At 41.4% G+C, this 141,231-nt stretch overlaps 2 pseudogenes; both read right to left on the reverse strand.

Moving 5' to 3' along the window:
• Positions 1 to 21,703: 21,703 nt before the first annotated feature.
• LOC145537566 (MYND-type zinc finger-containing chromatin reader ZMYND8-like) lies at positions 21,704 to 81,302 on the reverse strand (annotated as a pseudogene).
• A 182-nt stretch (positions 81,303 to 81,484) lies between these two features.
• On the reverse strand, positions 81,485 to 113,282 carry LOC145537567 (heat shock transcription factor, Y-linked-like; annotated as a pseudogene).
• Positions 113,283 to 141,231: the final 27,949 nt, after the last annotated feature.

Consider the following 141,231-nt stretch of genomic DNA (forward strand, 5'->3'; position numbering starts at 1 on the left):
CAGAGTCAATTGCATACGTACAGAGTACTTTGTATATATTACCCTCCTTCAGCATGAAGCCTGCCCTTGGAACACAACCGAGTGTCATGGGAAGTTAATGACAGGAGTGGCAGCTGGGAGCCAGAAGGGGAATTGTGGGGAATTTGTCACCGATAGCAGCTAGAGTATGAAAATGAAAATCCCAGCTCTCATGGAACACCATTTTCTTTCCCTTCACCAGAAGCCTCGTATAGGTCTGCAAAATCACTGGACATCCCAAGGCAACGTGTAGACCAGAAACTTCGAAAAACTTTTCAGAGAGAAAAAGCCTGGGTGGGGAACAGTTCAGTATGGTACACCAGGGCCTCTTAATGGGTGGATTTGGCTGACACTTTTCTTTTTCTCTTATTTTGCTGTTTCTGGATTTTCTGTGATGAGTTTAAGGGTAGAGATATGATGTACTAGGAATGAAACAATGCTTGGGAATTGTACCTAAGGTATCCCCAGTTTAATTCCAGTGCTGCCACAGAGAAAACAAATTTGAAAATGGGAAGCACAGGGTCATTCTCTCCTGTGCTTCAGGCTCAGCTTGAATATCAAACCTGGGAGAGCAAAACCCCTGCAGGATCCACAGAGATGCCTTGAGTGATACCTCAACTTTGAAAGCAAATTTCACCACTGGGGCAGGTAGCCCAGAAGGACGCTGACTTAATCTGAAAGGGCTCAGTGGCAGACTCTAGCATTCTCTCCAGGAGAGGCTGGATGGACAATCACAGATATACCAACCGGCTGACAAGGGCTGTTCTTCAGATATCTTCAAATTATTGCCAATATGCCCAGTAAACATACACTCAAGCACATACACATTCACTTGAGTCATTTTTCACAGACATTTGTGAGTGTGTACAAGATTGGAAGAAAGTAAGTGATAATGTCAGGAAGTGGTGATTTGCAGTTGGTGGGCATAGGGGTGATCAAAGTCTCTGCTCTACTCTTTACCGAATTACTCAGATTTAAAAAGATGAGGAATTCCCTGGTAGTCCAGTGGTTAGGATTCCGTGCTTTCCCTGCTGAGGCTGTGGGTTCAATCTCTGGTCAGGGTATGAGGAGCCCATAAGCTCTGTAGCAGATCAAAAACAAACAAACAAACAAACAAACCAAATCGAATAAATCAAATAAAAATTGTGTGCAATTAACTTGATCAACCACTAGCTTGATATCATGGTATTTAACATCCTAACTTCTGAGATCTTGAGAAGATTACTAAAAAATATTTTCTGCATGGAGATAAGATGTGGCTGTTCTAATAACTTGCTTGTATGACTCTGTTCCCAGAGCTGACTGCCTGTGTCTCCCAGAGGCACTTGGGTTAACACGCCTACTGCTGTTCTGTGTGCACAGACTCTCCTCCCCACCATCCATGCACTACAAGGGAGCCTCCACCATGGATCTGATACAGTGGATGCTGGCCAGGAAGCTCTGCATATGCGGGCACCATCTCCCCTGAGTACTAGCAAGTGAAATTATGGAATCCTTCTTCTTTCCCACGAAAGATGCCAGTGGGCTTATTACACAGAGGTGTTGCTGTCATTTTTTTCTCAGCCCCTTCCTTGGGTGGCAGTAATCTGAGGCTAAAGAGAAAGAAAATACTCCCCAACTACTGAAAGGGAGCAGACAACATCTAATCAGAAAGACAGAGAACCATTTAGTAAGGATTACACACTGTGCTGGTCACTTTTTGAGCACATTCTTAAGTTTATGAGAAAGGGTCTATGTGACGTCATCCCATCAGAGCTCCTCTTTTCCAGAACCCATGATTTTTTTTTTTTCCACCTGAGAATTTTGATTTATTGGGTATTTCGATAAATACAAGGTTACTTCTCATTAGAGTGACCACCACTATGACTAACGTAAAATGGAAATCATTACATAGCTTGTTGTATAGAGACAACTACAAGGCCTCTACTCTGGATTTTTTTTTTCATTTTTAACTCATTATTTTATCAAGTAAAGGAAATTTTATGCTTTTATCCATTGATACAGTAAGAGAAAATATTTTGGATATTTCGTGTTGCTTTATAAAAAATATTAAAACACATTTTCCTGAAATTTAATTTTTTCCATTTTGAAGTAGTATTTAAAACCATGGATATGACTAACCTAACGAGTGAGATTTGACTAGAATTTTTTGCATATGTTGTAAAAATTCATACTTTTTATGAAAGTCAGTGGATTTTGATAAATTACAATACAAGGACCATGTCCCTAGGAAGATATATTATAAGAGGCCATGTTCCAAATTTTGAAATGCAAATGTTGTTACTAAGGAGAATCCTATTTCCCAAGAACCTATGCTTTTTGCCACATGCTCCTCCTTTTCCACTGTCAAGGTTCTCATCTTACAACATGATTTTGTTTTTTTAATTTAATTTCTTTCAACCTCTTTTCCATGGCTTTTTTTTTTTTTTATAAAGAGGCTGTGGAGGAATAGCTTCAGATCACTTCCCATCCAGTGGTCTGAGCACTGATGTCTCCAGTAGGAGGCTACTGGGCAGGCACAGAGGGTATCTGTGTGCCTCCAGGCCAGAAGATATTAAGACGAGGTGGCAAGGATACACAGGATAACTGTACAAAAAGATGTTCACGATGTAGATAATCACACTGGTGTGATCACTCGCCTAGAACCAGACATCCTAGAATATGAAGTCAAGTGGGCCTTACAAAGCACCACTAGGAACAAAGCTAGTGGAAGTGCTGGAATTCCAGTTGAGCTATTTCGAAATCCTGAAAGATGATGCTGAGAACGTGCTGCACTCAATATGGCAACAAATTTGGAGAACTCCACAGTGGCCACAGGACTGGAAAAGTTCAGTTTACATTCCAATCCCAAAGAAAGGCAGTGCCAAAGAATGCTCAAACTACCGCACAATTGCACTCATCTCCCACACTAGTAAATTAATGCTCAAAATTCTCCAAGCTATGCTCCAGCAATATGTGAACTGTGAACTTCCAGATGTTCAAGCTGGTTTTACAAAAGGCAGAGGAATCCCCTAGTTGAAACTATGGGTTTTCCAGTAGTCCTGTATGGATGTCAGAGCTGGAGTAGAGAGAAAGTTGAGCACCAAAAGAATTCATGCTGTGAAACTGTGGTGTTGGAGAAGACTCTCGAGAATCCCTTGGACTGCAAGGAGATTCAACCAGTTCGCCCTAAAAGACATCAGTCCTGAATATTCATTGGAAGGACTGATGCTGAGCTGAAACTCCAATACTTTGGCCATCTGACGCAAAGGACTGACTGATTCGAAAGACCCTGATGCTGGGAAAGATCGAAGGTGGGAGGAGAAGGAGACAACAGAAGACGAGTTGGTTGGATGGCATCACCGACTCAATGGACATGAGTTTGAGTAAGCTCCAGGGTGTTGATGTTGGACAGGGAGGCCTGACTTGCAGCAGTCCATGGGCTCACAAAGAAATGGACACAACTAAGCCGCTGAACAGACTGACTGAACTCAAAATCAAAGAAAGGGGTTCTAGGAAATGTAGCCCCAGCCTAGGCAAATTAACACAGCAGAGCACAGACCGCTTGACTTACTAAACCCTTCTGCTTTACTTAGTAGGGTGAATTGAGCTTTGAAAAGCTGACCTGACTGAAAAAGAGACTTTGGACAAGTCTGCAGGGAGGAGATTTTTAGTCAATTCTTTAATTTTCCATCTTACGAATCTGCACTAGAAACAGTCTGAATCTCAGTTTTGCCACCTCTTTTGCAGTCAGAACGTAACCATGTGACCTAGGCTCAATCAATTAGATGCACCCAGATGGTACCCAGGCTTAGCCAATCAAATACATCCAGATGGCACTTAAGACTCAATTACTACAGCCACATGGAATGCAGGCTTAACCAATGGATATACCTATAGGTGAAAGCAAGGCAAGTGGATTCTGATGCATAGAATTCAATCTAGCAGAGGTGGAAGAGACATAAGCCATGACACTAGTGACAGCTGCTGTGTCTGGAGCCAGTGGTAGTGACAGTTCAGTTCAGTTCAGTCACTCAGTCGAGTCCGACTCTCTGCGACCCCATGAACTGCAGCATGCCAGGCCTCCCTGTCTGTCACCAACTCCCAAAGTCCATCCAAACCCATGTCCATTGAGTTGGCGACGCCATCCCACCTTCTCATCCTCTGCCATCCCCTTCTTCTCCTGCCCTCAATCTTTCCCTACATCAGGGTCTTTTCCAATGAGTGACAGAAGATCCTGCAATTAATTTCTATATTGTCCATGGCTGCCTCTGCAGCCTTCCCTCCCAGAAATCTGAGTCACTTAATATTCTTAATAAGTTTCTTTCCTGCTCAAAGTTACCTGTAATGGATTTTATTCTTTTCAAGTAGAAAGCTGACACCCCTCTAACTTCATTTAACCATCAAGCCTCTTTGCAAAACTAGACTAAGTAAGGAACAATGTCCAACCCCATGGGCAGTGGAGTCAGGGAGAGGCATTTTGTCAAATTATTATACTGCCACAGACTCTGGGCCAGTGTCCCTCTGAGGGGGTCACTGACCTGGGTTGTGAGTCGGGTAGACCCATCTGAATCCAGGCTGTGGTGCTGACTGACCTGTCGTGTGACATGGAGCATATCACTTTCCTCATCTCGAGAATGGACTGTGATTAGTACTTGCCTCCTCGGGTTGTCATGGAGACCAAAAGATTCCTGTTCGGAGCAATCGCTCAAGCACACAGCTCAGCACATGGGATACACCCACACCAGTGATGCTAGAAGGAATGAGAGTGACCTTTCTTTTGCTGGATTAAAAAAAATAGTAATAATAGAGGTGGTGTCCTCATGTAGTCCAAGATGAAGATGGTCTGTGAATGCTGCAGTTTAGAAAACAGTTACATGTTTTTCGTTTTGAATTTTTTAGTTTTCTTCCTTTTTTTAATTTATTTATTTTAATTGGAGGCTAATTACTCTACAATATTGTAGTGGTTTTGTCATACGTTGACCTGAATCAGCCACGGTTGTACATGTGTTTCCCATCCTGAACCCCTCCCTCGCCCAGTCCTATCACTCTGGGTCACCCCATTGCCACAGCCCTGAACACTCTGTCTCATGCATGGGACCTGGACTGGAGTTCTGTTTCACATATGGAAATATACATGTTTCAACACTATTCTCTGAATCCACCCCACACTTCCCTTCTCTTGCAGAGTGCAAAAGACTGTTGTATACATCTGTGTCTCTTTTCCTGTCTTGCATATAAGGTTATCATTACCATCTTTCTGAAGCCTATATATATACACACACACATATGGCATGTGTGTGTGTGTGTGTGTGTGTGCGTGCGTGTGTGTGTTGTTGGTGCTTTTCTTTCTGGCTTACTTCACTCTGTATAATAGGGTCCAGTTTCATCCACCTCGTTAAAACTGATTCAAATGCATTCTTTTGAATATATGAGTAATATTCCATTGTGTATATGCACCACAGCGTTCTTATCCATTCTTCTGCTGATGGACATCTGGGTTGCTTCCGTGTCCTGGCTATTATAAACAGTGCTGCGATGAACATTGGGGCACATGTGTCTCTTTCAGTTCTGGTTTCCTTGGGGTTTACGCCCAGCAGTAGGACTGCTGATACATATGGCAGTTCCGTTTCCAGTTTTGTTAATAATCTGCACACTGTTCTCCATAGTAGCTCTACTAGTTTGTATTCCCACCCACAGTGTAAGAGGGTTCCCTTTTCTCTGCACCCTCTCCAGGATTTATTGTTTGTAGACGTTTGGATAGCAGCCTTTCTGCCTGGTGTGAGATGGTACCTCATTATGGTTTTGATTTGCATTTCCCTTATAATGAGTGATTTGAGCATCGTTTCATGTGTTTGTTAGCCATCTGTATGTCTTTTTTGGAGAAATGTCTGTTTAGTTCTTTGGCCCATTTTTTGATTGGGTCATTTATTTTTCTGGAATTGAGCTGCAGGCATTACTTGTATAGTTTTGAGATTAATTCATTGTCAGTGGCTTCGTTTGCTATTATTTTCGCCCATTGTGAAGGCCGTCTTTTTCCCTTACTTAGAGTTTCCTTAGTTGTGCAAAAGCTTTTAAGTTTAATGAGGTCCCATTTGTGTATTTTTGCTTCTATTTCCATTAGTCTGGGATATGGGTCATAGAGGATCCTGTTGTGATTTCTGTCAGAAAGTGTTTTGCCTGTGTTTTCCTCTAGGAGTTTTATAGTTTGTGGTCTTACATTTAGATCTTTAATCCATTTTAAGTTTATTTTTGTGTACGGTGTTAGAAACTGTTCTAGTTTCATTCTTTTACAAGTGGTTGACCTGTATTCCCAGCGCTGCTTGTTAAAGAGATTGTCTTGTCTTCATTGTATATTCTTGCCTCCTCTGTCAAAGTTAAAGTATCCATAGGTGTGTGGATGTATCTCTGGGCTTGCGATTTTGATCCATTCATATATATATTGTGTGTGTATGTGTGTGCCAGGACCACACTGTCTGGATGACTGTAGCTTTGTAGTATAGCCTGAAATCAGGCAGGACATTTCCTCCAGGTCCATTCTTCTTTCTCAAGATTGCTTTGACTATTCGAGGTTTTTTGTAATTCCATACAAATTGTGAAATTATTTCTTCCAGTTCCCTGAAAAATACTGTTGGTAGCTTGATAGGGATTGCATTGAATGTATAGATTGCTTTGAGTAGCATACCTATTTTCACTATATTGATTCTTTCAATCCATGTACATGGTGTATTTCTCCATTTATTTGTGTCCAGTTTCATTTCTTTCACCAGCATCTTATAGTTTTCTATATATAGGACTTTTGTTTCTGTAGGTAGATATATTCCTCACTATTTTATTCTTTTTGGTGCAGTGGTGAATGGAATTGTTTCTTTAATATTTCTTTCAGTTTTCTCCTTGTTAGTGTACAGAAATGCAAGGGATTTCTGCGTGTTCATTTTGTATCCTGCAACTTTACTCTATTCATTGATTAGCTCTAGTAATTTTCTGGTGGAGTGTTTAGGGTTTTCTATGTAGAGGATCATGGCATCTGCAAACAGTGCGAATTTTACTTCTTCTTTTCCAATCCGGATTCCTTGTATTTGTTTTTCTGCTCTGATCCCTCTGGCCAAAACTTCCAAAACTGTGTTGAATAGTAATGCTGAGAGTGCACACCCTTAACTTGATCCTGACTTTAAGGGCAGTGCTTTCAATTTTTCACTATTGAGGATAATGTTTGCTGTGGGTTTGTCATATATAGATTTTATTATGTTTAGGTATGTTCCTTCTATGCCTGCTTTCTGAGGTGTTTTGATGGTTAATTTATGTTGAATTTTGTTCAAGACGTTCTCTGCAGCTATTGAGATAAGCATATGTGTTTTTTTTTAATCTTTCAATTTGCTAATGTGGTGGATTATGTTGATTGATTTGTAGATATTGAAGAACCCTTGCATCCCTGGGATAAAGCCCACTTGGTCATGATATATGATTGTTTTAATATGTTGTTGGGTTCTGCTTGCTTGAATTTTGTTAAGGATTTTGCATCTATGTTCATCAGTGATATTGGCCTGTAGTTATCTTTTTTCGTGGCATCTTTGTCTGGTGTTGGTATTAGGGTAATGGTGGCTTCATAGAATGAGTTTAGAAGTCTCCATTCCTCTGCAATTTTCTGGAATAGTTTGAGTAGTATAGATATTAGCTCTTCTCTCAATTTTTGGTAGATTCCAGCTGTGAAGCTGTCTGGTGCTGGGCTTCTGTTTGCTGGAAGATTACTGATTACACTTTCAATGTCCGTGCTTGTGATGGGTCTGTAAAGATTTTCTGTTTCTTTCTGGCTCAGTTTTTGAAAGTTGTACTTTTCTAAGCATGTGTCTTCTTCCAAGTTGTCCATTTTATTGGAATATAGTTGCTGATAGTAGTCTCTTATAATCATTTGTATTTCTGTGTTGTCTGTTGTGATCTCTCCATTTTCATTTTTAATTCGTTGATTAGATTCTTCTCCCTTTGTCTCTTGATGAATCCGGCTAATGGTTTGTCAATTTTATTTATCTTCTCAAAGAATCAGCTTTTAGCTTTGTTGATTTTTGCTCTGGTCTTTTTTGTTTCTTTTACATTTATTTGTACCCTATTTTACGATTTCTTTCCTTCTATTAACCCTGGGGTTCTTAATTTCTTCATTTTCTAGTTGCTTTAGGCATAGGGTTAGGTTATTTGTTTGACTTTGTTCTTGTTTCTTGAGGTGAGGCTGTTTGGCTATAAACCTTCACCTTAGCACTGATTTTACAGCGTCCCATAGGTTTTGGCTTGATGTGTTTTCATTTTCAGTTGTTTCTATGCATATTTTGATTTCCTCTGTGATTTGTTGGTTATTTACCAGCGTGGCATTCAGCCTCCATATGTTTGAATTTTTAATAGTTTTTCTCCTGCAGTTGACCTCCAGTCTTACTGCATTGCGGTCAGAAAATATGCTTGGAATGATTTCAAGGTTTTTTGAATTTACCAAGGATGGACTTATGGCCAAGGATATGATCTCTCCTGGAGAACTTTCCATGTATACTTGAGAAAAAATGTGAAATTCATTGTTTTGGGGTGAAATTAGTATAGATATCAATTAGGTTTCTCTGTCCTATTGTATCACTTAAAGTTTGTATTTCCTTGTTGATTTTTGGTTTACTTGACCCATCTATAAGTGTGAGTGGGGTATTAAAGTCTTCCACTATTATTGTGTTATTGTTAATCTCCCCTTTGATGCTTGATAGCACTTTCCTAACATATTGCTGTCCTCCTATGTTGGGTGTTTATGTATTTTTAATTGTTACATCTTCTTCTCAGTTTGATGCTTTGATCATTATATAGTGTATTTCTTTGTCTCTTTCACAGGCTTTATTTTAAAGTGTATTCTATATGATATGAGTATTACTACCTCTGCTTTCTTCTGGTTTCTTTTTCCAGCCCCTCATTTTCAGTCTGTATGTGTCTCTTGTTTTCAGGTGGGTCTTTTGTAGACAACATAATTAGAGGTCTTGTTTTTGTATCCATTCAGCTAGTCTTTGTCTTTTGATTGTGGCATTCAACCCATTCACATGTGAGGTTAATTATTGACAGGTATGATCCTGTTGCCATTTGCTTTACTTTTTGGGTTCAGGTTTATGCAACCTTTCTGTGTTTCCTGCCTAGAGAAGATCTTTAGCATTTGTTGAAGAGCAGGTTTGGTGGTGCTGAATTCTCTCAGTTTTTGCTTGTCTGTAAAGTTTTGATTTCTCCTTCAGATTTGAATTTGATCCTTGCTGGGTAAAGTAATCTGGGTTGAAACATTTTCTTCTTCATCACTTTAAGTATGTCCCGCCATTCCCTCTGGCCTGAAGAGTTTCTGTTGAAACATCAGCTGTTATTCTTGTGAGAATCCCATTGTGTGTAATTTGTTGTTTTTCCCTTGCTGCTTTTAATATTTGTTCTTTGTGTTTCATCTTTGTGAATTTGATTAATATGTGTTTTTTGGTGTTTCACCTTATGTTTATCCAGCCTGGGACTCTCTGGGTTTCTTGCATGTGGGTGACTATTTCCTTTCCCTTTTTAGGGCATTTTTCAACTATTATCTCCTCAAGTATTTTCTCATGGCATTTCTTTTTCTCTTCTTCTTCTGGGACGCCTCTGATTTGAATGTTGGGGCCTTTAACGTTGTCCCAGAATTTTCTGAGGTTGTCCTCTATTCTGTTAATTCTATTTTTTTTTCCCTCTCTGCTTCATTTATTTCTACCATTCAATTCTACCTCGGTTATCCTATCTTCTGCCTTTGTTATTCTACTTGTGTTTCCCTTCAGAGAGTTTTTGATCTCATATATTGCATTATCCATTATTGATTGACTCTTTTTTATTTCTTCTAGATTCCTGTTCAATGATTCTTCCGTCTTCTAAATCCTTGTCTGCAGGCTATTTATCTGTAACTTCGTTTTGTTTTCCAGATTTTGGATCATTTTTAACTTCCTTATTCTGAATTCTTTTTCCGGAAGACTCTCTATCTCTTCCCCTTTTGTTTGGTTTGGTGCACATTTATCATGTTCCTTTACCTGCTGATTTACATGTTTAAACCCGGACCTTGACTAACACACTTAAAAAATGATTAAAAGGACAAATTTTGTTACATCTCATTTACCACATTTAAAAAAAAATTGTAAAATACCCAAAGCAATTATACACTTTAAATGCTATCTCAATAAAGCCTTTTTAAAATGCCAACCACCTTGGCTTCCCAGTTCCTTCTGATCATAATTCAGCCCCCAAACCCCTTGATTTCTCTTCATTCTCTGACCTCATCAGCTCCATTTCCAATGCTCATTCCCTCATTCTGGCCTCCCTCACCTTCCTCCTATTCTGAGAAGATCCAGAAGCCCCCTCAGGTTTTTCTATTTGCTTCCCCTTCTACCATGGGCATTTTTCCAATCAGATTACAGGCTCTGAGATTTAACTGCCCAGCAGAATCACCTGAAGAACTTATGGATGCCCCAACCCCACCTGAGAGAGTCAGATATCGTTACTTGGGGAAAGAGGGTGGCACCTGAACATTTATTGTTGTTTTAATACTTGCCAGGAGCTTCTAACATTCAGCCAGCACTACGAAATCATTGCCAAAGATATCATGCTCAATTCCCGCATAAAGGTTTCAGTTCAAAGGCCAGTTCTACAAGAGGCCGTCCCCAATCACACCAACTACTTCCCTTCCATACTCTACATATTTGATTCTATCCCACCTAGGATTCTATCATATACAGATCTGCTTCCCAGTGAGAATGTCAGATGGATGAAGGCAGAGCCTGTGTCCTCAGTGCCTGGTTCACCACAGATGCTCAGCACACAGCTGTTTCATGAATGACCCTTCACCGGTGCCCTCCTGGGTCTAGCTCCAGCTCTAAGGGCTGCAGCTCTCCAAGACGACCACTAGGTGGCGATAATGCCTGGCTGCATTAAAGGTCATCTCTAGACCCACCAGTGGAGAAGGCAATGGCAACCCAATCCAGTACTCTTGCCTGGAAGATCCCATGGATGGAGGAGCCTGGTAGGCTGCAGTCCCTGGAGTCGTGAAGAGTCAGACACGACTGAGCAACTTCACTTTCACGTTTCTCTTTCATGCATTGGAGAAGGAAATGGCAACCCACTTCAGTGTTCTTGCCTGGAGAATCCCAGGGACAGGGGAGCCTGGTGGGCTGCCATCAATGAAGTCCCACAGACTCGGGCACAACTGAAGGGACTTAGCAGCAGCAGGAGACCTACCAGGCCAGCTGTGCAGGTCGGGGAAGTGGTAGAAGGGGGTAGGTGGTGGTGGCCATCCTGCCCTGCACTTAGCCATTGCTCAGAGCCAGGAGCAAGGCCCACGGCAGACAGCTGGTGGCCTTCCTCTCCTCCTCATTTCTAGACTCTGAGCCACTGAGCCCTGAGAACAGCTCATTCAGACTAAAATCAGAGGCAGAAGTTCCTGCTGCCCTGTCTGGAACCTCCAAGTCCTGGCCAGTCCCTGAGCCTTGGATGTAACCTCCTGAGATGAATTCCATAGCTTCCTCACCTAGCTCATGACTTGCACACAAGGCTGGTCTGCTGGCCATGGCTGATGTCAGCAGACAACCTGAATATCCATCAACTGGGAGTTGTGACACACACTGTCACCTTCCACATGGCAGGCTCCCATACCCAGAAAGAAGAACAAGGAAGCTCTTGTAAGGTCCTCTCTAAACCAGTCCCATCCCATTCCTTTCACAGCACCAGCCAGGGATGGCTTGAGGGGCCAAACCATGCCCTACTTTTGTCCAGCCATGGAGCTGAGGAGTGTTCACATGTTTAAATGATGGAAAGAGAAATACTTATGTGACCCATGAAGATGAAATGACCAGGATGTGCCTGGACAGAGTCAAGGTCACACGTTGCCCACAAAGCTCCTTGTAGCTCAAGTTGCCATCTTAGCCACTGAAAGACTAATTCATTCCCTCCCAGTGTTCTTCTGAGAATGACCCCGGATTTCCCTTCTGTCTCTGTCTCTGTCAGTAAATTCTCTAGAACTGGACTTCCCAGGAAAGCTCCCATTGGGGACATTTATTTATAATGTGGAGAGAAACCTTCCTGACCTCATGTGGCCACATCTCCGTCTTTGGCCCAAACCTGATGCATCCATCCTGACCAAACGGAAAACAGCTATTTCGAGGAAGAACAAGGCATTTTTTTTCCAAAACAGCTTCATTTTAAAAAGGTGAAGGAGGAGCGGGGCTGAGATGGCGGAAGAATAAGATGGGGAGACCACTTTCTCCTCCACAAATTTGTCGAAAGAACATCTGAACGCTGAGCAAACTTCACAAAACTATATCTGAACGCTGGCAGAAGACGTCAGGCATCCACAAAGATGGCACATTATCTTCAAAAAGAGATAGGAGAAATTATAAATGATAAAAAGTGAGACAAAAGAGTTAGGGACGGAGACCCATCCCGAGGAGGGAGTTGTAAAGAGGAGAAATTTCCAAGCACCAGGAAACCCTCTCACCGGTGAGTTTGGGGGAAGATTTCGAATCTCGGAGGGCAACATAACTGGGAGAAAAAATAAATAAAACCCACAGATTACGTGCCTAAAGGAAACTCCCAGCAAAGAACCCCAGACGCTTGCAGCCGCCACCAGCAAGAGGGGGCTGAACGGAGAGGAGCGGGCGGCACTGCTTAGGGTAAGGACTGGGCCTGAATGCCCTGAGGGCAATCTGAGGGAGCTAACGTGAGATAGTAACCTAAACTTTGGGACAGCCAGAGAGAGAGAACTATCCCGTGAAAAGCCCAAATCTAAGGCACTGCCGGCCGGCTCACAGAACAAAGGACTGAGCGATACCAGGGGAGACCTAGCCGGCTGCGGACCGCCCCATCCCCTGCCGGACACAGTGGGCAGGCGGGGCCAGCCAGAGCCGGAAAGGGGCAAACTCGGCCCGAGAGAGGGCACCCACTACCAAACTGCAAACAGGCTCCCAGTTTCTAAGCAAAGACTGCCTGAGGTGCCAGAGGGTCGACAGCCGCCGGGAGGGTCGCAATCAGAAACCAGCTCCCCAGAACCGACACAAAACACACCGGAGCCGGGCGCGCCCGTAAACCGAGACGGGGACCAGGGAGGTGATAAGCCGCACCGCCCCAACAGGGGAGAGTGCGCTCGCCAAACTCCTGGCTGCCTGAGCTGCTCCGATCGGGAACAGCACAAACCGCGGGCGCAACCGAGTCTGCGCCTTTGTGGAGTAACCGGGAGCCTGAACCTGAGTGGCTTAGACCTAGGAAGTGCACACATCTCAGGGCGCACTCCCCGACCGAGTAACCTGAAGCCTGAGCAGGGTAGACGGGGAAAGCACACACGCCATGAGCGGGGGCGAACCCAGTGTGGCCGAGACACTGCGAGCTCGCCACACACATGCCAGTGATATAGGTTTTCAGTGTTCCTCCCTCCTCACAGCATGACTGGACAAGCGAACCTAAAGAGACCACCTCTGCCCCTTTGTGGCAGGGCAGAAATTAGATACTGAAGAGACCTGCAAACAGAAGCCAAATAAACAGAGGGAAGCGCTTTGGAAGTGACAGGCCAACAGATTAAAATCGCTGTAGTGACCACCGACTGCATTGAAAGGGGTCTACAGATCTTGAAAAGTATAAGCAGGAACAAGGATCTATCTGAAACTGAACAGACCCCACACTGATCACAACAGCTCCAGAGAAAGACCGGGATACATATTTTTATTATTGTCATTATTTTTTAAATTTTTTTCTTTTTCTTTCTTTTTTCTTGAAGTCCTCTATTACACCTTCAACTTTCAGTTTCATAACCCACTGTTACCTTGCAGAAAAAAAAAAAAAAACCTATTTTTAAAGCAAACTGCATACATACATCTTATACCTTTTCTGGTTTCTTTTTTTTTACAATTTTTTTTCCTGTTTTACTTTTTTTTTACTGTTTCTTTTTTTTTTTTTTACTGTTTTGCTATTTTATTTTTTTTCTTTTTACACTGTTTCCTTTTTTTCTTTTTTTATATTGTATGTTTTATAAGAGGCTAACCTCTACTCTAGATTTTTAATCTTTGATTTACATATTTGATATCAATTTTGCACACTTCAGAACCCAATCTTTAGGACTCATTTTTACTCAGGAGTGTGATTACTGGCTTCATTACTCTCTCCCCCTATTGACGCTCTTTCTTCTCCCCCAGGGAACCTGTATCTCCCACCCTCCTCCTTCTCTTCTCCACCCAATTCTGTGAATTCTGAGGGTGTTCTGGGTACTGCAGAACACATCGGGAACAGAATACTGCCCAGATCTCTCTCTCCCCTCCTGATCCCTCCCTTTCTACTTATGCTCACCTCTATTACCTTCCTCCCCCCTCTCTATGTATCTCTGTGAACCGCTCTGAGGGTTCCAGACTGTGGAGAGCACAGAGGGAAGTGCTTACTGGCTAGACTGCTCTCTCCACGTTGGAGTCCCCCTCTTCCCTTCCTGGTGACCTCAACCCCCCCCCTTCACATCTCCATGTAACTCAGTGAACCTTTCTGTGTATCCCTCACTGTGGAGAATCTTTTCACCATTAACCTAAAAGTTTTATTATTGATGATGTATGGATGGAGAAGTCTTGAGGCTACTACAAGAATAAGACTCAAAGCCAGGGGAAACATTAATTAATAAGAGATAATCCAATAGCCTCCACATATACACTGAAACCAAGCTCCACCCAAGAGCCAATAAGTTCCAGAGCAAGACATACCACACAAATTCTCCAGCATCGCAGGAACATAGCGCTGAACGTCCATATACAGGCTGCCGAGAGGCACACCAAATCCATAGGCATCTCAAAACTCAATACTGGACACTCCATTGCACTCTAGAGAGAAGAAATCCAGCTCCATCCACCAGAACACCAACACAAGCTCCCCCATCCAGGAAGCCTTGACAAGCCACCCGTTCAACCCCACCCACAGTGTGGAACCTCCACAATAAAGAGGAACCTCAAACTACCAGAATACAGAAAGGCCATGCCTAACACAGCAAGCTAAACAAGATCAAAAGGCAGAGAAATACTCAGCAAGTAAAGGAAAATGAGAAATGCCCACTAAACCAAACAAAAGAGGAGATAGGGAATCTATCTGAAAAAGAATTTAGAATAATGATAATAAAAATGACCCAACATCTTGAAAACAGAATGGAGTTACAGATAAATAGCCTGGAGACAAGGATTGAAAAGATGCAAGACATGTTTATCAAGGACCTAGAAGAAATAAAAAGGAGTCAATATAAAATGAATAATGATATAAAGGAGATAAAAGACACTCTGGAGGGAACCAACAGTAGAATAACAGAGGCAGAAGATAGGATAAGTGAGGTAGAAGATAGATGGATGGAAATAAATGAAGCAGAGAGGAAAAAAGAATCCAAAAAAATGAGGAAAACCTCAGGGACCTCTGGGACAATATGAAACGCCTCAACATTCGAATCATAGGAGTCCCAGAAGAAGAACATAAAAGGAAAGGCCATGAAAAAATACTCGAGGAGATAATAGTTGAGAATTTCCCTAAAATGAGGAAGGAAATAGTCACAGAAGTCCAAGAAACCCAGAGAGCCCCAAACAGGATAAAGCCAAGGTGAAACACCCCAAGACACATATTAATCAAATTAACAAAGATGAAACACAAAGAACAAATATTAAAAGCAGCAAGGGAAAAACAACAAATAACATACAAGGGGACCCGCATAAGGATAACAGCTGATCTTTCAATAGAAACTCTTCAGGCTAGAAGGGAATGGCAGGACATACTTAAAGTAACAAAAGAGAATAATCTATAACCCAGATTACTGTACCCAGCAAGGATCTCATTCAGATATGAAGGAGAATTCAAAAGCTTTACAGACAAGCAAGAGCTGAGGGAATTCAGCACCACCAAACCAGATCTCCAACAAATGCTGAAGGATCTCCTCTAAACAGGAAACACAGAAAGGATGTTTAAACACGAACTCAAAACAACAAAGTAAATGGCAATGGGGTCATACTTACAAATAATTACCTTAAATGTAAATGGGTTGAATGCCCCAACCAAAAGACAAAGGCTGGCTGAATGGATACAAAAACAAGACCCCTATATATGCTGTCTACAAGAGACCCACCTCAAAACCAGGGATACATACAGACTGAAAGTGAAGGGATGGAAAAAACATATTTCATGCAAACGTAGACCAAAAGAAAGCAGTAGTCGCAATACTCATTTCAGATGAAATAGACTTTAAAATAAAGGCTGTGAAAAGGGACAAAGAAGGATACTACATAATAATCAAAGGATCAATCCAAGAAGAAGATATAACTATTATAAATACATATGCACCCAACATAGGAGCACCACAATATATAAGGCAAATACTAACAAATATGAAAGGGGAAATTAACAATAACACAATAATAGTGGGAGATTTTAATACTCCACTCACACATACGGATAGATCAACTAAACAGAAAATTAACAAGGAAACACAAACTTTAAGTCATACAATAGACAAATTAGATTTAATTGATTCTTACAGGACTTTTCACCCCCAAACAATCAATTTTACCTTTTTCTCAAGTGCACAGCGAACTTTCTCCAGGATAGATCACATCCTGGGTCATAAATCTAGCCTTGGTAAATTCCAAAAAATTGAAATCATCCCAACCGTCTTCTCTGACCACAATGGAAAAGATCAGACCTCAATTACAGGAAAAAAAACTGTTAAAAATTCCAACATATGGAGGCTAAACAACACGCTTCTGAATAAGCAACAAATCACAGAAGAAATCAAAAAAGAAATCTAATTATGCATAGAAACAAATGAAAATGAAAACACGACAACCCAAAACCTATGGGACACTGTAAAAGTAATGCTAAGGGGAAGGTTCATAGCAATACAGGCGTACCTCAAGAAACAAGAAAGAAATAAAACAAATAAACTAACTCTACACCTAAAGCAACTAGAGAAGGAAGAAACGAAGAACCCCAGGGTCAGTAGAAGGAAAGAAATTTTAAAAATTAAGGCAGAAATAAATGCAAAAGAAACAAAAGAGACCATAGGAAAAATCAACAAAACTAAAAGCTGGTTTTTCGAGAAGATAAACAAAATTGACAAGCCATTAGCCAGACTCATCAAGAAACAAAGGGAGAAGAATCAGATCAACAAAATGAGAAATGAAAATGGAGAGATCACAACAGACTCCACAGAAATACAAAGGATCATAAGAGACTACTACCAACAGCTATATGCCAACAAAATGGACAACTTGAAAGAAATGGACAAATTCTTGAAAAGTATAACTTTCCAAAACTGAACCAGGAAGAAATAGAAGATCTTAACAGACCCATCACAAGCACGGAAATCGAAACTGTAATCAGAAATCTTCCAGCAAACAAAAGCCCACGACCAGACGGATTCACAGCGGAATTCTACCAAAAGTTTAGACAAGAGCTAACACCTATCCTACTCAAATTCTTCCAGAAAATTGCAGAAGATGGTAAACTTCCAAACTCATTCTATGAGGCCACCATCACCCTAATTCCAAAACCAGACAAAGATGCCACTAAAAAAGAAAACTACAGGCCAATATCACTGATGAACATAGATGCAAAAATCCTTAATAACATTCTAGCAAAGAGAATCCAACATCGTATTAAAAAGATCATACATCATGACCAAGTGGGCTTTATCCCAGGGATGCAAGGTTTCTTTAATATCCGCCAATCACTCAATGTAATACACCACATTAACGAATTGAAAGATAAAAACCATATGATTATCTCAATAGATGCAGAAAAAGCCTTTGACAAAATTCCACATCCATTTATAATAAAATCCGTCCAGAAAGCAGGAATAGAAGGAACATATCTCAACATAATAACAGCTATATATGACAAACCCACAGCAAACATTATCCTCAATGGTGAAAAATTGAAAGCATTTCCCCTAAAGTCAGGAACAAGGCAAGGATGCCCACTTTCATCACTGCTATTCAACATAGTTTTGGAAGTTTTGGCCACAGCAATCAGAGCGGAAAAAGAAATAAAAGGAGTACAGATAGGAAAAGAAGAAATAAAACTCTCACTGTTTGCAGATGACATGATCCTCTACATAGAAAACCCTAAAGATTCTACCAGAAAATTACTAGAGCTAATGAATGAATATAGTAAAGTTGCAGGATATAAAATTAACACAGAGAAATCCCTTGCACTCCTATACTCCAATAATGAGAAAACAGAAAGAGAAATTAAGAAAACAATACCGTTCACCATTTCAACAAAAAGAATAAAATACTTAGGACTATATCTACCTAAAGAAACAAAAGACATATATAGAACACTATACAACACTGATGAAAGAAATCAAAGAGGACACAAACAGATGGAGAAATATACCATGTTCATGGATTGGGAGAATTAAAATAGTGAAAATGAGTATACTACCCAAAGCAATCTATAGATTCAATGCAATCCTTATCAAGCTACCAATGATATTTTTCACAGAACTAGAACAAATCATTTCACAATTTGTATGGAAACATAAGAAACCTCGAATAGCCAAAGCAATCTTGTGAAAGAAGAATGGAACTGGAGGAATCAACCTACCTGACTTCAGGCTCTACTACAAAGCCACAGTCCTCAAGGCAGTATGGTACTGGCACAAAGACAGAAATATAGATCAATGGAACAAAATAGAAAGACCAGAGATAAACCCACACACCTATGGACACCTTATCTTCGACAAAGGAGGCAAGAATATACAATGGAGAGAAGACAACCTCTTTAACAAGTGGTGCTGGGAAAACTGGTCAACCACTTGTAAAAGAATGAAACTAGAACACTTCCTAACACCATACACAAAAATAAACTCACAATGGAATAAAGATCTAAACGTAAGACACGAAACTATAAAACTCCTAGAGGAAAACATAGGCAAAACACTCTCTGATATAAATCACAGCAGGATCCTCCATGACCCACCTCCCAGAATATTGGAAATAAAAGCAAAAAATAAACAAATGGGACCTAATTAAAATGAAAAGCTTTTGCACAACAAAGGAAACTATAAGCAAGGTGAAAAGACAGCCTTCAGAATGGGAGAAAATCATAGCAAATGAAGCAACAGACAAACAATTAATCACAAAAATATACAAGCACCTCCTGCAGCTGAATTCCAGAAAAATAACGACCCAATCAAAAAATAGGCCAAAGAACTAAACAGATATTTCTCCAAAGAAGACATACAGATGGCTAACAAACACATGAAAAGATGCTCAACATCACTCATTATTTGAGAAATGCAAATCAAAACCACAATGAGGTACCATTTCACACCAGTCAGAATGGCTGCTATCCGAAAGTCTACAAGCAATAAATGCTGGAGAGGGTATGGAGAAAAGGGAACCCTCTTACACTGTTGGTGGGAATGCAAACTAGTACAGCCACTAAGGAGAACAGTGTGGAGATTCCTTAAAAAACTGGGAATAGAACTGCCATATGATCCAGCAATCCCACTGCTGAGCATACACACCGAGGAAACCAGAATTGAAAGAGACGCGTGTACCCAAGTGTTCATTGCAGCAGTGTTTACAATAGCCAGGACATGGAAGCAACCTAGATGTCCATCAGCAGACGAATGGATAAGGAAGCCGGGGTACATATACACAATGGAATATTACTCAGCCATTGAAAAAATACATTTGAATCGGTTCTATTGAGATGGATGAAACTGGAGCCCATTATACAGAGTGAAGGAAGCCAGAAAGAAAAACACCAATACAGTATACTAATGCATATGTATGGAATTTGAAAGATGGTAATGATAACCCTATATGCGAGACAGAAAAAGAGACACAGATGGATAGAACAGTCTTGTGGACTCTGAGGGAGAAGGTGAGGGTGGGACGTTCTGGGAGAATAGCATTGAAACATGTATAATATCATATGTGAAACAGAACACCATTCCATGTTCGATGCATGAGACAAATGCTCAGGGCTGGGGCAATGGGATAAACCCAGAGCGATGGGATGGGGAAGGAGGTGGGAGGGGGGTCCAGGAAGGGGAACACATGTAAACCCATGGCTGATTCATGTCAATGTATGGCAAAAACTACTACAATATTGTAAAGTAATTAGCCCCCAACTAAAATAAATAAATTTATTTTAAAAAAATAAAATAAAATAAAAAAATAAAAAAGGTGAAGATTCTGAAAAAATTAGGGGGTAGGGAGAACCCATAAGAACATACCTCGTGAATCCACTGGTTCAGTCACAAAGAAACACCCTCATCAGACAAGATATTTAAGTTTAATACAAATGTTATGCAAAACAATTGTGAAAAAAATACTTCTGTATGTGAAAAGCAATTATGCTTCACAAATAAGGCTAGGTTTTTGTATCTTTTGACAACTGCAATTGACAAATGTTCTTTCTTGTTTTCTTCTAGTACTCTCTTTTCTATTTATTTTCTATTATGAGTAACTAGCTGGAAACTGTACAGTTCGCATCCTCTTATCAATAATGAAAAGAAAGAAAACAAGACTAAAATGTACAACAGAATGTACTGGAATGATATCGTACAATTAATTTTTATCCTATACATACATCACCTTTTTGCTTTGTTCAATGCTTCTTGAACATACATACAAAATGGTACTACAGCATACGGAGTGTAACGGCAGAGTGGTGTCCTGCTTCCCCTCAAACTGCCTTCGTTTCACACTGACATAAAAACCTAAAATTCCATTGTATAAATATCACATACATGCTTCATCTCAGGCTCAAATGTCCTCCACGTGTGTCTTGCCTTTGACTTTTCACTTCTATGAGGCATGGCCATCTCTTACCAAGAAGGTTTGAGTATCTTTAAAGGAACCACAAAGTAAAGAAAATCTCTGTTTTGGAGCTTCGGACTTGAATGGCTTCTACGGTCTTCTCTTCTGCAAACTGAGGTGAGCAGGGTTGTTTCTAGTTAATCATATGTAAACAAAGATATGGATTTTTTTCGTTTGTCCCTTTTATTGGAGTAGAGTCATCCTGGAAATCACATCAGATTAATGAGCACATCTATGTGCCCTTTTGGTCCAGAGAGCTTCCCATTGAAAACATGGTAACATAGTACTTGAAAGGGGCCAGTGGGTGCATGTGATGTGTCCATAGCAGCACTAAATTCTGTGCTGGAAATTCTTGATCCCAATGTGCTGTGTACAGACGTACAAATGGAAACAGCTCACAGGGTGTCACAGAGGAGGAGCTGTGCACCGTAAAACAACCCCTGTGCCCTCTCTGTACCCCTGTGACAGACTGGCTGGGTGACCATCCTTTCTCCAGCATCCAAACATTCCTTTTGTTGTTGGGTGTGTCTTTTGTTTTGTTTTTCTCTTTCTCTTTATCTCTCTCTCTCTTTTTTTTTTAATAAGTTAAAGTTAGTACAAGTGTGAAAAGGGGAAGGTACTCTAGGCTTGATGACAGCCACAAATTGTGTATTATTTACATCTAAAGCAAAGGTTTCATGTGGGTGGAAGAGTCCTCAGTCAAGGATAATGCAAGACATGAAATAATGTGCCCTGCCCTCCATGCCAGTTGCAGAGGCCAAGTCAGAGGGTGGCAGTCCTCCATCTCATGTTTCTTTGCCGTTTCAGATTTCCCAGGTGCCTGAGTTGTTTCCCTCCATGGAGTGGGTGGCTTGTGTCCTGGCATGTCCCTAGGTACAGAACGTGTCCAGGTGGGACTCTTTCAGGATGAGGCTCTTTGAACTGGTACCAGTGTTCTGCTCAGAGCGGGTGGAGCTTTGCTTCTGCTCACTGCCGCTCCAGCAAGTGGATTTACTGCTCTGGGAATGGTCTGGGAGGGGGAAAGCCAAGGGGAAAAGGAGATTTAGCATGCCTTCCCATCCCCTTCTACTTGATATGCACCTGCTTCCCCAGGAAGCCACCTTCCCCTCCCAACTCTCCAACACACAGGGGGAAAATCCTGCCATCATTTACTGACCTGAATTTTTGGGTCTTTAAGGATTTAACAAGAGCTGGTTGGAAAAACAGAAGGGCTTCGTGCTCGGAGAAAATAAAGATGAGTGGGGAAACATACTAACGTATCGAGAAAGGTTTCTTATGCAGTAATTGGGACCAGGCACTCTTACTGCATGTGTAGACACAAAGAACCCCAGGCTCTTGTTATATTTAACCTTGGGCACCAAGAAAGGCACTGAGATTTGGTGTTCAATCTACTTAATTCTGTTAATGGAGTTTGTTTCATCACTGTATAGGCAACTTGAAAGCAGAATTATACCTCAACCAGCCAAAGGAAAAGAAGTGAGGACCAGAATGATTAAGCCCACCTGGGCTTAATGGTTAACCCCACCTGGCTCCCAGGATGGACAAGCTAATGGATCAACAGAAGGATGAAAGACCCACAGTAAGGGCTAAGGGAGTTTCAAGGACATGTGCACCATAAGGAGCTACATCGTGGATGAGTAAGATGTGAGGACACTGAAGGAAGAGCCAAATGAGGTGTCTGTCCAGTGGGGAGACACCCAGCCTGCAGGCTCAGCGGGATGGCCGACTCTGAGAGACCTGCCAGCACATCACTAAGATCTCATCATATGTTAGATCATTTACCAAGTTCAGACAGATTGGGACACAACTTTTTTTTCTTTTTTTTAACTTCTTGAGGTGGGATGATAATATTTGAACACAAGAAGTCGACTGTCAAACTTAGAGACAGAATCAGAGTGGGGGAACAAGGGACCAGATCATCACCTAGAAGAGAAAGTACTCTTATTATTGCCTAGTGATACGCAGGTTGTGTTTGGTTCTGAGCTCTGGTTCTGAAAGGGAAGCAGCAAAGACAGTGATAAGGATCTCCCAAATCACATATTCACTCAGGAGAGAACACACCCTCATCACTTGCATCTATGGCCCAAAGGGAGTGCTACTGTGGTGGACAGAGCTGGGGTCCAGGGTGGAGCTCTCTTAGGGTTCTTGAATCCAAATCCACCCCTTCTTAAACATTCTTCTCTACTTGTGACACCTACATTGTTAGTCCTCTGGAAGGTCGGTGATGGAGCTGGTCATCACGACGCAGAAACTGACAACAATATACTCAAGTCACATCGAATCTCCCCAGCTCTGCTGAAGGCGGAGACCAGCTAGGCAGCAGGGCTTAGCTTACTTAGCACAGAAGCCACATCCCGGAGCCAGGCCACCTGAGTAAGTGCAGAGCCTAACCTCTCCCGTGGACAGGACAGGGCACGCTGGCTGATTCAGCCAGTCACTGCGGAGGAAATGGGTGTTAATCCAGGACTCATCATGAAAAGAGCAAGGATGAAGCCCCTTCAAGAAGCCAGATCTGGAATTCCCTGGCTGTTCAGTGGTTAGGACCTGGTGCTTTCACTGTCAAGGGTGCAGGTTCAATGCCTACATGGGGAACTAAGATCTCATGAGCTGCTTAGCATGGTCAATAAATAAATAAAATAAAATAAAAACAGGAGAGAGAGAGAGACAGAGGCCAGACCATCCATCCTCTCTCTCTCATTTCCTACTGCTGCTTCCAATGGCCATCAGGAGCACAGCGAGGAAGAAACCAGGCAAAGCCAAGACCCATCACTCAGGAAAAGGCATGCTCACAAAGAAAACACACACACACACAGTCACTCAAGAGACGAGCACACTGCCTGCTGGGAAAAGATCCCCGTTGGCTGCCATGAAGTTGGTTCATACTTCCACTTCTGTGCTGGGTAGTTTGGGTGAGGCTGGCGCTCTGTGATGTTTGGGGGCAGAGGCAGGTGATTTGTCACACCTGTTGCTAACTGAAGAGACAGCAAGGCAACCTCAGAGACTGGCTGAGGGCTAGAGTATGGAAGAGAGCTCGAGTCCATACAACCCCACCAGCTCTCTATCCTGCTGTCCAACAGGCTACTGATCTTAGCACTGGAGAACTGCTGGGTCAGTGTTGCCATTTTCCAACTTGAGGCATTCATAGAAGACTAAGGCTTTTACAAATGTATATTAAACCATGAACTAAGATCTCTGGACGCTGCACGAGATTACAGGTGGAAATAAGGCATACCATGATGTAAAAGCCATACATTCCCAGAAGTTTGAAAGCAAATTTCCTTCAGAACCACTCTGCCAAGAGCTTAGTTCATCCAGGGAAACTGGAGGCGCTGGCTCCACCACACTTAGGTGGCAAGGCTCCATCAAAGGAACCTAGATTATTTAGGGTAAATATAATCTTGAATCGACTGCCAAGGCTAATGACAGATCAGGAAAGAGTATTATGGAGGTGCATGGAGTGAGAAGAGTTGAGGAAGGAGCCACAGGTGAGATTTCAGTGGACCACACCTCAGCCATGACGGTAGGACACAGACACATACTTATTTGAAATGGAAGAGCCCAAAATGTGTGACATGAAAAGTGTCTCAAGAAAACAACTGTTATGGCAAAGAATTTGGCAGGGAAATGGTTGAAGATATGAGAGCAGTGAGCGGGGAGAAGAAACACGCAGGGAAAAGTAAGGCTGTACAGAGATGGAAATGTAATCACAGTGCACTAGTTGACTCTGAGACAAACAGAACGACCATAATGATGGACACACAGATGGTCATCTGGCCACATTTATGACTCAGCCAACAGCCAGAACTGAGACGGACCAACTACAGTTATAGAATAGAATGCACAAGTTCTCTCCACCTTGGTGATGGGAAATCAGAGCAGGAAGATGGAAAAGTCTGAAAATGACAATGGAGGAGAGGTGAGGGAGGAAATGTGCACCAAGAGAGGGGTCCAGAGACAGTTTCCTCCAGCTGGAGAACATGAACTAAGGAATAAGTGTTGTATTGGAGCAAGGAAGCCCATAGAGCACGTCAAACAGTGACAGAGTGGTCTGGGAGAGAGGGGAGAAGAGAGGTGGTAAGTGACCCCGATTCTCATCTTCTCAAGTGAGAAGTCAACACGCAATGTCTAGATAAAGTCAAGAAACAGAAATATGAGGAAACAAGTTATCTATAAATAAGTACAGGGTGCAAAAAATAGCCATGAAGACTGGGACGAGGAATTGTTTTCCCCTGTATGATTTTATTTTCTCTGACTACACATATCCCGTTGTATCAGGGATGGCACAGGGGATTCATTCCACGACCCACCATGGACACCAGATTCCATGGAAACTTAGTCTCACGGTCAGCCCTCCATATCCACATCCACAGATTCAACCAGCTACAGATTGTGTAGCAATGTATTCATTACAGGAAAATAAATCCACTCAGACTTGGACCTGCACAGTCCAAACCCATGTTGTTCAAGGGTCAACTCGATATGCATGCATCACTTTAAACTCTTCAGCTGAAGAGACAAGTGAACAGGAAAGGCATATGGACACCCCAAGGAAGTTCCTATCTCCTATTTAACCTTTCTTTCTCTCAACTAGACCCTCATCTTAACCAGCCTGTTTCCAGAAGCTGATAAAGAGCACAGGAACCTCCATGTTTGTAACGTTCAGCTTTCCTCCCGCTTCCACCTCCACTGTCAGCAAGCAGTGAGCACAAACAGAAGTCCGGAGGCATATGAGGAATGACAAAATGAGCTGGTCTGTCTACTTTGACATAAGCCTTCAGCCAGATGGCTGTGGAGTGCAAACAGGGGGAAATGAACAGGCATGAGCTCACAGTCCTGATGAGTCCTCCAGGAACCTCCGGCTCAGCTCACACTCTAGAATAATCCTTAAACACTCCCTCATGAATGCTGACAATTTGGGTTCCTTCCCTCCCTCCCCCATAGTCATCAGGCTCCCTGAGATGTTCTTCTCCCCACTCCAGCCTCTGCACCAACTCACCAGCATCTCTAGACTCTTACTTCCTCTCTCCATCCTCCCTTTGTATCCTCTCACACACTAGGGTGCTTCAGGTCGGGGGGTCAACCAATGATGGTCCACAGGCCAAATCCAGCCCAATGCCTGCTTTCCCAAGGGCAAGTTCACTGCAGCACAGGAACATCTCTTTATGTGCCATCTCTGGCTGCTTTCACCTGACAACGGCAGTTCTGATAAAGACGGGTGGTCCAACAAGCCCCGGGCCAAGAAACACCTCATCCACCTCACGACTGGGAGATGCTGTATCTCCCAACCACGTTTGTACATGCAAGCCTCCTTGTCACACCAGATTCCATACCCCACAGCATCACCAATCCTCATCTTCCCATGTGGATGACACCACTTGGCTACTCCAAATCCCCAGCAGGGCTCCCTGCCTGCAGCAGTGTTTTCCCAACTTGAACCCTTCCCCCGGCCAACCACCTCCATGGCTTTGACACTTCCCATGTCCCCCTACTTATGGCTCAGCTGGTGTTCCTAAACTCACATTCCACTTAACTCAAACAGAAACTCTATCAACACCAAAAGCAGGAAATCAGAATACCTGCGCTACACAGACGGCAACTCCACAAATCAACATAATGAACACCCAACTGTAGCAGAAAACTCGAGGTGGGTGCTGCGCTGCTGTTGAAGTCTGAAGTCTGCTCTGCCATTGTTAAAAAGAGAAGCTAGAAGAAGGGATGAGGAAGACACTCAGCTCCAAACTCAACGTGTCCTCCAGATGCAGTCACAAGACCCGAGTGAGAGTGAGAAGGGAATTGACAGGCGGTTCAGCCATACTTCCATGCCTATACATGTTCGTATTCCCCCTATAATCAGCTCATGCCACTCTCCCATCTTTTCTGCTGGACCTAAACCCCGCTTCCAGTGCCACTGGGAAACCTCCAGCCACCCTAACAAGATACATCATTTCTTACTCTAAGTACTCAATATGCAGAAACTAACTAACAAAGAAAATTTGGTTTTCAGCTGAAGAGAATAATCTGGGAGAGAGAAAGACCCTGGAGCTGAAGGACCCTGAAAGAAGCAGAATTGTTCTCACTGAGAATGAACCATTTTAGAATGCCCTAAAACTTATTTGAGAGGGTGCAGGGGAAAGCCTAAAGAACACAGCTCAAATTCCACAGAAGAGAACTAGAAAAGTTAGTGCCAGATAATCTCCCCAAAACAGCCTGCCAGCTTATTCCTTGAGAGGAAAAATTTCTACAGAAAGATCACTTCTGTAGAAATGCTTTTCTCCTCTGAAGGCCTCCACGGACTGTGGGTGCTGGTACCTCAGGGACGGATTCACACAGTTTAATTTACTATGGTCATTTCTGAGGGCAGAAGAACTGTCCAAACCAAGTGTATTTTCTACCCCTCCCCAGTTCAACAATAGAAACTCTCTCTGTCTTAGATTCAGAACTGAAAAAAACAAACACAACACAGCAAAAAACAAAAAACAAACAAAAAAACCCACAAAACTCACACAAATAAGGTAAATTCTCGACTTGGAGAAATGCCTCAAAGCTGCTTGCTCAGCTATCCCTCACCTCTACTGACCAGCCCAGGGTTCCCTCAAAGATCACTAAGGAACCACAGTTTGCAAACCACGTCCCTGAACCCTTCAGGCTCCCCTGGAGGAGATGGCTCCCCTCTGCCCCTGTGGAACATGAGAGTACATACAACCATCAGGGGGCCATTTACCAGAGTCTATCTTGGAGCATAAGAGAAAGGAGAGGGTATTTCCCTGGACCCAGAGAGGTCAAGGATCTAGAAACACAGAAAGAGACAGATGGAGCCAAGGCACTGTGTTAAACAGGGCCTCCCCCCTACCCCACCCCAGGGAAGCCCGGGGATCCATGCGGGTGCTCATCACAGCCCCGACAACACCTTCACGCCCTCTGCCTGGCATGCTCAGGGAGGGAAGGCCAGACCAGTCAGTGTGGCCTAAGCCCTGTGCCCTTTTCTGCTCCATCTCCCTGGACACAGAACTAGGGAGGTCCCTTACTCAATGCTAGAGCCTCAGGTTCAAGAACACTGCTTGTCAACTCCCCCCTCTCTGACCTATTCCACTCTCTGGATTTCTACCCTATCCCCAAAGGATGTACAGCCATCCCCTAGGACCCAAGGTGGAATGGTTCCAGGACCTCCCAAGGATACTAAAATCCAAGGACGTGCAAGTTCCTTATATAAAATGCCCTAGAAGGATGAATACAACTATGCCTTTGTATCCAACGGTTTCACATTCACGTATTCAACCAAACAGAGATGGAATTTTGGTTGGTTGCATGTACACATGAGAAATCCATGGATAGAGAAGGCTGCCTATATATTAAATCATATTATATCAATTCACTTTTATTCCACAATAACCTCTTCCTAGTCAATGATATCAATGAAGTCAAAGAGGTTTGACTTCTGGGATGAATTGATGTTTTTCCCTGATGCACATGAATTAAAATCATAATGATTACAAATGTAAAAAATGACCAGTGTGTCCTCTAAAATAAGTCTGCATGCAATCCATATGGCACCCCCTGGGAAAATAAGAAATTTGACGTCTGTGTCCAATATGACAGTCACCAGCCACCCATGGCTATTGCATCTACATTAATTATCATTAAATTGATTTAATTAAATTAACCTGAAATCCAAGTTTTGGTCACACTATCCCCAGTTCAAGTGCTCATAGTTCAAGTGCCACATGAGGCTGGTCGGAGGTTCTCACAATGGGCAGAGGGGATGTAGAACATTCCCATCATCACAGAAGGTTCTACTAGACCACACTTGCCCTCAACACACACCTGGGGAGAAGAAGCCCTGCAGAGACTCTGTCACCTCTACATGCAGCCTGAAGACAGACAACTTCCCACATCACGGGAATCACCGTGGCATTGGGAGTGGGCTCCTCTGAGATTCTGCTTGGCCCTAGGTGTGTGCGATGGATACTCACCGAGCCACTGTCCTTGCATTTCTCAGCTAGCGTCCTCTTCGCGTTCAAGGCACTGGTTTCCAGGGGGGCTGCCTGAGTTTCGGAGGAGGTGCCCTGGGATAACTTATTTAGTGTTTCCATGTTCACCTCGGGGTCTACTTCCTGCTGAGGGGTGGTAGTTGAGTGCAGAAGGGGACAGAAGTCACATATACGCCGAGCATAGTAGTTCCCAGGACTGCGGGGAACCCTGCTCTGTGCAAACCACCATGTGTTAAGACATACCAACCAGCTCCACCCAGGTTACAGTGTGGGCCCTGAATAGCTGGATCGAAGCCTTCCCAGACACAGGAATTCCAGACTGTGTGTGAAAATATGTTCATTTTTAAGAGTGAGAGAGAAGAGTGAAAAGGTTGGCTGAAAGCTCAACATTCAGAAAACTAAGATCACGGCAACTGGTCCCATCACTTCATAGGAAATGGATGGGGAAACAGTGTCAGACTTTTTTTTTTGTGGGGCTACAAAATCACTGAAGATGGTGATTGCAGCCATGAAATTAAAAGACCCTTATTCCTTGGAAGGAAACTTATGACGAACCTAGAGAGCATATTAAAAAACAGAGACATTACTTTGCCAACCAAAGTCCATCTAGTCAAGGCTATGGTTTTTCCAGTAGTCATGAATGAATGGGAGAGTTGGACTGTGACGAAACCTGAGCCCCGAAGAATTGATGCTTTAGAACTGTGGTGTTGGAGAAGACTCTTGAGAGTCCCTTGGACTGCAAGGAGATCCAACCAGTCCATCCTAAAGATCAGCCCTGGGTGTTCACTGAAAGTACTGATGTTGTAGCTGAAACTCCAATTCTTTGGCCACCTGATATGAACGATTGACTCACCAGAAAAGACCCTAATGCTGGAATAATTGGGAGCAGGAGCACAAGGGGACAACAGGAGATGAGGTGGCTGGATGTCATCACCGCCATCCAGCAGAGTTTGGGTAAACTCTGGGAGTTGCTGAACGACAGGGAGGCCTGGCGTGTTGTGGTTCTAGGGGTCGCAAAGAGTCGGACATGACAGAGTGACTGAACTGACCTGAACTGATTTAAGTTTGATTAAATCATTCTGGAGATATAAGCATGTTCGTGAAGCAAACAGTACAACTCTTCCAGTTTCATAATTTCCTATTTTAGACGAGTGTACATCCCCATGCACTTGCTATCACTCTGTTACAGCATAGTTGAGAGGTTTTCACAGACCACATGGACCACAAATCATAAAATGTTTATTCTCTAGACCTTCTTAAAAAAAGCTTGCGAACCCCTGCCTAGAGCTTCTGAAACTTGGGTCATTTATCTACAACCCTTGAAAAATTTAGCACTCCACTGACACATTTCCTTGTTACATTATTTATGTTATTTGTACTTAAATATATTCTTTGAAGTGGAGACTTCTACTTCTAAATACAGAAATCTAGTATTGGCTATAAATGAGCACTAAGTATAAAATATAACTAATACATATTATTAATCAAGTCTTACCAGGTGATGTCTCCAGCTAGAGTTTCCTGGCCTGGGATCTGCTTGCCGTGCTTTGGAAAGAGATTTAAAAGACAGATTAGTTCCAAAGCAGCACTTTGTCCTTCATGTAAGAACTAATGATTGTTAAAGCCTTGAGTCCAAGATGGGCTCCATGGTGGGGGCTGGCTTGTATAATGCTGCTTGTGCATTGTAGAAAGGGGTAGAAGATGCATTTGATGTGTGTGTGTGTGTGTGTGTGTGTGTGTGTGTGTCTGCTTAGTCACTCAGTCATGTTCGGCGCTTTGCAACCCCATGAAATGTAGCCTGCCAGGCTCCTCTGTCTGTGGCCTTCTCCAGGCAACAATACTGGATTGTGTTGCCATTTCCTTCTTCAAGGGATCTTCACGACCCAGGAAATGAACCCAGGTCTCCTGCATTGCAGGCAGTTTCTTTACCGTCTTAGCTACCAGGGATGCCCACATTGCTTTGGGCAGAGACAAATATTGCCCCCAGCAGAGAACCACAGCAAACCACATGAAGCTAAAGTCATCTGGGCTGTCATTACAAGCTCCATTCACACAAGTGAATGCTGCCAAGTAAACTGGAGGGTGGAGACAATGGTGCCTGGAGACTTGGCTATGTGTCTGCCTGCTACTCTCGTGTATGTAGGAGTCACTTGTGGTGAGTGAGCGTGGCAAGTGCCCTGTGATCCAGGAGGAGCCAAGGGCCCGTCCACCACAGTCAGGGCCAGGGGACACTCCTAAGTCCCACCTGACCGGGTGCAAGACTTCATGTGCTCAGGCCAGTGGGCCTTCTGGCAGGGGTAGTCAGAGTAGCTGGTATTCCGAAGCAGTAGAAAACGGCCTCCTTCTTGCAGTTGGTACACCACAGCTTCCTCTTGGTCTCGGCCACTGCCTGCTGCTCCTCCAGCTCCAGTTGCTTCTTCACCTCAGCAATGAGCTGGTCGTGCTCCATTTCTAGGCTCTGCCGCATCTCTGCCTTGGTCAGCTCTGCCAGAGGAGGGGAGGGGAGAGGATACCGACTTCATCGTCCATCCCAAGCCATGGGCTCATTCACACCAGGTCCGAAGGTGAATCCTATCAGGTGTGAATCCTTGGGTCGGGGATGTCCTGGTCATATGAGCCCGTTCAGAGACTCACCCAGCTTCCCTGAGATCCAACGTCTTTATCTGTAGAACGGGCATCCACCATGCTGACCATGAATGTCAGCATGATCATGAACGTCAGGTCCTGAGGATACTGAAAATGGGGCCCTGCGGTGATTCTGCAGGAAGTACTCACATAAAACCTCTGAAAAATGTCCACTCAATTCACTTTGAAATTTATCATTTGTATAAGCTTGTTTCTCTATCAAATACAGAGTACCTATGATCTGTAGGCACTGTTGTAAAGACTTTATAAATATGAACTCTTTTAATCCGTACTCCAACCTTAAGGAGGTGTATACTCCTATAATACCCATTTCACAGATGAGGAAACTGAGGCACACAGCTAAGATGAGCAGAGCTGCGGCTACAACTTGGGTATATTTCCTTTTTGATGTGTTTAGTGGCAGCAGATCTAATCTTCCAGACAGGGCATCAGGACTGATCACTGGGCTGACAGGACAATTATCCAACTGCTCAGGCTACTGAGACTTCTCGCAATTTTACAACAGGTCAGAGCTCACAAGCAGGAGAAGCTACCACAGCTGTTGTGATGAATTTGTTGCTGATGTTGGTATTTGGAAGAGAGGAAAACGGGTTTCTGCCAGCTCTTGCTTCATACCTGGTTTCTCCAGGTTAGACTCCCTAGGATGCTGTGTTCTCCCTAAGAGTGGTAAGGCGGCCTGGCCTACTTTTGACTCAGTGTACATTTGGGCCTAACTCTAGACATGCCAAGAAGTTCCTATCCAGAACCTTTGTCAGTGGAGGCCAGGTCAGCAGCACTTACCCAAGTTGTATTTCATGCCTGAGAGCTCCTGTTGGTGCAGCCACTGGAGGTTCCCCCCCCCCATACAGTTATATATTTATTCCTTGTTCAAATTCTCCATTATTATTGTTTTTTTAATTTTTTAAATATAAATTTATTTATTTTATTTGGAGGCTAATTACTTTGCAATATTTTAGTGGTTTTGCCATACATAGACATGAACCTGCCACGGGTGTACATGTGTTCCCCATCCTGAACCCTCCCCACACCTCACTTCCCATCCCATCCCTCTGGGTCATCCCAGTGCACCAGCCCCGAGCACCCTGTCTCATGCATCAAAAATGGACTGGCGATTAATTTTGCATGCAATAATATACATGTTTCAATTCCATTCTCCCTAATCATCCCATACTTGTCCTCTCCCAAATAGTCTAAAATCCTGTTCTATACCTTTGTGTCTCTTTCCCTGTCTGTCTCGCATTTAGGGTTATAATTACCATCTTTCTGAATCATATATATGCATTAGTATGCTGTATTTGTGTTTTTATTCCTGGCTTACTTTACTCTGTATAATAGGCTCCAGTTTCATCCACCTCATTAGATCTGATTTAAATGTATTCTTTTTAATGGCTGAGTAATATTCCATTGTGTATTTGTACCACGGCTTTCCTATCCATTCGTCTGCTCATTGACATCTACGTTGCTTCCCTATCCTGGCTATTATGAACAGGGCTGCAATGAACACTGGGGTATACGTGTCTCTTTCAATTCTGGCTTCCCCTTTGTATCTAAATCCTCAGCCTGCAGATCTGTATGGAGACAGAAAGACCTATAAAGTGCATCTGGGTGTTTGCTGTCAATAGGGCTTGGAAGCTCCAGAATCACGATACGGTTAATGTCATCTGCTGAATCAAAGAGTGGGAAGCCTGGTCTCTGCTGGCCTCCCCCAGATGGTTGTCAGTGGGTTAATTCAAATTCATGAGAAGTTCTGCTTAAACAAACAAACAAACAAAAAAAAACAAATACAAGTGGTCCATCTTTTCTGAGAGGTGCTGCAGTAAAAGCCATTTAAAGTGAAAAAGACCAGATTTTCAAAATAAATAGGACAGTGAGTGACCTACCTATGAACAAGTTCCATTCCTAGAGCACGGTCATAAGTGCAATTTCTTTGTAGAAGTCCAACAAAGTTAGCCTAAGCAACCAACTCACACAATCAGCTAGATAGTACAATACCAGGTACATCACTGCTGCTTTTATGCTTGCTTATGGACGTCCTGGGCTTGAAATAAAGATACTGTAATACTGCACTCTGTACAGTAAAGCACACAAAGCACAACGACTTGTAGAGGATGTGTGCGGGTGACAATGTACGCCAGGGAGGTGAACTAACTTACAGGATTAAACATGCAAACATTCACGTCTTTCAAAATTCCCAACTTGAAGGTTCACACATAAGAGACTTCAGTTCTATTCAGCCCCTCAGTCATGTCCAACACTCTGTGACTCCATGAACTGCAGGACACCAGGCCTTCCTGTCCATCACCAACTCCCGAAGTCCACCCAAACCCATGTCTGTTGAGTCGGTGATGCCATCCAACCATCTCATCCTCTGCCTTCCCCTTCTCCTCCTGCCTTCAATCCTTCCCAGCACCAAGGTCTTTGCAAATGAGTCAGCTCTTTGCATCCAGTGGCCAAAGTGTTGGACTTTCAGCTTCAGCATCAGTCCTTCCAATGTACACCCAGGACTGATCTTCTTTAGGATGGACTGGCCAGATCTCCTGCAGTCCAAGGGCCTCTTAAGTGTCTTCTCCAACACTACAGCTCAAAAGCTTAAATTCTTTTGTTCTCAGCCCTCTTGATATCCCAATTCTCACATCCATACATGTCCACTGGAGAAACCATAGCCTTGACTAGACTGACCTCTGCTGACAAAGTGATGTCTCTCTGCTTTTTAATATGCTGTCAAGCTTGGTCATAACTTTCCTTTCAAGGAGTAAGCATCTTTAAATTTCATGGCTGCAATCAGCATCTGCAGTGATTTTGGAGCTCAGAAAATTTGAGTCAGCCACTATTTCCACTCTTTCCCCATCCATTTGCCGTGAAGTGATGCGACCGGATGCCATGATCTTAGTTTTCTGAATGTTAAGCTTTAAGCCAACTTATACGGAAATACATACACGTACATATTAGAAAAAGATCTTATGGTTAACAATACCTCTGAGAAAGGGTGGAGAATGAAATATGAATTCAATCAAGACAATAGATTTTTGTGTGTCTAGGTATCCATTTCACTTCGTTCTAAGAAGACATGTATGCACTGTCTGTAAAATGAGAAAAGAAAAGAGAAAAGTAAAACAGCAAGCTGCAAATTAATTTTTAAAAATAATGCCAAATGGAACGTGTCAGGCCTCTAGGATACAGTGGCCAGGCAACCAAGGGGAAGTAAACAAATAAAACAAGGACTATTTTTCTCCTGTCCATGTGGCAAAAAAAGAGCTGGTGCCATGGAGTGCAGATAGGGAGGCTTGGTACATTTCACAGCCTGTCTGTTCTGATATCTCGTCCTCTTGGAAGACTGAGGCTGCTGCTGCTGGCTTTGCTGCAGCTTCTGCTGGTGCTGCATCTTCTGCATGTGCCTCTTTTGGGTGGACGTTTGAAACTTACTTGATGAGGTCCGCACAACCTGTTGCATGGCCAGGGCAGTCTCCTTCGGTAAAACTGGCCTCTGCTTTTTCACCGGGTTTCTCAGGCTGCTGCTGCTGCTGGTGGTGGTGGTGGCTGGGCCGTGACCGTGCAGATGGTGCTGTTGGTGGCCGTGACCCCAGCCATGTGAGTTTGGGAGGATGAGTGGGTGAGGACCAGCATTTTGGGGGGAGACCGGCTGCCCGCTGTTGTGGATGATGAAGCCTCACCTATAACGGAAGCCAACACATGAAAAAACAAAACAGAAAGTTGACGGGACTCAGGCTGACCTGCAGGGTCTCCAGGCCAGTGAGTTCTAAGTGACCATCCCAGGCTGCCATGCCAAGGGCCTCCACGTGAATGGGCACATTCTTGCTTTACATGATTAAGCCACTTCTTCAGTGTGTGCTAGCTTCAAATATCAGGCTCCTTGGGGTACTCAAATGTGGGCTTGCTGATATTTGAGAAACTTGTCAAGACCTCTGAGGGACTGAGGCCAACATGACCCAGCCCTTGGCCTGGAGTTGCCCACCTGCTAGTCGATGACCCACTGGCTGAACAGAATCGTTGCAAGTACCTTGTTTTACAAAGTTAGAGTTAGTAAGCACTTTGAGAAAGACTTAGCCAAATTCCCTCTGGTCATTAACAGGAATCCTTTGCTTGGATAGGAAACCTACAGAGCATGTACCCCAAGGAACCAGACAGCCTCCCAGTGGCCAAAGCACTGAATACCAATGAATCACCCAGAACGAAGAATATTCCCTTTCATCTCTTCTAATTCCTTCACGAGAATTCTCAGTGTGGTCCTGGCAGTCTTGACACCTATCACTCAAGGGAACTCCACACCAAGGACAGAACCATCCCCAGCACAATGGTATTTATGGAGAATTTAGAAGCCTTGCTTTCGTTTTGACTGCAGTTCTCCATTTTGCATCTTTTATGCACAGCACAAAATACTGTTTTCCCTACTGTGTGGTAGTTAAGTTTAAGTTCAAAATTGAGTTCATTTTTTTAAACAGCTGCTGCTTCAGATAAGAAAATATACTAAGGCAATACGTGAACAAGCAGGTTTTGGGAATGACAAAAATAATGACTACGAGTGACTGAGTTTGAAAAATGCTTCCTTTTGGAGTGCATCTTCTGGGAGAAAATGAGCTATGAGAATGGAGGGCAGCATTTCAACAGACAGCAGGGAAAATTTGGAAGAGAACAGTTTTAGCCAAGACATGCCCAGGAATAGGCAGAATTTTGGTGGGTGAGGTCAGGCAGTGAGAAGGGCTGGCCCGGGGGTGACCACATGAGTATTTATCTGTAAGGGGAAGGAGTCTGTTACGACTGCAGGGGCCCCAGGCACTGGAGAGATGAACATGCATCCCCAGAGAGGATTCCCTCGGGTTCACACAAAAAAAACACGGATGCAAGTCAGCATCCTTGATCTCAGACAATGTGCCTGGACCTCAAACTGGGTTTAATAAAGACTGAAAGTGAGGTCGCTCAGTCGTGTCCAACTCTTTTGCAACCTCATGGACTGTAGCTCTCCAGGCTCCTCTGTCCATGGGATTTCCCAGGCAAGAATACTGGAGTGGGTTGCTATTTCCTTCCCCAGGGGATCTAACCAACCCAGGGAAAGAAACCTGGGCCTCCGGGATTGCATGCAGATTCTTTATTATCTGAGCCACCAAGGAAGCCCTTAATGACAACACCTTTTTTGAGGGGCTCAGCATGCTTCCACTGCATGACTCCATGCCTGTCATTTTTAGATGTCTGTCACCCAGAAAAGACGTGAATTCTTGATTATTCTAGGGGACATTTTCAGTTAGCTGTCGTTCTAGGAAAATCAAGGAGTGTGAAAGGAAAAGTATGCTGACAGGTTGACTTTTCCACCCGAGGGCGGAGGGGGGAGGGGGTCTTGGTGGTTACACAACTGACTGTCCCTCTTGCTCCTCCGGGGAAGAATTCAACCAAAGTCCTGGGCCAGAACACAGGGTGGGGCTGGGAGAAGAGCTCTACCTAGAGTGAGGTTGCCCCCATCCTTTCCCAGGATAACCTTTCAGATATCGGTCACAGCCTCTACCCCTTCCCCTTGCAGGGGCAGAAGTGGCTTTGAGCTTGCCCCTTGTAAAACGTAGAGATCCCACAGGCAAGGCTTCTAACTTGCAAAAGCAAAAGCAACATTTGTGCCTCTCTTTTCTGCCATGTGATTAAAAATATGCTGTCCTTGTGGATTAGCTAGTCTGATACCTCCTTGGGCAAAGGGCAACCACAAAAAGGTCCTTTCTCTCTCTCATCTTGCCAAAGCAAACAACTGGCTTTGAGCAGAGTGGTAACTGCTCTGAAAGAGTCCCATTCGAGCTCTTTTCCAAATTAAAAGACAAACAAACAAACAACAACAAAGCAGGAGTATGCAATCTGAAAACTTTCCAGGCTTGACACACTTTTGGGGAGTCTTCATTTATACACTAAAACGTTTTAATTTCTAAAGGATATGGAAGGTTTACTGGGGCAGTGGGGAGGGAGAGGAAAGGCCATGGAAAATTCCATTTGTCCTAAAACTTTGGGAGTATGCACTCACCTGCTGTCTCAAAAAGAAGTGAATTTCTTAAAGGTCAACACTCCAAAGGCGACCCCACCCAACTAGCCTACTTATATCAGACCTAGGTCGCAGTCTTGTACATTAAAAAGGGACTTTTTAAGAGAAGGCTGGAAACGACTGATATGACACCTGTACGTGGAGGCAAGGTCCTGAAGCGAGCTCCCTTAGCCTCTGCTCTGGGATCTCTAGCTAGAAAAGCCATCTTTCGATCTGAGGATTCAGTTTCTCTGTATAAGCTGCACTCCTAACTGAAGATCACTTGGAGGTCACCAAGCACTCTTCAAAACACCAGTCACTTAATAAACACGTAAGTGAAAGCACACCTTTGAAAAGATGCTCAACTGCAGAGTCTGACATGAAGCCAATTCTTCAAGACCGAAATCATCCTCAGGTGGCTCTGGATTTCAACTTCTGTGAAGTTCCTCTAACTGACTTCTTGTTTCAGAATCATCCTTTGCGTAAAATTCCCACCACGTTCAGAGGATCCTAGAGAAACTTCCTTCCGACACCAGTGAGAGGAACAGCTCAGCTTCATTTTATCACCTGGAGTGCTTTCTATTTAGGGGGGGGGGCATGAGCTATTTTAAAGCACTCATATGTTTTTTCCCTTTTCACTTCAACTTCAGGAAGCTCAGGGTCAAAAAGGAAGAGTGACTTTGCTAATTCTGAAGGCTGACATAGTTATTTCTGTATACAAACTTTCCCTACATCTCTCACTATTTCATGTTCATTTTTCTCGCTCTCTTGATTTCCATTTTATCAGTATATCTGAAATCCTTTCTGGAAGCAGTGAAAAAACCCACAACTAAACAAACAATGTACTTCAGAAAGAAAGGAATAGTATAAATCTATCACTCATAGGAACACTGCCATCTGGGACCCAACAATTCCACAAACTTTATTGAAAAAATGCTACTCCCGTTGCCTTATGCAGCATCAGAAGTGCTCCCTCAAACCCCAATCCACACAGAATTGGATGTTTCAGATGCCACTCATAATTTTAAGGGATGAGGTGGTGATCCATCCTTCCTGACTGACTCAACTGCTCTCTCTCTTCCTGCCCCATATCACTGAGAGATATTCCATCCTCTTTCAATGAATTCCAGGAACTGAGGTTCAGGAACCTGAACAGTTCACAATGATACAAACACAGAGGATAAAAGCTCAAAACCCATCCCCCCTCCTGCTTTAAGCAGTGAGACGAAGAAAACCCCAGGGGACACAGAACTGAGAAGATGGGTCCTGTCAGAAGCTGCCCATTGTCTGTTTTGTCACTAAGTCATGTCCAGCTCTTTTGTGATCCCATGGACTATATAGACCACAACACTCCTCTGTCCATGGAATTCTCCAGGGAAGACTACTGGAGTAGGTTGTCATTTCCTTCCCCTGGGGATCTTCCCAATCCAAGGATCAAATTTGCGTCTCTTGCATTGGCAGGCAGATTCCTTACCACTGAGCTACATAATTAAACCTGGCTATCCGTGTATGTAACTCACAAACTACAAGAGTTTTTATGGCTACAATCTCCAATTTGTTCTTAGGCCACGTGTCTCCTGGGCCCTTAATTAATTCTTATCTTTCTTGGGCATATCAATACCCACTTGCCAAGCCAGCTGAGAAATTCACTGACTGCTTCACCAATGGGCTAAATATCTTTTAAATCATTCCTATGATCCACTGGTATGGACCTAAAAGAAGCAGAAGATATTAAGAAGAGGTGGCAAGAATACACAGAAGAACTGTACAAAAAAGATCTTCACGACCCAGATAATCACGATGGTGTGATCACTCACCTAGAGCCAGACATCCTGGAATGTGAAGTCAAGTGGGCCTTAGAAAGCACCACTAGATACAAAGCTAGTGGAGGTGATGGAATTCCCGTTGAGCTATTTCAAATCCCCAAAGGTGATGCTGTGAAAGTGCTGCACTCGATATGCCAGCAAATTTGGAAAACTCAGCAGTGGCCACAGGACTGGAAGGGTCAGTTTTCATTCCAATCCCAAAGAAAGGTGATGCCAAAGAATGCTCAAACTATCACACAATTGCACTCATCTCACAGGCTAGTAAAGTAATGCTCAAAATTCTTCAAGCCAGGCTTCACCTATACGTGAACTGTGAACTTCCAGATGTTCAAGCTGGTTTTAGAAAAGACAGAGGAACCAGAGATCAAATTGCCAATATCCGCTGGATCATTGAAAAAGCAAGAGAGTTCCAGAAAAAAACATCTATTTCTGCTTTATTGACTATGCCAAAGCCTTTGACTGTGTGGATCACAATAAACTGTGGAAAATTCTGACAGAGATGGCAATACCAGACCATCTGACCTGTCTCTTGGGAAACCTGCATGCAGGTCAGGAAGCGACAGTTAGAACTGGATATGGAACAACAGACTGGTTCCAAATAGGAACAGGAGTACATCAAGGATATATATTGTCACCCTGCTTATTTAACTTATATGCAGAGTACATCATGAGAAACGCTGGGCTGGAAGAAACACAAGCTGGAATCAAGACTGCCGGGAGAAATATCAATAACCTCAGATATGTGGATGACACCACCCTTATGGCAGAAAGTGAAGAAGAACTAAAGAGCCACTTGATGAAGATGAAAGAGGAGAGTGAAAAAGTTGGCTTAAAGCTCAACGTTCAGAAAAGCAGGATCATGGCATCTGGTCTCATCATTTCATGGGAAATAGATGGGGAAACAGTGTCAGACTTTATTTTGGGGGGCTCCAAAATCACTGCTGATGGTGATTGCAGCCATGAAATTAAAAGACGCTTACTCATTGGAAGGAAGGTTATGGCCAACCGAGATAGCATATTTAAAAACAGAGACATTACTTTGCCTACAAAAGTCCGTCTAGTCAAGGCTATGGTTTTTCCAGTGGTGATGTATGGATGTGAGAGTTGAACGGTGAAGAAAGCTGAGCACCAAAGAATTGATGCTTTTGAACTGTGGTGTTGGAGTAGACTCTTGAGATTCTCTTGGACTGCAAGGAGATCCAATCAATCCATCCTAAAAGAGATCAACCCTGGGTGTTCATTGGAAGGTCTGATGTGGAAGCTGAAACTCCAAAACTTTGGGCACCTCATGCGAAGGGTTGACTCATTAGAAAAGACCCTAATGCTGGGTAAGATTGGGGGCGGGAGGAGAAGGGCACCACAGAGGACGAGATGGTTGGATGGCATTACCGACTCGATGGACATGGGTTTGGATAGACTCCGGGAGTTGATGATGGACAGAGAGGCCTGGCGTACTGCAATTCATGGGGTCGTAAAGAGTCAGACTCGAATGAGCGACTGAACTGAACTGAACTGAACTGATGTTCCACTGCAGGCTTTGCCAACATGCCTGGGGTGTGGCAAGTTTGAAAGAAGCCACTGCTCTTTCAGTCCCCAACAGCAGTAAAGGGAGAACTGCGAAGACTCAGGCAGCAGTTCACAACTAGGTGAGATTGAGCTTTGTCTAGACACTTTTGAAGTCCTCCACTGGGTAGATGCTACTGACATCCAGTTTGTAAAGGCCAGGGATACTGCTAAGCATCCTTGAATAAACAGGACAAAGAACTGTCCAGCATAAAATGTCAATAGTGCCAAGGTTGAGAGGCCTGGGGCCCATGTCAGCTAAATGCAAATATGGCAGAAAACGGGCTCATGTGTGCATCATACAATGCCCCTTGGATTTCTACAGGCCTGAAGAAGAACTCAGCAGTCTGGTGCCGCTCACCCAGAAAACCTTATACTCTAGTAAGAAAATGTATTTTGAGATGCCTGGGCAGTGTGAGGGGAGGTAAGGGAGAATAAACTTATCAAGGTGTTTGACCTGAATGCTTTTATCAATTTCAGACCTGTCCAATGTCTTAGCATCGATAACCACTTGAGACATGTAAGTGAACATATTGGAAAGGAAACTGCTTAGGTTCAAAATGACCTGACTGCTGGAAGCAACTATTACTTTCTAAGAGACTTCTTCTCCTGTGCTCAAAATCAACCACATTGGGTATCAAGAAGGTTAAAGGTAGGCAGGCCCAGCTCAAGTCCTTGTCCTGCTCAGTAACTAGCTAGATGACTTGGAGCTAACCTAAGCTTTGTTGTGCACACTTCATGATGTCTGAGCATCATGTGACATGACATGTGCTGCTATAAATGGCAATGTGACATTCAAAAACCAAATCAAGAAACCAGAAACTGATACAGTCACTTACCCTCCTGTTTGGGAGATGTTTCTTTGGCTTCCTTCCTAGGTTTTCGACCCTCCAGCGCAGAAAGGTCTTCTCTTAAATCTATGACAAATCTGCTCTCTGAATCAGAATCCAGGCCCAAATGCACTCTTGGGGAGTCGGTCTCACCTTTTCCCTTCAGATTATCCTTTGTGGGATGAGGAAAGGGTTTTGCTTTGTCTGAAAAGTCCTTCTAAAGCTGGTGCCTCATCTTCTCCTTGACTGGTCTTGAGTCCACTTTCTCACTGGCTGGTGACGTGCTTTCAGCTCCTCTTCCATCTCTACTGGATTCAACAATTTGGACTTTTTTTTTTTTTTTTTTTGACAGCAGATGGCTCTTTTTCCATCTGAGACAACTCTGTGTTTTCAGCATCTTCTGGCTCATTCTTGGACCTCTATTCCTCTTCACTGATAGGGTCACTTCCGCTACTATCTGACTTCTCAGTATCCCTGGAATCGCTGGGTTCAACAGTCATATAAACATCTTCTGAGATTTCATTTATGCCTACATTAAAAGAAAAAAAGAAAGAAAACAGGATGCAGCATACTCACAGATAAAGGAGCAGGACCAGAAATCCACAAATATTTAACATGCTCAATACTGAAAAAAAAAAAAAAATCACATTGCGTCACACTGGCCTGGTGGCGTTAGCAGTAGACTTAACTTGCAGGTGAATAGAGGTGACAAATTGAGCTTGCCTGAAGAGTGTTTCAGTTACTGACATTCAAAAATGGCATCGGACCAAACCACGTGAATTCTAATTTATACAGATCTCAATCTTGGCAGCACAGGTTAACTACTGGGAAACATAGAATGGGAGGGATGGAAGGGAACACTACACAGGATTTGTTAAAACTGATCAATTTTCAGTTCAGTAGAGTTCAGTCGCTCAGTCTTGTCTGACTCTTTGCGACCACATGAACGGCAGCACGCAAGGCCTCTCTGTCCACCACCATCTCCCGGAGTCCACCCAAACTCATCTCCGTTGAGTCAGTGATGCCATCCAACCATCTCGTTCTCTGTTGTCCCCTTCTCCTCCTGCCCTCAATCTTTCCCAGCAGTAGGGTCTTTTCTAATGAGTCAGCTCTTCGTATCAGGTGGCCAAAGTATTAAAGTTTCAGCTACAACAGCAGTCCTTCCAATGAACACCCAGGACTGATCTCCTTTAGAATGGACTGTTTGGATCTCCTTGCAGTCCAAGGGACTCTCAAGAGTCTTCTCCAACACCACAGTTCAAAGGCATCAATTCTTCAACTCTCAGCTTTCTTTATAGTCCAACTCTCACATTCACACATGACAACTGGAAAAGCCATAACCTTGACTAGACAGACCTTTGTTGACAAAGTAATGTCTCTGCTTTTTAATATGCTGTCTAGCTTCGTCATAACTTCCCTTCCAAGGAGTAAGCGTCTTTTAATGACATGGCTGCAGTCAGCATTTGCAGTGATTTTGGAGCCCAGAAATATAAAGTCAGCCATCGTTTCCTCATTTATTTGCCATGAAGTGACGTGACCGGATACCATGACCTTAGTTTTCTGAATGTTGAGCTTTAAGCCAACATTTTCACTCTGCTCTTTCACTTTCATCAAGAGGCTTTTTAGTTCTTCCTCACTTTCTGGCATAAGGGTGGTGTCATCTGCATACCTGAGGTTATTGATATTTCTCCCAGCCATCTTGATTCCAGCTGGTGCTTCCATTTTACAGATTAGAAATAAAAGAGGGCCTGAGAAATCCCTTGTCCTGGGACACAAAGAAAACCAAGACAGAGAGGCGAGGCCAGAGACATGGGTTCTTGAGTCACCACTTGGGCTCTTCCCACATATTCCCAAAGCATTTTGTCTTTTACTCTTTGTGTCCAGGACTCAAAGAAATAAGCCAAGCCTTAAAGCAGGGAACGCAAACTCACAGCCCAAGAGCCACGTGGGGTGAGCAGACGTGTTATTTAGGAAGCAATGATTTGACCCAATGCTTTCCAATCTTTCATTATTTGTTGCTTATAACTTAGAATGTGCTGGCCAATTCAGAAATCTGGAAGTTTCACACAGAAATTAAGATTTTAGGCTTGCCTGAAAGAGCAGAAGACCTGGCCATTCTGGGTCACAGGGCTTCAAGGCTGGCTGAGGCTGAGAACTACTGGCCCATTTCAGTTGGGGGAGCACTGTCTCCAGGTCACCCAGCTGCCCAGCCCCCATCTGGCTCCCTGCCCGGAAACAGAGTCAACCACCATTGTGCTTCTACTGTTTCTCTACTTGTAACTGATTCCAGAGGAAAGGCACCCATTTCCATGTCTCAAACAAAAGGAAAACCGATCAAACAACAGGAGTTTCCTGCATATACAAGCAAAAATGGGGAAAAGTCTATTTCTAACAATAATTTCATTTAACCTGTTTATGTTTCCTCTCCCAGTAGTGACTGTCATCCATCTGTAGGTAAATAATCTGTTACCTACAAGTTTGCAAAGAGGAAATCCCCATCAACTCTGTATTGTCTTCGTTCTAGAGCAATGGTTACCATGAGTGGGATCATGGAAGAGAAAATCGTAAAAGGGCAAGAGCCACAAACAGCCCAGCAAGATCAGGAGTGAACTATATCCACCTCCGCCAGGGCTCAAAGGGAAAGAATCTAAAAACCAAATCTGGTTTGATTTCTGGATCTCAGGGCTGGTGCAGTTGGCAACTAAAGGTCGGACCCAAGAATGACAAGCATGACCACATTTGCTTGGGTACTGGAGCCCAAAGGAGGTGAATTCAGATCCTACTCCTCTGCTTCTATTAGTTGTGCGACCCTGAATGGGTGAACTACCTCTCTGAGCCTCAGTTTCTTCCCCTGGACAATGGGTTTGGTAACACTTTCAACCTTCCAGGGCAATCTTTGCACAGTGCAGGGGGGATAGGAAGTCCTCCGTACATCCTTATTGACAATAACAAATTGAGGAGCTAGACTAGCTGCCTGGAAGAACCCAAGAAAGGTATGGACTGCATAGTTCATCCATGTCACTCAATGACCTAACCAAATGGGCAACCCAGCAAGGAGTGCTTTGGTTAGACAGCCTAGGTGACACCCAACTACAGCTCCTTTCTCACCCGAAGGTCAAGAGCACCCAGTGAAAAGGAAACCTGAAGATTCCTTAAAAAACTGTGAATAGAATGGCCATATGACCCAGAAATCCCACTGCTGGACATACACATGGAGGAAACCAGAACCGAAAGAGACTCATGTACCCCAATGTTATTCACAGCAGTGTTTACAATAGCTAGCACATGGAAACAACCTAGATGTCCATTGGCAGACAAAAAGAGAAGAAGGCTCTGATCCATACACACAATGGAATTTTACTCAGCCATTAAAAAGAATGCATTGGAATCAGTTCTAATGAGGTGGATGAAACTGGAGCCTATTATACAGAGCAAAGTAAGCCAGAAAGATAAAACACCAACACAGTATATTAATGCAAATATATGAAATTTAGAAAGATGGTAATGATGACCCTATATGTTAGACAGCAAAAGAGACACATATGTAAAGAACAGACTGCTGGACTCTGTGGGAAAAGGTGAGGGTGGGATGATTTGAGAGAATAGCATTGAAACATGTATAGTATGTGAAATAGATCGTGAGTCCAGATTCGATGCATGAGACAGGGTGTCAGGGCTGGTGTACTGGGGTGAATGACTCTGAGGGATGGGATGGGGAGGGAGGTGGGAGGGTCGGGATGGGGAACGCATGTACACCCAGGGCTGTTACATGTGAATGCATGGCAAAAGCCACTACAATATTGTAAAGTAATTAGCCTCCAATTGATATAAATTTTAAAAAAGAGGTAAAAAATAAAAAGAAAAATTAGAAAATATTTTAACTCAGTAATAATAAAAAAACAGTGTACCAGAATTCATGAGATGCATGTTTGGAAGTGTTCATAATTTTAAATGCTTGTATTAAAAAAGAATAAAAGCCTAAGGCAATGGAAAAAAGAAAAAAAAAAACACAACTCCCACAAAGCGTTCAGCAAAGGCTATGTATAGGAAAGGTGAGGGATGGATGTGATTAGCTCTTGCAAATTTCCTGGTGTCAGATCTTGTGTTCTTGAAGTAACTGGTGGTCAGCTAACTGTGTTCCTGTAATCCTTGAGGGAAGCAAATATTCCCTATTCCCTATTTCCCGAAAGGATAGGTCCCAAGCTTGACAATCACCCTCCACGGTACTGGTTGGGATGTGGGGGTTCCCTGTGCAGGCCGGTTATCCTAGTCATGGAGCATTCATCTAGCACCCACTCTTGTTACTTCCAGAAGTGCCCAGTCCTAGGTGGAAGAGGCAGTTCTCAGTTCTCTGTGCCCTCCTCTTTCCAAGGCCCCCATACACTGTCCAGCCACCTTCAATGAGGGAGCCAGGTACCCACTATGTAGCTGACCCTCAGCCTCCTCAGTCTACCCAGTTGGAGAGCTTGGTCCTGTAGACTGTGACCCATGCAGATTGCCACAACCATTCAGTCGTGGAGGTGGGAATGGAACACGTTGGCCACTGCTTTGAAACCTGGGCCAGACCAGTCAGTGGCTTCAGCAAAGGCTCTGGGACTCTGCAAGACACAGCCTGTTCCCAAGCTCCACAGTTCATTCCCCATCCCAAGGCCCAAGGGCCTAGAGGGCTCTGTGGGAAGGCTGTAATATAGCTCACTACACTCTGCTCAGAGGCTTTCTGTGGGTGGTGTTGGGGTTTCTAACTCCACTGAAGGTCTTGGGCTGAGGCCTGCAACACCATTTTCCATCCTGCCTCTATTACAGTATCTTCCTTGATGAGCTTATTCAACCGGTGACTAAAAGTTGGTAACTTGGACCATCACGGGCCATTTCCAGTAGCCCGAGGACCACATTCTACTCTGTTTCTATAATGCAGGGATTTCAACTTCACAATGTCATGTGATGTAAAAGATTTCATCTTCCTCTAACTGAAATATTTAACTTAGAATAATGTCCCCATGGATATATATTGCAAACGAGGCTACCATTTATTTATTCACTGCTGGAATTATACTTGACATGTAATATGATTGAAACAATTATCATCGGGCTATAGTTGCATTACAATGTTGCTTTAGTTTCTGAGTACGTATGTCCAAGTGAATCCATTTTAAGTGTACATATATCCCCTCATTTTTGCATTTCCTTCCCATTTAGGTCACCACAGAGCAGAGTCGAGTCCCCTTGTTCTTTCACTTTTCTCAAACTGTAACATTTTCTTAAATGTTAACTGGAGGTTAATTACTATACAATATCGTGATGGTTTCTGCCATGCATCAACATTAAAAGCCATAAGTAAATCGGGGTCCCGCCCATCCTGGAGCCTCTCCCACATGCCCTCCGACGCTATTTTTCTGGGTTGTTCCAGAGCACTGCTTTGCATTCCCTGCTTCGTGCTGAGGAAAATCCGAAAGATGATTTTTCTGTATGAAATATGTAATTTTCTCTATCTCACATGTGAGAACATGGGTGCAGATTTTTCTACATGAAATAGGAAATATGTACTTCATGTTTGAAAATCTACTTGTATACTTTTTTCATCATATATGGAATCTTGTCTGTTTCACATGTGGATATCTGTGCACACGTTTTCCTACATGAATGGGGAATTCCAGGTATTTCAGATATGAAAAGTTGAGCATATGCTTTGCTGCCTGAACTCTGAAGTTGTATACATTTCCTATGTGAAAATCTCAATGAAATTTTACTGACATGAAGTATGCAATTAAGATATGGGAACCAACAGGGAATTGGAATTCTGTTTCATAAAAGAAATTCTGGGCACCACTGTTTCTTCGTGAAATACTTAATTCTTTGTATTTCTTATATAGAAAAGAATGACTGTCCACCATGAAGTCTGGAGTTTTCTTTATTAACTGCATCAAAATCTAGGCACTAATTTTCCTTCGTGAAACTCGAACTTCTCTATATTTCACATCTGATGATCAGAATGAACATTTCCCTATGAGAAATAAGGAAATCTTTGCATTTCCTGTAAACCATTGGTTCTTCAGTCTCTGAAACACCTGTTTGCATTTGTTCCCTGTGCGTTACACATGTGTGTGTACACATATGTGCTTGTGTGTCACCTGTTCCTCTGTGTGTGTGTGTGTTCGTGTGTGTGGCCTAAGGTAGGTGCTCAGTGTGAAACACCAGACATCCTAGGAGGCAGAGTGTGAGCGTTGCATCTATCCAGGCACTTAAGTTCAGTGTGCCCACGTTAGCTATGTGGCCGAGAGGAAGAGAGGAAGCAATGGTCAGGAGGAGCATTTTGGTCCACTTGAAACACTTGCAGGAGGAGCTCTGCTTCTCTGGGAAGTGCATCCGCAGGAGCACATCCTTAGCCGCCGGGGTGCCTGCTCTAATCTCTGGGCCAGGGGAAAGGCCAAGCAAGAGCTGACAGACAGCAGGCCAGGGGCTCCAGGGTGGTTTGGCTTGGGGCTGCGTTGTGGGGCCCGAAGAGCTAGCCGAGGAAAGTGTGCTGCTTCATCCTCAGAGGATGGCTACATTCCTGACACTGCTCAAGCCTAAGGCACATGGTTAGGGACGGACTCTGCAGGTGGTGAACTTTGGTGAGGTCAGCGGTAATAGCGCCTCCCCCACCGCCCCCCACCCCCCACCAAACCCACGCTCTGCCCGTGGCTTGCCGTTTAGATCCAAGGTGAGCACCTGTGTCCCTGACGTACCCACAAACCCTGTGTCACCTGTGTGAATCCCTGAGCACACAGAGTCGCCCGCTGCCCCAGTGGCAACTTCAAGCTTGACGGTGGCTGCAGTGTCATCTTCAGATTCCTTGCCTTCGACTCCAGCTGGCCTGGCTCGCCCAGTCGCTGGTCTGGCACATCTACACTGTTGGTCAGGCAAATGGCTTGTGTGGACCGGCGCACTGTGCACTGAGCCAAGTTGGGCCCCTGCGTGCCCAGAATTCCAAGGGGTGTGTCCCGTGAGCAAACGCCTTTTGACTCCATTAGATTGGTTCTGTGATGAGGTCTGGAGGTCAGGGTATAGAGTTCAGGTCCTTCCCGCCAGCATATTACCCATGCGTGGTGGCACACGGTTCTGTGCATGGCTGTCTCCCTTTCCCTGCTCATTGGCTGTGGGCAAGTAACCAGTTGGTTGTGCCACGTAGACTGCCACCGGTGGGCGGGCATTGCCGGCTGCCGGCTGTGCTCTCACGTCCAGCTTCTTGGTGGTTCTGGGCTACGGCCAGAACACCATGGAGAGTGAGACGGGGCCAGAGAAATGCGGCAGCACCCCAGGATCCTGGGTCTTAGTTGTGTGCCAAGGTCTTCACGAGAGAGGGACCCTGGGACCTACCAGCACGGTGGGGGCGGCAGAGGCAATGCAGGCCGCAGGTAGTGCACCAGGCGAGGAGGCCGCCCTCTTCTGGGTGGAGGCGGTAGAGGAAGGTGCGGCCCTGGAGGAGGGAGAGTTGGCGGGATTCGGGCAGGAGTTCCAGCTGCTGGTGTTAGACGTCATGGAGGAGGTGGAGGTGGTGGCCTACGAGGAGCAGGAGCAGGTGTCCTCGCAGGAGCAGGTGTCCTCGCAGGAGCAGGGCCAGGAACATCCAAGCCCCAGAGCCCCCAGGGATCAGCCCGCACTGGAGGCCCTGAAGGCCCTGCAGGTGGAGCTGGATTCCGTGAATAAGAAAGCCCAAAGTGCCCACGCTCGCACAACAACTGCCAGAGGTGGAAGCTGAGTCTAGAACACAGAAGTGCCATCATCCAGGGAATCCGTGAATTCTGGGTCGAAGTTGTATCCCTTGGTGTGGTGCTTGTGAAGGTTTTTTTTTTTTTTTTTTTTAACCTGGGTAATTGCAGAAGCAGTTTAGAGATCTGGCAGTTCTGGTACAAAATGTATTTTTTGGATGCTGGGTATTGGTTACCGTTCTGTGTATCTGTTCCCGATATTCGGTATGATGTCCTTGCTGTTCTGATTAGCACAAATTGCTACTTGGGCTTTACTTGCAGAGGTCCCAATCAGAATTGTCATTAGCACCAGGGACTCTTCAGAGGAAAGGCTTGTCTGGGATCCAGGTCTTCTCTGAAAAGCTGAGTGAATTTGGGGGTGAGGTTCGGTTGTGTAAATGCACATGCACATAGGAGTGCCTGTACGTAGGAGTGCCTGTTTTCCAGAAGTAACCTATGTTTTAGGAGGCTGAGATGGAGCTTAGGGCCTTTCCTGTTAGGAACAGAACCTCCTCTGGTAGTGCATTCATAGGTACAGCCTTGGGGCTTGTCATGCCTTCATACAGTCTACGTTAACAGAAATGTGAGGAGTTAACTCATCGCAAGTTGAAGTCAGATAGTGCCATTTTACTCTTTAGGCTAGATTTGTCCTTCCAGCACTTTTTTCCTCTAGCATCTAGAGGCTCCTTGACCTAAAGCAGTTTATGAACCACCCCCAAATGTCAGCTATGATGGCTGACCAAGATGAAGACATGCTTCACTTCATCACCAACTTGAAGGTCAGGCAGGGGACACTGATAATTGTGGAGGGAAGGTGACTGGGGAGGGGAGAGGGCATGATTTACCCCTGGAAACAGGAAAGGACAGCTCTTCTGTAAAGATGTGTCATACCCACCCACCCCTACACCACTCCCCACACTTTGTCCTGGCAGGTGAAAGAACTCAGGAATCCCACTCATCACTGCAACATCACATTGTCCTTCTGGAAGAATAGGTATTTCCAGAATGAAGTGCTTGTTAAGGACTATCTCATTAATGTCACTGGTAAGAGGCAGGTCCTTGGATTTGGGGAGTGGGGGCAGAAAAGTGTAGGTTGAATTGGAAAGTGATTTAGGTCTTTCTCCCATACTCCTTTTCCTGCAGGATATCGAGCATCTCATTCCACCCTAATTCACTGGAACCAGGGATTTGAACGTAAGGCATACAGCCGCAGGCACCACGACAGCAGCGTTAACTTTTTCAACTGGTTCTTGGACCACAATTTCACAGGATCTGACCGGATTGCTGAGATAGGGCCCCACGCGGCCACTGGGCCAGAACTGATGATGTATGTTGGGGTTCTTGGAGGTGCACGGAAGGGCTCAGGGTCTGGCCAGTCCTGTGCTGACCTCCCTCATTGCCCTGACAAAGCGTCATAAAGGATCTGTGGCCCAATCCAGTGCGGTACTATATGAGGAGGAAGGCTCTTCCACGAGAGGTACTGGGAGGACGAGAGGTGAGGAGCCCAGGGATCGAGCACTGGCATAAGTGTTTCCCAGAAACTTGGGTCATTTATTTCACTTGTGGAGAAAGTGAGAGTCCGTGGAATGCAGTGTAACACCAAGGAACGAGGGAATCTGCAAGAGACAGCAGGAGTAGACAACTGTAGTGAAAAACAGGTTCTAAGTAGAGAAGCTTGAGGTAGATGAAGTGTTCTGGTCAGGGCAATGTCACTCCAATTTATATCTGACTCAGCTGAACATCTCTGAACTGGCATTCCATGGCCAACAAGGCTACCCTCAGGCTCCTCTTAAATTGGGGCCCACCTACTATTGAAGTCCCCTTTCTACAAAGGTCTGTGAGCCTTCTTTCTGGTAGGCTGTTCCCCACTGACCATCATTTGATTCCGTTTTGATCATCACACTTGTTTCTGGTTTTGTTTTCTTTTACATCTTTTTCACCTGCCACTCTCATTCTGAGAATACTGACCACTGTGCAGGATTATGGAGAATAGTCTTTTAACTTATTTATTTTACCTGGAGGATGATTACTTTATAAAACCATGACGGTTTTTGCCATACATTGGCCAACACGAATCACCCACAGATATACACGTGTCCCCCCAAATGCTGAACCCACCACCCACCGCCCTCCCCTACATGTCTTTGTGGGTTGTCCCACAACATGACTTTGGTTGCCTTGCTTCACGCATCAAATTTGCCCTGATCATCTATTTTGCATAAGGTAATATAAATGTTTCAGGGCTATTTTCTCAAATTAACCCAGCCTCACGTTCCACCACGGAGTCCAAAGTCTGTTCTTACATGTCTGTGTCTTATTTGCTGTCCTGCATGTTGGATGTCCAGTACGATCTACGTGGTCCTAAACTCCATATATTTGTGTTAACATGCAGTATTTGTTTTTTTCTTTCTGACTTACTTCACTCTGTTTAATAGGCTCCATATTCATTCCAACTCATTAGGACTGAGTTCAATGCATTTCTTTTAAGAGCTGAGTAACATACCATTGTGTATATGTACCCCAACTCCCTTAACCCTTCATCTGCCGATGGACATATAGGTTGCTTGCATGTCCTAGTTCTTGTAAATAGTTGTACGGTGAAGAATGGGGTACGTGGCTTAAAAACCTGTATGCAGGTCAGGAAGCAACAGTTCGAACTGGACATGGAACAACAGCCTGGTTCCAAATAGGAAAAGGAGTATGTCAAGGCTGTATGTTGTCACCCTGCCTATTTAACTCTATACACAGAGTACATCATGAGAAACGCTGGGCTGGAAGAAACACAAGCTGGACTCAAGATTGCTGGGAGAAATATCAATAACCTCAGATATGCGGATGACACCACCCTAAACCCATGGCTGATTCATGTCAATGTATGGCAAAAACTATTACAATATTGTAAAGTAATTAGACCCCAACTAAAATAAATAAATTTATTAAAAAAAAAAAGAAAGTGAAGAAAAAGTAAAGAGCCTCTTGATGAAAGTGAAAGAGGAGAGTGAAAAAGTTGGCTTAAAGCTCAATGTTCAGAAAACTAAGATCATGGCATCTGGCCCCATCACTTCATGGGAAATAGATGGGGAAACAGTGGAAACAGTGTCAGACTTTATTTTTGGGGGGTCCAAAATCACTGCTGATGATGACTGCAGCCATGAAATTAAAAGACACTTACTCCTTGGAAGGAAGGTTATGGCCAACCTAGATAGCATATTTAAAAGCAGAGACATTACTTTGCCAACAAAAGTCCATCTAGACAAGGCTATGGTTTTTTTCAATGGTCATGTATGGATGTGAGAGTTGGATGGTGAAGAAAGCTGAGAGCTGAAGAATTGATGCTTTTGAAGTGTGTTGTTGGAGAAGACTCTTGAGAGTCCCTAGGACTGCAAGGAGATCCAATCAATCCATCCTATGGGAAATCAGTCCTGGGTGTTCATTGGAAGGATTGATGTTGAAGCTGAAACTCCAATACTTTGGCCACTTCATGTGAAGAGTTTACTCATTGGAAAAGACCCTAGTGCTGGGTAGGATTGGCGGCAGGAGGAGAAGTGGACGACCGAGGATGAGGTGGTTGGATGGCATCGCTGACTTGATGGACATTGGTTTGAGTAGACTCCTGGAGTTGGTGGTGGACAGAGAGGCCTGGTGTGCTACAATTCATGGGGTCGCAAAGAGTCAGACACGACTATGCGACTGAACTGAACTGAGAGAGGAAATGTAAAAGTTCACAGACTCTCTCTCCTGGGAACTGACTTGAAAGATTAAAGCTGTCTTTAGTGTTGTTGAGAGAGGATAGGTTGACATATCTGTGTCTGTGTCTCTGTCTGTTTTGAAAGGAAACCCCCGATTTTGAGAAGCTTATGATGGAGTGTCCCCCTTTACCTAAAATAGAAAATCTAAGAAGGTGCTTCACATGAAGATCAATGGCCAGCTAGTTCTCTCGGACAGGAAAGTAATGAAGAGTGGTCTGGTGGTGAAATAGATCGAGAGGGAGAAACAAGTAAGCATGAAATAATTCCGAAGGATAAATAGAAAGCATCAACCGTATGTGTCTGTGTATTGTTTGGCCAGGTCCTCAAGACAAATACTTCAACTCCATGTAGGGTCTCAGTTTAAGGCGTGGGAATTACCAGACCATGGAGAGTTGTAGAGGGGGTTAAGCCATATGTTGGGGTTGTGTCAGGGGACACAGTTCTTCCTGTGGGGCGGGGTTGGGGAGGAAGGAGAAGGAAGAGCAGGGGCCATTAACTGTGGGTCTGGCAACTTCACAAGGGAAATGTGGATGTTCATGGAAAGGGTCTGGTGAACAAGGGCCAGAGATTGAAATAATGGAACACAACTTTATTGGAAGGTGGTGTCCCAGGTATCATCACTGCTGGATATCATCAGGCATTTTAAGAGTACAGGACAAGGAAAAAGCCTTAACATTCAACTCACTATGAACCACATAGCCTTCTTGTGTATATGACTGCACGGTTCAGCTTTGCTGAGAGTCAGCTTCCCAGAGCTAGGGTTCCAGGTAACATCTTAGGGGATGGGGGCATAAAGTATATGGAGGGGCTGTGGCCCAGGGTGAAAGTGAGGGGGTGGGAAGGCAGTGAGGATATTAGTTTCTGGCAAAAGTGACCAGGGGAAAAGATAAATTGCCAGGAAACAGACAGACAAACAAAACCAGATCCCATCATATATGTTTGAGCTCATGTGAACTCTGTTCTTTTTTCCAGGAACTCAGTTTAGGTACAAAGTCTGCAGGGGCAGAAGTCAGGGGAATGGGGATGTTAAACAGGCAAGGTCCAGCCTACCGAGCCGTGCACTCTGTGTCCCATGATGGCTCAGCGGTTAATATCCTTTTTTCCAGGAAGGCTTAAGCTCTGTGCCCAAGGCCCTCTGTCAGGACTAGGTGTAGAAATAACATTTTTCTCACGAACCCTCTGGTGACAGTGTCTCTTCCTTGCTGAATGGCTCAGCACAGACTGTATAAAACCACAAGGGACATTCTTCTGGGGCTTTGTCGCTACTCTGCGGGCCAAGGGCCAATGGGAACACCTGGAGAATACAGAGCTCACTGAGGGACTGGTCAGAACTTAGGGTGGCCCTTTCCAAGTAGATGGCTGCTTTTCAGAATCATGTCCACCTCTGGATTGGGCAAAGGACAGACTGGCACAAAGGGAGTAGGGAGAGGTCAACGTTTGCCCACTCGCCCCAGATACAATGGCTCCAATGTGCGCTTGCCTGAGGGTGATATTTCTGTCTCACATGGAGTTCTCACTCCAAAAATTGTCTCCCGACAGCAGCATCTCTTTTGAGGGCAAAGGGTAAAGAATGAACGTCAAAGTTCATGGGTTCATGGATGCCCCCTTCAAGGTGCACTGAATGAGATCTCCTGCTCAGGGCCAACTTTTGCATTTGACTATCTGCACCCCAGTATGCCCCTTCTGCAGAGGAGCATCTACAGTTCCAGAAGGCAAGGCTTGGCCTTCTCTGGGTGCTTTCTGTACAAGCAGCCCAGCAAACAATGGAAACATGTCTTCTTACTTTCTTAATCTGTAATCTTCAAAGAATCCTTGGGGCTCCGGCAGGCTGGTACCTGTGTTTCTCAGCACCAGTTCAAAACAAAACAACACAAAGCAGAAACTAATGTGTAATAACTCTGCTGTGGGTGTGGGATGGCATATTGGTGCATGTGTTTGGGGACCTTAGACTGGGCTCATTCTAGTTATCCACATTCAGAAGTTTTAGTAAGGCACTGCAAAGAACTTAAAGACAAGAAGAGTTAAGGACAGGGTGCCCCAACGCCTAATATCACCTGTCTTCAGTACCAGTGATTCAGTACCAGGGGTGGCTTTAGCTCTAACCTGTCCTGAAGTGAAGAGTGCAGAGATAGTCATGGATCGGTTAGTAAAACTGAACTGTGCATCGTTGACTTGATGGTCATTCTCTGGAAACTTGCCATGACATGTGTCCCAGTGTCTTTCGGGCTTTCACTTGGGCCCTAAGATCTAGGTGCTATTAGATTTGACTGCACACTTGGACGTGTTGTGTAAGGTTTTCTTCCACTGAATATCAATGCGTGTGAGACTTGGCGGGTTACTGATGATTTCTTGAGCATTCTGGCTCAATCACCCTGAGCTGCATTTGTTTCCTGTTCCCTGGATGTGTTCATGTTTTCCTCTGTTTAGAATGAAGATTGGGTGTCTCTGTTGTGCCTGCCCTTGAATGTGAGTTGATGTTTCTTCCTCTGGGTCTGCCTATGCCTCCTGTCTTCTTTGATATGACATCCATGCCTGTGCCATTATACACAGCTCTGCTGCAATAGCTGTGTCAGTTCTTGCACGGCCCTATTCAACATACGTGAATTGTGTTGCTTGTATTCACTTTTGTTTTTTAAGTTTGTGTGTCTTTGTCAGATTGTGTGTGAATTGGATGATTTCTTTCATTCCTGGATCAAATGTTTCCAACATCTTGACTTGTGACTTTTTTTTAAGAGATACACGATATTTGTGAACAGCAAGAAATGCTTTATCACAGGAATAGTTAACAGTGACCCCCGTTTGGAAACAGCAATGCCCACACACTTACAGAAATGCCCATGGGGCAAGAATATCACTCGTTGAAATGAGAATATTAATTAGGATCACAAAGGGCAAAGATGTTGCAGGAATGCATCTGTCAGAAAATATTTGATCTGTCAGGAGAGATTTGGGGTTGACTTAAGTGTTCTATAAACACTGCTGCAGGAAAGAAGGACATTGACTATTACCACTTCTTGCAGTGATCGTTAACCTGGCATTACCCATGCAGAATTTCTTCATGATTTTAAGTGAAGCATCACTCAGGCAGTAAGAGTTGGGACTTGCCTTTCTGTGAATAGGAATTTGTTAAAGAATTCTTGTCCTCAGTGACCTGCTATAGCCTGGGCAAAGGGGGTGCATGATCAATTTCAAGTTCAAAGCCCCTTGCTATTTCTGTGCTTTTTCTGGAAGGAAAGCACAGGGAATGGAATCATGCCACCATGATTGGCACTGTGAACCAGTCTGTTGTGATGGGAGTAGAGAACACAGGCACACGTCACTCAACCATCCACAGTGAGGACTTCCAACCCTGCCAACCTCTTTGTAAGTCAGCCCCCTCATGAGCAAATCCCATTCACCTTCCAGGATGTATCATAGAAGTAGAAGAGGACGCTGATTTGATCAACTAGTGAGTGAAAATAATAATAATAACCGGGCCAAGAAAAGAGGGGTGCTTACCAAAGTTCATTATACTGGACAAGTAAACAATTAGCGGCACATCTGTGCAAGTTTCTTTTCAGGATTGTTTGTGTGGGGGGGTAGGTGGGTGGGAGAGCATGCACACACATGTGCTGACACAAATGTGTGTGTGAGCTGTCTGAGCTGGTCTGGCTGGGGGATGGAAGAATGGACACTGAAAACGTGAAAGAGCTTGTGTAAGGTAGAAAGATCATAGGGCAGCAGAAGCACTGACACCACGGAAAAAAGCCCAGGGGCCTCACCGACAGAGCAAGCTGGAAGTGTAAACAGGCATGTAAATGTAAACATGGATGCCTGATCAGAAAGGAGAGGCAGAAACGAAGCACCTGGGCGCAGTCAGGGAGGATACGAAGGAGCAGAAAAATGAAGCGGGCCAGATTCCCAGGCACAGAAGAGGGGCTCTGCACAGCCCCTAGGACACCCAGCTACAAAGGGTTTTCTGTCCTTCTCAAGTGCAGGACCATTCTATCCTCGACATGACCAGGCATCTGAGCACAGCTTGCCCTTTTCTGTAAGGTTTGGGAGACTGGTAGCACTGTAGCAGAAGCACCTGCTACATGCAGAGTTTGTCAGTTTGAAACATCACTCCTTAAAAGGGTGTCTTGGGTTGATCCTCTTACCCCTCCTAGTCCCACAGGCCTGGGCTGATGGGGTAGGCTGGGCTGTGTTCTCACCTGGAGGCTGGGTGAGAACAGAATCACTGTGAAAGGGCCTCTGTACAATAAATGGGCAGACTTCAATTCCTCTGACAATGGAGAGCCGTGGCCCTTGGTGGGGCACTATCCTTAGCATCTCTGTATAAATTTCTCTCAACAGAGAGAATTCCATGTCTGTATCACATTTTGACATGAGGGCAAAAGTGTTCTACGTGAAGCATGGAACTTGGTATTTCACATCTGAATACATGCATGTAGATTTCCTGAATGAAATACAGAATTCGCTGCATTTCATCTGTGAATATCTCACCACACACTTTCCAAATTGAGAATGAAATTCCCCATATTTTACAGTATGAAAATGTATGCACATATTAAAACATAATGTGACACACATGAGAAGCAAACTACTAAACGATAGAAAAGATAAAAGATGTACTCTCTCTATATATCCTAGCAAATCAGTTCATGACAAAGTTTCCAAAATAATGAGTAGTCCTCAAGTAAGACCTGATGAAAACCTTTGTCACACTTTGTCCTAAATTCACCTGGTAACTAGGAGAGCTCTCAGTGCCTGTTAATTTGCTTCACACACAAGAAAAAACTGGTCATCCTTTTATGAGTGTATGTGGTTTTGAAATGAGACATTCTCTCAAGAGATTCTGTTAACCTCCACAGACTTGAGAGATAAGGTGTTACTGTAACTAAATACCCCTGTACCCAGCAACCTTGGGCCAAGCAATATCGAAACATTAGAGTTTAAAGCAGAGTATGTTTTATTGCAGAGCCATGCAAGAAGTGTGGCTTATGCCTTTAAAAACCTCAATCTACCTAAAGAGACAAAGGAGATACATATAGAAAACTATAAAACACTGATGAAAGAAATCAAACAAGACACAAATAGATGGAGAAATATACCATGTTCATGGATCAGAAGAATCAATATAGTGAAAACGAGTATACTACCCAAAGCAATCTATAGATTCAATGTAATCCCTATCAAGCTACCAGTGGTATTTTTCAGAGCTAGAAAAAATAATTTCACAATTTGTATGGAAATATAAAAAACCTCAAATAGCCAAAGAAATCTTGAGAAAGAAGAATGGAATAGGAGTAATCAACCTGCCTGACTTCAGGCTATACTACAAAGCAACAGTCATCAAGACAGTATGGTACTGGCGTGGAGACAGAAACATAGATCAATGGAACACAATAGCAAGCCCAGAGATAAATTCATGTACCTATGGACACCTTATCTTTGGCAAAGGAGGCAAGAAAATAAAACGGAGAAAAGACAATTTCTTTAACATGTGGAGCTGGGAAAACTGGTCAACCACTTGTAAAAGAATGAAACTAGAACACTTTCTAACACCGTACACAAAAATAAACTCAAAATGGATTGAAGATCTGAACGTAAGACCACAAACTATAAAAGCCCTAGAGGAAAACATAGACAAAACACTTTCCGACACAAATCACAGCAGAATGCTCTATGACCCACCTCCCAGAGTAATGGAAATAAAAGCAAAAATAAACAAATGGGAGCTAATGAAACTTAAAAGCTTTTGTACAACCACAGAGACTAAAAGCAAGGGGAAAAGCCTACCTTCAGAATGGGAGAAACTAATAGCAAATGAAGCAACTGACAAAGAGTTAATCTCAAAAGTATACAAGCAACACCTGCAGCTCAAGTCCAGAAAAGTAAGTGAACCAATCAAAAATTGGGCCAAAGAACTAAACAGACATTTCTCCAAAGAAGACATACAGATGGCTAACAAACACATGAAAAGATGCTCAACATCACTCATTAGCAGAGAAATGCAAATCAAAACCACAACGAGGTACCATCTCACACTGGTCAGAATGCCTGCCATCCAATAATCTACAAACAATAAATGCTCGAGAGGGTACGGAGACAAAGGAACCCTCTTACACTCTCGGTGGGAATGCAAACTAGTACAGGCACTATGGAGAACAGTGTGGAGGTTCTGCCATACAACCCAGCAAACCCACTGCTGCGCATATACACCGAGGAAGCCAGAACTGAAAGAGACACGTGTACCCCAATATTCATCGAAGGCCTGTTTATAATAGCCAGGACACGGAAGCAACCCAAATGGCCATCAGCAGACGAATGGATAAGAAAGCTGTGATACATATACACAATGGAATATTACTCAGCTATTAAAATAAATGCATTTGAATCCCTTCTAACGAGGTGGATTAAACTGGTGCCTATTATACAGAGTGAAGTAAGTCAGAAAGCAAAACACCAATACAGTATATTAACAAATATATATGGAACTTAGAAAGATGCTAACGATAACCCTATATGCGGGACAGCAAAATAGACACAGATGTATAGAACAGTCTTTTGGACTCTGTGGGAGATTACAGGGGTGGAATGATTTGGGAGAATGACATTGAAACATGTATATTATCATATGTCAAACCAGATCATATGCCATATCGTATCATATGACAGACCAGATTCGATGCATGAGACAGGGTGTTCGGGGCTGGTGCACTGGGAGGACCCAGATGGATGGGATGGGGAGGGAGGTGTGAAGGGGCTTCAGGATGTGGAACACATGTACACCTGTGGCGGATTCATGTCAATGTGTGGAAAAACCACTTAGATATTGTAAAGTAATTAGCGCCCAATTAAAATAAATAAATTCATAATAAAAAATAAAAGTTACCTGAAAATAAACTAATTACATTTTCGTAAAAAAGAAAAAAAAAAGAATGCTCTAGAGCTAACAAGTCCTGTGAACTGAACTTCATTCGTCCCATTCTGTCCCTTCAGTCTGGGCTAGTCATCAGGTTTTTTTGTTTGTTTGTTTGTTTGTTTTTTGACTACTGAAAAGATGGAGTAGATTTCCTTCCAGTCTTTACATCTACTTAGACATAATCTTTCACATTTTTATTGAATGAAATAATATATCTGTTTCTATTAAAATGTTTATTGTTAGCAAAAACCAACCAAACAAACAGCAAAAAGGAAATTGGTGTCCAGATTTTCACATGAGAAACAGAGATAATGCCATCATTCATGCAGGAAAATCTGCACCCTGATTTTCAGATGTGAAAGATAAATAAGTCCGTATTTTATGTAATGAAAACTGTGCTGTGATGTAGATGTTGGAAAATTTGAGAAATTCATATTTAATATAGGAAAATGGATGCCCAGATTTTCTGATGAGAAATACACAGAATTTCAAAACTTCATGTAGTAATACAGACATGCAGATGTTCATAAATAAAATACTGAGTATTTCATATATCATGCTAAAAAAATTGCTTTCACAGTCTCATATGTGACATATACAGATGCACATTTTTCATATGGGAAAATCAAAACCTAGAAATACAACTGTTACTTCAGAGATTTATGCAATTCATGTAAAAATATTGGCACCCAGATTTTCATGTGTGAAATATGGATTATTCCATATATCATGCAGGGCAGTCTTCACCCAGATTTTCAGAAATGAAATCCAGAGAATTCCAAACTTCAATAGGGAAATCTGTGACCAGATTTTCATATATGAAATATAGCTCATTCTATATTTGACTGTCTGGCCAAGATGTTAATTTCCGAATCATGGAAAATCCCGTATTTTGTATGTCAAAATCTGACACAAATATTCACATGTGAATAACTGACATTTTGTATCTCACATGAGAAAATCTGTCCCCAGATTTGCAAATGCAAAATATACAGAATTCCATATTTCATACTGAAGAGCTTCATGCAAGTTTTCTTGGGTGAAATACAGAGAGTTTCACACCTCAAGCATGAAAATCACTTTATGAATGAAACAGAAATTTCCATATTTCTTTAGGAAAATCGATGCCAAGTGTTTCAATTGTTAAATATACAGTATTCTGTAGTTCAGGAAGTAAAGTCAGTACACAGGTTTTCAGATGAGAAATATGAAAAATTCCATATTTCGTGTTACAAAACGTGACCTTATTTATTGCCAATTCCATGTGAAATACAAGAATTTCATATTTCAGGGGAAAGTGCTCTGTGCCTTGAGTTTCAAACGTGAAAGTAGAGAAATCCATATTTCATGTAGGAAAATCAGTGCCTAGACTTTCATTCATGAAATATAGAGAACTGCATATCTCATTTGGAAAATCGCGACCCAGATTTTCCTAAATGAAATATAAAAAGTTCCTTATCTCATGGATTAGGTCTCTGCCAAGATTGTTTTTTTACGTGAGATATAAAAGTCTATCCCACAAATGCAGATGCTGAAGAAGCTGAAATAATCAGTTCTTATGAAGACTTACAAGACCTTGTAGAGCTAACACCGAATGAAAGATATCCTTATCATTATAGGGGGTTGGATTTCAAAAGTAGGACGTCAAGAGGTACCTGGAGTGACAGGCAAGTTTGACCTTGGAGTGAAAAATGAAGCAAGACATGGACTAATCAAACTCTGTCATGAATTGCACTGGTCATAGCAATCATCCTTTTACAACAACAGAAGAGACGACCTTACAGAAGGATGTCATCAAATGGTCTCTGCCGATATCCGATTGATCATCTTCTTGGTAGCAATCAAGTGGGAAAAGCTGCATACCGTCAGCAAAAACAAGACCTGTGGATCGTCATCAGATCATCATCTTCTCATGGCAAAATGCAGGCTTAAACTAAACGGGGAGGAGTTGGGGTGGGGTGCAGAGGGCAGAACGACTAGGCCAGACAGGTACAACTTGAATCAAATCCCCTCTGAATATGCAGTGGAGGTAACAAATAGTTTCAAGGGTTTATATCTAGTAAAGAGAGTGTCTCAAGTACTGTGGTAGGAGGTCCAAAATATTGAACAGTGAGCAAACCATCCTGACGAAAAATAAAAGCATGAAGGCACAGTGACTGTCTGAGGAGGGTTTACAAGTTGCTGTGGAAAGGAGAGAAGCAAAAAACATGCGGAAAAGGCAAAGGTACCCCAACTGAGCGCAGAGTTCCAGAGAATAACAAAGAGAGACAAACAGGGCTTCTTCAATAAACAATGCAAAGAAATAGAAGAAAACAATAGAAAGGAAAGACTAGAGATCTCTTCAAGAAAATTGGAGATATCAAAAGAACATTTCATCCAAAGATGGCCATGATAAAGGACAGCAACAGCAAAGACCGAAAATAAGTAGAAGAGATCAAGATGAGATGAAAAGAATCTACAGAAGTAGATTATCTACTTAGATACTTATCTACTTATCTACTTAGATGCTTATCTACTCAGATAAGCACGATGGTGTGACCATTTGCCCAGAGCCCGCCATTCAGGAGTGTGAAACCAAGTGAGGTGATGGAGTTCCAGCAGAGCTACTTAGAGTCCTAAAAGACGATGCTATCAAGGTGCTGCACTCAGATCAATTCAGTTGAGTTCAGTCGCTCAGTCATGTCCGACTCTTTGCAGCCCCATGAATCGCAGCACACCAGGCCTCCCTGTCCATCACCAACTCCCGAAGTTCACCCAAACCTATGTTCATTGAGTCGGTGATGCCATCCAACCATCTCATCCTCTGTCATCCCCTTCTCCTCCTGCCCCCAATCCTTCCCAGCATTGGGGTATTTTCCAATGAATCAACTCTTCGCATGAGGTGGCCTAAGTACTGGAGTTTCAGCTTGAACATCAGTTCTTCCAATGAACACCCGGGACTGATCTCCTTTAGGATGGACAGGTTGGATCTCCTCGCAGTCCAAGGGACTCTCAAGAGTCTTCTCCAACACCACAGTTCAAAAGTATCAATTCCTCCGTGCTCAGCTTTCTTCACCGTTCAACTCTCACATCTATATATGACCACTGGAAAAACCATAGCCTTGACTAGATGGGCCTTTGTTGGCAAAGTAATGTCTCTGCTTCTAAATATGCTATCTAAGTTGGTCATAACCTTCCTTCCAAAGAACAAGTGTCTTTTAATTTCATGGCTGAAATCACCATCAGCAGTGATTTTGGAGCCCCCAAAATTAAAGTCTTTCACTGTTTCCACTGTTTCCCCATCTATTTCCCATGAAGAGATGGGAGCAGATGTATGATCTTAGTTGTCTGAACGTTGAGCTTTAACCTAGCTTTTTCACTCTCCTCTTTCACTTTCATCAAGAGGCTCTTGAGTTCTTCTTCACTTTCTGCCAAGGGTGGTGTGGTCTGTGTATCTGAAATTATCACTATTTCTCATGGCAATCTTGATTCCAGCTTGAGTTTCTTCCAGCCCAACGTTTCTCATGATGTACTCTGCATATAAGTTTGATAAGCAGGGTGACAATATACAAACTTGACGTTCTCCTCTTCCTTTTTGGAAGCAGTCAGTTGTTCCATGTCCAATTCTAACTCTTGCTTCCTGACTTGCATACAGGTTTCTGAAGAGAAACTTCAGATGGTCTTGCATTCCCATCTCTTTCAGAATTGTCCACAGTTTATTTTGATCCACACAGTCAAAAGCTTTGACATAGTCAATAGAGCAGATAGATGTTTTTCTGGAACTCTCTTGCATTTTCGATGATCCAGCGGATGTTGGCAATTTGATCTCTGGTTCCTCTGCCTTTTCTAAAACCAGCATGAACCTCTGGAAGTTCACAGTTCACGTATTGCTGAAGCCTGGCTTGGAGAATTTTGAGCATTACTTTACAAGTGTGTGAAATGAGTGCAATTATACAGTTTTTAAGCATTCTTTGGCATTGCATTTCTGTGACATGGGAATGAAAACCGACCCTTTCCAATCCTGTGGCCACTGCTAAGTTTTTCAGATTTATTGCCATAACAAGTGCAGCATTTTCACAGCATCATCTCTGAGGATTTGCAATAGCTCAACTGGAATTCTATCACCTCCACTAGCTTTATACGTAGTGAGGCTTTTAAGGCCCACTTGACTTCACATTCCAGGATGTTTGGTTGTAGTGAGTGATTGCACCATTGTGATCATCTGGGGCATGAAGATCTTTCTTGTACAGTTTTTCTGTGTATTCTTGCCAACTCTACTTAATATCTTCTGCTTCTGTCAGGTTCATATCGTTTTTGTCCTTTATCGAGACCATCTTTGCATGAAAAGTTCCCTTGGTATCTCTAATTTTCTTGAACAGATTGCTAATCTTTCCCATTCTGATGTTTTCCTCTGTGTCTTTGCATTGATCACTGAGGAAGGGTTTCTTATATCACCTTGCTCTTGTTTGGAACTCTGCATTCAGATGCGAATATCTTTCCTTTTCTCCTTTGCATTTTGCTTCTCTTCTTTCCGCAGCTATTTTTCAGGCCTCCTCAGAAAGCTATTTTGCTTTTGTGCACTTCTTTTCAGTGGGGATGGTCTTGATCCCTGTCTCCTGTACAGCGTCACATACCTCTGTCCATAGTTCATCAGGCACTCTGTCTATCAGATCTAGTCTCTTAAATCTATTTGTCAATTCCACTGTATAATTATAAGGGATTTGATTTAGGTCATACATGAATGGTCTAGTGGCTTTCCCTACTTTTTTCAATTTAAGTCTAAATTTGGCAATAAGGAGTTCATGATCTGAGCCACAGTCTTCCCCCATTATTTTGTTTGTTTGTTTGTTTGTTTTGCTGAATGTATAGAGCTCCTCCATCTTTGGCTGCAAAGAATATAATCAATCTGATGTCGGTGTTGACCATCTGGTGATCTCCATGTGTAGAGTCTTCTCTTGTGTTGTTGGAGGAGGGTTTTTGCTATGACCTGTGCTGCACTCAAGATGTCAGCAAATCTCGAAAACCTAACAATGGCCACAGGCCTGGAAAAAGTAAATCCTTTCCCCAATTCCCAAGAAGAGTAGGACTAAAGAACATTCAAGCCACCATATAATAGTGCTGGCCTCCCATGATAAAAATTTATGCTCAAAATCCTTCATGCTAGGCTTCAGCATTACGTGAACTGAGAAATTCCAGATCTTCAGGTAGCTTTAGAAACAGCAGAGGAGCCAGAGCTCAAGTTGTCACCATTTGCTGGATGAGAGAAATAGCAAGTTAATTCCAGAAAAACCTCTACTTCTTTTTCACTGACGACTCTATACAGTCTTTGATTTTGTGGATCATAACAAATTGTGAGAAACCCTTAAAGAGATGGGAATACAGGACCATCTTTTATCTGGATCCTGAGAGACCTGTGGGCAGGTCAAGAACCAAGCATTAGAACCACGTATGGGAAAAGTGACTGGTTCAGGATTGAGCAAGGATGACAAGGCTGTTGATTGTCACCTTGTTTATTTAACTTAAGCACATAGCACATCATGAGAAATGCCAGGCTGGATGAGTTGCACATGGAATCATGATTGCTGGGAGAAATGTGAACCATCTACAATATGCATATGCATACCACTCTAATGATAGAAAATGAAGAGGGACTAAAGAATCTTTTGATGAGGGTGAAGGAGGACAGTGCAAAATCAGGCATAAAACTCAGTATAAAAACGCAGATCACAATATCCGTTTCCATCACTTCATGGCAACTAGAAAGGGGAAACGGGAAAGCTGTGCCAGATTTCCTCTTCCTGGGCTCTAAAATCGCTGCAGATGGTGACTGCAGCCATGAAATTAGAAAACAAATGCTTATTGGCAGGAAAGCTATGACACACCTAAACAGTGTGTAAAAAGCATAGCTATCATGTTGCTGACAAAGGTTCGTAGAGTCGAGGCTACGTTCTTTCTAGTAGTCATATATGGTTGTGAGAGATGAACCACAGTGGAGGCGGAACGCCAAAGAACAGATGCTTTTGAACTGTGGGGCTGGAGAAGACTCTTGAGAATCCCTTGGACAGCAAGGAGACCAAACCAGTCAATCTTCAAGGCAATCGACCCTAAATACTCATGGGAAGGACCACTGCTGAAGCTGAAGCTCTAAAACTTTGTCCACCTGATGCGAAAAGCAAACTCCCTGGAAAAGACCCTGATGCTGGGAAAGACTGAAGGCAGAATGCAAAGCCAGAAACAAGGATGAGATGGTTGGATGGCATCACCGATGCAGTGGATATGAACCTGGGCACACTCTGGGAGATAGTGGAGGACAGGGAGCCCTGGTGTGCTGCCACCCACAGCTTCACAAAGTGTCAGACACGACGTGGCCACAGAACAGCGATGTGGAAGTTTCCTAATTTCATTCTTTTACCTTTAGCTGTCAAGATTTTCCACCATCACTTTTAAAAGAGATTGTCTTTTTTCCATGGACTATTGCTGCCTCCTTTGTCATAGATTAGGGGACCCATTTGGGCATGAGATTATCTCCAGGTTTTCTGTCATGTTCCATTGCTCTATATTCCTGTTTCTGTGTTAGTTCCATACCACATTGATTACTACAGCTTTGTAGTATAGACTGAAATCAGGGAGTCTGAATCCTCCAGCTCTTGTTTTTCTCTCTCAAGGCAACATGGTTCTTCAAGGTCTTCTGTATTTCCATACAAGTTGAAAAACTTTTTTGTTCTACTATCTGTGAAAAATGCCATTGGCAATTTCATAGGAATGGCACTGAATCTGTAAACTGCATTTTGTAGTGTAGCCATTTTCACAACGTTTTTTCTTCCAGTACATGAGAATCGTGTATCTCACTATCTCTTTGTATCACTTTTGTTTCATCCATGCCTTATTTTTTTCTGTGCACAAGTTTGTTCCCAGCCTAGGTAGGTTTGTTCCCAGAAATTTTTCTTTTCTTGTTTCCATGGTGAATGGGATTGCTTCCTACGTTTCTATTTTTTTTTATTTTTGTTGTTATTTTATAGAAAAGCAAGAGTGTTCTGTGTGTTGTCTTTGTATCCAGCCCCTTTCCTAAAGTCCTGGATTAGTTCTAGTCATTTCCTGGTGGCATCTTTGGATTCTCTCGGCATAGTATCATGCCATGTGCAAACAGTGACAGTTTCACCTCTTCTTTCCCAGTTCGTTTGAAAATTGTTTTCTTCTTCTCCTCTGATTGCTCGCAATTGGAGTCCAGAGACGATGCTGAATAACAATGGTGAGAGTGGGCATCTTTATCTTATTCATAACATTAGGGGGCATGCTCTCAGGTTTTTACCATTGTGAATCATGTGTGCAGTGGGTTTATTCATATATGGTTGAAGAAGGTTCCCTGTGATCCCACTGCCTGTATATGTTTTTGCATATACCCGTCATGAATGGGTGTTGAATGTTGTCAAAAGTATTTTCTGCATCTGTATCCTGAAGAGTTTCAAGGCCTCTCCTTGGAAAACTTCGTTACCTTTCAGTGTTCTTTCTTCCTTTCGCCCCCTGATGCAAAGAGCTGACTCAGTAGAAAATGCCCTGATATTGGGAAAGATTGAAGGTAAAAGGAGAAGTGGTCAGCAGATGATGAAACGGTTAGATAACATCACCAACCCTATGGACATGAATCTGAACAAGTTCTGGGAAATAGGGAAGGGAAGTCTGGCAGGGTAGAGTCCATGGGGTTCTGAAGAGTTGGGTATGACTTACTGACTGAATAACAACACAAATTCTCTCCTTCTGTGATTGATACTACTATTCATTCTTGACTACTTCCTTTTCTAATGCACTTCACCCTATCCATACCTCAGTGTTGTTAATTTTACCCCTTATCATGCTTTAGATTCAGCCACATATCACTGTCTTTATCAACACTCACCTGGCACAAAATGTGCAGATTTCTCAACTGCAGATGACTCAGGGGACTGCAATTCATTCTCTAGCATCCACGTATGTTCCTCGGACACTGTCTACCTTGCTACAATCAGAGAAAATTGTCACTCACCAGCTAAGCCATGTGATGGAAAGCAAGATCTTGAGAAGAGCCTATGAGGACTCTGGATTCTACCTTATTCTCAATCTTCACGTTGTTTCTTTAACTCTATTCTTCAATCACACCGACCTTTCAATCTGTGCTCTTTTCTTCTTAGTCTCACCATCTGTGCCTATGCCATTCTACTGCTCCCCTTGGTTTCTCTTGTCTGTTAATGCCTATGAGATCTTATTTTAACTTCCTCATGCAGCTTTTTCTGACTTTACAGATTGTTATTAGACTACTATTTTAGATTGACCTGTTCAATGCACTTTGATAGATTGTCTTCTCTGACTGGAATAGACGAACATCTCCCAAGTCTATTTCGCTTGGGATTTTATTCAATTGTCTTCTGGAATAGAGGTCTTTGTTTGAAACATACAACCTAAATAGTGGAACCGATAAGAAACATGTTTAACCTTACTATTCTTGATAAACTCTGGACTTGAAGACAGATTATTAAGATCCTATCCCTTGAAAAAAGGAAGTATATTGTTCATAAGTTAAAACCACCAACTTTGGGTGTCAATCTCAAGATCAGCTAAAAAAAATCATCAGCTTCTAAGAAAAGCATATCTTTCCATGACTTATGTGGCCAAGGAACATCAAAAAGGAAAAAATAAAAATAAAAACATACAAACAAAGTAATCTCACAGGTCTGTAGGAAGGATAGTAAATAGCAGCAGACAATGGCATTTCACCGTAAGAGAAATTGAGGCTAGAGTATGAATATTTTTCCCGTTCCTTTTCGTGACGAATAGTAGTTGTTATTCTGTGGTGGGAATGTTTTCCATCAGATTTCCTAAAAGCAGAGCCCATCTTTGTTACTCAGAGGACTCAATGGTGAGGGTTTTCCAGAAGAAATGGAATGAGGGAAACAGGGTATAGCAGAGGGGAAACAAAATCTAATGTCAAGCAGAGACCAAGTTACACCAGGCTTTATCTCACTTTGTATTAAGACATTTACTTCCGTGTCACTCAGTCCAAATCTCACCCACAGATGTGGGAATTTCACCTCTTGGGTGAGGAAGCTTTCATATGACCAAAGGCAATTTTCCAGAACAGGAAACTTTTCACAAAAATTAGTGGCCAGGGTTTATGGAGTTGAAGGATACCTAGTGAAAGTAACCTGAGTGGTGCACTATAATAAGTATAGTCTGGTGTGTTCTACCCAGCAGGCCACACTGCTTCTCGTTTTTACCGCTGGTCTTCCTACTTACTGTATGCCTGAAACAGAGGCTACCACTGACCCTTGGACCACTAAAATTTGCCATGAAGCAAGCCACATCCACATATTATAGGAATTAGAAAGTGTCAGTTGCTCAGTGGTGTCCAATCTTCGCGACCTCATGGACTGGACCCCACCAGGCTCTTCTGTCCATGGTATTTTCCAGCCAAGAATACTGGAATGGGTAGACAGTTCCTTTGCAAGGGGATCTTGACACATTGAACCTGGGTCTCCCACGTTGCAGGCAGATATCTTACTGTCTGAGCCGTGCACATCAAGGACAAAGAGAATACCAGGTATTTCACTGACTAGCCGCCATACTCAAAGTACAAGTCCAGGGTCCAACTGTCCTACTGAATGATTCCTTTAATGGTTGCTGCTAGTAATCCAGGCTCTAAAGTCAAAGAGAAAGTTGCTCAGGCATGTCTGAGCCTTTGTGACCCCATGGACTCAGCAGCCCATGGAATCTTCTAGGCCGGAATACTGGTGTGGGTAGCCTATCCCTTCTCCAGCAGATCTTCCTGATCCAGGAATTGAACCGGGGTCTCCTGCATTGCAGGCAGATTCTTTATCAACTGAGCTATCAGAGAAGCCCAATCTTGGCAGTAAGGCCAACCTCTAAACTGCATGTCCTATTACAAAGTGATGTGCACAGAATTAGATAAGTACAAGTAAGAAGGCTTCTAAGGAGCAAAATGACCAAGTGGTTGCTATTGAAAATATCTCTATATGAAAGAGTTTAGAAGTTCCAGGGAGATGTCTTGATTATGAAGCTTGCAGGGAAAGGAAAAAATAGAAGACAGAGTTTTACAGGCCCACATTCATTCCATAATTCAGCTCTAACAGCTTAAATAGTATCTATCGCATACACTGTTCTCTGAGGCAGAAAAGGTTAAAGCTTAGAGTTCGGCAACTGGCAATCTGATCCAATTGCTAATCTAATCCACGGACCGGGAGCTGACTGCGGCTCAGATCATGAACTCCATTATACTCTTTGCAGCCAAAGATGTAGAAACTTCATAGAGCCAGCACAGAAAGACCAGAAGCTCTCTGTGGCTCAGATCATGAGCTCCTTATTGCCAAATTCAGACTTAAATTGAAGAAAGTGGGGGACACCACTAGACCATTCAGGTATGACATAAATCAAATCCCTTATGATTATGCAGTGGAAGTAAGACACAAACTGAAGGGACTATATATGATACACAGAGTGCCTGATGAACTGTGGATGAAGGTTCATGACATTGTACAGGAGACATGGATCGAGACCATCCCAACAAGAAAAAAAAATACAAAAAAGGAAAATGGCTGCCTGACGAGACCTTACAAAGAGCTGTGAAAAGAAGAGAAGTGAAAAGCAAAGGAGAACAGAAAATATATACCTATTTGAATGCACAATTCGAAAGAATAGCAAGGAGAGTTAAGAAAGCCTTCCTCAGTGATCAGTGCAAAGAAATAGAGGAAAACAATAGAATGGGAAAGGCTCGAGATTTCTTCAAGAAAATCAGAGATACCAAGGGAACATTTCATGCAAAAATGGGCTTGAAAAAGGACCAAAAATGGTATGCACCTTACAGAAGCAAAATACATTAATTAGTGGTGACAAGAATACACAGAACTGTACAAAAAAATCTCCATAACCCAGATAGTCACCATGGTGTGATCACTCACCTAGAGACATGCATCCTGGAATGTGAAGCCAAGTGGGCCTTAGGAAGAAGCACTATGTACAAATCTAGTGGTAATTATGCAATTCCATTTTTAAATCCTAAAAGATGATGCTGTGAAAGTTCTGTGCTCAATATGTCAGCAAATTTGGAAAACTCAGAGGTGCCCACAAGATTGCAAAAGGTCAGTTTTCATTCCAATCCCAAGGAAAGGCAATGCCAAAGAATACTCCTTGCTTGGGCATACAATAAACACTATACTGCACTTGCTTTCACCACAGCTCACAGTCAGTTGTTTGGCTTTACTGCACACAAGAGAGCACACCCAAGGTTTTTTGGTAAAAGTATTGACTTCTAAGAGTGTGTGTACCAAAGAGGGATACAATACTTTTATTTCAAGAACCAAGTAGACTTATTGATGTAACTTGTTTGTGTAAAATTTCTTGAGGAATGAAATTTTGCAAGTTTCATATTTGTGGTTTCTATTTAACTAAGCAGCCTATATTTTAGGTTGATATAATTTACTTCGTAGTGAAGTAAACACTGGCTGAGTTTTACCCTTTAACTGTTAGGAAACCAGTGATTGTGTGATGTCACTGTTTCTCAGATCGAGAAACAGTGATGATCTGTGAGGATCTAGAGAGATTAGCTTTGTAGTGTAGTCATGCATTATTTGAATTTGCACTGTGTAAAATCAGACAAATTAGAAAAGTATCTGCAGAATGATGTGAAATGGCACGTAGTTTTTTTCAGTAATTAAAGATGTTTTTCCTAAAGATGGATCAGTTGGTTCAGAAAACTGCATTAGATCTCCTTCATGATATCACACAATTACTGGGAACTTGATCTTGAGGTCTCTGATTGAAGAAGATCCTTTTCAGGTTTTGTCTGAAGAATTTGTGATAAAAGAACCATGTTATACATTTTCTATCTCTGATCCAGGTGAATCAGATGACTTTCTTTCACTCACATTTCCTCAAAAACGTTGGAATATAGTTGAAAGTGATCAGCTTAAATCTATTTGTTGGGGTGGGAGTGACCTTTCTATAGCGATCAATGAAAAGACGTCAAGAAAGAGCTCTTCACGATCAATGAAAAGACGTCAAGAAAGAGCTCTTGACTCTTTGCAACCCCATGGACTGTAGTCTACCAGAATTCTCCATCCATGCAATTTTCCAGGCAAGAGTATTCGAGTGTGTTGCGTTTTCCTTCTCTAGGGAATCTTCCCGACCCAGGGATTAAACCCGGGTCTCCTGCGTTGTAGGCAGACGTTTTACTGTCTGAGCCACCAGGAAGGCCGCCTCACAAGATATCTAAAACTGATAATATGAAAAATTTAGTACAACAGCTTAAATTTTATGGGTTTAGTAAAATACGACAAACTTTTCAAAGATCTCCTTCAGTAGCTGACTTTCTGGCAGAAAAAAAAAAATCTCTGTTTTGAATATGGTATTCATATTTTTTTCACTTAGTTCAGGAATGTATGAGATTAATCCATGTGACCCAGTGAGTGTATTCACATGGGTACTTAAAACTGACTTTAAAACTGAGAAAACATGTTATTGACTTTTGTTTTCTTTTTTCTTTTTCTTTTCTTTATTCTTTTTTTAAGCTGGATATCAAAACATTTGAGATCTCAAAAATTTCCCAGCAAGTTTCAACAAGACACAAATCTTGAAGCCACTGAAAGTGGAACTTACTGTAGATATACAACATGATTTTACTTGTGGAACGCAGTAACTTCTAATATGTATGTATTTAAAACTGCTAATGGAAGTGTTTAGATGCTATTAACTTTGTATGCTTAAATGAATCAGTTTTGTAGTTGAGCTATGCTTTTTTGTTTTACCGTGCTTTAAAAAGTCATTAAATTTTCTTCTTGAGTTTTAGATGCACTTCTATCATAATCTGAATTTTAAACGAGTCCATGCCCAGCTTTTTGTAAGAAGAAAAAGAATAAACTGGAATTAAAAATGTCTCTCCAGTATCTTCATTAATTCATGATTACAAGAAGAAGCATGTTAAAGCAAGGAGCAATGTGGATTATCATAAATATGCTTTTCTTTCTAAAACTAGAGGAGTGTATTTTCAGGTTCAACAAGTTTAAGTGTGCCTTTCATACTAAAACCTTCTACTAGCCAGATAACTGGTAATACAAGTGCCCCAAATCAAAGGGATTTTTCTTCTCCATCATTAATGTCAGTTAGAACACCAGCGCAAACTGTGATAGATCAACCTATGGTTTACAATCACTTGAACATTTTTCCATCAACACTCACATAGCAACTACATCCAACAAAAGATCATATTGAGAATTTTGCTACTATGACTACCTCTACTTCACAGTACCACATCTTATCGCCTTGGCAGAGCAGTTATTTTGGACTAATGGTTGAGATGTCTAACTTTCCAGTTACATACAGAGATATGTGAGCCCTATATGATACTTTCTCTAAGCTGGAACATGCAGGCAATTCATGGTTCCTAGTGCCAATGACCGCTGATACATCTGCTGCCTCTCTTTCAAGGTTAACTCATCAACCATCTTCCTTATATGGAAATTATCCTAATTACAACCGATCTAACAAATATGTGTCAAATATGCAGGATAATGAAGAGTGAAATTAATGTTGGTACACGTTAACAAATCCCTACATCTCTTAATTGAACAATAAGGTATATGTTCATATTCATAGTTTGTTTTTTAAATAAGAGTAAAATTAGAATTTCCTTCAATGTCTGACTATTGGACAGTGTTTTAATATAAAGACTTCAGTTCAAGAAAACTTTTGATATGTATCCCATGTAAATGAAACAATCACTTGTTTTTAAAAAAAAAGGAAATTAAAGTAAAGGGAAAAGAAGTAATGGATAAAGTGACTTTTGAAACCATCCAGGCTGATCTGAATGGATATCAAAATTAGGATGTTATGGGAGGAAGAACAGATACAAATCTAACTGAGGTAAGGCAAATGCACAATATATACCTTATAACTGTCTCAGGTGCATACTATTCTGTCACTTAAAATAAAGAGAGGTTAGACATGAGGTTGTCTCCATTAGAAACTATGTTTCACACTTGAAAATATATGTGGTGTAGCCTGCTCAGTTATCATGATCAGCATAATAATATCAGAGAGAAGATGACAGAGTGAAAAATTGCAACATGACATAAAATAGTATGGTATTATAAAGGGTCACTTTTACTCTTCTGTCTTTAATGCGTGTGTTTATTGCCTACCAACAGGATTTCACCCTATATTTCCAAATGCATAATTTGATATTACTTTCATGTTCCTGTAAAGACAGACTTACATCCTTCTGTGGAATGCAACACCTCAGTTTGGTTCAGATGTTCTTGGACGACCTGATATCTGCTTGCCTTAGTAGCTTCACTAAGTTCCTCTTTCGTTGTCCTTCTGTAGCTATGAAAGGCAAACTATTTTCAGGCATGCTAAGTCTCTTCTCACAACTTTGCTTCAACCTTTTCTTGCAGTTGGAAGGCGAATGTGTTAGCCTTCCTACCAAAGTAAGCACAGATATCAGGCCTTCTATGTGTTTACACACTTTTACTTATGTATCTTGCACATCAGCAAACATATAGCTCCTTCCAAATGACGTGTTTTAAGTACTTCCTGAGTTAGCAATAAAGAGATGTAATAACCAATCAAAAGCTATATTCATTACTCAACAAAATCCCATATCCTCCACTATTTCTATAATTGACCCTTATAATTGACTGAGAATGTTTTCCTTTATCAAATATGTATTATATTTATGTGAAAGACAAATGAGGTAATTCAAATTATAAAATGATTGTATGCTCTCAGCAAATTTGCAGTCTATTAGAACCCATTTTAAGCGTTTTGTTTCAGCCTGCACTTGCCTAAAATTCAATACTAATTATACATAAATATAAAACAAAGAATAAGCATTCAGTTTAATCATCTATCAAAGTCATGGAGAAAACATGGCCCAAAGTCAATGGCTGCTCCTTAATATACTGTGCAATGAAATATTCTGAGCAGAATATCTGCTTGCTGGTCTGTTCTATACAGACTCTTATGAGCTCTATTTAGAACTGTGGGCAATCTCAACTTGTAGCCATTCCTTTAGACAGTGGTGGAAACATGGAGTCATGTCCGTGTGTTTGTGTGCTATTTCACATACGGCAACATCAAGTTAAGGTCATCATTCTCATTCTTCCAGCTAATTGACAGTGAGGCCTGGGAAATCTGTGTAGATAAGGGCACATTCACAGCAGCACTTTTTTTTTTTTTTCTTGCACTGAAAATTGTCTTTAAAATGCAGGTCAGAGTACTATGCATTAGAGAATTAAGCATTTTGCAGCACATCTGAGTCACTGAAATTGGTGTCTTTAATTATCATTTCAAGCACTAGGTTAAATGGCCTCAGTTTAGATTTCAGGCATCTTAATGTGTAGGCAAATGTACGTGCTTTGAGCACAATCAACACAAATGTGATTGAACCTTCTATTTCTTTGCCTTGTGCAGACTATTCCTTCTGACTCCCTTTCAGCTTCTTTTCATAGTCTACCTTGAGTGAAAGATCCTTCCCAAAGATAACAGGATTAATCTCCATAGACCTTTGGGATAGCCAATAAAAGCCATGGCTATGGGCATCAAGGTATCTCAAGTTGACAAACCTCTGTTTCTATCCACTCCTGAATATTATCAAATTGTTGCACATATTATCAAATTGTGTCTCAATCATCCTACCTAGGGAAACCTGGTTACGTCCTCACATTTCATGACACATTAAAACTTTGATCTATTCTTATATGTCTTTATTGTATCAGTGTTTACAATCCTGATAACATTAAGAAAATATAGGTCAGTACATTAGTTAGACAGTGTGCATGATTCCATTTTTTTAAGTCTGGTGTCTAAAATAGTAAAAGTGCAAAAGAAAATTTCTGGAACAAAACTGCATAAATTTTGAGAAAAAGACAGATAACATGACGGGTAGGATCAGAGGATGAAATTGGATGCTTAAAGTATAACAAGCAAATAGGTAAATGCAGGACACAAAGGTCAGTGTGACTTCAATACTGTTTCCCGACAATATCATTTTATGTTACCAATCACAGAATAGTCTTATATACAAAATATTCTAAGATACCCTGAGATGTAGAACAAAGATGCATCTTTTAAAGTGTTCTAGTTTAGGATGTCACTAGCGTGAAACCATTTAACTAGAAAAATAATTTCCCACATTTGGTCAAGGGGAAAAAAAAGTGAGAGAGAGAGAGAGAGAGAGGGAAAAAAAATGGAATTAGTAAGAGTCCCTGAGTAAGAATTCTCAATTTTCTTTTTTTTTTTCCTGTTATTTGTGATTTGGGCACATAGGAGTGTGGCAGGGCTTCTGTGTGTGTGCATAGGAATAAAATGTGTTTCTGTATGTCTGGGTGTTCTTTTTGACTTCCACTTTACAGATTTTTTCCCTGAAAAAAAATGATTAACCCAGAAATACAAATAGGGAAATGAAATACAAATGAAAATGACCTTAGAAAAGACTACTTTCTCTGTTCACAGGGGTGAATTGAAAAGATTGAGAACAATTAGTTAATGATCAAGCTACTTCAGTAAAACAGCTAAAAACTCTGGAACTCTCACAGTTAGCCAAGAATAAGTTGAGAGGGACCTTAGATGTCTACTATCTCACAATAACAAAACAGCCTACCTCTGTTATGGCAGTGACAGAGAAGGCTAATTCGACATGTGGATTTTCAATCAGATCGCCATGTAATGGGATATTCCCTCCCTTCCTAGCCAGGAAGATACTGTTAAAAATGATGGAGAGCAGGTAGGCTGCACACTCATTATTAATGAAAAATACTCTTGGGAATCAAATGAAACAAAGAATGACATTTGGAATTCTGTCCCTACAAGGTGGAACATACCTTCCCCATGCCCAAGAGTATCAGAAAGAGAGTTAAAATAGACAGAAGGTATAACATCCATATTCTTCTCACCTAATATCTTCAAATTCCAATCCGCGCCCCACTGCTAAGCTGCTGACTATACAGGACTTCTGGCTTCAGCTGTCTGTGGCAACCAGCCAATAAGAATTTTATCAATATAATTTATTTTGATATGCATTGATAGTGCGTGTCTTTAAAAGGCCACAAGACTTCAGAGCTGACTCGAAGAGGAAAACTTTGTACTCTGTCTTCAATTTCATGGGGCTTCCATATACATTTCCTTACCTTCACAATCCTCACCCTTCATGTGTAGACAAAAACTGCAACATTAAAAGAAGAGGAATGGCTTCTTCACAGAGAAGGCAATAGGGAAAGTAAAAATGAAGCAGGTGGCCTACCTCCCTATATGCTCAGCAAAGTCAGCCCATATAAGTATTTCTAAGGGATACTAGCATGCACAGGTCAAAGATGCTGCTCCCAGGATTACAGAGCTTGATTGAGATATTTTAATTATATTTTACTTCTCATCTTCTTCCTCAGGTAACATACCAGGCATGCTAACACCTCCAAAAATGGGGAGGTCTAGGAAGTGCTTAGAGACAATGTCTGCTGCTGCAGAAGACCAAGGTTGTACATTCAAGTGGTATGTGGGGTAAGGGTTCCATCTCAGCATTCCGCATGACGTTGCAGAAATTTTCCATCCCTGGAAAGCTCTCCAAAGTCTTTGTAAAAAGTACATTTTGAGGGAGGATAGGAAGGAAACTGACAAGAACTGTGTGCTTTCTCACTGTCCTCAATCTCACTTATCACACTATGTTCTATGAGAGATTAATATGCTTTATGAACCATCCAACAAGCCGTGCCTACACTTAATTTTTGATGTTCTGTTGTGTCTGACACTCTAAGATCATTTACTGCATTATACTGGGCTCTCTTTCATTGAGATAAGGCAGAGTTTACTCAAATTCATATCCATCGATTCGGTGATGCCTTGCAACCATCCCATCCTCTGTGTTTCCCTTCTCCTCCAGCCCTCCATCTTTCCCAGTGTCAGCTTCTTTCCAGTGATTTGGCTGTTGGCCTCAGATGACCAAATATTGGCCCTTCAGAATCAGCATCGGTCTTTCTGTGAATAGTCAGGGTTAATTCCCTTCATGGTTGATTTCTTTGATCTCTCTGCTCTTCACAAGACTCTGAAGATTCTTCTCCAGCCCCACAGTTACAAAGCATTGATGCTTTGAAGCCTGGTTCTTGTGGTCCGTCTCTCAGCTCCATACACGACTGTTGGTAAACAAGTTTGTATATTCAGATCTTTGCCAGGAATGTCTTCACATTTTAATAGGTGGAATAGATTAGTCAAAGCTTTTCATCCAAGGGACAGGGTCTTTTAGTTTCATGGCTGCAGTCCATGCCCGAAGTGGTGTTGTAGGTCAAGAAAACAAAATATTTCACTGATTTCATTTTCTCTTCATTGATGCACCTGGAAATGATGGACCAAATTCCGCTTTCTTAGTTTTTTGAATATTGAGTATCATTCCAGGTTTTCCACACTCCTCTTTCACTTTTATCGAGAGGCTTCTTGTTCCTATTCTTCTTCTGTCATTCGGGTGGTGTCATCATGTTAATTAAGGTTATTCATAACTCCCACATAAATTTTATTTCAAGCTTGAGATCCATCTAGGATTTTATTTTTCATGATGTTCTCTGCACAGACGTTAAATAAGCAGAGTAACAACATATAGTTTTGACATATTCCTTTCCCGATTTTGAACCAGTTAATTGTCCCATGTCCGATTCTAACTGTTGTGCCTTGATTAGCATACACATTTCCCAGGCGGTAGTCTGGTATTCTTACCTCTTTAATAATTTTCCACAATTTGTTGTTGTGGTTGTATGTATGCTTCACAGTGTACACGTCATTAACAAGGACAATTAAGCAGATAACAATGATTTTATGATATTCCCATGCTTTTTCTATGATCCAAAAATCAAGTAATAATTATGATCAAATCAGTAACTACACTTGCCCGTTTTTTGTTTGTTTGTTTGTTTTTTGTTTTTTTTGGTCGTTGTTGTTGCTGTTGTTGCTTTCTCTCTTTATCAAGTAGTCAAACAGCAACTGATAGTTTCCTGTGAACTTCCCATATTACTTCTACAAGAATTAAATTATGTCCATGGCAGTCTCTGGCCTTCAACACCGACTGAATGGAGTCAAACTTTGAGATCCGAAATCTGGCATGTGTACTCCGGGAAAATGTCAGGAACGTTAAAAATATTGCTAGATATATTCAAGTGCTGACTTTTCGAACCAAATTATGCCATTATATTTTATGTGGAAAAGTTCTGCATTCCTCCATGTTGATTACAATCCCTCATTAACAGACATTTCAGGGAGAGGACGGTAGAAAAACAACAACAACAAAATGTGCTTGATTGCATGTCAGAAGTCAAAGTTGTACCAATTATGTGTGTTTCAATGGGGGTTCCCATCACATAGATTAATTCATATCAACTAATATTTCATGTTTTGTTATCAAGAGAAAAAAAAAAGAATAACAGAGCTTGCCAGGAAAACTGATAAGTTCCAAAAAGGCAGAAATGTAGGAGAACGTGAAATGCATCTTTCTCAATGAATGGATTACAAATTATACGTTTATACTGCCTGAAAATAGTTCTCCCAGAGCATCAGATCAATACTAACAGAATACCATGGTCACCAGAGTGGCCCATGTGGATATCAGACACTCCTGGATGGAAAGGAATTAAGATGGGAGAAGGAGGATGAGATGAAGCAAGACAAAACCTCTGTCTTGTGGTGGGAAATGGAGAAGCAGGAAAGAGATTTCCAGAAGAAGGCAAGCCCCTTCACTAAAGGGTAAATTACTTTGGACTGAAAGGAAGCATGGTAAAACAACTGATGAAATATAAACTGTATAGAGCAAGAGTCACACAGACAGTGTGTGATGTGACCCTACATGCCCCAAATTGCAATACAGCTCAACCTGTGTGCATGGGGTCTGGAAGCTGGAACAGAGGATTTAGAAAGCCCTCCTGGGAGAGGACTGCTGTTGACTATGTGGAGATGGCATGATGGAACAAGTACAATTAGTTGTGCTGTAGGAAATTCCTGTTGAGCATTCCCAAACTGCCAAAGAGGCAGGACCTTACTTGCTGTGTCACACTCAGGAGGTAGAGATACCATTGCAGCTCCTCCTCTTCCCACCTTTTGAAAGCTACTACAAGGCAATAGAAAAAGACCAGCCAGAAGTACCACTCATGCTTCTTCAACCTCAGGATAGAAAAGGATCCCATTAAAGCCAAATATTTTCTGCCCATGGCTGCTGGCTCCTATTGATAATTGGCCGTGCCAGGTTCCAGCAGTTCAAGCAGCTGTACCACCCCCTGTGCTCACCAAGAGATACCCCAGTGCTCCACAAGTGTCTCAGGGCAGACTCCTTTGGTGACCACATGTAAAGGAAGGATAAAAATTACATCTGAGTCCAAGGAACAGAGCCATTAAGGCAGTGGCTAGCATATCTTCCAACCAGTTGAGCATGCTGCAGATTAAATATACATGATTGATGACACAGACATTGTGTCTATGAAATACATCAAAAGACAGTAAGAGTTCAAATGAAAGAAAATGCCCAGCCTCAGGCAGCTGTAAGAATGCACATGTGTTATAGCAGTTTTGAGTCTGAGCTCTCCCTAGTGAGATCCAGAGTCCAACTCTCTCCACCTCTGGAGAGCTTTCAAAAGAGGTGCAATTGTCCTGTGACTCATGTTGGGGACTAGGATGCTAATCAGATGAGACACAAGGCAATATGTATTATTCTTCTGATGCTTTGAATTCTTGTGTTGTCGGTGCACTATTTTTCTCAGTTGTAGGCTTCTTTATTACTGCATATTGATTTGGTATTTTAAGATTATTTTGACCATTTATTTATGTATATATACTTCTATTTTTACTTTGGTTTCCCATTTTCTGTGCCTTTTGCTGATGTTGCCTATCTTCATTTTTAAATAGATGTATATTTCTATATTAACTGTGATTTTCTGCTATTCTCGGGGGCCTGTATCTGATCTTGTCATATTTGCTTTCTTTATTTGTCAGTTGTCGCTCTGCTCTGGTGTTGTTTTTTTCTTGAGATTTATTTGATCAATTTTCTCTATGAATCTGCCATCTCCGCTGTTGTGTCTATTGTGCATGCTACTGTTGGTTTTGTTTGGTTTTGTTTCCTTGCCATTTATCTATGCTACTTTTTTAATCTCCTCAAACACTTACTACGGCATTGTGGTTCTCTGAACATAAGTTGACCCTGATCGTGCAGGGTCCCAGCACTGAGACCAGGATCATGGGACACCAGATACTTCCTGTCTACAGTGAATATTAACTAGGACAGTCTCCATGAAGGTTCCCTTTTTAATCTAAAATGCAGTCCACCCCACTGCCTGAACAACCCAGAGCTGACGCCTCATGCCTCACAGCAAGCATGACAGAAACACAAACTAAATCATCGGCAGATAGACTGCCTAATGTCAGACTAACCCAATAGATACCTGCGAATGAAACAAACAGATATGGTCCCACCATTAGACAGGGAAGACTCAGCTGTAGACTCAAGAACATAATTGCCATCTCTCCCACTCCAAAGCCCACACTAGCCACTTGACCAACCTTATCGACTTGGAGTGGACACTAGGACCAATAACGATAACCCAGAAGTCTGGGAAGAAATGACTGTAAACACAGTGAATAGGTAAATGTGAAGACAGAGAAATATGTTGTGGGCAAAGGGACATGGGAGAAACTCAAAGCATAATTAAAGAAGAAATGGGAAGACTCCCTGAAAAAGACTTGGGAGTAATGATAGTAAAGATGATCAAACATTCCAGAAATAGAAGGGAAAAGACAAGAAATATTTTTGAAGGGCCTGGCAAAATGAATAAGCAACAACAAGTAATTAACAACCAAAAAACTGACATTGGTATACTATAGGCTAATACACATTGTTGTACTGCTGAAGCCAACACAACATTGGAAAGAAAACATCCTCCTATTTACACATTGAAGTTTAACAAGAAATAAAAGTGTTCATTGATACAACAGACCTGACAAAGTTATTTGGTACTTACAGGACATTTCACAAAAACACAGCAGAATATAAATTTTCCTAAAGTGAAAACAAAATCTCTCCAGGATAATCACAAACTGAATCCCAAATCAAGCCTTGGTAAATTTAAGATAATGGAAATTGTATCAAGGATTTTTGTTTTCTTTTGAACCACAATGCTATGATTTACACCAGACTTTGGCCAGGGGGAAGGGGTGGTCATTCTAAAATACACAATTACATGTCCACTAACAAATACACCTCTACACCTCTATGTGGCCAAGCAATCACTGATGAATTCAGAGAAAATAAAAGAATAAATTTAGAAACAAATAATACTTAAAACATGATTATCTAAAATTTATGATGCACACTAAAGCAGTAAAAGAGTGAAGTTGATAAATTCTACACATCTCAAGTAATCAATCTAACCTAGGTTTGTGGCACAACCCCCAAACTCATCCTCAGTAAAGCTAAATCATTGACAGAAAGAAGAAAAAGCAGACACAGCTCCTAAAAGTGAATAGAAGGGAGAAAATGGTAAAAAATCAGAGCAGAAATTAAAGAAAACATAATGATGAAAAAATAGCCAACGTCAATATCATTAAAAAGAGTCTCCTATAGAGGGAAAAAAAAAAAGATATATCATGAGCCAGACTTATCAAGAAAAAGAAAAAAAGAAAAACACTTAAATCAGTAGAATTTGTGATACAAAAGGAGACAATATAACTGATACTACAGAAATAACAAACGATCAGAAGAGACTACAACAAACAATTATAAGTCAATAAAATTTAGAATCTGAAATCCATGGACAAACGCTCAGAAATTCAAATAAGAAGAAACAGAAAATATGAACACAGCTATTAGAAACATTAATGTTGAAACTGTGATGGAAAAATTTTCCAGTAAACACAATTAAAGCCATATGGCTTTCCAGAGAAATTTTATGAACCATTGAGAGAACCACTAACACTTAAGCTTCTGAAACTCTTCCACAATTCTAGAGTAGAAGGAAAACCCACAAACTCATCCTACAAGGTCACCATCACCCTGATACCGACAGCAAGATAACACAGAAAAGGAAACTTAGAGACCAATATCACATAGATGAACAGAGTCAAACTTAGTTAACAAAATGTGACCAAGAAAATTCATCAATCCCTTAAAAGGATCGAACACCATTATTAAGTGGGGTTTATCCATGATATGCAATCATTCTTCAGTAGCTGCATATCAATATATATTGAAGGATTAAAACTATATGATCATCTCAACAGATGTTGAAAAACCTTTCACATAATTTAACAAGTGTTTGTGATAGAAACTCCTGAAACTCACCATAACAAAAACTACCTCAACTTAACAAAGGCACACTAATGAAAACTACAATGGAGCATCACCTCATACCATTCTAAATGGCCATCGATAAAAACAAATCCACAACAGGGGGCTTCCCTGCTAGTCCAGTGGCTAAGGCACCATGATCACAATGCAGGGGTCCCAGATTTGATTCCTGGTCATGGAACTAGATTCCACATGCAGCAAATGACATTTGTCACAACCAAATAAAGAAGTAAATATATATATATATATATGTGTGTGTGTGTGTGTGTGTGTGTGTGTGTGTGTGTGTGTGTGTATACTTGTATAATAATATATGAAGGAGATGGTGTAGAGAATACAGAATTCTCCTGCCCTCCTGCACTATTGTTAGGAATGTAATTGAATGCTGCCACATTGCCTAACATTATGGGAGTTCTTTAGATAGCCAAGAATAAAACTACCATATAAGCCAACAATCCCACTATTTGGTATATACTCAAAGGAAATGATAATTTAAAAAATTATATGTACCCCAGTAACCATTATAACACCATTTATAATAACCAATAAAGGGAAGCAACATTAGTGCCCATGGAACGAAAAATGGATAAGAAGCTATGTTACATATATAGGATGAAAAATTACTCACTCATAAAAAGAAACAAAATTGGATTATTTGTAGAGTTACAAATGAATCTAGAGCCTATGATGCACTGAAATAATTCAAAAACAGAAGGACAAATATTGAATATTAATGCATATAAATGGAATCTCTAAAATAGGTACTGAAGAATCCATTTGGAAGGTAGAAAGAGATGCAGTCATACAAAACAGACTTGTGGACACAGAGTGGGATGGAGAGAATGGAATGAATTGAACAAATTGCACTGACAGATGTAAAATACCAAATATGTAGTAGACAGCTAATGAGGAGTTCCTTCTCAGTGCTATGAAATGTTTTAGTGGAGTGTGTGGTGCGCTAGGAGAGCAGACCCCTGAGGGATATGGGAGGACTGTTCAAAAGGGAGGCTCAGCTATATTCACTAATAACTGATTTATTTTACTGTGCAGCAGAAACAAACACAACAGTGTATATTTCTTATACTCCAAATTTCAATCGTTTTGTTTCAAGTAAAGCTAGAAAATCAGTCCTCAGCCAAATTGTGCAAGTGACAAGAACAGCATCACAGTGTGTGTCATGGAAAATGTGTAACCGGGACTGCTTTAGTATGTATAGACAAAGAAGAAAAAACAACAACAAAAAAAGAACTTAAAATACAGAGCTAAGTTACCCAGAATAAATTCAGGCTCTACACTTAGGTGTCCGTTCACTTCACACTTGTCATTGTTTCTAAAAGAAAAGAAGATGTTTTTAAAATAATATAAATATGTATGGTTATATGTTTTCCTAAATTGATGCCACAAATTAATGAAAACATAAATTCCCTCAGGTTTTAATAAGTAGGAGCAAGCCTTTGAGTTTCAGAACATTGGTAGGCAGGAATTAGTAAACATAGGCTAAAGCTGAGATGCTGCACAAGAATCCTTTTTTTTTTTTAATTCTAGAATGTGTGCTAATGACTGAGAAAAATGCGTAGCCTAAAAGTGACTAATTATGGTTCTTCATCAGGGCTTTCATCCTAATAAGGTTTTAATCATGTGGAGCAACTTCTCAAGTAATGTGAAAATGCTGCTCTAAAGAAGGATGGGAGGAGCCAGGTTTTACAGAAGTTTTGGTACAACGATCAGGTATGGAGGTTGTCCAAATATTATGGTTAACAAAATAAAATCAGGACACATCAATTGAATGGATTGAGATATTTTCTACCTATGGGAAGATGAAAGAATCTGGGCCCCTTGAAATAATTTCTTTGTTAAGCACCTTAACTATGCTGGGAAAGATTGAGAAAAGGATGAGAAGGGAACGACAGAGGGTGAGATGGCTGCAAAGAATCACCGACTCAAAAATCATGCATTTGAGAAAGCTCTGGAGATTTGAAAGGCAGGGGAACCCAGGGTTTTTGCTGTACATGGAGTCGCAAAGAGTCAGACAAGACTGAGTGGTGAACAACATCAAAAAATTGGTATTGACAGTGCTTGGGGGACTTTGTCATTATACATGTGATGATAAGTGAAACTTAGGATAATTAGAAAGAATACAACTCTTGTTGGTTTCATTCCCTCAAAACATGCTTCTCACAATGTCTTTTGAGAGCTTTCCAGAGAAGGAGAACTCATGAGGTGTCATGTGGTATCCTGAGATGGAAACCTTACCCTATATGCCACTTGGATCTACAACCTTGGTCTTAGGCAGAAGCAGGCATTGTCTCTAAATATGTGCAGAGCTGCCCATCTTCTGATGTGTTAACAGTCATGGTATGTGATCTGAAGGATGGGGTGAGAGGTAAACAAACTTATAGCCTCTCAATCAAACTCTGTAATCCTGGGAGAAGCATCTTTGACTTGTGTAGCTTAGTCACCCTTAGGAATGCTTACAAGGGATTACATTACTGAGCATGTATGTAGGTAGGAAACTGAATCCATTTTGACTTTACCACTGGCCTTCTCTGTGAATAGACCATTCCTCTTCTCTCAATGTCACAGTTTTTGTCTTCAGATGAAGGTTGAGCATTGTGGAAGTGTGTGAATGCATATGAAATCCCCATAAAACTGAAGATAGGGAGTACAGTTTTCTCATTTGAATCAGATCTCAAGACTTTTGGCTTTACAGATACGCACTATCAATGCATCTCAAATATTCATAAAATTCTTATATGATGATGGTCACACAGATTTGAGGCCAGACGACCTGCTTGTTAGCAGCGAGGTGGGGCTTGGATAGTTCAGGTATTATGTAAGAAGAATGTGAGCCATGTTATAACTTCCTTTTAATTTAACTGTCTATCTCATCCACTTGGGAAGGGGGAAGGTGACTTCCACCATGTGGAAACAGAATTCCAGGTTTCATACTTAGTTTCATTTGATGCCCAAGTGTGTTTATTACTGGTAAGTGTGACGCTTCCTATAGGAAGGTCATATCCTATTAAAGGAAGGCCCGGATGAAACTCCAGGCCTCTACATGGCCTTCTGTGGTACTGCCATATTAGAGGCTGGGTGTTTTGTTATTGCCAGACATAATAAACATTAAGGTCCCACGCATCTTTTGCTGGGCTGATTGGGAGAGTACCAGAGTTTTTAATTATGTTTGGATGGAGTAGCTTGGTTATTATTGAAATGCTTTCAACCTTTGACGCATCCATTTGTCTTGCACTTTGAAAAGAAAAAGAAGACTTTTGAATGAGCATTTTAATTTGTGCCTGTTTATATTTTTGAATGAATTATTTCTTCAGCAGCAATTTCTAACAGTAAAGTCCAAAAGAGAGCCCAGACATACATTCACAAACACATTTTTAATCTGATGCACACACACACAAGCACAGTCACGATCTTACATGCTTAAACACAATTACAAAAAGAAAAGAAAACCCAAGGACTCGCTGAAGGACACCTATGAACTTCCCAGAGTTCCTCTGATACGTCTCTAGGCTTAGTTTTGGAAATTATTTTGTACTTGAATGATTTCTCTCTAGTGACTTTTTAAATCAGAATGTTTTAAAAGGTATAACTTTGTTGTGCATTCCATGGGATCTTAAAATATTTTGCATGTAAGACTATTCTGTGATTTGCTAAAATGAAAATAATTTGTAGGGTAACAATACTGAAGTCATATTGACCTATTTAGGCCCTGCAGTTACACATTTGCTTGTTAAATTTTAAGCATCCAATTTTATCCTCTGACCTTCTCCCATCAAATTTCTACTTCTTGTCTCAATCTTCTGTGTTTAACTCACTTACATTTTTGTTCTAACTTTTACTATTTTAGGCACCAATTATAAAATAAATAAGTAAAGGAATGAAAATTGAACTCTTGTACAATATTTCCCTAACGTATTGAGCTATTTTCTCTATCAACTTTTGAGAATTAAAGGTACTGATATGATAAAGCCATATGGGAACTGATCACCAAGCTAATGTATCATGTAACCAGGCTTCCCATGGTAGGGCAATTGAGGTATAGTTTAATAACATGTTTTTAGGAGGGAACAAAAACAGTAGTTTTGCCACATGATATAGTGACTGCCCTTATGCATGCCTTTCCCACTTACCACAGAGCACTAAGGGAATTAATCCTGTTCTTTTTGAGAAGGACCTGCCACTCAAAACAGAACAGGAAAAAAGATAAAAGGGAGTGAGAAGGGATAATCAGTACACGGCAATGAAATAGAAGACATGATTGCTTTTAAGGTGCTATTTCTCAAAGCATGCAATTTGACTACATAGTAAAATGCCTAAAATCAAAAACCAGACCATTGGACTTTGGGCTTGAAATGATAGCTAAGGACACCAATTTCAATAACTCTTACAATGGCTGCAAAATGCTTACCTCTCTAAAGCACAGTATTCTCAGCCAAATTCAATGAAAACTTTCAGTGAAAGAAAAAGAGTGTGCTGTGTGGACACCTCCCTTATCTACACAAATATTCCACAGCTGTCACTGTCCATTAGCCCCAAACATGAGAACCGTGAACTTAACTTGGTGTTGTCCTATATGGGTTACCATACCAAAACAGGGCCATGACTTGATATTGCCACCACCGTCTAAAGGAATGCCCACAAAGTGGAGATTGCCAAGATCCCTAGGTAGTGTTCATGACAGTCTGCATAGTCCAAAGGCAGACACTCTGCTCATCGTATTTCATTGTGAACTATATGAAGGATCAGCCATTGATTTTGATCCCTCCTTACTCCATTACTTTTCTAGATGATTATCATGAATGATTCCTTTTTGTTTGTTTGTTTGTTTTTTCATAAGTATCTCTATAACTACTACTGAATTTTAGGGAACTGCGGCCTGAAACAACATGACTAGTATGGGTTCTTATAGACTGTAAACTTCATAAGAGCAGCAATCATTGTATAATTTGAATTCCGACATTTCACATTCATGTAAATATATATATATATATTTCTCAACGGAGAAAATATTCTCAGTAAGTAGGAAAGGCCAATTATGATAATAGTGCAGGTTATAGGATGTTGTTGAGTAGTGTATATAGCATTGGATTGGTGATTACTTTTCATTATTGATAATTCAGTAAGTACTTACCAAATGTCATTTGCATGGTCTACGTTTTAGCTGATGTGAAAGATACATAAAGAAAAGAGGGTAGACGCAAAACACATTGAAGACCTGATACCTGTGCTCACCTTGGTAGGAGGGTGAACAGAGGTTCCTTCCATCTGCAAGAAAGGGTTGAGGCAAAGTTGTAAAAAGGGGCTTAGCATGTCTGAAAGCAGTGTGTGTGTGATTGTAGCTCCAGAAGAACGGTGTAACAAAATGATAATGAAGCTACTATGGAAAACAAATATCTTGTCTTCAAAGAACTTAACCATCCTGAGGTGCTGTAATCACTACAGGAATTTATTTTGTTTCTGAGGGAACAGATAAACAAAATCTACATATGCATTAGAAAATATAGGGTGGAATCACCGTGGCAGGAAATAAAAGTATGCTTTAAGGACAGCAGAGCTAAAATGACCCTATACAATACCACTTGTAAAATCCTATCTTGTGCTGAGCATGTTCCAGTAACTGATTATGTCCTGTAATGTTTGGTATCACAGCGATGGTATAACAGTTATCCTAATTTTGGACATGCTACAATATCTATATTTTCAAGTATGAAATGAATTTCTATAATGAAGACAATCTCCTGTCTAATGTCTTAAGACTCTACTGCTGCTAAGTCGTTTCACTTGTGTCCAACTCTGTGCGACCCTATGGACAGCAGCCCACCAGGAGCCTCATTCCACGGAATTCTCCAGGCAAGAATACTGGAGTGGGGCACCATTTCCTTCTTCATCTTAAGACTCTAGCTGTACCTAAAAGAATATCATGTAACTGTGAATGCAATAAGGTATGTACTGTGTATGTGTACTTTTTTAAATTTTATTTGTATCTCTTCCTTCACCCGTACCATCCTCATTTAGACACCCATTCATTTCAGCAGGGATGATTTCCCAAATCACTTTACATCCATTAACTCTTTTCCCTTTGCTCTCATTTTCTTGTTTACAAACATAAATTAGGTGCCATTTACCTAGGATGTCTAACGGATGTTTTCTTGAACTGAAGAGTTTATAAAAGAGTGCAGAAGAATAGCCAGACATTGAAATAAAGCCTTAATTTACTCTTCATTGTTTCAAAATAGAAAACAAAATTGTGCAGATGAATGTGTAACTTTATTGTTCAAATACAAGAATTGTAGGCATTTGTTGACATCTCCCAACATAAATTTTAATCTTCATTAGGTTCCATAAGCTGATACTTGTTTGATAGGTCAGTTTTAATTAGCATGGTTTTCACATAAGGAATATCGTTGATGAATTGACTTGAAAGAGAGGAGGTGGATGTATAAGCGATCATTGGCACTGGGGACCTTGAGTTGCCTCTCTGTTGCTGGTTAGGAAAAAGGACTGTCATGGACTGACATATTGTTATACATATCTGGAAATGTATAAGGCTCCACCATCAGTCCAAAAGAACTGCTCTGAAATGGAGATACGATGTGGTTCTGAGAAGTAGAGGTAGTGGTAGTAGCAAAGTCCTCAACGTGGCCATTTACTTGAGTGTAGGTGCTATGGTAGTGCCAATTAAAAATGCTCAACTGGTTTAAAACAGAAGGTTGATCTACCACATTCTGTTCTGTTTGTCTAACTGATATTGATGATGGAGAAGGTAAGTCATGTGGAGATAGGAAGCTTGTTTTAGGGACAATCTGGTTTGTATGTGTCTTTTTTTTGAAAGGCACAATTAAACTTGTAGAAGCTGAAAATGGACTCTCTCCACTAGTTTCATCATGAAAACCAGAGTTACAATCATCTATGTTGACCCTTACTTTAACATGCTTCTTCTTGTAATCTGGAACTAATGAAGATTTTGGAAACACATTGTTAATCCCAACTCTTCTTTTCATTCTTACTAAAAGTTGGGGAAAATCTCTTTTGAAATTTGGATTTTGGTAGACCTGTAACTAAAATCAAAGGATGCAATAATTTAGTTATTTTTTGTAAACCAAGGTACACCTGACAAGCAAAGCTAAACTATAAAAATGTATTCCTTTAATGATACAAATTAAATAGCATCAAATAAAACATCTCCATTAGTAGTTTTAACACCTTACGTGTTAGAAACAGGTATGCTCCTCAACTAAAAAATATGTTGTATATATACAATAAATACCAGTTAAAGTAGCTTGAGGACAAGTATCCAGTTTCAAGTTGCTAGGAGAGTTTGTTAAAGATCAAATATTTTACCCTCCAGCTGTTCTCAACTTCAAAAAGTAAAATGTTTTCAACAATTTGCCATCTCAATTTTAAATTCAGTTTTAGCTACATACGTGAACATGCTTTCTAAGTCACATGAATTAATCTTACATATTGCCCGTAAGTGGAAAATTTTAATACCTTGCTCAAAACTGAGACATTGTTTTCTTCTTCCAGAAAGTCAGGTAGTGAAACAGATCTTTGAGAAGTTTGTCGCTTTTTGCTAAACCCATAAAGGTTAAGCTGGCGAACTAAACTTTTCATACTATCAGTTTTAAATATTCTGAAAGGGACCTTTCTTTCCAAGACTTCTTTCTTAAAGAGTTCTTCATTGATCACTATAGAAGTGCCACTTTCATCCCACCAAATAGATTCAAATTGATCACTTTCTTTTTTTTTTAATTTAATTTTATTTATTTTAGTTGGGGGCTAATTACTTTACAATATTGTAATAGTTTTTGCCATACATTGACATGAATCAGCCATGGGTTTACATGTGTTCCCCTTCCTGGACCCCCCACCCACCTCCCTCCCCATCCCATCCCTCTGGGTCATCCCATTGCCCCGGCCCTGAGCCCTTGTCTCATGCATCGAACATGGAATGGTGTTCTGTTTCACATATGATAATATACATGTTTCAATGCTATTCTCCCAGAACGTCCCACCCTCACCTTCTCCCTCAGAGTCCTATGCATAGATATGGAATTTGAAAGATGGTAACGATAACCCTATATGCGAGACAGAATAAGAGACACAGATGCAAATTATTTTCATTTTAGCAAATCACAGAATAGTCTTACATGCAAAATATTTCAAGATCCCATGGAATGCACAACAAAGTTATATCTTTTAATACATTCTGATTTAAAAAGTCACTAGAGAGAAATCATTCAAGTACAAAATAATTTCCAAAACTAAGCCTAGTGACGTATCAGAGAAACTCTGGGAAGTTCATAGGTGTCCTTCAGTGCGTTCTTGGGTTTTCTTTTCTTTTTGTAATTGTGTTTAAGCACATAACATTGTGAGTGTACATCAGATTAAGAATGTGTTTGTGAGTGTATCTCTGGGCTCTCTTTTGGACTTTTCTGTTAGAAATTTCTGCTGAGGAAATAATTCATTCAAAAATATAAACAGGCACAAATTAAAATGCTCATTCAAAAGTCTTCTTTCTCTTTTCAAAGTACAAGACAAGTAGATGTGTTAAAGATTGAGAGTATTTCAATAATAACCAAGCTACTCCATCCAGACATAATTAAAAACTCTGGTACTCTCCCAATCAGCCCAGCAAAAGATGCATGGGACCTTAATGTTTATTATGTCTGGCAATAACAAAACACCCAGCCTCTAATATGGTAGTGCCATAGAAGGCCATGTAGAGGCCTGGAGTTTCAACCGGGCCTTCCTGTAATAGGATACTACCTTCCTTTAGGAGGCTGCACACTCACCAGTTTGGGATTTCACATGCATTCACACAGTTCCACAATGCTCAACCTTCATCTGGAGAAAAAACTGTGACATTAAGAGGAGAGGAATGGTCTGTTCACAGAAAAGGCAAGTGGTAAAGTCAAAATGACCCAGTTTCCTGCCTACAGCCATGCTCAATAACTTAACCCCTTGTAAGAATTCCTAAGGGTGATTAGGATGCACAAGTCAAAGATGCTTCTCCCAGGATTACAGAGTTTGATTGAGAAGCTATAAGTTTGTGTCACCCCATCCTTAAGATCACATATCATGACTGTTAACACATAAGCCAGAAAGAAAAACACCAATACATTATACTAATGCATATATATGGAATTTGAAAGATGGTAACGATAACCCTATATGCAAGACAGAATAAGAGACACAGACGCATTGAACAGTCTTATGGACTCTGAGGGAGAAGGTGAGGGTGGGACGTTCTGAGAGAATAGCATTGAAACACGTATATTATTATATGTGAAACAGAACACCATTCCATGTTCGATGCACGAGACAAATGCTCAGGACTGGGGCAATGGGATGGACCCAGAGGGATGGGATAGGGAAGAAGGTGGGAGGGGGGGTCCATAAAGGGGAACACATGTAAACCCATGGCTGATTCATGTCAATGTATGGCAAAAACTACTACAATAGTGCAAAGTAATTAGCCCCCAACTAAAATAAATAAGTGTACAAAAAAAAAAAAAAAGATGGGCAGCTCTAACACATATTTAGAGACAATGCCTGCTTATCCTAAGACCAAGATTGTAGATCCAAGTGGCATATAGGGTAAGGTTTCCATCTAAGAATATCACGTTACACCTCACGAGTTCTCCTTCTCTGGAAAGCTCTCAAAAGACATTGTGAGAAGTATGTTTTGAGGGAAGGAAACAAGGAAACCGACAAGAGTTGTGTTCTTTCTAATTATCCTCAGTCTCACTTATCATCCCATGTATAATGACAAAGTCCCCCAAGCACTGCCAATACCAATTTTTTGATGTTGTTCAGCCACTCAGTCTTGTCTGACTCTTTGCGACTCCATGTACAGCAAGAACCCTGAGTTCCCTTGCCTTTCAAATCACCAGTTTACTCAAACCCATGACTTTTGAGTCAGTGATGCTTTGCTCTGTTGTTCCCTTCTCATCCTTCCCTCTATCTTTCCCAGCATAGTTAAGGTGCTTAACAAAGGAATTATTTCAAGGGGCCCAGATTCTTGCATCTTCCCATAGGTAGAATATATCTCAATCCATTCACTTGATGTGTTCTGATTTTATTTTGTTACCCATAATATGTGGACAATCTCCATACCTGATCATTGTACCAAAACTTCTGTAAAACCTGGCTCCTCTCATCCTTCTTCAGAGCAGTCTTTTCGCATTACTTGAGAAGTTGCTCCACATGATTAAAACCTTCTTAGGATGAAAGTCCTGAGGAAGAAAAAATAATTAGTCACTTTTAGCCTATGAATTTTCTCAGTCATTAGCACACATTCTAGAATTGCAAAAAAAAAAAGGAATTCTTGTGCAGCATCTCAGGTTTAGCCTATGCTTACTAATTCCTACCTAGCAATGTTCTGGAACTCAAAGGCTTGTTAGTACTTATTAAAACCTGAGGGAATTTATGTTTTCATAAATTTGTGACATCAGTTTAGGAAAACATATAACCATACATGTTTACATTATTTTAAAAAACATTTTCTTTTAGAAACAATGACAAGTGTGAAGTGAAGGTACACCTAAGTGTAGAGCCTGAATTATTCTGAGTAATGTAGCTCTGTATTTTAAGTTTCTGTTTTGTTTTTTTTTTCTTTGTCTATACATACTAAAGCAGTCCCGGTTACACATTTTCCATGACACACACTGTGATGCTGTTCTTGTCACTTGCACAAGTTGGCCAAGGACTGATTTTCTATCTTCACTTGAAACAAAATGATTAAAATTTGGAGTATAAGAAATATACAATGTTGTGTTAGTTTCTGCGGCACAGCAAAATAAATCAGTTATTAGTGAATATAGCGGAGTCTCCCTTTTGAACAGTCCTCCCAAATCCCTGAGGGATCTGCTCTCCTAGCCCACAACACACTTCACTAAAGCACTTCACAGCACTGAGCAGGAACTCCTCATTAGCTGTCTACTACATATTTGGTATTTTACATCTGTCAGTGCAATTTGTTCAATTCATTCCATTCTCTCCATCCCACTCTGTGTTCACAAGTCTGTTTTGTATGACTGCATCTTTTTCTACCCTCGAAACGGATTCTTCAGTACTTGTTTTAGAGATTTCATTTATATGCATTAATATTCAATATTGGTCCATCTGTTTCTGAATTATTTCACTGCATCATAGGCTCTAGATTCATTTGTAACTATACAGATAATCCAATTTTGTTTCTTTTTATGGGTGAGTAATTTTTCATCCTATATATGTAACATAGCTTCTTTATCCATTTTTCGTTCCATGGGCACTAAGGTTGCTTCCCTTTATTTGCTATTATAAATGGCTTTACAATGGTTACTGGGGTACATATATCTTTTTCAATTATAGTTTCTTTTGAGTATATACCAAATAGTGGGATTGTTGGGTTATATGGTAGTTTTATTCTTGGTTATCTAAAGAACTCCCATAATGTTAGGCAACATGGCAGTATTCATTTACATTCCTAACAATAGTGCAGGAGTGCAGGAGGATTCCCTATTCTCTACACCATCTCCTTCATATATTATTATACAATTATACACACACACACACACACACACACACATATACATATATATATATTTACATATACATATATTTACTTCTTTATTTGGTTGTGACAAATATCATTTGCTGCATGTGGAATCTAGTTCCATGACCAGGGACCAAATCTGGCCCCCCTGCATTGTGATTATGATGTCTTAGCCACTGGACTAGCAGGGAAGCCCCCTATTGTAGATTTGTTTTTATCGATGGCCATTTAGAATGGTATGAGGTGATACTTCACTGTAGTTTTGATCTGTGTGCCTTTGTTTAGTTGGGGTAGTTTTTGCTATGGTCAGTTTCGGGAGTTTCTATCACAAACACTTGTTAAATTATGTCAAAAGTTTTTCAACATCTGTTGAGATGATCATGTAGTTTTAATCCTTCAGTATATATTGATATGCAGCTACTGAAGAATGTTTGCATATCATGGATAAACCCCACTTAATAATGGTGTTCGATCCTTTTAAGGGATTGATGAATTTTTTTGGTCACATTTTGTTAACTAAGTTTGACTCTGTTCATCTATGTGATATTGGTCTCTAAGTTTCCTTTTCTGTGTTATCTTGCTGTCGGTATCAGGGTGATGGTGACCTTGTAGGATGAGTTTGTGGGTTTTCCTTCTACTCTAGAATTGTGGAAGAGTTTCAGAAGCTTAAGTGTTAGCGGTTCTCTCAATGGTTCATAGAATTTCCCTGGAAAGCCATATGGCTTTAATTGTGCTTACTGGAAAATTTTTCCATCACAGTTTCAATATTAGTGTTTCTAATAGCTGTGCTAATATTTTCTGTTTCTTCTTATTTGAAATTCTGAAAGTTTGTCCATGGATTTCAGATTCTAAATTTTATTCACTTGTAATTGTTGTAGTCTCTTCTGATCATTTGTTGCTTTTGCAGTACCAGTTATATATTGTCTCCTTTTGTATCACAAATTCTACTGATTTAAGTGTTTTTCTTTTTTTTTCTTTTTCTTGATAAGTCTGGCTCATGATATATCTTTTTTTTTTCCCCCTCTCCAAGAGACCTTTTTTTTAGTGATATTGACGTTGGCTATTTTTTCATCATTATGTTTTCTTTAATTTCTGCTCTGATTTTTATCCTTTTCTCCCTTCTATTCACTTTTAGGAACTTTGTCTCTTTTTTCTTCTTTCTGTCAATGATTTAGATTTACTGAGGATGAGTTTGGGGGTTTTGCCACAAACCTAGTTTAGCTTGATTACTTGAGATGTGTAGTATTTATCAACTTCACTCTTTTACTGCTTTAGTGTGCACCATAAATTTTAGATAATCATGTTTTAAATATTATTTGCTTCTAAATTTATTCTTTTATTTTCTCTGAATTCATCAGTCATCGCTTGGCCACATAAAGGTGTAGAGGTGTATTTGTTAGCGGACAAGTATTTGTGTGTTTTAGTGTGACCACCCCTCACACCCCCCAGCCAAAGTCTGGTGTAAATCATAGTATTGTGGTTAAAAAAAAAATGCTTGATACAATTTCCATTATCTTAAATTTACCAAGGCTTGATTTGAGATCCAGTTTGTGACTTATCCTGGAGAGATTTTATTTTCACTTTTGAAAAATGTATATTCTGCTGTGTTTGTGTGAAATGTCCTATAAGTACCAAATAAGTTTGTCAGGTCTGTTGTATCATTGAACACTTGTATGTCTTGTTAAACTTCAATGTGTAAATAGGAGGATGTTTGCTTCCCAATGTTGTGTTGGCTTCAGCACTACAACAATGTGTATTAGCCTATAGTATACCAATGTCAGTTTTTTGGTTGTTAATTACTTGTTGTTGCTTATTCATTTTGCCAGGCCCTTCAAAAATATTTCTTGTCTTTTCTCTTCTATTTCTGGAATGTTTGATCATCTTTATTATGATTACTCCCAAGACTTTTTCAGGGAGTCTTCCCGTTTCTTATTTAATTATGTTTTGAGTTTTTACCATGTCACTTTGCCCACAACATATTTCTCTGTCTTCCCATTTACCTACTCACTGTGTTAACAGTCATTTCTTCCCAGACTTCTGGGTTATACTTATTGGTCCTAGTCTCCTGTCCAAGTTGATAAGGTTAGTCAAGTGGCTAGTGTGGGCTTTGGAGTGGGAGGGATGGCAATTATGTTCTTGAGTCTACAGCTGAGTCTTCCCTTTCTAATGGTGAGGCCATGTCTGTTTTTGTCATACGCAGGTGTCTATTGGGTTAGTCTCACATTAGGCAGTCTATCTGCCGATGATTTGGTTTGTGATTCTGTCATGCTTGTTGTGAGGCATGAGGCGTCAGCTCTGAGTTGTGCAGGCAGTGGGGTGGAGTGCATTTTAGATTGCAATTTGGGGCATGTAGGGTCACATCACATATTGTCTGTGTGACTCTCGCTCTACACAATTTATATTTCATCAGCTGTTTTACCTTGCTTCCTTTCAGTCCAAAGTAATTTACCCTTTACTGAAGGGGCTTGCCTTCTTTGGAAATCGCTTCCCTGCTTCTCCATCTCCCACCACAAGACACAGGTTTTGTCTTGCTTCATCTCATCCTCCTTCTTCCATCTTAATTCCCTTCCACCCAGGTATGTCTGATACCCACATGAGCCACTCTGGTGACCAGGGTCTTCTGTTAGCATTGATCTGATGCTCTGGGAGAACTATTGTCAGTCAGTATAAAAGTATATTTTGTGATCCATTCATTGAGAGAGATGCATTTCTCGTTCTCCTACATTTCTGCCTTTTTGGATTTTCTCAGTTTTTCCTGGCAAGCTCTGTTATTCTTTTTTTTTTTTTTTTCTTGATAACAAAACATGAAATATTAGTTGACATGAATTAATCTATGTGATGGTAAGTCCCATTCATACACATGTAATTGATACTACTTTGACTTCTGACATGCAATCAAGCACATTTTGTTGTTGTTGTTTTTCTACCGTCCTCTCCCTGAAATTTCTGTTAATGAGGAATCGTTATCAGCGTGAGGGAATGAAGAACTTTTCCACATAAAATATAATAGCATAATTTGGCTCAAAAAGCCAGCACTTGAATATATCTAGCTATATTTTTAATGTTCCTGACATTTTCCCGAAGTACACATGCCAGATTTCATATCTCAAAGTTTAACTCAATTCAGTGGATGTTGAAGGTCTGATACTGCCATGGGCATATTTTAATTCTTGTAGAAGTAATATGTGAAGTTCACAGGAAACTATCAGTTGTTGTTTGACTACTTGATAAAGACAGAAAACAACAACAGCAACAACAAAGACCAAAAAAAAACCCCCCAAAAAACGGGCATGTGTACTTAGTGATTAGATCATAATTATCACTTGATTTTTGGATCGCAGAAAAAACATGCGAATATCATAATATCATTGTTATCTGCTTAATTGTCCTTGTTAATGACGTGTACACTGTGAAGCATACATACACAACCACAACAACAAATTGTGAAAAATTATTAAAGAGGTAAGAATACCAGACTACCTCCTGGGAAATGTGTATGCTAATCAAGGCACAACAGTTAGAATTGGATATGGGACAATTAACTGGTTCAAAATCGGGAAAGGAATATGTCAAAACTATATATTGTTACTCTGCTTATTTAACTTCTGTGCCGAAAACATCATGAAAAATAAAATCCTAGATGGATGTCAAGCTTGAACTAAAATTTATGTGGGAGTTAGGAATAACCTTAATTAACATAATGACATCACCCAAATGACAGAAGAAGAATACGAACAAGAAACCTCTCGATGAAGGTGAAAGAGGAGTGTGGAAGACCTGGATTGATACTCAATATTCAAAAAACTAATAAAGTGGCATTTGGTCCCATCATTTCCAGGTGCATCAATGAAGAGAAAATGAAATCAGTGAAATATTTTGTTTTCTTGACCTACAACACCACTGTGGGCATGGACTGCAGCCATGAAACTAAAAGACCCTGTCCCTTGGATGAAAAGGTTTGACTAATCTATTTAACATATTAAAATATGAAGAAATTCCTGTCAAAGATCTGAATATACAAACTCTTGTTTACCAGTAGTCATGTATGGAGCTGAGAGAGGGACCACAAGAATTGAGCTTCAAAACATCAGTGCTTTGCAACTGTGGGGCTGGAGAAGAATCTTCAGAGTCTTGTGAAGAGCAGAGAGATCAAAGAAATCAACCATGAAGGGAATTAACCCTGAGTATTCACAGAAAGACCGATGCTGAATCTGAAGGGTCAATACTTGGTCACCTGAGGCCAAGAGCCATATCACTGGAAAGAACATGACACTGGGAAAGACTGAGGGCTGGAGGAGAAGGGAAACACAGAAGATGGGATGGTTGCAAGGCATCACTGAATCAATCGACATGAATTTGAGCAAACTTTGCATTATCTAAATAAAAGAGAGCCCAGTATAAGGCAGTGAATGATCCTAGAGTGTCAGACACAACAGAACATCAAAAATTAAGTGTAGGCACGGCTTATGGGATGGTTCATAAAGCATATTAATCTCTCATAGTATATAGGGTGATGAGTGAGATTGAGGACAATGATGGACAATGAGGACAAGCACACAGTTCTTGTCAGTTTCCTTCCTATCCTCCCTCAAAATGTACTTTTTACAAAGACTTTGGACAGCTTTCCAGGGGTGGAAAACTTCTGCAAAGTCATGTCGAATGCTGAGATGGAACCCTTACCCCACATACCACTTGAATGTACAACCTTGGTCTTCTGCAGCAGCAGACATTGTCTCTAAGTACTTCCTAGACCTCCCCATTTTTGGAGGTGTTAGCATGCCTGGTATGTAAACTGAGGAAGAAGATGAGCGGTAAAACACAATTAAACTAACTCAATCAAGCCTTGCAATTCTGGGTGCAGCATCTTTCACTTGTGCATGCTAGTAGCCCTTTGAAATACTAATATGGGTTGACTTTGCTGAGCATATAGGGAGGTAGGCCACCTGCTTCATTTTTACTTTCCCTATTGCCTTCTCTGTGAAGAAGCCATTCCTCTCCTCTTAATGTTGCAGTTTTTGTCTACACATGAAGGGTGAGGATTGTGAAAGTAAGGAAATGTATATGGAAGCCCCATGAAATTGAAGACAGAGAGTACAAAGTTTTCCTCTTCGAGTCAGCTCTGAAGTCTTGTGGCCTTTTAAAGACATGCACTATCAATGCATATCAAAATAAATTATATTCCTAAAATTCTTATTGGCTGGTTGCCACAGACAGTTGAAGCCAGAAGTCCTGTATAGTCAGCAGCGTAGTCGTGGGGTGCGGATTGGAGTTTGAAGGTATTAGGTGAGAAGAATACGGATGTTATACCTTCTGTCTATTTTAACTCTCTTTCTGATACTCTTGGGCACGGGGAAGGTATGTTCCACCTTGTAGGGACAGAATTCCAAATGTCATTCTTTGTTTCATTTGATTCCCAAGAGTATTTTTCATTATTAATGAGTGTGCAGCTTACCTGCTCTCCATAATTTTTAAGAGTAACTTCCTGGCTAGGAAGGGAGGGAATATCCCATTACATGGCAATCTGATTGAAAATCCACATATCTAATTAGCCTTCTCTGTTACTGCCATAATGGAGGGAGGCTGTTTTGTTATTGCCAGATAGTAGACATCTAACGTCCCACTCAACTTGTGCTTGGCTAACTATGAGAGTTCCAGAGTTTTTAGTTGCATTTTACTGAAGTAGCTTGATCATTAACTAATTGTTCTCAATCTTTTTATTCACCCCTGTGAATAGAGAAAGTAGTCTTTTCTAAGGTCATTTTCATTTGTGTTCCATTTCCCTATTTGTATTTCTGGGTTAATCATTTTTTTCAGGGAAAAATCTGTAAAGTGGAAGTCAAAAAGAACACCCAGACATACACAAACACATTTTATTCCTATGCACACACACACTCACAAGCCCTGCAACACTCTTATGTGCCCAAATCACAAATAACAGAAAAAAAAGAAAGAAAGGAAATTGAGAATTCTTACTCAGGGACCCTTAATAATTCCAATTTCTCTCTCTCTCTCTCTCATTTTTATTGACCAAATGTTGGAAACTATTTTTGTAGTTAAATGATTTCACTCTAGTGACATCCTAAACAAGAACACTTTAAAAGATGCATCTTTGTTCTACATCTCAGGGTATCTTAGAATATCTTGTATATGAGATTATTCTGTGATTGGTTACATGAAATGGTATTGTTGGGAAACAATATTGAAGTCACACTGACTTTTGTGTCTTGCATTTGCCCATTTGCTTGTTATACTTTAAGCATCCAATTCCATCCTCTGATCTTACCCGTCATGTTATCTGTCTTTTTCTCAAAATTTCTGCAATTTCATCCCAGAAATTCTCTTTTTTTCACTTTTATTATCTTATGCACCAGACTTAAAAAAAAATGAAGATGATGCACAATGTTTAACTAATATACTGAGCTATATTTTCTTAACTTTTTCAGGATTGTAAACACTGACACAATAAAGACATATAAGAATAGATCAAAGTTTTAATGTGTCATGAAATGTGAGGATGTAACCAGGTTTCCCTAGGTGGGATGATTGAGGCACAATTTGATAATATGTGCCACAATTTGATAATATTCAGGAGTGGATAGAAACAGAGGTTTGTCAACTTGAGATGTCTTGATGCCCATAGCCATGGCTTTTATTGGCTATCCCAAAGGTCTATGGAGATTAATCCTGTTATCTTTGGGAAGGATCTTTCACTCAAGGTAGACTATGAAAAGAAGCTGAAAGGGAGTCAGAAGGAATAGTCTGCACAAGGCAAAGAAATAGAAGGTGCAATCACGTTTATGTTGATTGTGCTCAAAGCAGGCACATTTGCCTACATATCAAGATGCCTGAAATCTAAACTGAGGCCTTTTAACTTAGTGCCTGAAATGATAATTAAAGACACCAATTTCAGTGACTCAGATGTGCTGCAAAATGCTTAATTCTCTAATGCATAGTATTCTGACCTGCATTTTAAAGACAATTTTCAGTTCAAGAAAAAAAAAATGTGCTGCTGTGAATGTGCCCTTATCTACACAAAGATTCCCCAGACCTCACTGTCAATTAGATGCAAGAATGAGAATGAGGACCTTAACTTGGTGTTGCCCTATGTGGAGTAGCACACAAACACACGGACATGACTCCATGTTTCCACCACTGTCTAAAGGAATGGCTACAAGTTGAGATTGCCCACAGTTCTAAATAGAGTTCATAAGAGTCTGTATAGCACAGGCCAGCAAGCAGATACTCTGCTCAGAATATTTCATTGCACAATATATTAAGGAGCAGCTGTTGATTTTGGGCCATGCTTTCTCCATGACTTTGATAGATATTAAACTGAATGTTTATTTTTTTAATATTTATGTATAAATACGATTGAATTTTAGGGAAGAACAGGCTGAAACAACACGCTTAGAATGGGTTCTAATAGACTGCAAATTTGATGAGAGCATACAATCATTTTATAATTTGAATTACCTCATTTGTCTTTCACATAAATAAACATTCTCAGTCAATTATAAGGGTCAATTATAGCAATACTGGAGGATATGGGATATTGTTGAGTAATGAATATAGCTTTTGATTGGTTATTACATTTCTCTATTGCTAATTCAGGAAGTACTTAAAATACGTCATTTGGCAGGAAGTATATGTTTGCTGATGTGCAAGATACATAAGTAAAAGTGTGTAAACACATAGAAGGCCTGATATCCGTGCTTACTTTGGTAGGAAGGCTAACACATTCGCCTTCCAACTGCAAGAAAAGGTTGAAGCAAAGTTGTGAGAAGAGACTTAGCATGCCTGAAAATAGTTTGCCTTTCATAGCTACAGAAGGACAACGAAAGAGGAACTTAGTGGAGCTACTAAGGCAAGCAGATATCAGGTCGTCCAAGAATATCTGAACCAAGCTGAGATGTTGCATTCCACAGAAGGATGCAAGTCTGTCTTTGCAGGAACAGGAATGCAACATCAAAATATGCGTTTGGAAATACAGGGTGAAATCCTGTTGGTAGGGTATAAACATATGCATTAAAGACAGAAGAGTAAAAGTGACCCTTTTTAATACCATTTGTAAAATACCTATTTTGTGCTTTGTTACAATTTTTCACTCTGTCATCTTCTCTCTGATATTATTATCCTGATCATGATAACTGAGCAGGCTACATCACGTATATTTTCAAGTGTGAAACATAGTTTCTAATGGAGACAACCTCATGTCTAACTTCTTTTTATTTTAAGTGACAGAATAGGATGCACCTGAGACAGTAGTAAAGTATATATTGTGCATTTGCCTTGCCTCAGTTAGATTTGTATCTGTTCTTCCTCCCATATCATCCTAATTTTAATATCCATTCCGATCAGCCTGGATGGTTTCATAAGTCACTTTATCCATTACTTCTTTTCCCTTTACTTTAATTTCCTTTTTTTTAATTGATTAGGTTTAATTTACATGGGATACATATCAAAAGTTTCCTTGAACTGAAGTCTTTATATTAAACCATTATCCAATAGTCAGACATTGTAGGAAAGTCTAATTTTACTCTTATTAAAAAAAAAAAACTATGAATATGAACATATACCTTATTGTTCAGTTAAGAGATGTAGGAATTTGTTAACGTGTACTAACATTAATTTCACTCTTCATTATCCTGCATATTTGACACGTATTTGTTAGATCGGTTGTAATTAGGATAATTTTCATATAAGGAAGATGGTTGATGAGTTAACCTTGAAAGAGAGGCAGCAGATGTATCAGCGGTCATTGACACTGGGAACCATGAACTGCCTGCATGTTCCAGCTTAGAGAAAGTATCATATAGGGCTCACATATCTCTGTATGTAACTGGAAAGTTAGACATCTCAACCATTAGTCCAAAATAACTGCTCTGCCATGGCGATAAGATGTGGTACTCTGAAGTAGAGGTAGTCATAGTAGCAAAATTCTCAATATGATCTTTTGTTGGATGTAGTTGCTATGTGAGTGTTGATGGAAAAATGTTCAAGTGATTGTAAACCATAGGTTGATCTATCACAGTTTGCGCTGGTGTTCTAACTGACATTAATGATGGAGAAGAAAAATCCCTTTGATTTGGGGCACTTGTATTACCAGTTATCTGGCTAGTAGAAGGTTTTAGTATGAAAGGCACACTTAAACTTGTTGAACCTGAAAATACACTCCTCTAGTTTCAGAAATAAAATCAGAGTTATGATAATCCACATTGCCCCTTGCTTTAACATGCTTCTTCTTGTAATCATGAATTAAAGAAGATACTGGAGAGACATTTTTAGTTCCAGTTTATTCTTTTCATTCTTACAAAAAACTGGGCACAGACTCGTTTAAAATTCAGATTATGATAGAACTGTATCTAAAAAACCAGGATGAAAATTTAGTGACTTTTTAAAGCAAGGTAAAACAAAAAAGCATAGCTCAACTATAAAACTGATTCTTTTAAGCATACAAAGTTAATAGCATCTAAACAGCTCCATTAGCATTTTTAAATACATACATATTAGAAGTTACTGTGTTCCGCAAGTAAAATCATGTAGTATATCTAGAGTAAATTCCACTTTCAGTGGCTTCAGGATTTATGTCTAGTTGAAACTTGCAAGGAAATTTTTGAAATATCAAATGTTTTAATATCCAGCTATTCTCAACTTAAAAAAGAAAAGGGAAAAAAATAAGAAACAAAGCTTGTAACATGTTTTCTCAGTTTTAAAGTCAGTTTTAAGTATCTACGTTAACACACTCACTGAGTCACACGGATTAATCTCATACATTCCTCAACTAAGTGAAAAAATATGAATACCATGTTCAAAACAGAGATTTTTTTTTTTCCTGCCAGGAAGTCAGCTACTGAAGGAGATCTTTGAAAAGTTTGTCGCATTTTACTAAACCCCCAAAGTTTAAGCTGTTGTACTAATTTTTTCATATTATCGGTTTTAGATATTTTGTGAGTGACCTTTCTTGGTGGCTTAGACAGTAAAACAGCTAACGACAACGTAGGAGACCCGGGTTTGATCCCTCGGTCGGGAAGATTCCCTAGAGAAGGAACTGGGGCAACACACTCCAATACTCTTGCCTGGAAAATCGCATAGACAGAGAATTCTGGTAGGCTACAGTCCATGGGGTTGCAAAGAGTCAAGAGCTCTTTCTTGACGTCTTTTTATTGATCGCTATAGAAAGGTTCACTCCCATTCCAACAAACAGATTTAAGCTGATCACTTTCAACTGTATTCCAACGTTTTTGAGGAAATGTGAGTGAAAGCAAGTCATCTGATTCACCTGGATCAGAGATAGAAAATGTGTAACACGGTTCTTTTATCACAAATTCTTCAGACAAAACCTGAAAAGGGAGGCGGGGCTAAGATGGCAGAGGAATAGGACGGGGACACCACTCTCTCCTCCACAAATTTATTGAAAGAACATCTGAACGCTGAGCAAATTTCACAAAACTACTTCTGAACGCTGGCAGAGGACATCAGGCTTCCACAAAGACAGTGCATTATCTTCAAAAGAGATGGGAGAAATTATAAAAGATAAAAAGAGAGACAAAAGAGTTAGGGACGGGGACCCGTCCCGGGGAGGGAGTCGTAAAAGAGGAGCAATTTCCAAGCACCAGGAAACCCTCTCACCGGCGGGTGTGGGGGAAGATTTCTTATCTCGGAGGGCAACGTAACTGGGAGAAAAAATAAATAAAACCCACAGATTACGTGCCCAAAGCAACTCCCAGCAGAGAACTCCAGACGCTCGCATCATCCGCCACCAGCAAGTGGGGGCTGAATGGAGAGGAGGGGGCGGTACTGCTTAGGGTAAGGACCGGGCCTGAGTGCCCTGAGGGCAATCTGAGGGAGCTAACATGAGATAACAACCTAAACTGTGGGACAGCCAGAGAGAGAGAACTATCCTGCGAAAAGCCCTACTCTAAGGCTCTGCCGGCCCGCTCACAGAACAAAGCACTGAGCGATACCAGAGGAGAGCTAGCTGGCTGCGGACCACCCCATCCCCTGCCAGACACAGCAGGCAGGCGGGGCCAGCCAGAGCCGGAAAGGGGCAAACTCGGCCGCAGAGAGGGCACCCCCTACCAAAGCGCAAACAGGCTCCCAGTTTCTAAGCAAAGACTGGCTGAGATCCCGGAGGGTCGACTGCCGCCCAGAGGGTCACAGCCAGAGACCAGCTCCCCAGAACCGACACAAAGCACACCGGAGCCAGGCGCCCCGGTAAACCGAGGCGGGGACCAGGGAGGTGATAAGCTGCACTGCCCCAACAGGGGAGAGTGCATTCGCCAAACTCCTGGCCGCCTGAGCAGCTCCAACCGGGAACGGCACAAGCCACAGGCGAAACTGAGTCTGCGCCTTTGTGGAGTAACCAGGAGCCTGAACCTGAGCGGCTTAGACCTGGGAAGTGCACGCATCTCAGGGCCCACTCCCCGGCCGAGTAACCTGAAGCCTGAGCAGGGTAGACGGGGAAAGCACACACGCCGTGAGCAGGGGGCGAACCCAGTGTGGCCGATACACTGCGAGCTCGCCACACACACGCCAGGTTTGCAGTGTTCCTCCCTCCCCACAGCACGACTGAACAAGCGAACCTAAAGAGACCACCTCCACCCCTTTGTGGCAGGGCGGAAATTAGATACTGAAGAGACCTCCAAACAGAAGCCAAATAAACAGAGGGAAGCGCCTTGGAAGTGACAGGCCAACAGATTAAAATCCCTGTAGTTAATACCAACTGCATTGAAAGGGACCTATAGATCTTGAAAAGTATAAGCAGGAACAAGGATCTATCTGAAACTGAGCAGACCCCACACTGCTCACAACAGCTCCAGAGAAAGTCCGGGATATATATTTTTTTACTATTGTTAATTTTTTTTTAATTTTTTTCTCTTCTTTCCTTTTTATTCAAGTCTTCTATTACACCTTTAACTTTCCTTTTCATAACCCACTACTAACTTGAAAAAAAAAAACAACCCAATTTTTCAAGCAAACTGCATACATATATCTTATACCTTTTGTGTTTTCTTTTTTTACTGTTTTTTTTCACTGTTTTACTGTTTTATTTTCTTTTTACACTGTTTCCTTCTTTCTTTTTTTATATTGTAAGTTTTATAAGAGTCTAACATCTGCTCTAGATTTTTAATCTTTGTTTTACATATTTGATATCAATTTTGCACATTTAAGAACCCAATCTTTAGGACCCATTTTTACTCAGGAGTGTGATCACTGGCCTGATTACTCTCTCCCCCTATTGATGCTCTTTCTTCTCCCCCAGGGATCCTCTATCTCCCACCCTCCTCCTTCTCTTCTCAACCCAACTCTGTGAATATCTGAGGGTGTTCTGGGTACCGGAGAACACTTCAGGAACAGGATACTGCCCAGATCTCTCTCTCCCCTCTTGATTCCTCCCTTTCTACTCATGCTCACCTCTATTACCTTCCTCCCCCCTCTCTATGTATCTCTGTGAATCACTCTGAGGGTTCCAGACTGTGGAAAGCACAGAGGGAAGTGCTTACTGGCTAGATTGCTCGCTCCACATTTGAATTCACCTCTTCCCCTCCTGGTCACCTCACCCCCACCACCACCACCACCAATTCATCTCTCCATGTAACTCAGTGAACCTTTCTGGGAATCCCTCACTGTGGAGAATCTTTTCACCATTAACCTAAAAGTTTCATTATTGATGCTGTATGGATGGAGAAGTCTTGAGGCTACTGCAAGAATAAGACTGAAAGCCAGGGGAAACATTAATTAATAAGACGCCATCCAATAGCCTCCACATATACACTGAAATAAAGCTGCCGCCAAGAGCCAATAAGTTCCAGAGCAAGACATACCACGCAAATTCTCCAGCAAAGCAGGAACATAGCCCTGAGCATCCATATACAGGCTGCCCAGAGGAACACCAAATCCATAGACATCTCAAAACTCAATACTGGTCACTCCATTGCACTCTAGAGAGCAAGAATCCAGCTCCATCAACCAGAACACCGACACAAGATCCCCCAACCAGGAAGCCTTGACAAGCCACCTGTCCAACCCCACCCACAGTGAGGAACCTCCACAATAAAGAGGAACTTCATACTACCAGAATACAGAAAGGCCATGCCTAACACAGCAATCTAAACAAGATGAAAAGGCAGAGAAATACTCAGCAAGTAAAGGAAAATGAGAAATGCCCACCAAACCAAACAAAAGAGGAGGAGATAGGGAATCTATCTGAAAAAGAATTTAGAATAATGATAATAAAAATGATCCAAAATCTTGAAAGCAAAATGGAGTTACAGATAAATAGCCTGGAGACAAGGATTGAAAAGATGCAAGAAATGTTTATCAAGGACTTAGAAGAAATAAAAAGGAGTCAATATATAATGAATAATGAAATAAAGGAGATAAAAGACACTCTGGAGGGAACCAACAGTAGAATAACGGAGGCAGAAGATAGGATAAGTGAGGTAGAAGATAGAATGATGGACATAAAAGAAGCAGAGAGGAAAAAAGAAAAAAGAATCAAAAGAAATGAGGAAAAACTCAGGGACCTCTGGGACAATATGAAACTCCCCAACATTCGAATCATAGGAGTCCCAGAAGAAGAAGATAAAAGGAAAGGCCATGAAAAAATACTCGAGGAGATAATAGTTGAAAATTTCCCTAAAATGAGGAAAGAAATAGTCACAGAAGTCCAAGAAACCCAGAGAGTTCCAAACAGGATAAACCCAAGGCGAAACACCCCAAGACACATATTAATCAAATTAACAAAGATCACACACAAAGAACAAGTAATAAAAGCAGCAAGGGAAAAACAACAAATAACACACAAGGGGATCCCCATAAGGATAACAGCTGATCTTTCAATAAAAACCCTTCAGGCTAGAAGGGAATGGCAGGACATACTTAGAGTAAAGAAAGAGAATAATCTACAACCCAGCAAGTATCTCATTCAGATATGAAGGAGAATTCAAAAGCTTTACAGACAAGCAAGAGCTGAGGGAATTCAGCACCACCAAACCAGCTCTCCAACAAATGCTAAAGGATCTTCTTTAAACAGGAAACACAGAAAGGATGTTTCAACCTGAACTCAAAATAACAAAGTAAATGGCAAAGGGATCGTGCTTATCAATAATTACCTTAAATGTAAATGGGTTGAATGCCCCAACCAAAAGACAAAGGGTTGCTGAATGGATACAAAAACAAGACCCCTATATATGCTGTCTACAAGAGACCCACCTCAAAACTAGGGACACACACAGGCTGAAAGTGAAGGGATGGAAAAACATATTTCATGCAAACGGAGACCAAAAGAAACAGGAGTCGCAATACTCATTTCCGATAAAATAGACTTTAAAATAAAGGCTGTGAAAAGGGACAAAGAAGGACACTACATAAAGATCAAAGGATCAATCCAAGAAGAAGATGTAACAATCATAAATATATATGCACCCAACATAGGAGCACCACAATATATAAGGCAAATACTAACAAGTATGAAAGGGGAAATTAAAATAACACAATAATAGTGGGAGACTTTAATACTCCACTCACACATATGGATAGATCAACTAAACCGAAAATTAACAAGGAATCAAAAACTTTAAATGATACAATAGACAAATTAGATTTAATTGATATTTACAGGACTTTCCACCCCAAAACAATCAATTTTACCTTTTTCTCAAGTGCACACGGTACTTTCTCCAGGATAGATCACATCCTGGGCCATAAATCTAGCCTTGGTAAATTCCAAAAAAAATTGAAATCATCCCAGCCATCTTCTCTGACCACAATGCAGTAAGATTAGACCTCAATTACGGGAAAAAAAACTATTAAAAATTCCAACTTATGGAGGCTAAGCAACACGCTTCTGAATAACCGACAAATCACAGAAGAAATCAAAAAAGAAATCAAATTATGCATAGAAATGAATGAAGATGAAAACACGACAGCCCAAAACCTATGGGACACTGTAAAAGCAATGCTAAGGGGAAGGTTCATAGCAATGCAGGTGTACCTCAAGAAACAAGAAAAAAATCAAAAAATCAACTAACTCTACATCTAAAGCAACTAGAGAAGGAAGAAAGGAAGAACCCCAGGGTCAGTAGAAGGAAAGAAATCTTAAAAATTAGGGCAGAAATAAATGCAAAAGAAACAAAAGAGACCATAGCAAAAATCAACAAAACTAAAAGCTGGTTTTTCGAGAAGATAAACAAAATTGACAAGCCATTAGCCAGACTCATCAAGAAACAAAGGGAGAAGAATCAGATCAACAAAATGAGAAATGAAAATGGAGAGATCACAACAGACTCCACAGAAATACAAAGGATCATAAGCGACTACTACCAACAGCTATATGCCAACAAAATGGACAACTTAGAAGAAATGGACAAATTCTTAGAAAAGTATAACTTTCCAAAACTGAACCAGGAAGAAATAGAAGATCTTAACAGACCCATCACAAGCATGGAAATCGAAACTGTAATCAGAAATCTTCCAGCAAACAAAAGCCAACGACCAGACGGCTTCACAGCGGAATTCTACCAAAAATTTAGACAAGAGCTAACACCCATCCTACTCAAACTCTTCCAGAAAATTGCAGAAGATGGTAAACTTCCAAACTCATTCTATGAGGCCACCATCACCCTAATTCCAAAACCAGACAAAGATGTCACATAAAAAGAAAACTACAGGCCAATATCACTGATGAACATAGATGCAAAAATCCTTAATAAAATTCTAGCAAACAGAATCCAACATCATATTAAAAAGATCATACATCATGACCAAGTGGGCTTTATCCCAGGAATGCAAGGTTTTTTTTTAACATCCGCAAATCAATCAATGTAATACACCACATTAACGAATTGAAAGATAAAAACCATATGATTATCTCAATAGATGCAGAAAAAGCCTTTGACAAAATTCAGCATCCATTTATGATAAAAACCCTCCAGAAAGCAGGAATAGAAGGAACATACCTCAACATAATAAAAGCTATATATGACAAACCCACAGCAAATATTATCCTCAATGGTGAAAAATTGAAAGCATTTCCCCTAAAGTCAGGAACAAGGCAAGTATGCCAACTTTCACCACTACTATTGAACATAGTTTTGGAAGTTTTGGCCACAGCAATCAGAGTGGAAAAAGAAATAAAAGGAATACAGATAGGAAAAGAAAAAGTAAAACTCTCACTGTTTGCAGATGACATGATCCTCTACACAGAAAAACCTAAAGACTCTACTAGAAAATTAATAGAGTTAATCAATGAATATAGTAAAGTTGCAGGATATAAAATTAACACAGAGAAATCCCTTGCATTCCTATACTCCAGTAATGAGAAAACAGAAAGAGAAATTAAGGAAACAATACCATTCACCATTTCAACAAAAAGAATAAAATACTTAGGAATATATCTACCTAAAGAAACAAAAGACTTATATATAGAAAAGTATAAAACACTGATGAAAGAAATCAAAGAGGACACAAACAGATGGAGAAATATACCATGTTCATGGATTGGAAGAATTAAAATAGTGAAAATGAGTATACTATCCAAAGCAATCTATACATTCAATGCAATCCCTATCAAGCTACCAATGATATTTTTCACAGAACTAGAACAAATCATCTCAAAATTTGTATGGAAATATAAGAAACCTTGAATAGCCAAAGCAATCTTGAGGAAGAAGAATGGAACTGGAGGAATCAACCTGCCTGACTTCAGGCTCTACTACAAAGCCACTGTCATCAAGACAGAATGGTACTGGCACAAAGATAGAAATATAAATAAGTGGAACAAAACAGAAAGCCCAGAGATAAACCCATGCACCTATGGACACCTTATCTTCGATAAAGGAGGCAAGAATATACAATGGAGAAAAGACAATCTCTTTAACAAGTGGTGCTCGGAAAACAGGTCAACCACCAGTAAAAGAATGAAACTAGAACACTTCCTAACACCATACACAAAAATAAACTCAAAATGGATTAAAGATCTAAACATAAGACCAGAAACTATAAAACTCCCAGAGGAAAACATAGGCAAAACACTCTCTGACATAAATCACAGCAGGATCCTCCATGACCCACCTCCCAGAATATTGGAAATAAAAGCAAAAATAAACAAATGGGACCTAATTAAAATTAAAAGCTTTTGCACAACAAAGGAAACTATAAGCAAGGTGAAAAGACAGCCTTCAGAATGGGAGAAAATCATAGCAAACGAAGCAACAGATAAACAATTAATCTCAAAAATATACAAGCAACTTCTGCAGCTGAATTCCAGAAAAATAAACGACCCAATCAAAAAATGGGCCAAAGAACTAAACAGTCAGTTCTCCAAAGAAGACATACAGATGGCTAACAAACACATGATAAGATGCTCAACATCTCTCATTATTAGAGAAATGCAAATCAAAACCACAATGGGGTATCAGTTCACTCCAGTCAGAATGGCTGCTATCCAAAAGTTTACAAGCAATAAATGCTGGAGAGGGTGTGGAGAAAAGGGAACCCTCTTGCACTGTTGGTGGGAATGCAAACTAGTACAGCCACTATGGAGAACAGTGTGGAGATTCATTAAAAAACTGGGAATAGAACTGCCATATGAACCAGCAATCCCACTGCTGGGCATATACACCGAGGAAACCAGAATTGAAAGAGACGCGTGTACCCCAATGTTCATCGCAGCACTGTTTACAATAGCCAGGACATGGAAGCAACCTAGATGTCCATCAGCAGACGAATGGATAAGGAAGCTGTGGTACATATACACAATGAAATATTACCCAGCCATTAAAAAAATACATTTGAATCAGTTCTACTGAGATGGATGAAACTGGAGCCCATTATACAGAGTGAAGTAAGCCAGAAAGAAAAACAACAATACAGTATACTAATGCATATATGTGGAATTTGAAAGATGGTAACGATAACCCTATATGTGAGACAGAATAAGACACACAGATGCATAGAACAATCTTATGGACTCTGAGGGAGAAGGTGAGGGTGGGACGTTCTGGGAGAATAGCATTCAATCATGTATATTGTCATATGTGAAACAGAACACCATTCCATGTTCAATGCATGGGACAGATGCTCAGGGCCGGGGCAGTGGGATGGCCCGGAGGGATAGGATGGGGAGGGAGGTGAGTGGGAGGCCCAGGAGGAGGAACGCATATGGGCCCATGGCTGGTTCATGTCAATGTGTGGCAAAAACTATTACAATATTGTAAAGTAGTTAGCCCCAACTAAAATAAATAAATATATATATATATATATAAACCTGAAAAGGATCTTCTTCAATCAGAGACCTCAAGACCAAGTTCCCAGTAATTGTGTGATATCATGAAGGAGATCTAATGCAGGTTTCTAAACCAACTGATCCATCTTTAGGAAACACACTTTGAATTTATGAAAAAACTATGTGCCATTTCAAATCATTCTTCAAATACTTTTCTAATTTGTCTGATTTTATACAGTGCAAATTCAAATGATGTGTGGCTACACTACAAAGCTAATCTCTCTGGATCCTCACAGATCATCACTGTTTCTCAATCTGAGCAGCAGTGACATCACACAATCACTGGTTTCCTAACAATTAAAGGGTAACACTCAGCCAGTGTTTACTTTACTATGAAGTGAATTATATCAACCTAAAATATAGGCTGCTTACTTAAATAGAAACCACAAATATGAAACTTGCAAAATTTCATTCCTCAAGAAATTTTACACAAACAAATTACATCAATAAGTCTACTTTGTTCTTGAAATAAAAGTATTGTATCACTCTTTAGTACACACACTCTTAGAAGTCAATACTTTTACCAAAAAAAACTTGGGTGTGCTTGCTTGTGTGCAATAAAGTCAAACAACTGACTGTGAGCTGTGGTGAAAGCAAGTGTAGTGTGATGTTTATTGTAGGTCCAAGCAAAGAGTATTCTTGGCATTGCCTTTCCTTGGGATTGGAAAGAAAACTGACCATTTGCAGTCCTGTGGGCACCTCTGAGTTTTCCAAATTTGCTGACACATTGAGCGCAGAACTTTCACAGCATCATCTTTTAGGATTTAAAAATGGAATTCCATAATTACCACTAGCTTTGTACGTAGTGCCTCTTCCTAAGGCCCAGTTGGCTTCACACTCCAGGATGCATGTCTCTAGGTGAGTGATCACACCATGGTGACTATCTGGGTCATGAAGGTGTTTTGTACAGTTCTGTGTATTCTTGTCACCACTAATTAATGTATTTTGCTTCTGTAAGGTACATAGCATTTTGGTACTTTTTCAAGCCCATTTTTGCATGAAATGTTCCCTTGGTATCTCTAATTTTTTGAAGAAATCTCAAGTCTTTCCCATTCAATTGTTTTCCTTTATTTCTTTGCACTGATCACTGAGGAAGGCTTTCTTAACTCTCCTTGCTATTCTTTGGAATTCTGCGTTCAAACAGGTATATATTTCCTTTTCTACTTTGCTTTTCACAGCTCTTTGTACGGTCTCGTCAGGCAGCCATTTTCCTTTTTTGTATTTTTTTTTTTCTTGTTGGGATGGTCTTTATCCATGTCTCCTGTACAATGTCATGCACCTTCGTCCATAGTTCATCAGGCACTCTGTCTATCAGATCTAGTCCCTTCAGTTTGTGTCTTACTTCCACTGCATAATCATAAGAGATTTGATTTATCTCATACCTGAATGGTCTAGTGGTGTTCCTCACTTTCTTCAATTTAAGTCTGAATTTGGGAATAAGGAGTTCATGATCTGAGCCACAGAGAGCTTCCAGTCTTTTCTGTGCTGACTCTATGAAGTTTCTCCAACTTTGGCTGCAAAGAGTATAATAGAGTTCATGATTTGTGCCGCAGTCAGCTCCAGGTCTGTGGATTAGATTATCAATTGGACCAGATTGCCAGTTGCCAGACTCTAAGCTTTAACCTTTTCTGTTTCAGAGAACAGTGTATGCAATAGGTACTATTTAAGCTGTAGGAGGTGAATTATGGAATGAATGTGGGCCTGCAAAGCTCTGTCTTCCTTTTTTTTTTTCCTTTCCCTGCAAGCTTCATAATCAAGACATCTCCCTGGAACTTCTAAACTCTTTCATATATAGATATTTTCAATAGCAACCACTTGATTATTTTGCTCCTCAGAAGCCTTCTTACTCGTACATATTTGATTCTGTGCATCACTTTGTAATAGGACATGCAGTTTAGAGGTGGACCTTACTGCCCGGATTGGGCTTCTCTGATAGCTTAGTTGGTAAAGAATCCGCCTGCAATGCAGGAGACCCCGGTTCGATTCCTTGATGATCAGGAAGATCTGCTGAAGAAGGGATAGGCTACCCACACCAGTATTCTGGCCTAGAAGATTCCATGGCCTGCTGAGTCCATGGGGTTGCAAAGACTCAGACATGCCTGAGCAACTTTCACTTTGACTTTAGAGCATGGATTACTAGTACCAACCATTAAAGGAACTATTCAATAGGACATTGGACCATGGACCTTGGACTTGGAGTATGGCGGCTAGTCAGTGAAATATCTGGTATTCTCTGTCCTTGATGTGCACGGCTCAGACAGTAAGATATCTGCCTGCAACATGGGAGACCCAGCTTCAATTTGTCAAGATCCCCTGGCAAAGGAACTGTCTCCCCATTCCAGTATTCTTGGCTGGAAAATTCCACGGGCAGAAGAGCCTGGTGGGGTCCGGTCGATGGGGTCACCAAGGTCGGACACCACTGAGCAACTGACACTTTCCAACACTTATAATATGTGTGTGTGGCTTGCTTCATGGCAAATTTTAGTGGTCCAAGGGTCAGAGGTAGACTCTGTTTCAGGCATGCAATAAGTAGGAAGACCAGTGGTAAAAACGAGAGGCAGTGTGGCCTGCTGGGTAGAACACACCATACTATACCTATACCTATATCAGACTGTACCTATATCTGATAGGAGGTGGCCCACTGGAGAAGGGCATGGCAAACCACTTCAGTATTCTTGCCTTGAGAACCCCATGAACCGTATGAAAAGGCAAAAAGATCGGACACTGAAAGATGAACTCCCCAGGTCAGTAGGTGCCCAATATGCTAATGGAGATCAGTGGAGAAATAACTCCAGAAATAATGATGGGATGGAGCCAAAGCAAAAACGGTACCCAACTGTGGATGTGACTGGTGATAGATGCAAAGTCGGATGCTGTAAAGAGCAATACTGCATAGGAACCTGGAATGTTAGGTCCATGAATCAAGGCAAATTGAGTGGTCAAACAGGAGATGGCAAAAGTGATCGACGACATTCTAGGAATCAGCGAACTAACATGGACTGGAATGGGTGAATTTAATTCAGATGACCATTATATCTACTACTATATCTACTACTGTGGGCAAGAATCCCTTAGAAGAAATGGAGTAGCCATCATGGTCAACAAAAGAGTCCAAAATGCAGTACTTGCATGCAATCTCAAAAACGACAGAATGATCTCTGTTCGTTTCCAAGGCAAACCATTCAATATCACGGTAATCCAAGTCTATGCCCCGACCAGTAACGCCAAAGAAGCTGAAGTTGAACGGTTCTATGAAGACCTACAAGTCCTTCTAGAACTAATACCCAAAAAACATGTCCTTTTCATTATAGGGGACTGGAATGCAAAAGTAGGAACTCAAGAAACACCTGGCATAACAGGCAAGTTTGGCCTTGGAGTACAGAATGAGTCAGGGCAAAGGCTAATAGAGTTTTGCCACGAGAATGCACTGGTAATAGCAAACACCCTATTCCAACAAAACAAGAGAAGACTCCACACGTGGACATCACCAGATGGTCAACACCGAAATCAGATTGATTATATTCTTTGCAGCGAAAGATGGAGTAGCTGTATACAGTCAGCAAAAACAAGATTGGGGGAAAACTGTGGCTCAGATCATGAACTGCTTATTGCCAAATTCAGACTTCAATTGAAGAAAGTAGGGAAAACCACTAGTCCATTCATGCATGGCCTAGATTAAATTCCTTATGAGTATACAGTGGAAGTGACAAATAGATTTAAGGGACTAGACCTGGATATACCTATATCCAGCCAATATCTGCTGGATCATTGAAAAAGCGAGAGAGTTCCAGAAAAACATCTCCTTCTGCTTTATTGACTATGCCAAAGCCTGTCTGTTGAGAAACCTGTATGCAGGTCAGGAAGCAACAGTTAGAACTGGACGTGGAACAACAGACTGGTTCCAAATAGGAAAAGGAGTACGTCAAGGCTGTATATTGTCACCCTGCTTATTTAACTTATATGCAGAATACATCATGAGAAACGCTGGGCTGGAAGAAACACAAGCTGGAATCAAGATTGCCGGGAGAAATATCAATAACCTCAGATATGTGGATGACACCACCCTTATGGCAGAAATTGAAGAAGAACTAAAGAGCCTCTTGATGAAGGTGACAGAGGAGAGTGAAAAAGTTGGCTTAAAGCTTAACATTCAGTAAACTAAGATCATGGCATCTGGTTCCATCACTTCATGGGAAATAGATGGGGAAACAGTGGAAATAGTGTCAGACTTTATTTTGGGGGTCTCAAAAATCACTGCTGCTGGTGATTGCAGCCATGAAATTAAAAGACGCTTACTCATTGGAAGGAAGGTTATGGCCAATCTAGATGGTATATTTAAAAGCAGAGACATTACTTTGCCAAAAAAAGTCCATCTAGTCAAGGCTATGATTTTTCCAGTAGTCATGTATGGATGTGAGAGTTGGATGGTGAAGAAAGCTGAGCACCGAAGAACTGATGCCTTTGAACTGTGGTGTTGGAGAAGACTCTTGAGATTCTCTTGGACTGCCAGGAGATCCAATCAATCCATCCTTAAAAAGATCAATCCTGGGTGTTCATTGGAAGGTCTGATGTTGAAGCTGAAACTCCAATACTTTGGCCACCTCATGCGAAGTGTTGACTCATTGGAGAAGACCCTAATGCTGGGTAGGATTGGGGGAAGTAGCAGAAGGGGACGACAGAGGATGAGATGGTTGGATGGTATAACAGACTTGATGGACATGGGTTTGGGCAGACTCCGGGAGTTGGTGATGGACAGAGAGGCCTGGCGTGCTGCAATTCATGGGGTCACAAAGTGTCGGACACGACTGAGTGACTGAACTGGACTGAACTCAGGTCCCTTTCACTAGGCATCCCTCAACACCATAAATCCTGGCCACAAATATTTGTGAAAGGTTCCCTGTTCTGGAAAATTGCCTTTGGTCACATGAAAGCCTCCTCATCCAAGAGGTGAAATTCCCACATCTATGGGTGAGATTTGGACCGAGTGACATGGAAGCAAATATATTAATACAAAGTGAGATAATGCCTGGTGTAATTTGGTCTCTGCTTGACATTAGATTTTGTTTCCCCTCGGCTATATCCTGCTTCCCTCATTCCATTTCTCCTAGAAAAGCCTCACCATTGAGTCCTCTGAGTAACAAAGATGGGCTCTGCTTTTAGGAAATCTGATGGAAAAAATTCCCACCACAGAATAGCAACTACCATTCAGCAAGAAAGGGAAAGGGAAAAATATTCATACTCTAGCCTCAATTTCTCTTATGGTGAAATGCCACTGTCTGCTGCTATTTACTATCCTTTGTACAGGCCTGTGAGATTACTTTGTTTGTTTCTTTTTTTCTCCCTTTTTGAAGTTCCTTGGCCACATAAGTCATGGAAAGATATGCTTTTCTTAGAAGCTGATGACATTTTTTTAGCTGATCTTGAGATGGACACCCAAAGTTGGTGGTTTTAACTTATAAACAATATACTTCATTTTTTTAAGGGATAGGATCTTAATAATCTGTCTTTGAGTCCAGAGTTTATGAAGATTAGTAAGTTTAACCATGTTTCTTATCGATTCCATTATTTAGGTTGCATGTTTCAAATACAGACCTCTATTCCAGAAGACAATCGAATAAAATCCCAAGCGAAATAGACTTGGGAGATGATCATCTATTCCAGTCAGAGAAGACAATCTATCAAAATGCATTGAACAGGTCAATCTAAAATAATAGTCTAATAACAATCTGTAAAGTCAGAAAAAGCTGAATGAGGAAGTTAAAATAAGATCTCACAGGCATTAACAAACAAGAGAAATCAAGGGGAGCAGTAGAATGACATAGGCACAGATGGTGAGACTAAGCAGAACAGAGCACACACGGAAAGGTCAGTGTGATTGAAGAATAGAGTTAAAGGAACAACGTGAAGATTGAGAATAAGGTAGAATCCAGAGTCCTCATAGGTTCTTCTCAAGATCTTGCTTTCCATCACATGGCTTAGCTGGTCAGTGACAATTTTCTCTGATTGTAGCAAGGTAGACAGTGTCCGAGGAACATACGTGGATGCTAGAGAATGGATTGCAGTCCCCTGAGTCATCTGCAGTTGAGAAATCTGCACATTTTGTGCCAGATGAGTGTTGATAAAGACAGTGATATGTGGCTGAATCTAAAGCATGATAAGGGGTAAAATTAACAACACTGAGGTATGGATAGGGTGAAGTGCATTAGAAAAGGAAGTAGTCAAGAATGAATAGTAGTGTCAATCACAGAAGGAGAAAATTTGTGTTGTTATTCAGTCAGTAAGTCATATCCAACTCTTTGGAACCCCATGGACTCTAGCCTGCCAGACTTCCCTTCCCTATTTCCCAGAATTTGTTCAGATCCATGTCCATAGGGTTGGTGATGTTATCTAACCGTTTCATCATCTGCTAACCACTTCTCCTTTTACCTTCAACCTATCCCAGCATCAGGACATTTTCTACTGAGTCAGCTCTTTGCATCAGGGGGCGAAAGGAAGAAAGAACACTGAAAGATGACGAAGTTTTCCAAGGAGAGGCCTTGAAACTCTTTTGGATACGGATACAGTAAACACTTTTGACAACATTCAACACCCATTCATGATGGGTGTATGCAACAACCTGTACAGGCAGTGGGATCACAGAGAATCTTCTTCAACCTAATAAAGGCCACCACATATGAATAAATCCACTGCACACAAGATTCCCAATGGTAAAAACCTGAGAGCATGTCCCCTAATGTCATGAATAAGATAAAGATGCCCACTCTCACCATTGTTACTCAGCATAGTCTCTGGACCCCAAGTGCGAGCAATCAGAGGAGAAGAAGAAAACAATTTTCGAACGAACTGGGAAAGAAGAGGTGAAACTGTCACTGTTTGCACATGGCATGATACTATGCCCAGAGAATCCAAAGATGCCACCAGGAAATGACTAGAACTAATCCAGGACTTTAGGGAAGGGGCTGGATACAAAGATAACACCCCGAACACACTTGCTTTCCTATAAAATAACAACAAAAAAATAAAAAAAAAAATAGAAACGAAGGAAGCAATCCCATTCACCATGGAAACAAGTAGAGAAAAAATTCTGGGAAGAAACCTACCTAGGCTGGGAACAAACTTGTGCACAGAAAAAAATAAGGCATGGATGAAACAAAGGTGATATAAAGAGATAGTGAGATACACCATTCTCATGTACTGGAAGAAAAAATATTGTGAAAATATCTACACTACAAAATGCAGTTTGCAGATTCAGTGCCATTCCTATGAAATTACCAATGGCATTTATCACAGATAGGAGAACAAAAAAGTTTTACAACTTGTATGGAAATACAGAAGACCTTGAAGAACCATCTTGCCTTGAGAGAGAAAAACAAGAGCTGGAGGATTCAGACTCCCTGATTTCAGTCTATACTACACAGGTACAGTAATTAGTACGGTGTGGAACTAACACAGAAACAGGAATATAGAGCAATGGAACATGACAGAAAACCAGGAGATAATCTCATGCCCAAATGGGTCCCCTAATCTACGACAAAGGAGGCAGCAATATGGAATGGAGCAAAGATAATCTCTTTTGTAAATGATGCTGGAAAATCTTGACAGCTAAAGGTAAAAGAATGAAATTAGGAAACTTCCACATCGTTGTTCTGTGGCCACGTCGTGTCTGACACTTTGTGAAGCTGTGGGTGGCAGCATACCAGGGCTCCCTGTCCTCCACTATCTCCCAGAGTGTGCCCAGGTTCATATCCATTGCATCAGTGATGCTATCCAAACATCTCATCCTTGTCTTTGGCTTCGCATTCTGCCTTCAGTCTTTCCCAGCATCAGGGTCTTTTCCAGTGAGTTGGCTCTTCACATCAGGTGGATAAAGTTTGAGAGCCTCAGCTTCAGCAGTGGTCCTTCCAAAGAGTATTTAGGGTTGATTTCCTTGAAGATTGACTAGTTTGGTCTCCTTGCTATCCAAGGGATTCACAAGAGTCTTCTCCAGCCCCACAGTTCAAAAAGCATCAATTCTTTGGCGTTCTGCCTCCACTGTGGTCCATCTCTCACAACCATAAGTGACTACTAGAAAGACCGTAGCCTCGACTCTATGGACCTTTGTCAGCAACGTGATAGCTTTGCTTTTTACACACTGTCAAGGTGTGTCAGAGCTTTCCTGCCAATAAGAATTTGTTTTGTGATTTCATGGCTGCAGTCACCATCTGCAGCGATTTTAGAGCCCAAGAAGAGGAAATCTGGCACAGCTTTCCCGTTTCCCATTTCTATTTGCCATGAAGTGATGGAAATGGATATTGTGATCTGCGTTTTTATACTGAGTTTTATGCCTGCTTTTGCACTGTCCTCCCTCACACTCATCAAGAGATTCTTTAGTCCCTCTTCATTTTCTATCATAAGGGTGGTATTCATACGCATATCGTAGGTGGTTGACATTTTCCCCAGCAATCATGATTCCACGTGCAACTCATCCAGCCTGGCATTTATCATGATGTGCTATGTGCTTACATTAAATAAACAAGGTGACAATCAACAGCCTTGTCATCCTTTCTCAATTCTGAAGCAGTCAGTTTTTCCATACGTGGTTCTAACGCTTGGTTCTTGACCTGCCCACAGGTCTCTCAGGATCCAGGTAAAAGATGGTCCAGTATTCCCATCTCTTTAAGGGTTTCTCACAATTTGTTATGATCCACAAAATCAAAGACTTTATAGAGTCGTCAGTGAAAAAGGGGTAGAGGTTTTTCTGGAATTAATTTGCTATTTCTCTCATCCAGCAAATGGTGACAACTTGAGCTCTGGCTCCTCTGCTGTTTCTAAAGCTACCTGAAGATGTGGAATTTCTCAGTTCACATAGTGCTGAAGCCTAGCATGAAGGATTTTGAGCATACATTTTTAGCATGGGAGACAAGCACAATTGTGTGGCGGTTTGAACGTTCTTTAGTCCTATCATTCTTGGGAATTTGGAAAAGGATCGACGTTTTCCAGGCCTGTGGCCATTGTTAGGTTTTCGAGATTTGCTGACATCTTGAGTGCAGCACTAGTCATAGCAAACACCCTCCTCCAGCAACAAAAAGAAGACTCTACAGATGCAGATCACCAGATGCTCAACACCAAAATCAAATTGATTATATTCTTGGCAACCAAAGATGGAGGAGCTCTGTGCATTCAGCAAAAAAATAAAGACCAGGAACAGACTGTGGCTCAGATCATGAACTCCTTATTGCCAAATTCAGACTTAAATTGAAGAAAGTAGGGAAGACCACTAGACCATTCATGTATGACCTAAATCAAATCCCTTATAATTATACAGTGGAAGTGACAAATAGATTTAAGGGACTAGATCTGATAGACAGAGTGCCTGATGAACTATGGACAGATGTTCATGACACTGTAGAGGAGAGAGGGGTCAAGACCATCCCCATTGAAAAGAAGTGCACAGAAGCAAAACAGCTTTCTGAGGAGGCCTGAAAAATAGATGGGAAAAGAAGAGAAGCAAAAAGCAAAGGAGAAAAGGAAAGATACTCCCATCTGAATGCAGAGTTCCAAACAAGAGCAAAGTGATATAAGAAAGCCTTCCTCAGTGATCAATGCAAAATAACAGAGGAAAACATCAGAGTAGGAAAGATTAGCGATCTCTTCAAGAAAATTAGAGATATCAAGGGAACATTTCATGCAAAGATGGGCTCGATAAAGAACAGAAATGGTACGGACCTAACAGAAGCAGAAGATATTAAGAAGAGGTGGCAAGAATACACAGAAAGACTGTTCAAAAAAGATCTTCACGTCTCAGATGATCACAAAGGTGCAATCATTCACTACAGCCAGACATCCAGGAATGTGAAGTCAAGGTGGCCTTAAAAGCATCACTATGAAAGAAAAACACCAATACGGTATACTAATGCATATATATGGAATTTGAAAGATGGTAACGATAACCCTATATGCAAGACAGAGTAAGAGACACAGATGCATAGAACAGTCTTATGGACTCTGAGGGAGAAGATGAGGATGAGACATTCTGGGAGAATAGCATTGAAACATGTATATTATCATATGTGAAGCAGAACACCATTCCCTGTTCGATGCATGAGACAAATGCTCAGGGCTGGGGCAATGGGATGACCCAGAGGGATGGGATGGGGAGGGAGATGGGAGGGGGGTCCAGGAAGGAAGGCATGTAAACCCATGGCTGATTCCTGTCAATGTATGGCAAAAACTACTACAATATTGTAAAGTAATTAGCCCCAACTAAAATAAAAAGAAAAAAAATAAAATAAAAGCATCACTATGAACAAAGCTAGTTGAGGTGATGAAATTCCAGTTGACCTATTTCAAATCCTGAAAGATGATGCTGTGAAAGTGCTGCACTCGATATGCCAGCAAATCTGGAAAACTTAGCAGTGGCCACAGGACTGGAAAAGATCCGTTTTCATTCCCATGTCACAGAAACGCAATGCCAAAGAATGCTCAAAAACCGTAAAATTGCACTCATCGCACACACTAGTAAAGTAATCCCCAACATTCTCCAAGCCAGGACTCAACAATACATGAACTGAGAACTTCAAGATGTTCATGCTGGTTTTAGAAAAGGCAGCGGAACCAGAGATCAAATTGCCAACATCCGCTGGATCATTGAAAACACAAGAGAGTTCTAGAAAAACATCTATTCCTGCTTTATTGACTAGGTCAAAGCTTTTGACTGTGTAGATCACAATAATCTGTGGACAATTCTGAAAGAGATGGGAATATCAGGCCATCTGAACTGTCTCTTGAGAAACTTGTATGCAGGTTAGGAAGCAACAGTTAGAACTAGACATGGAACAACACACTGCTTCCAAAAAGTAAAAGGAGAACGTCAAGGCTCTATATTTTCACCCTTCTTATTTAACTTATATGCAGAGTACATCATGAGAAACGCTGGGCGGGAAGAAACTCAAGCTGGAATCAAGATTGCCACGAGAACTAGCAATAATCTCAGATACGCAGATGACACCAACCTTATGGCAGAAAGTGAAGAAGAACTAAAGAGCCTCTTGATGAAAGTGAAAGAGGAGAGTGAAAAAGTTGGCTTAAAGCTCAACATTCAGGAAACTAAGACCATATATCTGCCCCCATCACTTCATGGGAAATAGATGGGGAAACAGTGAAAGACTTTAATTTTGGGGGCTCCAAAATCACTGCTGATGGTGATTGCAGCCATGAAATTAAAAGACACTTGCTCTTTGGAAGGAAGATTATGACCAAATTAGATAGCATATTTAGAAGCTGAGACATTACTTTGCCAACAAAGGCCTGTCTAATCAAGGCTACTGTTTTTCCAGTGGTCATGTATGGATGTGAGAGTTGAACGGTGAAGAAAGCTGAGCACGGAAGAATTGATGCTTTTGAACTGTGGTGTTGGAGAAGACTCTTGAGAATCCCTTGGACTGCGAGGAGATTCAACCAGTTCATCCTAAAGGAGATCAGTCTTGGGTGTTCATTGGAAGGACTGATGTTCAAGCTGAAAGTCCAGTACTTAGGCCACCTCATGTGAAGAGTTGATTCACTGGAAAATACCCTAATGCTGGGAAGGATTTGGGGAAGGAGGAGAAGGGGATGACAAAGGATGAGATGGTTGGATGGCATCACCGGCTCAATGAACACAGGTTTGGGTGAACTCCGGGAGTTGGTGATGGACAGGGAGGCCTGGCGCGCTGAATTTCATGCGGTCCCAGAGAGTCAGACACGACTGAGCGACTGACCGCAACTGATCTGATCTGAGTGCAGCACCTTGATAGCATCGTCTTTTAGGACTTTGAGTAGCTCTGCTGGAACTCCATCACCTCACTTGATTTCACACTCCTGGATGGCTGGATCTGGGTGAATGGTCACACCACCGTGCTTATCTGAGTCGTTTAGGCCTGTTTTTCTACACTTCTCTATATTCTTTCCATCTCATCTTGATCTCTTCTACTTATTTTCGGCCTTTACTGTTTCTGTCCTTTATCATGGCCATCTTTGGATGAAATGTTCTTTTGATATCTCCAATTTTCTTGAAGAGATCTCTAGTCTTTCCTTTTTATTGTTTTCTTCTGTTTCTTTGCATTGTTTATTGAAAAAGTCCTGCTTGTCTCCCCTTGTTTTTCTCTGAAACTCTGCACTTAGTTGGGGTAACTTTGCCATTTCCACATGCTTTTTTGCTTCTCTCCTTTCCACAGCAACTTGTAAACCCTCCTCAGACAGTCACTGTGCCTTCATGCTTTTAGTTTTCGTTAGGATGGTTTGCTCACTGTACAATATTTTGGACCTCCTTCCACAGTACTTGAGACACTCTGTTTACTAGATCTAAACCCTTGAAACTATTTGTTACCTCCACTGCATATTCAGAGAGGAATTCATTTAAGTTGTACCTGGCTGACGTAATCGTTCTGCCCTCTGCACCCCACCCGAACTCCTCCCCGTTTAGTTTAAGCCTGCATTTTGCCATGAGAAGATGATGATCTGATGATGATCCACAGGTCTTGTTTTTGCTGACCCTATGCAGCTTCTCCCACTTGATTGCTACCAAGAATATAATCAATCTGATATGGGCAGAGACCATTTGGTGACATCCTTCTGTAAGGCTGTCTCTTCTGTTGTTGTAAAAGATGATTGCTATGACCAGTTCATTTGTTGACAGAATTTGATTAGTCCGTGCCTTGCTTGGCCTTTTACTCCAAGGTCAAACTTGCCTGTCACTCCAGATACCTCCTGACTTCCTACTTTTGAATTCCATCCCCCTATGATGATAAGGACCTCTTTCATTTGATGTTAGTTCTACAAGGTCTTGTAAGTCTTCATAAGAACTGATTATTTCAGCTTCTTCAGCATCTGCATTTGTGGGATAGACTTTTATATTTCACGTAAAAAAAATAAATCTTGGCAGAGACCTAATCCATGAGATAATGAACTTTTTATATTTCATTTAGGAAAATCTGGGTTGTGATTTTCCTACATGAGATATGCAGTTCTCCATATTTCATGAATGAAAATCTAGGCACTGATTTTCCTACATGAAATATGGATTTCTCTACTTTCACATTTGAAACTCCAGGAACAGAGTACTTTCCCCTGAAATATGAAATTCGTGTGTTTTACATAGAATTGGCAATAAATAAGATCACATTTTGTAACATGAAATATGGAATTTTTAATATTTCTCATCTGAAAACCTGTGTGCTGACTTTCCTTCATGAGCTACAGAATACTGTATATTTAACAATTGAAACACTTGGCATCAATTTTCCTAAAGAAATATAGAAATTTTGACTTCATATATAAAGTGGTTTTCATGCTTGAGGTGTGAAACTCTCTGTATTTCACCCAAGAAAACTTGCATGAAGCTCTTCAGTATGAAATATGGAATTCTGTATATTTTGCATTTGAAAATCTGGGCACAGATTTTTCTCATGTGAGATACAAAATGTCAGTTATTCATATGTGAATATTTGTGTCAGATTTTGACATATAAAATACAGAATTTTCCGTGATTCAGAAATTGAGATCTGGGCCAGGCAGTCAAATAAAGTATCAACTATATTTCATATATGAAAATCTGGCCACAGATTTCCCTATTGAAGTTTGGAATTCTGTGGATTTAACTTCTGAAAATCCGGGTGAAGGCTGCCCTGCATGATATATGGAATAACCCACATTTCACACATGAAAATCTGGATGCCAATATTTCTACATGAATTGCATAAATCTCTGGAGTAACATTTTTATTTCTATGTTTTGATTTTCCCATATGAAAAACGCACCTCTCTATATGTCACATATGAGACTGTGGAAGCCTTTTTTTTGGCATAATATATGAAATTCTCTGTATTTTATTTATGAATATCTGCATGTCTGTATTACTACATGAAGTTTTGAAATTCTGTGTATTTCTCATCAGAAAATCTTGGCATCCATTTTCCTATATTAAATATGAATTTCTCAAATTTTCCAACATCTACATCACAGCACAGTTTTCATTACATAAAATATGGACTTATTTATATTTCACATCTGGAAATCAGGGTGCAGATTTTCCTGCATGAATGATGGCATTATCTCTCTTTCTCATGTGAAAATCCGGGCACCAATTTCTTTTTTGTTGTTTGGTTGATTGGTTTTTGCTCACAATAAACATTTTAATAGAAATAGATATATTGTTTCATCCAATAAAAATGTGAAAGATTATGTCTAAGCAGATGTAAAGACTGGAAGGAAATCTACTCCATCTTTTCAGTAGTCAAAAAACAAACAAAGAAACAAACAAACAAAAAAAATTGATGCCTAGTCCAAACTGAAGGGGCAGAATGGGACGAAGTTTAGTTCCCAGGACTTGTTAGTTCTAGAGCATTCTTTTTTTTTTTTTTTGCTTTCTTTTTTACGAAAATGTAATTAGTTTATTTTCAGGTAACTTTTATTTTTTAATATAAATTTATTTATTTTAATTGGGTGCTAATTATTTTACAATATCTCAGTGGTTTTTCCATACATTGACATGAATCGGCCACGGGTGCACATGTGTTCCCCATCCTGAAGCCCCTTCACACCTCCCTCCCCATCCCATCCATCTGGGTCCTCCCAGTGCACCAGCCCCGAGCACCTTGTCTCATGCATCAAATCTGGCCTGGCATATGATATGATATGGCATATGATCTGGTTTGACATATGATAATATACTTGTTTCAATGTCATTCTCCCAAATCATTCCGCCCTTGCAATCTCCCACAGAGTCCAAAAAACTGTTCTATACATCTGTGTCTATTTTGCTGTCCCACATATAGGGTTATCGTTAGCATCATTCTAGATTCCATATATATGTGCTAGTATACTCTATTGGTGTTTTGCTTTCTGACTTACTTCACTCTGTATAATAGGCTCCAGTTTAATCCACCTCGTTAGAAGGGATTCAAACATTCATTTTAATGGCTGAGTAATATTCCATTGTGTATATGTATCACAGCTTTCTTATCCATTCGTCTGCTGATGGCCATTTGGTTTGCTTCCGTGTCCTGGCTATTATAAACAGGGCTTCGATGAATAATGAGGTACACATGTCTCTCTCAGGTCTGGCTTCCTCGGTGTATATGCCCAGCAGTGGGTTTGCTGGGTTGTATGGCAGAACCTCCACACTGTTCTCCATAGTGCCTGTACTAGTTTGCATTCCCACCGAGAGTGTAAGAGGGTTCCTTTTTCTCCGTACCCTCTCCAGCATTTATTGTTTGTAGATTATTGGATGGCAGGCATTCTGACCAGTGTGAGATGGTACCTCGTTGTGGTTTTGATTTGCATTTCTCTGCTAATGAGTGATGTTGAGCATCTTTTCATGTGTTTGTTAGCCATCTGTATGTCTTCTTTGGAGAAATGTCTGTTTAGTTCTTGGGCCCAATTTTTGATTGGTTATTTTGTTTTTCTGGACTTGAGCTGCAGGTGTTGCTTGTATACTTTTGAGATTAATTCTTTGTCAGTTGCTTCGTTTGCTATTAGTTTCTCCCATTCTGAAGGTAGGCTTTTCCCCTTGCTTCTAATCTCCTTCGTTGCACAATAGCTTTTAAGTTTCATTAGGTCCCATTTGTTTATTTTTGCTTTTATTTCCATTACTCTGGGAGGTGGGTCATAGAGGATCCTGCTGTGATTTGTGTCAGATAGTGTTTTGTCTATGTTTTCCTCTAGGACTTTTATAGTTTTATAGTTTGTGGTCTTACGTCCAGATCTTCAATCCATTTTGAGTTTATTTTTGAGTACGGTGTTAGAAAGTGTTCTAGTTTCATTCTTTTACAAGTGGTTGACCAGTTTTCCCAGCTCCACGTGTTAAAGAAATTGTCTTTTCTCCATTTTATATTCTTGCCTCCTTTGCCAAAGATAAGGTGTCCATAGGTGCATGAATTTATCTCTGGGCTTGCTATTGCATTCCATTGATCTATGTTTCTGTCTCCGTGCCAGTACCATACTGTCTTGATGACTGTTGCTTTGTAGTATAGCCTGAAGTCAGGCAGGTTCACTCCTACTATTCCATTCTTCTTTTTCAAGATTTCTTTGGCTAGTCGAGGTTTTTTGTATTCCCATACAAATTGTGAAATTCTTTTTTCAAGTTCTCTGAAAAATACCACTGGTAGCTTGATAGGGATTGCATTGAATCTATACATTGCTTTGGGCAGTATACTCGTTTTCACTATATTGATTCTTCTGATCCATGAACACGGCATATTTCTCCATCTATTTGTGTCTTGTTTGATTTCTTTCATCAGTGTTTTGTAGTTTTCTATATGTAGCTCTTTTTTCTCGTTAGGTAGATTGAGGTTTTTTAAGGCATAAGCCACACTTCTTGCATGGCTCTGCAATAAAACATACTCTGCTTTAAACTCTCATGTTTCAATATTTCTTGGCCCAAGGTTGTTGGGTACAGGGGTATTTAGTTACAGTAACACCTTATCTCTCAAGTCTATGGAGGTTAACAAAATCTCTTGAGAGAATGTCTAATTTCTAAACCACATACACTCATAAAAGGATGAGCAGTTTTTCTTGTGTGTGAAGCAAGTTAACAGACACTGAGAGCTCTCCTAGTTACCAGGTGAATTTAGGACAAAGTGTGACAAAGGTTTTCATCAGGTCTTACCTGAGGACTACTCATTACTTTGGAAACTTTGTCATGAACTGATTTGCTAGGATATGGATAGAGAGTATATCTTTTATCTTTTCCATCGTTTAGTAGTTTGCTTCTCATGTGTGTCACATTATGTTTTAATATGTGCATACATTTTCATACTGTAAAATATAGGGAATCCCATTCTCAATTTGAAAAGTTTGTGGTGAGATATTCACAGGTGAAATGCAGGGAATTCTGTATTTCATTCAGTAAATCTACATGCATATATTCAGATGTGAAATACCAAGTTCCATGCTTCACGTAGAACACTTTTGCCCTCATGTCAAAATGTGATACAGACATGGAATTCTCTCTGTTGAGAGAAATTTATACAGAGATCCCAAGGATAGCGCCCCACCAAGGGCCACGGCTCTCCATTGCCAGAGGAATTGAAGTCTGTCCATTTATTGTACAGAGGCCCGTTCAAAGTGGTTCTGTTCTCATCCAGCCTCCAGGTGAAAACACAGCCCAGCCTACCCCATCAGCCCAGGCCTGTGGGACTGGGAGGGGTTTTAGTATCATCCCCAGACACCCTTTTAAGGAGTGATGTTTCAAACTGACAGACTCTGCATGTAGCAGGTGCTTATGCTACAGTGCCACCAGTCTCCCAAACCTTACAGAAAAGGGCAAGCTGTGCTCAGATGCCTGGTCATGTCGAGGATAGAATGGTCCTGCACTTGAGAAGGACAGAAAACCCTTTGAAGCTGGGTGTCCTAGGGGCTGTGCAGAGCCCCTCTTCTGTGCCTGGAAATCTGGGCCACTCCATTTCTCTGCTCCTTCGCATCCTCCTTGACTGCACCCAGGTGCTTTGTTCCTGCCTCTCCTTTCTGCTCAGGGATCCGTGTTTACATTTACATGCCTGTTTACACTTCCAGCTTGCTCTGTCGGTGAGACCCCTGGGCTTTTTTCCGTGGTGTCAGTGCTTCTGCTGCCAGATGATCTTTCTACCTTACACAAGCTCTTTCACGTTTTCAGTGTCCATTCTTCCAACCCCCAGCCAGACCAGCTCAGACAGCTCACACACATGCTCACCCACCCACCTACCCACACACACACACACACAATCCTGAAAAGACTCTTGCACAGATGCGCAACTAATTGTTTACTTGTCCAGTATAATGGACTTTGGTAAGCACCCCTCTTTTTCTGGCCTGGTTATTGTTATTTTTTTCACTCACTAGTTGATCAAATCAGCGTCCTCTTCTTCTATGATACATCCTGGAAGATGAATGGGATTTGCTCATGAGGGGGACTGACATGCAAAGAGTTTGACGGGGTTGGAAGTCCTCACTGTGGACGGTTGAGTGACGTGTGCCTGTGTTCTCTACTCCCATCACAACAGACTGGTTCACAGTACCAATCATGGTGGCATGATTCCATTCCCTGTGCTTTCCTTCCAGAAAAAGCACAGAAATAGCAATGGGCTTTGAACTTGAAATTGATCATGCACCCCCTTTGCCCAGGCTATAGAAGGTCACTGAGGACAAGAATTCTTTATCTGCATGGGTAATGTCAGGTTAACGATCACTGCAAGAAATGGTAAAAGTCAATGTCCTTCATTCCTGCAGCAGTGTTTATAGAACACAACAAGTCAACCCCAAATCTCTCCTGACAGATGATAAATTTTCTGACAGATGCATTTCTGCAACATCTTTGCCCTTTGTGATCCTAATTAATATTCTCATTTCAATGAGTTATATTCTTGCCCGACGGGAATTTCTGTAAGTGTGTGGGTGTTGCTGTTTCCAAACGTGGGTCACTGTAAAGTATTCCTGCAATAAAGCATTTCTTGCTGTTCACAAATATTGTGTATCTCTTTAAAAAAAAGTCACAATTCAAGATGTTGGAAACATTTTATCCAGGAATGAAAGAAATCATCCAATTCACACACAATCTGACAAAGACACACAAACTTAAAAAACAAAAGTGAAAGATGGTAACGATAACCCTATATGCGAGACAGAATAAGAGACACAGACGCATGGAACAATTTTATGGACTCTGAGGGAGAAGGTGAGGGTGGGACGTTCTGGGAGAATGGCATTGAGACATGTGTATTGTCATATGTGAAACAGAGCACCATTCCATGTTCGATGCATGTGACAAGGGCTCAGGGCCGGGGCAATGGGATGATCCAGAAGGATGGGATGGGGAGGGAGGTGGGTGGGGGGTACGGGAAGGGGAACACATGTAAACCCATGGCTGATTCATGTCAATGTATGGCAAAAACTATTACAATATTGTAAAGTAATTAGCCCCCAACTAAAATAAATAAATTTATTAAAAAAAAAAAAGAGAGAAAAAAAAACAAAAACAAAAGTGAATACAAGCAACACAATTCATGTATGTTGAATAGGGCCATGCAAGAACTGACAAAGCTATTGCAGCAGGGCTATGCAGAATGGCACAGGCATGGGTGCCATATCAAAGAAGGCGGGATGCATAGGCAGACCCACAGGAAGAAACATCAACTGACATTCATGGGCAGGCACAACAGAGACACCCAATCTTCATTCTAAACAGAGGAAAACATGAACACATCCAGGGAACAGGAAACAAATGCAGCTCAGGGTGATTGAGCCAGAATACTCAAGAAATCATCAGTAACCCGCCAAGTCTCACACGCATTGATATTCAGTGGAAGAAAACCTTACACAACACATCCAAGTGTGCAGTCAAATCTAATAGCGCCTAGACCTTAGGGCCCAAGTGAAAGCCCGAAAGACACTGGGACACATGTCATGGCAAGTTTCCAGAGAATGATCATCAAGTCAACCACACACATTTCAGTTTTACTAACCGATCCATGACTATCTCTGCACTCTTCACTCCAGGACAGGTTAGAGGTAAAGCCACCCCTGATAATGAAGCACTGGTACTGAAGACATGTGATATTAGGCATTGGGGCACCCTGTTCTTAAATTTTCTTGTCTTTAAGTTCTTTGCAGTGCCTTACTAAAACTTCTGAATGTGGATAACTAGAATGAGCCCAGTCTAAGGTCCCCCAAAACATGCACTGACATGCCATCCCACACCCACAGCAGAGTTATTACAGCATAGTTTCTGCTTTGCGTTGTTTTGTTTTGAACTGGAGCTGAGAAAGACAGGTTCCAGCCTGCCGGAGCTGCATGGATTCTTTGAAGATCACAGATTAAGAAAGTAAGGAGACATGTTTCCATTGTTTGCTGGGCTGCTTGTACAGAAAGCACCCAGAGAAGGCCAAGCCTTGCCTTCTGGATCTGTAGATGCTCCTCTGCACAAGGGGCATACTAGGGTGCAGATATTCAAATGCAAATGTTGGCCCTGAGCAGGAGATCTCATTCAGTGCACCTTGAAGGGGGCATCCATAAACCCATGACCTTTGATGTTCATCCTTTACCCTTTGCCCTTAAAAGAGATGCTGCTGTCGGGAGACAATTTTTGGAGTGAGAACTCCATGTGAGACAAATATCACCCTCAGGCATGCCCACGTTGGAGCCATTGTATCTGGGGCGAGTGGACAAACGTTGACCTCTCCCTACTCCCTTTGTGCCAGTGTGTCCTTTGCCCAATCCAGAGGTGGACGTGATTCCAGAAAGCAGCCATCTACTTGGAAAGGGCCACCCTAAGTTCTGACCAGTCCCTCAGTGAGCTCTGTATTCTTCAGGTGTTCCCATTGGCCCTTGGCCCGCAGAGTAGCGACAAAGCCCCAGAAGAAGGTCCCTTGTGGTTTTATACAGTCTGTACTGAGCCATTCAGCAAGGAAGAGACACTGTCACCAGAGGATTCGTGAGGAAAATGTTATTTCTACACCTAGTCCTGACAGAGGGCCTTGGTCACAGAGCTTAAGCTTTCCTGGAAAAAAAGGATATTAACCACTGAGCCATCATGGGACACAGAGTGCACGGCTGGGTAGGCTGGACCTTGCCTGTTTAACATCCCCATTCCCCTGACTTCTGCCCCTGCAGACTTTGTACCTAAACTGAGTTCCTGGGAAAAAGAACAGAGTTCACATGAGCTCAAACATATATGATGGGATCTGGTTGTGTTTGTCTGTCTGTTTCCTGGCGATTTATCTTTTTCCCTGGTCACTTTTGCCAGAAACTAATACCCTTACTGCCTTCCCAACCCCTCACTTTCGCCTTGGGCCACAGCCCCTCCATATACTTTATGCCCTCATCCCCTAAGATGTTACCTGGAACCCTAGCTCTGGGAAGCTGACTCTCAGCAAAGCTGAACTGTGCAGTCATATACACAAGGAGGCTATGTGGTTCATAGTGAGTTGAATGTTAAGGCTTTTTCCTTGTCCTGTACTCTTAAAATGCCTGATGATATCCAACAGTGATGATACTTGGGACACTACCTTCCAATAAAGTTGTGTTCCATTATTTCAATCTCTGGCCCTTGTTCACCAGACCCTTTTCATGAACATCCACACTTCCCTTGTAAAGTTGCCAGACACACAGTTAATGGCCCCTCCTCTTCCGTTTTCTTCCTCCCCAACCCCACCCCACAGGAAGAACTGTGTTCCCTGACACAATCCCATCATATGGCTTAACCCCCTCTACCACTCTCCATGGTCTGGTAATTCCCACGCATTAAACTGAGAACCCTACATGGAGTGGAAATATTTGTCCGGAGGACCTGGCCAAACAATACACAGACACATACGGTTGATGCTTTCTATTTATCCTTCGGAATTATTTCATGTTTACTTGTTTCTCCCTCTCGATCTGTTTCACCACCAGACCACTCTTCATTACTTTCCAGTCCGTGAGGACTAGTTGGCCATTGATCTTCATGTGAAGCACCTTCTTAGGTTTTCTATGTTAGGTAAAGGGGGACACTCCATCATAAGTTTCTCAAAATTGGGGGTTTCCTTTCAAAACAGACAGAGACACAGATATGTCAACCTATCCTCTCTGAACAACACTAAAGACAGCTTTAATCTTTCAAGTCAGTTCCCAGGAGAGAGAGTCTGTGAACTTTTACATTTCCTCTCTCAGTTCAGTTCAGTCACACAGTCGTGTCTGATTCTTTGCGACCCCAAGAATTGCAGCACACCAGGCCTCTCTGTCCACCACCAACTTCAGGAGTCTACCCAAACCTATGTCCATCAAGTCAGTGATGCCATCCAACCACCTCATCCTCGGTCGTCCACTTCTCCTCCTGCCGCCAATCCTACCCAGCACTAGGGTCTTTTCCAATGAGTAAACTCTTCACATGAAGTGGCCAAAGTATTGGAGTTTCAGCTTCAACATCAATCCTTCCAATGAACACCCAGGATTGATTTCCTGTAGGATGGATTGATTGGATCTCCTTGCAGTCCTAGGGACTCTCAAGAGTCTTCTCCAACAACACAGTTCAAAATCATCAATTCTTCCACGCTCAGCTTTCTTCACCGTCCAACTCTCACATCCATACATGACCATTGATAAAACCATAGCCTTGACTAGATGGACTTTTGTTGGCAAAGTAATGTCTCTGCTTTTAAATATGCTATCTAGGTTCGCCATAACCTTCCTACCAAGGAGTAAGTGTCTTTTAATTTCATGGCTGCAGTCATCATCAGCAGTGATTTTGGACCCCCCCCAAAAAAAGTCTGACACTGTTTCCACTGTTTCCCTATCTATTTCCCATGAAGTGATGGGACCAGATACCATGATCTTAGTTTTCTGAATGTTGAGCTTTAAGCCAACTTTTTCACTCTCCTCTTTCACTTTCATCAAGAGGCTCTTTAGTTCTTCTTCACTTTCTGCCATAAGGGTGGTGTCATCCGCATATCTGAGGTTACTGATATTTCTCCCGGCAATCTTGATTCCAGCTTGTCTTTCCTTCAGCCCAGCGTTTCTCATGATGTACTCCGCGTATAGAGTTAAATAGGCAGGGTGACAAAATACACCCTTGACGTACTCCTTTTCCTATTTGGAACCAGTCTGTTGTTCCATGTCCAGTTCGAACTGTTGCTTCCTGACCTGCATACAGGTTTTTAAACCACGTACCCCAATCTTCACCATACAACTATTTACAAAAACTAGGACATGCAAGCAACCTATATGTCCATCGGCAGATGAAGGGTTAAGGGAGTTGGGTACATATATACAATGGTATGTTACTCAGCTCTAAAAAGAAATGCATTGAACTCAGTCCTAATGAGTTGGAATGTATATGGAGCCTATTAAACAGAGTGAAGTAAGTCAGAAAGAGAAAAAACAAATACTGCATGTTAACGCAAATATATGGAGTTTAGGACCACGTAGGTGTTCCTGGACATCCAACATGCAGGACAGCAAATAAGACACAGACATATAAAGAACAGACTTTGGACTCCATGGTGGAACGTGAGGCTGGGTTAATTTGAGAAAATAGCCCGGAAACATTTACATTACCTTATGCAAAATAGATGACCAGTGCGAATTTGATGCGTGAAGCAAGGCAACCAAAGTCATGTTGTGGGACAACCCAGAAAGACAGGTAGGGGAGGGCGGTGGGTGGTGGGTTCAGCATTTGGGGGGACACGTGTATATCTATGGGTGATTCGTGTTGGCCAATGTATAGCAAAAATTGTCATGGTTTTGTAAAGTAATTATCCTCCAGGTAAAATAAATAAGTTAAAAGACTATTCTCCATAATCCTGCACAGTGGTCAGTATTCTCAGAATGAGAGTGGCATGTGAAAAAGATGTAAAAGAAAACAAAACCAGAAACAAGTGTGATGATCAAAATGGAATCAAATGATGGTCAGTGGGGAACAGCCTAGCGGAAAGGAGGCTCACAGACCTTTGTAGAAAGGGGACTTCAACAGTAGGTGGGCCCCAATTTAAGAGGAGCCTGAGGGTAGCCTTGTTGGCCATGGAATGCCAGTTCAGAGATGTGCAGCTGAGTCAGATATAAATTGGAGTGACATTGCCCTGACCAGAACACTTCATCTACCTCAAGCTTCTCTACTTAGAACCTGTTTTTCACTACAGTTGTCTACTCCTGCTGTCTCTTGCAGATTCCCTCGTTCCTTGGTGTTACACTGCATTCCACGGACTCTCACTTTCTCGACAAGTGAAATAAATGACCCAAGTTTCTGGGAAACACTTATGCCAGTGCTCGATCCCTGGGCTCCTCACCTCTCGTCCTCCCAGTACCTCTCGTGGAAGAGCCTTCCTCCTCATATAGTACCGCACGGGATTGGGCCACAGATCCTTTAGGATGATCTGTCAGGGCAATGAGCGAGGTCAGCACAGTGCTGGCCAGACCCTGAGCCCTTCCGTACACCGCCAAGAACCCCAACATACATCACCAGTTCTGGCCCAGTGGCCGCGTGGGACCCTACCTCAGCAATACGGTCAGATCCTGTGAAATTGTGGTCAAAGATCCAGTTGAAGAAGTTAACGCTGCTGTCGTGGTGCCTGTGGCTGTATGCCTTACATACAATTCCCTGGTTCCAGTGAATTAGGGTGGAATGAGATGCTCGATATCCTGCAGGAAAAGGAGTATGGGAGAAAGACCTAAATCACTTTCCAATTCAATCTACACTTTTCTGCCCCCACACCCCAAATCCAAGGAGCTGCCTCTTACCAGTAACATTAATGAGATAGTCCTTAACAATCACTTCATTCTGGAAATACCTATTCTTCCAGAAGAACAATGTGATGTTGCAGTGATGAGTGGGATGCCTGAGTTCTTTCACCTGCCAGGACAAAGTGTGGGGAGTGGGGTAAGTGTGGCTGGGTGTGAAAACTCTTTACAGAAGACCTGTCCTTTCCTGTTTTCAGTGGTAAATCATGTCCTCTCCCCTCCCCAGTCACCTTCCCTCCACGATTATCAATGTCCCCTGCCTGACCTTCAAGTTGGTCATGAAGTGAAGCATGTCTTCATCTTGGTCAGCCATCATAGCTGACATTTGGGGGTGGTTCATAAACTGCTTTAGGTCAAGGAGCCTCTAGATGCTAGTGGAAAAAAAGTGCTGGAAGGACAAATCTAGTCAGATAGTGCCTAAAGAGTAGAATGGCACTATCTGACTTCAACTTGCGACGAGTTAACTCGTCACATTTCTGTTAATGTAGACTGTATGAAGGCATGACAAGCCCCAAGGCTGTGCCTATGAATGCACTACCAGAGGAGGTTCTGTTCCTAACAGGAAAGGCCCTAAGCTCCATCTCAGCCTCCTAAAACTTAGCTTACTTCTGGAAAACAGGCATTCCTACGTACAAACAGCATAAGCATTTACACATCCCAACCTCACCCCCAAATTCACTCAGCTTTTCAGAGAAGACCTGGATACCAGATAAGCCTTTTCTCTGAAGAGTCCCTGGTGCTAATGACGATTCTGATTGGACCTCTGCAAGTAAAGCCCAAGTAGCAATTTGTGCTAACCAGAACAGCAAGGACATCACACCTAATATCGGGAACAGATACACAGAACGGTAACCAATACACAGCATCCAAAAAATACATTTTGTACCAGAACTGCCAGATCTCAAACTGCTTCTGCAATTACCCAGGTTAAAAAAAAAAAAAATCCACAAGCACCACACCAAGGGATACAACTTCGACCCAGAATTCACGGATTCCCTGGATGATGGCACTTCTGTGTTCTAGACTCAGCTTCTGCCTCTGGCAGTTGTGTTTCAGGCGAGCATGGGCCCTTTGGGCTTTCTTATTCATGGAATCCAGCTCCACCTGCAGGGCCGTCAGGACCTCCAGTGTGGGCTGGTCCCTGGGAGCTCTGGGGCTTGGATGTTCCTGGCCCTGCTCCTGTGAGGACACCTGTCCTGCTCCTCGTAGGCCACCAACTCCACCTCCTCCATGACGTCTAACACCAGCAGCTGGCACTCCTGCGCAAATCCCACCAACTCTCCCTCCTCCCGGGCCACACCTTCCTCTACCGCCTCCACCCAGAAGAGGGTGGCCTCCTCGCCTGGTGCACCACCTGGAGCCTGCATAGCCTCTGCTGCCCCCACCATACTGGTAGGCCCCAGGGTCCCTCCCTCGTGAAGACCCAGGCTCACAATTAAGACCCAGGATCCCGGGGTGCTGCTGCATTTCTCTGGCCCCGTCTCCACTCTCCATGGTGTTCTGGCCGTAGCCCAGAGCCACGAAGAAGCCGGACGTGAGACCACAGCCAGCGCCAGGCAAAGCCCGCCCACCGGCCTCAGTCTACGTGGCACAACCAACTGGTTACTTGCCCACAGTCAATGAGCAGGGAAAGGGAGACAGGCATGTGCAGAACCGTGTGCCACCACGCACAGGTAATATGCTGGTGGGAAGGAGCTGAACTCTATACCCTGACCCCCAGACCTCATCACAGAACCAATCAAATGAAGTCAAAAGGCCTTCGCTCACAGGACACACCCCTTGGAATTCTGGGCACGCAGGGGCCCAACTTGGCTCAGTGCACAGTGTGCCAGTCCACACAAGCCATTTGCCTGACCAACAGTGTAGATGTGCCAGACCAGCGACTGGGCGAGCCAGGCCAGCTGGAGTCGAAGGCAAGGAATCTGAAGGTGACACTGCAGTCACCGTCAAGCTTGAAATTGCCACTGGGGAAGCGGGCGACTCTGTGTGCTCAGGGGTTCACACAGGTGACACAGGGTTCGTGGGTACGTCAGGGACACAGGTGCTCACCTTGGATCTAAACGGCAAGCCACGGGCAGAGCGTGGGTTTGGTGGGGGGGGGGGCGGCGGGGGAGGCGCTGTTACCGCTGATCTCACCAAAGTTCACCGCCTGCTGAGTCCGTCCCTAACCATGTGCCTTAGGCTTGAGCAGTGTCAGGAATGCAGCCATCCTCTGAGGATGAAGCAGCACACTTTCCTCGGCTCGCTCTTCGGGCCCCACAACGCAGCCCCAAGCCAAACCACCTTGGAGCCCCTGGCCTGCTGTCTGTCAGCTCTTGGCCTTTCCCCTGGCCCAGGGCTTAGAGCAGGCACCCCGGCGGCTAAGGATGTGCTCCTGCGGATGCACTTCCCAGAGAAGCAGAGCTCCTCCTGCAAGTGTTTCAAGTGGACCAAAATGCTCCTCCTGACCATTGCTTCCTCTCTTCCTCTCGACCACATAGCTAACGTGGGCACACTCACGTTAAGTGCCTGGATAGATGCAATGCTCACAATCTGCCTCCTAGGATGTCTGGTGTTTCACACTGAGCACCTACCTTAGGCCACACACACGAACACACACACACACAGAGGAACAGGTGACACACAAGCACATATGTGTACACACACATGTGTAACGCACAGGGAACAAATGCAAACAGGTGTTTCAGAGACTGAAGAACCAATGGTTTACAGGAAATGCAAAGATTTCCTTATTTCTCATAGGGAAATGTTCATTCTGATCATCAGATGTGAAATATAGAGAAATTCAAGTTTCATGAAGGAAAATCAGTGCCTAGATTTTGATGCAGTTAATATAGAGAACTCCATATTTCATGGTGGAAAGTCATTATTTTCTATATAAGAAATACAACAAATTAAGTATTTGACGATGAAACACTGGTGCCCAGAATTTCTTTTATGAAATAGAATTCCAATTCCCTGTTGGTTCCCATATCTTAATTGCATACTTCGTGTCAGTAAAATTTCACTGAGATTTTCACATAGGAAATGTATACAACTTCAGAGTTCAGGCAGGAAAGCATATGCTCAACTTTTCATATCTGAAATATCTGAAATTCCCCATTCATGTAGGAAAACGTGTGCACAGATATCCACATGTGAATCAGACAAGATTCCATATATGATGAAAAAATTATACAAGTAGATTTTCAAACATGAAGTACATATTTCCTATTTCATGTAGAAAAATCTTCACCCATGTTCTCACATGTGAGATAGAGAAAATTACATATTTCGTACAGAAAAATCATCTTTCAGATTTTCCTCAGCATGAAGCAGGGAATGCAAAGCAGTGCTCTGGAACAACCCAGAAAAATATCGTCGGAGGGCATGTGAGAGAGGCTCCAGGATGGGCGGGACCCCGATTTACTTATGGCTTATTAATGTCGATGCATGGCAGAAACCATCACGATATTGTATAGTAATTAACCTCCAGTTAACATTTAAGAAAATGTTACAGTTTGAGAAAAGTGAAAGAACAAGGGGACTCGACTCTGCTCTGTGGTGACCTAAATGGGAAGGAAATGCAAAAATGAGGGGATATATGTACACTTAAAATGGATTCACTTGGACATACGTACTCAGAAACTAAAGCAACATTGTAATGCAACTATAGCCCGATGATAATTGTTTCAATCATATTATACGTCAAGTATAATTCCAGCAGTGAATAAATAAATGGTAGCCTCGTTTGCAATATATTTCCATGGGGACATTATTCTAAGTTAAATATTTCAGTTAGAGGAAG

The sequence above is a fragment of the Giraffa tippelskirchi genome, chromosome Y (assembly GCF_054371585.1).
Source record: "Giraffa tippelskirchi isolate mGirTip1 chromosome Y, T2T-mGirTip1v1.2.pri, whole genome shotgun sequence".
NCBI classification, from domain to species: Eukaryota; Metazoa; Chordata; class Mammalia; order Artiodactyla; family Giraffidae; genus Giraffa; species Giraffa tippelskirchi.